This window comes from Adelges cooleyi, unplaced genomic scaffold (genome assembly GCF_023614345.1).
Source record: "Adelges cooleyi isolate 19-005CV unplaced genomic scaffold, UGA_ACOO_1.1 ACOO_flye_CR_arks_rails_tigmint_CR_PRNA_729, whole genome shotgun sequence".
In the NCBI taxonomy this organism is placed as follows: domain Eukaryota; kingdom Metazoa; phylum Arthropoda; class Insecta; order Hemiptera; family Adelgidae; genus Adelges; species Adelges cooleyi.
In genome coordinates this window covers 1-138,962 of record NW_026096435.1, presented here as the reverse complement: position 1 = coordinate 138,962, position 138,962 = coordinate 1, and the positions used below count along the sequence as shown (strand labels likewise).

The 138,962-nt window shown below is 32.6% G+C and overlaps 13 protein-coding genes, 2 long non-coding RNA genes and 1 pseudogene across 17 annotated transcripts; 13 read left to right on the top strand and 3 right to left on the bottom strand.

The window, feature by feature from the left end:
- The first annotated feature begins 27,666 nt into the window (after positions 1-27,666).
- LOC126845266 (uncharacterized) lies at positions 27,667-31,616 on the top strand. 3 transcript variants are annotated; one of them, XM_050583917.1, is made up of 5 exons: positions 27,667-27,799; positions 27,860-28,040; positions 29,252-29,362; positions 29,432-30,030; positions 30,180-30,229. In XM_050583917.1, the coding sequence occupies exons 1-4, from the start codon at positions 27,741-27,743 to the stop codon at positions 29,891-29,893; spliced, it is 813 nt and encodes a 270-aa protein (XP_050439874.1). In that variant the 5' UTR covers positions 27,667-27,740; the 3' UTR covers positions 29,894-30,030; positions 30,180-30,229. The 3 variants fall into 3 exon arrangements, with proteins under 3 accessions (XP_050439874.1, XP_050439872.1, XP_050439871.1); XM_050583915.1 differs by lacking the exons at positions 27,667-27,799; positions 27,860-28,040; positions 29,252-29,362; positions 30,180-30,229 and adding exons at positions 30,375-31,087; positions 31,435-31,616 and having other exon boundaries at positions 29,788-30,030; XM_050583914.1 differs by lacking the exons at positions 27,667-27,799; positions 27,860-28,040; positions 29,252-29,362; positions 30,180-30,229 and adding an exon at positions 30,375-31,429 and having other exon boundaries at positions 29,788-30,030.
- A 434-nt stretch (positions 31,617-32,050) lies between these two features.
- On the top strand, positions 32,051-35,168 carry LOC126845265 (ATP-dependent DNA helicase pif1-like). Its single transcript, XM_050583913.1, is given in 6 exon segments — positions 32,051-32,503; positions 32,613-33,039; positions 33,317-33,652; positions 33,655-34,432; positions 34,822-34,972; positions 35,047-35,168. Coding segments are annotated over 4 exon segments (1,344 nt in total). The 5' UTR covers positions 32,051-32,503; positions 32,613-32,835; the 3' UTR covers positions 34,848-34,972; positions 35,047-35,168.
- A 637-nt stretch (positions 35,169-35,805) lies between these two features.
- Positions 35,806-38,916, top strand: LOC126845278 (uncharacterized). Its single transcript, XM_050583928.1, has 5 exons — positions 35,806-36,292; positions 36,366-36,436; positions 36,621-36,828; positions 37,667-37,817; positions 38,843-38,916. The coding sequence occupies exons 1-5, from the start codon at positions 36,071-36,073 to the stop codon at positions 38,914-38,916; spliced, it is 726 nt and encodes a 241-aa protein (XP_050439885.1). The 5' UTR covers positions 35,806-36,070.
- Positions 38,917-39,172: 256 nt separating this feature from the next.
- Positions 39,173-40,156, bottom strand: LOC126845279 (uncharacterized; annotated as a pseudogene).
- Positions 40,157-50,370: 10,214 nt separating this feature from the next.
- On the top strand, positions 50,371-55,888 carry LOC126845277 (uncharacterized). Its single transcript, XM_050583926.1, has 3 exons — positions 50,371-50,554; positions 51,253-51,376; positions 55,484-55,888. The coding sequence occupies exons 1-3, from the start codon at positions 50,442-50,444 to the stop codon at positions 55,886-55,888; spliced, it is 642 nt and encodes a 213-aa protein (XP_050439883.1). The 5' UTR covers positions 50,371-50,441.
- A 1,987-nt stretch (positions 55,889-57,875) lies between these two features.
- LOC126845276 (uncharacterized) lies at positions 57,876-59,642 on the top strand. Its single transcript, XM_050583925.1, has 3 exons — positions 57,876-58,062; positions 58,761-58,884; positions 59,238-59,642. The coding sequence occupies exons 1-3, from the start codon at positions 57,950-57,952 to the stop codon at positions 59,640-59,642; spliced, it is 642 nt and encodes a 213-aa protein (XP_050439882.1). The 5' UTR covers positions 57,876-57,949.
- A 1,987-nt stretch (positions 59,643-61,629) lies between these two features.
- On the top strand, positions 61,630-63,396 carry LOC126845275 (uncharacterized). The gene is made up of 3 exons (XM_050583924.1): positions 61,630-61,816; positions 62,515-62,638; positions 62,992-63,396. Exons 1-3 carry the CDS (start codon positions 61,704-61,706, stop codon positions 63,394-63,396), a joined length of 642 nt encoding a protein of 213 aa, XP_050439881.1. The 5' UTR covers positions 61,630-61,703.
- Positions 63,397-65,383: 1,987 nt separating this feature from the next.
- Positions 65,384-67,150, top strand: LOC126845273 (uncharacterized). The gene is made up of 3 exons (XM_050583923.1): positions 65,384-65,570; positions 66,269-66,392; positions 66,746-67,150. Exons 1-3 carry the CDS (start codon positions 65,458-65,460, stop codon positions 67,148-67,150), a joined length of 642 nt encoding a protein of 213 aa, XP_050439880.1. The 5' UTR covers positions 65,384-65,457.
- A 1,987-nt stretch (positions 67,151-69,137) lies between these two features.
- On the top strand, positions 69,138-70,904 carry LOC126845272 (uncharacterized). The gene is made up of 3 exons (XM_050583922.1): positions 69,138-69,324; positions 70,023-70,146; positions 70,500-70,904. The coding sequence occupies exons 1-3, from the start codon at positions 69,212-69,214 to the stop codon at positions 70,902-70,904; spliced, it is 642 nt and encodes a 213-aa protein (XP_050439879.1). The 5' UTR covers positions 69,138-69,211.
- A 1,987-nt stretch (positions 70,905-72,891) lies between these two features.
- Positions 72,892-74,658, top strand: LOC126845271 (uncharacterized). Its single transcript, XM_050583921.1, has 3 exons — positions 72,892-73,078; positions 73,777-73,900; positions 74,254-74,658. Exons 1-3 carry the CDS (start codon positions 72,966-72,968, stop codon positions 74,656-74,658), a joined length of 642 nt encoding a protein of 213 aa, XP_050439878.1. The 5' UTR covers positions 72,892-72,965.
- A 1,987-nt stretch (positions 74,659-76,645) lies between these two features.
- On the top strand, positions 76,646-78,412 carry LOC126845270 (uncharacterized). Its single transcript, XM_050583920.1, has 3 exons — positions 76,646-76,832; positions 77,531-77,654; positions 78,008-78,412. Exons 1-3 carry the CDS (start codon positions 76,720-76,722, stop codon positions 78,410-78,412), a joined length of 642 nt encoding a protein of 213 aa, XP_050439877.1. The 5' UTR covers positions 76,646-76,719.
- A 1,987-nt stretch (positions 78,413-80,399) lies between these two features.
- On the top strand, positions 80,400-82,166 carry LOC126845269 (uncharacterized). The gene is made up of 3 exons (XM_050583919.1): positions 80,400-80,586; positions 81,285-81,408; positions 81,762-82,166. Exons 1-3 carry the CDS (start codon positions 80,474-80,476, stop codon positions 82,164-82,166), a joined length of 642 nt encoding a protein of 213 aa, XP_050439876.1. The 5' UTR covers positions 80,400-80,473.
- A 1,987-nt stretch (positions 82,167-84,153) lies between these two features.
- On the top strand, positions 84,154-85,920 carry LOC126845268 (uncharacterized). Its single transcript, XM_050583918.1, has 3 exons — positions 84,154-84,340; positions 85,039-85,162; positions 85,516-85,920. Exons 1-3 carry the CDS (start codon positions 84,228-84,230, stop codon positions 85,918-85,920), a joined length of 642 nt encoding a protein of 213 aa, XP_050439875.1. The 5' UTR covers positions 84,154-84,227.
- Positions 85,921-87,907: 1,987 nt separating this feature from the next.
- LOC126845264 (uncharacterized) lies at positions 87,908-89,674 on the top strand. The gene is made up of 3 exons (XM_050583912.1): positions 87,908-88,094; positions 88,793-88,916; positions 89,270-89,674. Exons 1-3 carry the CDS (start codon positions 87,982-87,984, stop codon positions 89,672-89,674), a joined length of 642 nt encoding a protein of 213 aa, XP_050439869.1. The 5' UTR covers positions 87,908-87,981.
- A 5,206-nt stretch (positions 89,675-94,880) lies between these two features.
- On the bottom strand, positions 94,881-118,779 carry LOC126845281 (uncharacterized). The gene is made up of 3 exons (XR_007686751.1): positions 118,383-118,779; positions 110,959-111,117; positions 94,881-94,964 (listed from the first exon to the last, which is right to left on the bottom strand). It is a non-coding gene; the product is annotated as an uncharacterized LOC126845281 (long non-coding RNA).
- A 14,533-nt stretch (positions 118,780-133,312) lies between these two features.
- Positions 133,313-134,584, bottom strand: LOC126845280 (uncharacterized). The gene is made up of 4 exons (XR_007686750.1): positions 134,551-134,584; positions 134,187-134,291; positions 133,990-134,081; positions 133,313-133,525 (listed from the first exon to the last, which is right to left on the bottom strand). It is a non-coding gene; the product is annotated as an uncharacterized LOC126845280 (long non-coding RNA).
- Positions 134,585-138,962: the final 4,378 nt, after the last annotated feature.

Here is a 138,962-nt window from a genome sequence, read left to right as displayed (position 1 = left end):
TTGTGAAAGTGTAGTCAGAGAAATTTAAAACAGATTCAACGACAAATCTATTGATATTATGATATTTGCTAGTCACTTGGAGAGCTTTTAGTGTTTTATTGATATACAAGACATTGAATTAAAAACAAATTGTGGTTATTTTCCAATGCTTAATGCAGAAGCTGTACTGGCGGACATGAAGTCATTTAATTTTTTTATAAAAACTATGCTTCATAGTGGTATATAGAAGGCACATGAAAGTCCATTGAATAAAATCATGGAAGCTGATATGGGATATACCGAGTTACAACACCTTTGTGAAATTCTTCTTGTCATTCCCGTTACAACAGCTTCGGCTGAAAGATCGTTCAGTACAATGAACAGAGTTCTTACGAAGACAAGAAAAAAAATGTTACCAGGAACTTTAATGTACTGCATGTTGATTAGTATTGAAGGGCCTGAAGTTCCAACAGAAGATTTCTTGGACAAAACGGTAGATTTGTATGCAGCTAAGAAAAATCGCCGAATTCGGTTCCTTTGAAAATGTAGAACTAAAAATAAGGTTTACTGGCTATTTTGTTTATGTATATTTAATTTAATTGTGTGTTTTTAAGAATAACTTTTATATATTATAATATTATGTGTGTATGTTAAACTATGAAATTTTGTGTATTTTATTATATTGTTCACAATCATAATAACAGATGTAATTATTATCAAATGTAATATAAATGACCCCCCGATTTTTTCAAATGCCCCCCCCCCCGGAGAAAATTGTCTGAAAGAAACACTGATTATGCATAAGTATAAGGATGTGTTTAAGAATCTTATTCAACTAAGTTTAAAGAAAATCATAAACCAACATCAAAGCCACTACATAGGGTTCCAATAAAAATTAAAAATAGAATTAAATTGTTTGTGTGATCTTAGGATTATATCTAAAATATATGAATCCACAGATTGGGTAAACAAAATTATAATTGTTAAAAAGTCAAATGGATCACTCAGACTGTGTTTGGATCCAAAAGATTTAAACAATGCAATAAAAAAAGAACATTTTTCAATACCAACATTAAATGATTTATCAGCTGAGTTAGGTAAATCAAAAATATTTAGTTGTCTTGACTAGAAGGATGGATTTTTTCATATCCCTTTGGATAAAAAAAGTTTTGAAAATTGTACATTTTCTACAATTTAGGGTTGTTATTCATTTAATCGACTACCATTAGGTATATCAGTATCAGCAGAAGTGTTTTAAAAGTATAACACAGACATGTTTAAAGATATAAAAGGCGTTTTTATATAATATGTAGATGATATATTGATACATGCAGAAACAGTAGAACAACATAACAAAATATTAATTGAAATCCTTGAAAGAGCTAGGGCAAATAATATAAAGTTCAATAAAAATAAATTTCAATACATGCTCAATTAAATAAAGTATTTAGATCATAGATTTAGTGAAGGGAAAATACAACCTGATAACAATAGAATTAAAGTAATAGAAAATTATGATGAACCTAAAAATAAAAAAGATTTGCAGAGGTATTTAGGATTAATAAACTATCTTCGTAACTTTATTCTAAATATATCTGAAATAACTACTCCATTGAGAAATCGAATAAAGAAAAATGTGGAATTCATATGGAATGATACTCATACCAAATGTATGAAAAAACTTAAAACTATAATAACAAGTGATCCAGTATTGCAAAACTTTAATCCAAATGTTAAATCTACAATACAAACTGATAGTAGTATGAATGGTATAGGATGTGTATTATTGCAAAATGGGAAGCTAGTATGTTATGCCTCAAATAAATTTTATACATTTCTCTCAATACCTGTGAATCGGAGCAAAGTACAAATTTATTGTCATATATGTATTTATGGAATTTTTTTATAGCAAAGATAATAGCTAAGGCTTCTCTGTGTATTTGCGAATATTTTAGGAGATAATGTACCTGATGAAAATACAATTGGCTTCTCCTTACCTTCATATGTTTGACTTAATATAGCTCCTACTCCATAAGGACTTGCATCCGCACACACGACTATCGGTTTATCTGGGTCGTACACCTAATAATTGATTATTAACTAACAGTACTTTTCTTAAAACATTCATGATATTCCTTAAGCCAATTAAATTTTCCTCCTTTCCTTAATAATTGATGTAAAACATGTAATTCACTGCTTGAATTAGGAATAAATTTACCATAGTAGTTAATTAATCCTAAATAAGCCTGTAACTCTTTAAAGTCTTTTGGTTCTCTTGCATTCTCAATCGCCTCCACTTTTTGTTTAATTGGCTTTACACCTTCTCTACTAATTGAATGACCTAAGTAGTCCACACTTTCTTCATAAAATTAATACTTCCCTAAGTTAATTTGTACATTATATCTATTCAGTCTGTCTAATAATTCTTCAAATCTTTCTTTATATAAACTCCTATTTTCTTCACCAATAATTATATCGTCTAAATAACAACCTACGTCGTTAACGTTCTTTAATCCTCTTAGAATACATAGTCTAATTTTTCCTTCTGGCTTTGGTACTATCACTATTGGACTTGCCCATTTACTATATGTTACTGGTTCTAGTTTGCCTAGTTCTAACAGTCTATCTAACTCTTTACACACTTTATCACGTAATTCAAATAGAACTGTGTAAGCTTTGTAAAAAATTGGTTTTGAATCTTGTTTCAAAACAATATCTACTTTATGATTAACAATTGCCTGATTAGGTTTATCACTAATGGTTAATGTTGGAATAATAATTAATATTCTATATATCAAGAAGTATTTCACAATATATAAATATGTTGTTTATCTGTATAATAAAAATACGTAGTTGTTAACCAGGAAATGTTATAGAAAAACAAAGTTGTTTTTGTAAGCACACGTGTATGTGTAGACGCGTGCAACCTTGTGGGTTAATATAAATAGCATTTGATCTAAGGGCTTGGGGCTCAGTATTTCTATTCAGTTTATACATATTACTAGTGTATTATTGTTTCACTGTGTTGTATATATTCTATGTATAATATATTTATTATTGTAATAACTTTATTTGTGTTGAATACTTGATTATCATCACTACTGGCACTCTGATACTATATTTATGTATAGTATTACAACAGTTAAAAGAAATTTATTTTTTATCATCTCTTACAACATTATTTTTTGAATAATTATTTACCATATTTACTAAATTAATTTTACTGTTAAATAAATCTCTACATTCTGGGAATAATTTATTTAACCATGTACGCCCAAGCAACGGTGCAATGGTTTTATACTACGAATAACTACTAATTCTAATAGATATTTCTTACTTTTTTCTTAACGCAGTTCTATTTAAATTACGTGATAAAGTGTGTGGAAAGTTAAATACTGTTAGTACTAGGCATACTAGAACCAGTAACATATATTAAATGTGCAAGTCCAATAATGATAGTACTAAAATTAGACTACGTATGGGTTGTAAGGTAACAAATAATAAGCGTATAGAAACAACATTACCCCTCACCTAGTGTTTTGATTGAAGGTGTTAGATTAGATTTGAGTAGGTTTTTAACAACGCAACAAATGAATTGTCGTAGTGACAAGATAATGTTTATTAAACATGAAGTAGTAATGACAATACACTTTGATTGCACCACTGGTCGCCACACAGACCGATCGATGAGCTCCCGGAGAAGTTTGGGAGATGTCTATTACTAGCAAAGCGCAAGTCTGCCCTGGGTGGGTCTGACTACAATGCCTAGTAATGACTGGTTGATTGTCCGTCGTTCACACGGCCTTTTATAGTGGACCTTTCGGCGATAATGCAGTGACGGACTAGTGTTCTGTCCCGGACTTGACCAGGTAGGACTCGTGTTCTGTGACAAAAACGATAATATTTATCAGTGAAAATGAGACGTGTGGCGTAGACACCTAGAATGGAAATGTCAAAAAGTATCTTTAATTTTTTTCCTATGAATAATATTTCATATGATATTGCAGTTTCAAAATTTAAATAAATTTCATCTTTTTAATATGATGCATTCTTTTTACTATCTTTGAAGTGTTTGGTATATATTTTTTTTTTTTGTATTGTTTTCTGGAGGTCTCTATGATATTTTTGTGAAATACAATTTTACTTAAGATTTTTTAGAATTTATAAAAAAAATGTTACAATGGACAAGTAAAGCTTTAAAAGTTTGTCCTTTTTATTAAAAGTTTCTACACAAACGGTAGCAAAATGTGTACACGAAACGTGTTCTGCGTTGATTGAAGAACTAAGAAATGAAATTAAGGGAAATTATAATAAACTTTATTGTAATTTAAAACCATATATTGAATAATAAAAATGATTAAGAAGTATCTAAATTACTTTCAAACTGATGTGCACTATGCAAATTAAACGAATACATATCGGGCACCACCTCCATCACCTCCGACCGGTCAAGCACCAAGTCCGGCTGCAGGAATTGGACGTCGGCTGCGTCCCGAACTTCTGCCGCTTCCGTTTGTCTTGCGGGTTGATGGGCGGGTGAAAACGGCCCCGGTTGTCTCGTTGGTTGGGCTGTCTTGCCCGATCCAGACGGTCTTGTGACGGCTGGCGCCTTTCCCTTCGCGGATGTTGGACCGGAGACCGTCGTCGCCGGACGAGTAGAGGGGGGTCATGATTGGCCATGATTTTGTACACCAACCAGTTTGGCTTGTATATGCCGTCAACTCCACTCCCGGTTTTTGTACTATTTTTTACTTTGGCTAATAACGGGCGAAGGCTGGCCATTAGAGTCTTTTTCTTTTTTAAATCTTGCACGGTGCAAGATTCAATGCTAAAGGCATTTTTTATATCTAGCCATGCGTCAGACACAGCATTTCGGCTTTTATGTGAAGAGTGCCGAGCGTTCCACATGACACGGGGTTTGCTTCGTATAAATTTAAAAACTCTATCGTGTTTTCATTTGACCACTCCATTTTAAAAATTAAAAAATAATATTAGAAACTGGTAAAATGTTTTGATGTAAATAATTCTATTGTCATACTTTAACTTCAATCTTTTTTTAATTGTTTTATCGTCTAGAACTTTAGTTTTGCAAATACCTATCTTTAAATTCTCTCAGTGAAAACTGACAATCGTCATTATTTTCAATATATGAAAATATTTCTTCCATTGCCAAAGTAATACTGTTATATTCAGGATGACCAATTTTAACCTCCTCCTGAAGAAGGCCTCAGAAAAGAATTATAACAATTGTTATGGTACTTGGCCTCTGCAGCAACTAAATCATACTCATATTCTATACGTGCAAAAACAGTTTTCGCTACGGCCATCCGAACGATTCTTAGTAAACTTCGTAATATTATCTTTAAAAGAAAGTGTAGCAACTTGATATATTGCTCGCCGATTTTCCTGTGATTTTTTCTTTTCAGCCTCTTCATTTGCTTCATCACCGCAATATAAACAACATTTTTTGAAACAAAAAAATGACTCACCTGATCGCATTCTACTACGAGTTGGACTGATGGTCGTAGATAATATTGTTAAAGCTGTGGATTTATGTTTCAAAATATTTCATGTTTTTAATTTGAAGTATCCAATTGAATCTGTTAGTACTGACATATTTGCAAAACTATATTTATGATATTCATACTGAATTTGATGTAACAAGTTCTGCACTTATTTCCTTAATATCAGATTTAGCTAACTAGCATAAAATTTAAAATTCATAGGGGTTGTTGCGGCCTAGTTGAAAACTCAACATTGTAACTGGTCGGCCGTGCACGGTCGCTGATAACACAACGACATAAAGTTGTCAACTTAATCATATTGTTGTTGTCGCGGAGGATATGAATAGTTGGAGGAGTATATACTTGGAGGGCTAGTCTTACAGGCCGTTACCCTTTAAAAAAAAAAAAAAAATTATACTACTTTTACGAGTGTACATTTTACGACACTGCACATGGATTGTCATAGATTGGTTGTCTTTTAAGTATTCAAAACGTCCATCATTTCTTTCTTGAATCAATTAATGTTTCAATTCCACGTTCAGCAATAACTGTTTCACTTTCGTTCAAATGTTTACTACAAATGAAGCAAACTTACGACATTTTTAAAATGTATCTAGTTCCACAATTTATTATAAAAAAATCGAAAAATAATAACAACGAACACGTAATATATACACGTAGTTACGTCAACGAAATGCACAACACTAAACTGTATACATATCGGATATTCGAAAATGAGATTATGGGAAAATAGTATAAACAAGTATTATAAGATTTTATTAATAAAAAATAATAATTGCGCTTGCGACAGCCAGTCGCCGCATCGCGGTCGGTATTTATTTATTTATTGAACACACACACGCCCGAGGGCATTGAGTACATACGTCTTCAGCTTCCAAACAAATCATTCAATCCCGTAAACAAACACAAGGCTTTGGCCATTTTTTCCTTTGCCTTTGTAGATCTTTCTTTTAAGTCGATTTGCTTTTTTAATAACTTTATTTTATAAGTATAATAGGTCTCCATTATTTTGTTACGGTTGTCGCTAATTGTCGAGAGGCAAGTTGTGTTTTTTTTCCAATCTGGGTTTTTTAGAAATCCATTAAGAAGTTTTAGACCTACCAAAAAAAATATTAGGAATGTGTACTATAAATTTTAGATTAGCAATTTTTCATACCGTTTTTCTTTAATTGGGATTTTCACTATAGATCCCTCATCCAATCCACTACTGATGTCGAAGGTTACCTTCGGAGGCTGATGCTACCTCTTATATTAGAATATAACACCTAATATTTAAGATTGTAAAAAATGTCATTGAATTATACTTACCCACTATTTTTAATACTCACAGAACCTTGAGGTGATTTTTCAAACAATAATGGCGAGAATGCTCTGCAGATGTTGTTGGTTGCGATTAAAAATCAAAAGTGGCATTCAATTCAGTCGAATATGGATCGTCACTAACCGGTATCACACCTATAGATGACAATATTCTGTCTTCTACAGGAGCTATTGTCTCGGTTAATGAGACCCCGCCACCAGTTTTAGTCATACTAGCCCTACTCTGTTTTTTTATTTTCTATTTTTTATTTTCTATTTTTTATTTTAAATACTGCCATGTCTTAAAAATATTATTATTTGATTAAATGGGTCGGTACATCCTGCTCGTAGTGTCGCCCCTAAGGCCCCAGGTCGAGGAGACAACTCGTCGAATCCTCTGAAACATCGGTGTCGCCGCCCCCACTACTTTCTTCACGTGTTCCGTAAACTCCTACCTATCATCCAATTGCACTCCCAAATACCTCATCGACTGGACTTCCTCCAGACGCGCTCCCCCCATCCTAACGGTGTACGGTGGAATTAGTCTCCCTTTCAGACACATGACTTTCGTCTTAGCTACAGAGAAGGTCAACTACATTCCACGGGCCTACTTTTTCGCCTTCTCTAACTTGAACTCCGTCTTTCGGATCACCTCCGCCTGAGTCCGGCCACACACCATGAGGAATGCGTCGTCCGCATAACCCATAGTGAGTTCACCTTCATGCTCGTCAAGACTCAGTAAAGAGTCCATCAGAACATTCCAGATCACTGGACCATACTGCGAGCCTTGAGGACAACCCTTGGACAGAGTTCGGCGTACCTCTACCGTCGGCGAAGTGATTAGGGCGTGCCTACCTACCAAGTAGTCCCGCGTCAACCTGATCACTCTCTCCTCTTCTCCCAATCTTCGCATAAGATGCAATACTGCCGGCCACCAAGCATTGTCGAACGCCCCAGAAATGTCCAAGGACATACTTCTTCGCTCGAAGTTTCGACCCATTATCTCATTCTAAGTATTGCACCAACTGTAGAACGTTTCTCCGTAAAACCATACTGATTGTTGCTCATCCTCGGACTCACCTGGGCCCTCAATCGCCGACAAATTAAGTACTTCAACGTCTTTGACAACGCCGGAATTAACGTGATAGGCCGATACGATTTCGGATCAGATTTGTCCTTGTCACAAGATTTCAGTATGAGGACTACCCAGCCAACTTTACAACATTTCGTGAATTGCTCCAACACTCATTAAAAAGAGTGGTCACTATCTCTGACATCACTGGCCAAGCCACCCTAAGTCTCGGGCTGCAACACCGTCGTACCCGGTGCTTTGACCTTCCCCATTCTCCATACTGCTAACCTGACTTTCTCTTCTGAGAAACTCGACACGCTGGTCGTCTACTATCACCGGTTCACCCTCAACATTACCAGAGGTCCCCAAGTATACACCCGACTCCTCTCGAAGTCGAGTATGATCCTCAGTTTCCCCATCCAACGTGTATCAGGTGGCACCAACGATTTCAACAACAATTCCGCTGTCTCCACCAAGCCGGTGAGAACATTCTTGACGTCAGTCTTGGCCCCTTCCTTGATACAGCGGTAGACGGACGCCCATGGCCTCAAGTTCCCCTCTTCCGAAGCGAACTCTCGCCAAGCTCTCAGTCTTTTCTTTCTCTTCGCCTTGGTATACGCGTTCCTGCATCTTCTGTATTCGCTGCCTAGCGTTTCGGCTTCTCCCTCAACTCTTGCCAGACGACGTCTTAGCCTTCTGATCCGCCTGCGGTTCTCCACCAGATCCTCCGTGAACCACGAAGGAGGGCGGAGAGTTTTAGGTTTCACTCTCAGCAACGACGCCTCACATGCACTAGTCAAGGCTTTGGTTAGGTAATCCATGTTCTTGGAGCAGAAGTTCCGAATGTGGACATAGGTCCTACACCCCGGCTAAAGGTCTATGAGATTTCTCTCGTTACCCCAGACGGAGGCACCAACTTCCTAAGAAGCCGGCATCGCCACATGAGACTGACGGCTATTGCCGGCAGCCGCCCCTGATCAGGCTATGGTCTACGTGTTACAGCAACCCAAGGGCGCTGGAACCCGCACACCAATGCCATCTTCCCAGTGGTTTTTCACTAGGCTACCCAATGGCTTGGAGATGGTCTGGTCTCGTCCGCCGACCTTGGGTGGGGCCCCGGTGCTATCCTCACCGGCGCGATGATTTGGTTCACCGCAACCGTCTGTGATTATCCTCCCACAGACAGAGTGACTGATCACCCGGGGGTCAAATGCCTCCCCCGTGAGACTTCGTCCGACAAGCATTCTGTCGTTAACCACCAAAGTCACTTACGCGACCGCCACTACGAATCCAACCGCAAATTGGGCGTGAGATCGGCCGCCTTCCGACCCCCCATCCACAATTATCCCGTAGTACTGGTTTCACCTGGAATATATGCACACAGGCACGGCCACCAGTTTGCCGCTTCGACGGAGCCATGGAATTCATGGGTTTAATCATTCAGAGGGTGAGCGGCACCCCTGAACTAACCGCGCCGTCTCCCGACTATTTAACTTTCACGGAAACCTAGTAGGGCTAGTGGTGGGCCCGTGCTAACCTGGCGGTAGATACCACCAGGCGTGTCAGTCACGACCTCTCGTTCAGACCGAGCTACTCTCCGCGACTCACGCCAACAGACCCGCTCTGGGGCCGGTTACCGGCCAGACACGCACCCCGCCCGGCAAGATACTTCCCTTAGGACGTAGACTCACCGCGCAACAGCGCATGCCTGACCAGGCCGGCCGGCCGTGCTGTTTTACACCGGCCTCACCTCGCACCCGGTGCGCCTGCAGGTAAGACCGTGCATCACTAGGCCGTGGGACCGTAGCGTCCACCCATAAAATGGGTGACCTTCTACCGTACCTTCGACCTCCCCAAGCCCCCTGGGCCCCTACGGACAGTTGCCGGCTGTCGCGCATCGTATCGTGCCTCCAGCAGACCGTCGGCTTTCGCCAACCAGTACCACCTGGCCCTCCGTCGTCCCCTGGACTCCTGCGGACAATTTTGCCGCGCACCTTTACACACCTCCACGTACCCGGTACGCCTGCAGGATATACCGTGCACCGCTAAGACCGTGGGACCGCAGCGTCTGCCCTAAACGGGTGACCGTCTACCGTACCTTCGGCCTCTCCAAGCCCCCTGGGCTTCTACGGACAGTTGCCAGCTGTCGCGCATCTTATCGTGCCTCCAACGGCGACGCTGGTTTTCACCAGCGAGCGCCGCCTGGCCCTCCGTCGTCCCCTGGACTCCTGCGGACAATTTTACCGCGCACCTCTGGGACACACCCCACGTACCCAGTACGCCTGCAGACCCGTGGGTCGTGCATCACACATCACCCACTATCCGACCGCGTGCCGCCACGGCCGCTCGCACGAACACTTGGAAGGCCCGAAAGGCCCCCTCGCTTCGCACAAGGGCACGTGACTCACATGGCCAAGTCACTCCTACCCTCTCCAGATCGGCTATCAGCGCACGTCTAGCGTCCAACACGCCGGCACAGTCAAACACCACATGTAATGCGGTGTCGACGCGCCCACATGCCGCACATTCGTCGGTCGCAGATTTTGCGAAGCGGTGAAGGTAGGCCATGAACGCCCCGTGTTCGGTAAGGAACTGCGAGACGTCATGGCCCACCTCCAGCCAACTACACCTCAACCGATCTTCCACCTCCGGTAAGAAGTTATACAGAGGCCTACCCTTTACTGACTCTGTCCAGCGGGTCTGCCAACTTCTCACCGCCTCCAACTCCAGCTCCCTCACTTCCTCTACCGAGCCGTTCCTCCTCCTGCAGCGAGCCATTCGACCGCGCTTCACGATTTCTAGGTCCAGCGGTAGGACACCTGCCAGCACCGGGCACGCCTCGGTACTTGTGGTACCGTACGCCCCCGTCACTGCCAAGAGCACCTTCCGCTGTGCCCGGAGAATCATGACTCTCAGTCTCGGGTCCAACGCTCGCTCGCCCCAAAGCTCGGAGGCGTACAGCACCCTCGGGAGGTATACACACTGGTATAACATCCGCGTGATGCGTGCACTGATCCCCCACTTAGAGGCGACCACGCGTCGTACCCGCTGAAACATCGGCGCGGACGAGCTTACTACGCTCAGCACGTGATCTCGGTAGCTCCACCTATCGTCTAATTCTACCCCCAAGTAGCGCATGGAAGTCACTTCCTTTAGCCTGGAAGCCCCCATCCTAACGGTGAATGGCGGAGTCAACTGACCTTTCAGGCACATGACTTTCGTCTTTGTGACCGAGAAGGACAGTTTCATACCGCGGGCCCACTCACTCGCTCTGACTAACTTGGCCTCTGTCTTTCGGATGACCTCAACTCGAGACCTTCCGGCCACCAAGAGCAACGCGTCGTCCGCGTAGCCAATGATGGTTTCACTGTCCAATTCCTCCGAACTCAAAAGAGAGTCCATCAGAACCTTCCAGAGCACCGGTCCGTACTGCGAGCCTTGGAGACACCCTTTGGACAGAGGTCGGCGAACCTCAACCGACGGCGCAGTCATCACCGCCTCTCTCCCCGCCAGATATTGCCTGGTCAAATTCACTACCTTGTCGCTAGCTCCCAACCTTTTGAGTTGATGCAAGACTGCCGGCCACCAGGCGTTGTCGAACGCCCCAGAGATGTCTAGAAACACCCCCAGGACGTACTTCTCCGCCCGGCTTTCGGTCCATTCCCTCACACTCAGTATTGCATCGACCGTGGAACGCTTGCTCGTAAAACCGTACTGATTTGGACTCATACTCGGGCCGACCTGCAACCTTAGCCTCCGACAGAACAGGTACTCCAGCGCCTTTGACAACACTGGAAGTAACGTGATCGGTCGGTAGGACTTGGGGTCCGACCGGTCCTTGTCTGGGGCCTTCAGCAACGGGATGACCCACCCAACTTTCCAACACTCAGGGAATTGCTCTCTGTGCCAACACTCATTGAAAAGAGCGGTCACTGATTCCTCAATAGCCGGCCAAGCCACCCGGAGGACTCTGGCCGTTACGCCATCGTACCCCGGGGCCTTGTCCCTACCCATACGCCATACCGCTCGTCTCACTTCCACAGCTGAGAATTCCGGCTCTCCCAGTTGGCTGCTTTCCGCCTCCGATCCTCCGCCCAACGTCGCAGATCGGCCGGCCGCCAAGCTTGTTTCCTCGCGGATCCGGGCGTGGTGATCGGTCTCTCCCTCGGCGCTGTCAGCGGGAATCAACGACTCAAGCAGTAGGCTCGCAGTTTCCACCAATCCCACGGTGAACTCACCGCTCCCCTTTCGGAGAGTGGTCAGAACGCCGCGAACATCGGCTTTCGCTCCGTCCCTACACCAACGGTATACGGACCCCCAAGGCTTAGAGTTACCCTCTTCGGTAGTGAACTCTCGCCAGGTTTTCAGCTGTTCACGCCTCTTTCGGTACGTGTACCCGTTCCTGCAGACCCTGTACTCTCGGCCTAACCGTTCGGTTTCCTCCACATTTCCCGCCGCCCTAGCCGGCGCCAACCGACCCCCAAGCCGCCGCATCCGCCGTCGAGCCTCTAACAACTCCACTGTAAACCAGGGAGGAAGTTTCAAGGCTCTAGGCTTCACCGGCGGCATGGACGCCGCACAGGCGGAGGTTAGGGCTTTGGTCAGGTAATCCGCTCTGGAATGTAGGTCCCGATCGCGCCAGTCAGATTAACCGTTAAACAGTCGCTCCGCCAGGCTCAATCTGAACTTATCCCAGTCGGCTTGCCGTGTCTGAAACCTGTACACGCTCTTTCCGGTTTCCTCAGTCACCTGCCTACATAGTCGGAACGTTATAAGCCTATGGTCGCTGTCCACGCAACGCCGGACATCCACCTCCCAATCTTGGACCATGTCCACTAAGCCGGGTGACGCGAACGACACATCCGGCCTCGACGAACCCATGGCCGTTTGAAAGGTAGGCTCCGTCCCGGTCGCGCAGCTGTGCAAGCCACAGGCCGCAAACATTTCCTCCAACCTCTGTCCTCTCTCGTCCGACATCACGTCTCCCCATGATAGAGACCGGCCGTTGACATCCGCTCCGAGCAGCAACTGTCCACCCCCAATCGAGCGGATGATCAACTCAAGCCTTACGGCCTGTGTCTCTCGAACTCCGCCAAATTGGAAGTATGAGCTGCACGCGTAGAAACGGTCTGTCCCCGACGTGATCTCCACCACCACCGTGTGGGACCCACTTAGCTGCGATATCATAGCTACACCCAGTGAAGGGTTCACTACAAGTATCGCCGCCATCGGGGCCACACCCGGCGAGGCAGCCGTAATCAGCCTCAGAGGCGACCTGCCGAGATCGGCAGCTCGGCCCTTTCGACCGTTGTACGGCTCCTGGATCAACACGATGTCCAGACGCCTATCCCTAACTTCGACCAACAAGTCGTCGGTCGCCTGGACCCCCCTGCCCAGGTTTACCTGCCCTACTCTCAACTCACCCACTTGAACTTACGCGATTCCCTCCTGAACTCGCGTTACCATACCCGGCACCTCACGACGTCCCCGGAGGCGTGACCCGACGGATACCCAGCTGATACGCACGAAGCGCACTTCACCGGAGCACCGATCGGGCACGCGCCACCGCCGTGTCGACCAGCACACCGAGGGTAGACGGGCGACTCCGCCTTGCAGTAGTTACCCACATGACCGTAAGCTTGGCATTTGAAACACCTTACCACGGCCACCTGAGGCTCCACCCGACAGGTCGCCAACCCAACCCTAAGTCGCTTGCCAACAACGGCGCCAGCAACCTCCGGAGTTGTCCTAAACTCCACCGTCCGTCCTCGCGTCTCCCTACCTTCTCTCGCTTTCCTGGGACGGAGTTCTAGCCTCGAGGACCAACCGGCTGGCAGATCGACAGAATTTTCATTCTGGCTCTCCAACAAGCCGGCGATCTCCGAGTCCGAAACCTCGGGTCCCACCGTCACAAGTCTGATTGACGGATTCCTCGCATTCGCCAACCTACTCCCCTTCACTTTCTCCACTGCCACCCTGGTGACCTCATTCGCCGGAACGACGAAGAGCTCGCCAGGCCTCGCTACCACCTTTCTGAACGCAGGCGCCGAGCACCCGCCTTTGATGGCCTGCCAGAACTTTCGCAGGCTGTCCTCCCTGGTGACGGCCGGGGCCGTCGACCCGGGAGTTTCCTCCGCTACTCCTTCTGACACCACCGTGCGGATCACGTAGCCTGCGCTCCCCGCCTTCTTCTCACTGGACACCTCCGTCACGATCTCCACACAGTCCTTGTTTCTCAAGTTCTTCTTCCTTTCCTTCCTCTTTACCTTGGTCCAGCCACCCGTCGGGTTAACCGTAGGCTCAGGCCGCGCTGTAGTCGGCGGTTTTTCAACCACCGGCTCCACGCTTTCCTCACCTGACGGCTGCCCGACTTGCAGCTGACCACCCTTCTTCTTCTTACGCCTTCTTTTCTTTTTCCTAGTTTGAGGTGTCGGTGGCACCTCAATACTCTCGTTACCTTGCAACGCCCTATTCCATGAGGTTCTCACAACCTCCAGAAAATCGTTTCCGAGATTCGGTCGTCTCGAGGTCGGCGTTTCCACCGGCACCGAGCGTCGCGAACCTCCCTGCACCCTAGCCTCAAAGCTCTTCACAGCGGCTTCGAAAATGTCTCGCTGTTCGCGAGCCTCCGCAAGTCGACCCGCTAGCAACGTCTGATCGACGACCAATTGATCGACGACCGTCATGACACTAGCGCATGACTCCGCGAATGCCCGCTCCCGAGCGATCGAAATTCTGTTGCCTTTCAGAAACGCTTTCGCCGACTGCACTATCGCGTCCGTGGATGTACGGGCCGTAGCCACCAAGTCCGACATGCGAGCACGCGTCCTTGGCGACATCGGGTCCGTAGCTTCCGCCATTACGGCATCCGGCGAGACGCGACCACTCAAAATTTCCGCCACCAACATATCTCCCTCCAACTCCATCTCATCCATTTCCATTAAATTTTCCATAAAATTCCCACGAAACGAGGACGACCTGCCTGTCCAATGAGCCACTGCGCCTCTCTGACTCACCAAGGAATTCGTACCCTAACCTTCCCAGGGGTTCGGGGTTCCTTATACTCACGGCTTTTTAACCTTCCCCGTGACAACCAGTTTCCCCATAGCTAAGTACCGGGGCTTGGAAGGAGTCTTGTGACTACAATTATGTAGCCACGCGCCCTTACCGCTAGGCAGATCCAACCAGGACCTCTCAGTTTACCGGACACGTAAGTGCCGGGCCGAGATACACGTTTGGCCAGTCTCCACCAAGACTGGCCCGCCCCAGGGCGCCGTCTGGCAGCCCACCGACCCCGCGATCCCCGAAGAGACCGGCGGGAGACCGAATGAGTTTGCGTCCACGGCTTACTGGTGGTAACCTTAACCAATAAAGGTCAGCGATTACCCCATGGAGTTATCACCCACGGGAGTCTTCCAAAACTCCCGCTTCGTTCATTTGACGCCTCACATGCACTAGTCAAGGCTTTGGTTAGGTAATCCATGTTCTTGGAGCAGTGAACACCTGGGGTAGCCGTAAGCTTCTAAGCGGACCACTGTGCAATTCGGTAGATAATGTAGCAGGAGGTTGCGATTTTGCCTGCCTTTGACGTACACCGCAGTATAGTGTTTGTTAGCATCGTCTAGAACACGCGTCAGCTCCGAATACGGTATGTGGAAAGGTTGATTGCAACGATACGTTTACTTTCGTGCTTTTAGGTTTTAGTTGAAAAGCGGATAATCGAATCAAATTTGTGGAAAGAAATCGGGTGAAAATTGTGTGTCCTCTTTTCTTAAATCAGTTTCAACTTATGACAGTATCTCCATGTATTCTCCGTGAGTCATTTACTTTTTTTCTACCCAAATGACCTACCGTATTACATATATCAAAATGCTCTCTAAAATTTACCGCCCGGGACTCAAGCCCCCCCTAAATACGTCTCTGACTAGAAGAGAATCCTACTGGGAAAAGACCACATCTGAGATGGGAGGACGTAGTAAGGCATAATGTAAAAGCGTTAGGAGGAGGTTTATACGGGAGGATACAGGCATCGGGTAGAGAAAATTGGAGGCAAGGACGTATGTCGGGAAGGTCCTAGTGGCCGAGTTTACCGAAGAAGAAGATAAATATTAAATAGTATTACAAGCAAGAAAACAAATGTTATTTTGAATATGCGACTACTATTAAGAAAAAAATATGTACAAAGGTTTTAATCACTGGCCAGCTCTCTAAGTTACAAATAATAAACTTACAAATAAATTAACAAGCATGCAATTTTAAACTAATATATATTTACAAATGATCTAATGATCAAACGGTCTGTCGGTAAGCTTCTTCGCTCATCAAAATAATAAATTCCTTAATTAATGGACTAAAACTAAAATTATAAAAATTATATCAGTTACAAAACGGCAAAACACCATGACAATGTTTCTGATAATGTTAAAAATTATGTTTAAAATATTTCACCAACACGTTTTGAACGACAAACCATTCGAAAACATAATTATTTAATTTCAAGTGCTAAATAAACTAATACATTTTCCACTTTTTGTGATTGCGGGTCATTTTAGGTAGAAATCCTCCTATGACTCGTATGAGCAAGTAGTAATATGAAAAATCATCACTAACCGATACTATGTAAACATTGTTTGCACAATTTGTCGACGCACTAGTCGTCCTGCTATAAGATCACGGTTGATTCGACGTTGTGCATTATTAGCATCTGGATCAACCATAGGTTCGAAAATGCCAAAATCATTTGTATTTATGTCATCTAAATCGAAAAGAGGGACATTTTCCATTATACACAAATTATGCAACACAATGTAAGATATTATTACTTTTGTTACGTATCAGCAGTTTATAAATAAATTGACAATCTTTAATAGCATTATACATAGTGGATTAGTGTGAAAATACTTTGCTATTTGACTGCATGTTTCCGAACAAACGGTGTAATCAATATTTTCATCTTCGAATTTTAAGTTAATAGAATTAAATTTTAGAATATTTTTATTAGCAAAAATATTTATATCACTATTTATTGAGCCTTCATTGGTAAATAAATTGTAATTGTATCTTGTATAATTTAGTTGAATTTTATCATCTAATATATAAAATGTCAATTCAAATAGCCGACGTCCCGCCAGTCGCCTAATCGTCTCTTCCATGGGATTCATATAATACATCTCGCTCATAACACAAGCATCTGAGGGGGCTTAGGCAGCGCGTGGCGTTGGCGCGCGTTTTTATCATGTCACAACGTTGTCGTATCAAATAATAACGGTGACGGCGTGTGTTGTTTTTTTTGCCGAGTTTGTACTTTCCTTAAATTAAATTAAACGTAAAGTTATTATTATTATTATTAATTACACTGTTGTTCATTGTCATACGTGATTTTTTATTCAATAGTGTTTCCCGGTGTGTGAAACGTTCAGGGCCGGTGCTAAGAAATATGCAAGGGGGGGTGTCAAAATGAAGATGCCGACTAAAATATTTGAGTACTTTCGTAAATATTTTATAACATTTTACAACACAAGTCACAATTTTTTGCTAAAATTAATGGGAATTAATAATTGTTGAAAATTATTTTTTTTTTAACTTTGAATTATTATTTTTTTAAGTATGAATAATACAAACAAATTTAGATTATAAAAAAACCATCAAAAGTTAAACTTTAATATGCCGTTTTTTTTTAATGCGGGCTATTTTCTTGTTATTTCTTCCAAATCAATTATATCGAGAATATCTCTGGTGGAGTTTAAAATCGCGGGAGTCATTTTTTATTATTTTTGAAAGAATAAGAAGAAGAAAAATGATGATGATGTGATATTGTGACTTGATTTTTTTGATTTTTAAAATGTTTTTGGAGCATAGAAATATTTTAGGCAGCTAAAAAATTTATTTATTACTACATTTTCAGTTCTCAGTCACCAATACTAAAACAATTTGAGCTCTACTTTAAAAGCATTATTTTAAAAATGTTTGAATTTATTTAACATAATTATAACGTATTGCAGTTGAAACTGCAATTTAACCGAGATATAATCCAAATAGCCTTATTTTAAATAATTTTATAAAAAATAATGAAATTGTATTCAAAATTTTTATTAAAACCGTTGAAATAAAAACAAAAGTGTATTTTTTTATAAATTATTATCTAAAAACAATTTTTTTTTTATTTTAGTTAGGTACACTATTTAAAAATAATGGTCATGTCTGCTTCCTGCTCGCTATATATATAGTATAGTAGGATATTATAGTAGGTAATATCCCACCGCAACGATAGTAATAAAGAAGAAACAAGACATAGTGAAGTAGTACCAAGGAACTCTCATAGGCCTTACAAATCTGGCCTAATGATTTATTCTAAATACGTATCCATCTCATACCTTTTGTTCAAAATTTACTCGGGCAGGCTCAAAAGGATTGTTAGCAGCTCCTTGGTGTTTCATATTCATTCTCTAACCATATATATATATATATATATATTAGATTACACACATTTATAACCAATACTTATTATTTTACACGCGCACACAGGACAAGCAAAAATAAACCCGCTAACTCTGCCTGCAGACTTAATACTATGGGTTATGTGATATGTCTAAAACAGAAGAGCAGGTTTTTTTTTTATAGTAGGGAATCTTTTGGAATTTTAAAACTAAAATAAAAATATATACTTACAGAGGGATAGAATGTTTGTTTACAATAGACCAATAGGTCCCATGATCGAACATCGTTTGATATAATAATATACACCACAGTTATTATAAACAAATAATAATACTTCTGCTAAAATCGGGAATAACCGAAAATGCATTGTTTTTTTTTTACTAAAAACTAAAATTATATTTTCGTATGGTCGTCCGTATGCCGACTATTCACTATTCGACGCTAGATTCCAATAAAAATTATGTACCTACCTACTTTTATAAAATAAAAATAATAAATATGTTATTTGTATAATTTTACGGGGGTTATAATATTTACCGACTTTTTGTTCCGAATGTGCCGACTAGGTATACTTGAGTTTTCCGAGTGGGGGGGTGTCAAACCCCCCCACACCCCCCTCTAAGTCCGGCCCTGGAAACGTTACCTATGCGTCGTTATATATAAATATATATAGTATAGTTCATATTGATTCATTACTTTTTTCTTGCTTAAACCAAATATCCAATTAATTAGTTTTACAAAATTCCTATATTTTCACACCGCTGTGTGTGATAACTGATAACGGTACATTATATATTTTTTTGCAAAATTTGTTGGTTTATATTATATCTACTATCTACTACTATTATTTATTGGAAATAAATAACTTACCATTTTATTTATTTGTTTTAGGCTAAACTATATAATGAAATCATAACCGATGCGTGTCCGTTTGAAGACAGATTGGCTATTTGCAATGAAAGGTGAGTAGAATATTTTATGCTTCTATCTATTCTATATTAATTAATACAATAAGAATTATTATTGTTACCATCGGTTACAGACTCTGCTATGCTGTGCCGTTACCGATTAATTTTCTTGCGGCCAACGGAAAACTTACACCATACAAAGTTGTTTTTTTTGTTATTTATGAAGTATTTTTTAATAGTTCGTGCCTATCCAATCTTTATACTCAACCCTAATTTAAGTGTCTTAAAGCGACTTCTTTTAACACTTTCATTTCTAAACGTGCACATACAAATACTGATGTATGAATAATAAATACTTTAATTATTTCACCATTTTTTGTTAAAGCTGTCTTCAATTATGATCACTACATATAATATACTATAGGTTTTTTTATATATTTCTTATAATATATTATTTCACGTTTTTTAATAATATTTATATGTATAAATTTATAGATACCACATTTTATTTAGATAATTTGTTTTATATATTATTAATTATTATTGAAACTATTTGTTTTATATATTATTAATTATTATTGAAACTATTACAATATATCTATAATTGTAAATTAATTTTCATTATTAATAATAATAATAATAATTAATAATAAATATGCATGGCTTAATTTTACTCTTTTGTGGTTGTGGAATATTAAATTGAGTTTGAAAAAATTAACACCAATTTAAATAATTAACTTTTTTATTTATGGTAAAATATTATATGTGGTTGTCAACAACCATCTCACCTAAAAAACAAGAGGACATAGTCATTATATTATTTATTTATTATGTTATTTATGAAATTTTGTTTACCCATCTATTCTATTTCGGGTTCTGAAACAAAATAAAAGTTTAAAGTGATTTTTGCTATTTTTTGACAATTTTGCCAACATTTTAATATTTCTAAGATTACATTTATGTTATGTATGTATATATTATATAATATAATGTATTAATGTAATATAAGTATCCAAATTGAGCACAAAGGTAAAGCTGTATATAGAAATAATGTTAACTAATAATGTTAATTATACTAAAAGGAAAATATTACTTTTCAGTCATATAGGATAGGACAAACATGCCAAATGAACATATAGTTTAATAGTAAAATAAGTCCAATTTGTCATGTGATTTAAATGATTAAAATGTTTATTTATTATTAAGATGGAATGATCACAACTTTTTTAACATACATTTAAGTATTACCTATTTATTATGTATGATGTGAACATCCATATGATGTTAATAAATAAACTATTTTTTCCATTTAAATAAAAACAAAACTGGAATTTTTTCAGATTTTATGCCTCATTGTGGCTTATTTAAAAAACATGTTATTTTTAAACGTTTAAATAGGTACATATAGATATAGATGGTGCTTGAACCTGATGTAACCAAAAAAAAATTTTTTCTTTCTTTAGGTGATTAAATTAATTGTGCCTATTTATAATCTTAATCTTAAAAATAAATTACATTTTAGTAGGGAAATAAGGTACTCTAAGTTTACTTTTAAAATTTAATAAAAAAATATACATTTTTTGATATATATTTATTTACCTTCCGGCGGGTCTACAATGCGGTGGTCAGTTGTCGGAAATTCCGCTGCCTGAGGGGTCGGCGGTCGGGGTGACGCTGCTGGCGGGACGACAGCGGCGGCAGCCTGACGGTTTTTTTCTGAAAAACAATTGTAATTTAATTTTTAAATAGGTGTGTGCGTTAATCACTGCATATGTTGGAATAATAATTAATATTCTATATATCAAGAAGTATTTCACAATATATAAATATGTTGTTTATCTGTATAATAAAAATACGTAGTCGTTAACCAGGAAATGTTATAGAAAAACAAAGTTGTTTTTGTAAGCACACGTGTATGTGTAGACGCGTGCAACCTTGTGGGTTAATTTAAATAGCATTTGATCTAAGGGCTCGGGGCTCAGTATTTCTATTCAGTTTATACATATTACTAGTGTATTATTGTTTCACTGTGTTGTATATATTCTATGTATAATATATCTATTATTGTAATAACTCTATTTGTGTTGACTACTTGATTATCATCTACTACTACTCGCACTCTGATACTATATTTATGTATAGTATTACAACAGGTTATGCGCCCAGACACTCAGACATACAGTCAAAGGCACACCGGACATCGAGAGTCAAGTATTTGAAGAACACAATTTTTTTTTGAAGATCACCAAGTAAGTGAATTATAGTAATTAAGCAGCACCTGACGAAGTGTATATTGGATATACATTTATTAAAGTCGTTCAAGGGTACTATACAAGTACGTGATCTATTGATATGGAAGAATCAATAAAGATTGCCAAGCTAAGCAATATCGAAGGTTGGACACTTTGGAAATTTCAGATGAAGGTAATACTAACTTCATATGAGTTGGGTAGTTTAATTACAGGAGAGTATACAAAACCAGTGCTAACAAGCAAAGAAGCTGACGCCCAGAAAAGATATAAAGAGGATCTATTATATTGGCAACGTGCTGACTCTAAATGCCAAAAACTGATAGTAACATCGGTTGACAACGGTCCAATGCAATACCTGATTAACTGTAAAACATCGTATGAAATGTGGACAAAATTACTCGCTGTCTATGAGCAGAAAAACGAGGCGAGTATACATTTAATACAACATAAATTTTTCAGTAACGTAAAGGACTCGGCTGACGATATGTCGACGCATATTACCAAATTGCAAAACCTACAGAATCAACTTAGTTTGATGGGACAACCAGTCACAGAATCTATGCTTATGACGAAAATTCTAATGACTTTGCCATCGGAGTATAAACATTTTTACAGTGCATGGGACTCAATGCAGCTAGAAAGTAAGAATTTAAATGAACTAACATCTCGGTTACTTATTGAGGAGTCGAGAATGAATCAAGGTAGTTCGGTAGTTGAATCTGTAGAAGAAAATAATGCTTTAACTGTTAGAAAGTTCCAGAAGAAATTTTCTAAAAAGACAGGCAGTGAAAAATTTGGTGAACGGAAAGTTGGGAATCCAAATGTGGGTACTAAAAAGATAGGACCCTGTTTTTATTGCAAAAAGGGCGGTCATTTCAAAAAGGACTGCAGGAAGTATAAAAAAGACCAAGACGATGCCAAGGGAAATTCGTCACAACCAAGTGAAACAGGACAAGCTTTTTACAGTGAACTGTTATTCACAGAACAGGAATCGGATAACTGGTATCTAGACTCTGGTGCTACTAATCATATGACGGGACATAAAAATTGGTATGTTCATTATAATCAATTTAAATCGCCAATTAAAGTGAAAATAGGCGATGGCACTATTTTATATGCGCAAGGTTCTGGTCAAATCAATATTATATGTTATGTTAGAAATAATCAGTATAATAATTTTATGACTAATGTTTATTATGTACCTGAACTAAAATATAATTTATTCAGTGTTGGTTCTACGTTGGACAAGGGCATAAAAATGAAGTCAGATAATAAAAAATGTATATTTTTACTAAACAACAAGATCATTTGTGAAGCGGTACGCAAAAATGGCTTGTATAATGTTAATATTAGAATACAGAACCAGCCAATTAACAAAACGGGTTTCGTCAACGATATGCAGCCAGAAGCAACGGCCGTAGTAGCGGGTTCATTAACACTGTGGCACGAACGTATGGCACATCAAAACATTGGTTACGTAAGAAGTTGTTTACTTAAACATAATATTAAGGTGGAGAGTGACAATAACTTCACATGCGAGGCATGTATTATGGGTAAACATAGTGGAAAATCATTTCAAAGTCGTACGGACAAATCACAAAAAGTGGGAGAATTAATATTTACTGATCTTTGTGGACCTTTCCAGACAGATTCTCTAGGCGGGTCAAAATATTATCTTGTTTTTAAAGATGATTTTTCACACTTTAGAACTGTATATTTCTTAAAACATAAAAATGAAGTTAAAGACAAACTTGAATTGTTTATTAAATGTTTTAAAAATGAGACAGGTAATAAAATAATAGCAATACGTTCGGACAACGGCGGAGAGTTTGTTAATAAACAGGTTTTAGGAATATTAAACAAGTATGGAATCCGTCATCAGAAAACAATAGCCTACACACCACAACAGAATTCTTCAGAACGCGAAAATCGTACGTTGGTGGAGGCTGGTCGATCAATTTTATATTCCAGAAATATGGATTTATCATTATGGGCAGAAAGTATATCATACGCTAATTATACTTTGAATCTCACAGGTAAAAGCTCAATTAATAATAAAAATCCATATGAGTTGTATTATAATAAATTGCCTGACATAAATCACTTAAGAGTTTTTGGAACTAAAGTGTATGTACATGTACCCAAGGAAAAACGTCAAAAGTTAGATGCCAAGTCTAGAAGCGGTATTTTCGTTGGATATTCTATTGACAAGCGCGGGTACAGGGTTTATTTTAATGATACGAGAACGGTAAATGATTACCGGGACGTTATATTCACTAAGGAAATAATAAATACAAATGAAGTTAGCATAAGCGAAAGTGTTACACAGGTTGACGACGAGAAGGAACAAGTCGTGAATGAAAAACCAGTTCAAAACGAGGAAACAGTAACCATACCTATAGTCACGGACACTCATGGGTACAGTTTACGAGACCGCAGCCAATTACAAAAACCGGTAAGGTATCGGTGCATGCTAAGTATATCAGAACCAGTTAACTATTATGAAGCGATAAACAGTGAGTATGCAAATAAGTGGGAAGAAGCAATGAATGACGAGCTTAAGTCATTAATTGAAAATCAAACGTGGGAACTTGTCGACAGACCGATAAATAAAAGTGTTTTAAACAATATGTGGGTATTTAAAATTAAGTACAATGTAAATGGTCAAGTCGAGAGATTTAAGGCGCGTTTGGTGGTTAACGGGTCAAGACAAAAACCAGGCGTGGATTTTGGAGAAGTTTTTAGTCCAGTATGCCGATATGAAAGCATACGTACAATATTAGCGGTTTCTGCGGCTAAGAAACTTGAACTCAAACAATTCGACGTGAAAACGGCATTTCTTCATGGAGAATTAGATGAAGAAATTTACATGGATCAACCATTGGGTTTTAATGACAACTCGGGTAGAGTATGTAGATTACGTAAGCCTTTGTACGGATTAAAACAATCACCAAGAAATTGGAATTTTAGATTTAGACATTTTCTAGAAAAATATAATCTTAATCCAACTGATTCAGATCCATGTGTGTATATAAATCATGATAATAATGAAATAGTTATTTTAGCTATATTCGTCGATGATGGTTTAATTGCTTCAAACAGTATTGCAAAATCACAAGAACTCATTTCAAGTTTACAACAAGAGTTTCAAATCACACAAGGAGATTTAGATAATTTCCTAGGTATATCAATAGAGAAACAAAATGATGGTTCATTATTCATTCATCAGGCCAAGTATGCAAATAATATTATTGAAAGATTTAATATGAATAATGCTAAAGAAGTTTCTGTCCCCATATCTCGAACAGACACGTCATTCGATAACACAGATACGCAGGTATTACAGCCAGGTAATAACTTTTATAGACAAGCAGTAGGGTCACTGTTATTTCTGTCACAAGTAACAAGACCGGATTTAGCGTTTGCAGTTAATTATGCAAGTCGTTTTCTTGCAAAACCTACAAATGCACACTGGCAAATGGTCAAGCGTATAATGCGTTATGTTAAACATACTTTAGATTATGGCTTGTGTTATAAATCAGATGATAATTTTTTGTTGAGTGTCTACAGCGATTCGGATTATGCCGGCGACATTCAAACACGAAGATCTACTTCGGGACATTTATTTGTTGCGGGACCTTGTACAATAGGGTGGAATTCACAACGTCAAGCATCAGTTACTCTGAGTTCAACTGAAGCTGAGTTCGTCGCTAGCTGCGAATCGATAAGAAGTTTAATTTGGTTTAAAAGATTGTTAACTGAATTAACTAATGAAAAGGGATTGTATAAACCTATTTTGTATATAGATAATCAAAGTACTATTCGTTTGATTAGGAATGCAGTTTTTCACAAGAGGTCAAAACATATTGATGTTCGTTATCATTTCATTCGGGAGAAGTTTGAAGAAGGTGTATTTGAACTGCAGTACAAAGAAACAGAAAACCAACTAGCTGACATCTTCACGAAGCCATTAGCCAAGGACAGACTTGAAAAGTCACGGTCAATCATAGGCGTGAAGAGGATCACAGAAGATTAATATAGTGTTAAGAAAATATTAATTAAGGGGGTGTGTTGGAATAATAATTAATATTCTATATATCAAGAAGTATTTCACAATATATAAATATGTTGTTTATCTGTATAATAAAAATACGTAGTTGTTAACCAGGAAATGTTATAGAAAAACAAAGTTGTTTTTGTAAGCACACGTGTATGTGTAGACGCGTGCAACCTTGTGGGTTAATATAAATAGCATTTGATCTAAGGGCTCGGGGCTCAGTATTTCTATTCAGTTTATACATATTACTAGTGTATTATTGTTTCACTGTGTTGTATATATTCTATGTATAATATATCTATTATTGTAATAACTCTATTTGTGTTGACTACTTGATTATCATCTACTACTACTCGCACTCTGATACTATATTTATGTATAGTATTACAACAGCATATAGTATGCACCATGCACGTTCGGTACTTACTACAAAAACGGGCCAGGTGGCCTGTCCTGCGACACACCCAGCAACCTGGAACAAAAAATTCGATAGTATATATATTATATATTATATAATCAGCCCACACCGACCACCTTTCGTGTAATTAGATGATACCGATGTTACTTGGAAAACAAATAATTTTTTAATTACAATACATGTATTTAAAAATCCTCTATTTTATCGGTATATATTGAGCGGTAATGATTTCAAAAAAAAATATATATTTGAGGAGGGCGGACCGATGACCATTTCTGAAATTTTACAGTCTTATATCAAATCTTTTCGTCTAATAACGGGAGTGGGCCGAGATTTATTTCTGTTTTTTTTTTTATAATGAAAATTTTTTCGGATGACCACCCATCCGTGAGTCTCTGAGTAAGTCTCTGATTTTATGATAAAAATTCAGAAATTTAAAACTGGTCAAAATCCATTTTTTTTGTTGAAAATTAACATATCTTACATTAGACCAAAAGAAGATTAAAAAAAAATTTGAGGAGGTCAGGCCGATGACCGCGTGGTTTGACTCATGATGCCCCATATGTATATCCGAAATATACGTTGTTAAACATTAGTATTACATTATTATAGCTTTTTATTAAAATACTACTTACGTTTGCCCCCACGCCGGGCACTAAATTGTAGGGGACCATTAGGTCCCTACCTTTTTAAAAATGTTCACCACTTTTGTTGGTTTCATATTTCACTAAGAAAACAAATTCAAATGCAATATAAATTAAAAAATTAACATATTTTTAGTTAATTTAGTAAGTTTTTAGTTAACTCATTTTCGAGTAAAATATCATAAGAAATCTCACGTGCATATTTATAACGGAGAATATGTGGCTGGTACTTACGTTGTTTCCGCGGGCTTCAACGGGAGGAAAAAGACACCACCGTCAAAAATTATTTTCGTCTGTTAGCATAATATGATTTTGGAATATTTAATATTTCCCCAGATTGCATTGCACAATTGAACACCGGTTTGGCGAAAAGAGACGGGCAATTTTTACACGATTTATGATTTATCTACGTCTTATCTAAAGATTGCTGCCTTCAAAATTATGGCTCATAAGTTCCATAACATATCCATAAAATATATGTACAACAATAATATTAATATATACCATAGCACCCTTACAAGTACAGTGCCTACAATGACCGTTTTCGTCTCTCCAACCATACATATGCTTACATGCAGACGTACTTGCACGCTATTTTGGAGTTTTTATATTTTGCAATTTTCTGTTTTGACACATTCATTATGTTTTATCTATGTGATCACAATCGTTTACCGGTAACTGGTTTGGTAAAATAGACGGACAATTATGTGAAATTTATCTACATATTGATATTTTTTATTATAACAAATACAACGGCTGTCTTAGACTCTTCAATCATACACTTACTTACATACACGCGTACTTGCACGCTTTAAGTACTTATGTTTTGCAAAATACAGTTTTTTAAACATTTTTTATTTTAATTTTGAAATTCAGCGCGTTTAGGTTTTTTTTTTTTAACATCTGGTCAGTGTATACCATAACCGCTGTGTAAATCTGCCGTGTCGCTTGTCTCTCATTGACCGGTGTAGGAGGGAGAGAGACGGGCATTATCGGTCACTTTACTAGCTGGTACTACATCGTGTAAATGTTTTAATGTTATAACCTGCAAGCGATCTTTTCCCGTCGCACTTAAAGTTTTTCTTAACACTTATTTTATTTACACTTATTTGTTACTAAACTTTTTTATTTAACTTATTTTTTGACGTTATGGTCGAGAGTTGTTTATTGTGTGCAGCTACGCGGGCTGATGGAGTCGCATTACACAAGTAAATATATTCTTTGTATATCATGTAACACGTGTTTCATTTATGTGTTCTCTAACATAGGTTTCCCGAAAATAATGCTGGAGGACGCAGACAGCGATGGTTAGACTTTGTGGAAGCTAACGGCATAAATCTCCGCGACGTTTTACGGAGTTCAGTCCTCTGTTTGAGGCATTTCATTCCAGAAGATTACACAAGAGCAGTGCACCGGCGTCGCCTTACTAATGCAGTTGTGCCTTCAATAGTACGTCATAAGTATACATAATCATGAATATTTATTAGTTAATAAGTCACTAAGTATCACTAAACGTTAGCACGGTGGTGACAGAGCATATAGGCTGCGTTATTAGGTAATATCGGTATTATCTGGTAATTCAATATGTATTCAGGCAAAACTGGTAAGCCAGTATTCTTTTACTTTTTTTAGTAGACACTCAAATATTTCTCCAATCATTTACATTAAAGATGATCACTGACTTTTATTGGCATTATATCAATTTTTCTAAATTATTTTTTTTTTATTAATGTTTTGCGGTTAGGTTAATTTTTTTGTACCTTTTATTTGGAGGTGATCAACGTATATATTGTTATTGATTAATATATTATTAATACTTAAGATATCCAATAAATTATTATTAAAAATAATAGCCCATTTTAAAACTTACATGAACGTTTATTTAGTGACCTTTGGATAAGTAGTTTTTTATGCAACCCGGCATCCAACTATTAAAAATTCTAAAATTTACTTTTGATGCAGCAGTAAATATAACATCAGGGTTCACTATTTTAAACTCTTATAGTGACATATAGCGTTTACTGGTGGGCCAACTAAATATTAAGTTAGATGTAGATTTTTTTTAACATAACAATTAGATAGCAAAGGGTATCAATTTTATATTATTTAAAATTAATATAATATTTCATATTATAACACAGTGTATTCATAACACAGCTATGAAAGTATTATTGGATTATTGGATTTCATTATTAACCAAGTCAATTATTATTTTTTTGAGTTGAAAGTTTTTTAGTTTATGAGTGAGTCATGGAGCATTATATTATACAAATTCTTCTATTACATTTAAATGTTTGTTACTTAAGTATACAAGGTGATTCATTTATCATGGGCCACTCAATATCTCATAGGATTTAACATGAATTTTACATTTTTCCAATATTGTTTTTATAAAATGTGATCTCAATTTTTTCAAAAAAAATGTTGTATTTCCTTTCTTCCCAACTTAGTATTTTGATAACAACTTTGAGTACTTAACTTTTTTATCTACCTACCGCATTATTACAATTATATATATATACAATTATTACCATGGAAGTATTATTACATGTTGTGCCTCTCCCAACCTCACCTGCACATTATTAAATGTCTTTTTTAAAATGTATTTTAAAATTTAATCTCCCAACCAACTATATATAAAAATGATGTCCTTAATAAAGGTTGGAGTGGTAGCGCCAGTCGCTGAGGAGGAAGTTGAAGAAGAAGTGGTTGGCTTAGCGGACCTTATCAACGTCTTGCCGGTTGTAGCCGGCCGACCTGCTCCGGTCGAGGTAAGTATTAAATTTGACATTCTCTCGCTTCTTTTTTCTGTTATAAAAATACCATTATTTCATTTTTAGGATGAGGTGGAGCTTAGACCGCCGGTGGACCGAGAAGTTGGAATTCAAAATCCACTGCCCGCGTCACATAACATCGGAGCCATGAACTTCATTTGTCAACACTGCCAAGCTCGACACTTTTTACCTGAGAGAGTGCGAGCTGGTCACTTTTCGACGTGTTGCAGGAACGGAGTGGTAGCTCTTGACGACGACCGTACACTGCGACAGCCACCGGGATCGTTGATGGCTTTACTAATAGATGACAGTGCTAAGGGTCGTCACTTCAGAGGAGAAATCCGTCAATATAATAATGTGTCGGCATTCGCTTCGTTTACCGTCAGCGCCCAAGCCCACAATGCAAACCCCCATCAACGTCAACAGCTGGTTGGTCCAGGGCCAAGGGTTTTTACAGTGTTTGGCCAAATGTATCATCAGTACAATCACGTTATTCCAGCTGATGGTAGTGCATCTCGCTATTGTTAGATGTATTTCGTCGACTCGGAAACGGCAAACCGAGTGCGCGTTGAATCGCGACATCAGCAAAAGCCACTTTTGCCGAGTATCATTCATGATTTAGATGCGTTGTTACGGAACATAAATCCATATGCTCAAGCTTTCCGGTAAGATACATTTATATTATACATACATATAAATATATGTTTTTTTAAACACTAATAAAAATGTATTCATTTTTTGGTATATACAATATATATAATGATATTTAATATTTTATATAATGATAATGATATTTGTGGAAAATATAAAACAGGTTAATTTTGGGAAATTTATAAAATTGATCTTTATTGTAAAAAAAACCAGAGCAACATAACATTATTTACAAAAAAAAAAAAAAAACCAGGAACTATTTCTGAAATTTAGGTGAATCATTCAGTGTAATTATTATAAATTATACTAATATATATATATATGTATGTATTTTATATATAAACCGTAAATGTTGCAGTAACATGAGAGAAGTGTGGCAAAATGAGCGTAGAGAAGCCGCAGCTGACCCATTACGACAACCTAGAGCTGTGACTATGCAATTTGTCACTGATTCCACTATGGATTTACGACGAAACAACGCGCCGGCAGCAAATGAAGTGGCAGTCGTCTTTGTTGGAGATGATGACCTACCGCCAGACAGAGTTAATTTTGCAGTCTACGATAGGGATGACAATCCTCGTGGGTACCTGTCGCGGACTCTGCCCAATAACTCGATGCACGCCGATCCAATGGTCTACCCATTGTTTTTCCCCTACGGCGAAAGAGGCTGGAATTATAATACAAGACAAATAGGCCAACGGCAGAACGCCATCCGCACGAGGATAACCATCAGAGATTTTGCGTGTTACCGTTTGGCCGTTCGATACAACGGAAACAACGACCAACGACACAATAAGTTTAGTTTAATTCATGCAGGACGTTTTTTGTTGCAGCAATATGTGTGCGATCAGTATATTCGGATGGAAGCCAATAACCTGAACTATATCCGTACGCATCAGTCTGATCTTTTTGCAGAAACCTATCAAGGTTTGATGGATCACATTAACCAGCAACACAATTTGGACAATGCTGACGTTGGCCAAAGAGTAATTTTACGGTCTACCTTCACAGGGTGTCCTAGATACATGAAACAGTGCTATCACGACGCCATGACGGTAGTGCGTAAGTATGGTAAGCCCGATTTGTTCATAACGTCTACCTGTAATCCTAATTGGCCAGAAATCAAGGATAATCTCGCTATTCGCCGCTCGGGAGGAGCTACGGACTTAGCGACGGATTTAGTGTCAAGGGTATTTAATGCCAAATTAAAGGCGCTCATGAGTGACATCACGGTAAATAAAATATTTGGTAATGTCGATGCATTTGTGTACACTGTTGAGTTTTAGAAACAAGGTTTACCTCATGCCCATATATTAGTTATTCTGCAAGAAGATTACAAATTTCGGACAGCCGAAGACATTGACCAAGTAGTTAGTGCTGTAATACCTGACCCTGTGGTCGACACTTATTTGTTTCAGCTGGTGAAATCGCACATGATACATGGGCCGTGTGGAGTTCTCAACTCTCAAAGCCCTTGCATGGTCAACGGTACGTGTTCTAAGGGTTACCCTAAGGATTACAGCAAGGAAACTGTGTTCCGAGCCAGCGGCGGCTATCCTTTGTATCGCCGACCTGACAATGGCAGGACGATTTTCATTCGGAACGCAGAGATCGGTAGTGATTACGTAGTACCTCACAATCCGTACTTGCTTGCTAAGTATAATGCTCATATGAACGTTGAAATATGCACTACTATGAAAAGTGTTCAATATTTGTTTAAGTATGTTTATAAAGGACACGACACTGCCACGTTGCAGATATTACATGCCGACGAGATAACGGTGTTCGTATATTCTACACATTTCTATATGCTTATTTAGTAATACTATATACTATATATCACATCACAAAATCATATTTTGTTTAAGGTTTTTAAATACCCGTTACGTAAGCCCACCTGAGGCGTATTGGAGGCTGGCATCGTACGAAATGCAAAGGCATAGTCACACAGTAGTTAGGCTACCTGTACACATGGAAGGACACCATAGAGTCGTCTTTCCGCCCGGACAAGCAGCCTAATAGCTACAACGTCAACACCTTGACCGTACGAAACTGACAGCGTTCTTTACGCTCAACCAGATAGACAACAACGCCCGGCAGTATCTGTACCATGAGATACCTACACATTACACGTGGAAGACGAACCGTGTGTGGTCTGCCCGACAACGGAACTTGGCCAATCCAACACTGTCGCGAATGTGTATTGTCACCCCGATGGACCGTGAACGATTTTACATGCGTCTGTTGTTGTTACACCAAAGAGGACCCCAATCCTTTCAAGACTTGAGGACGGTCGATGGCCGTCTATACAACTCTTACGCTGACGCAGCTGTAGCGTTAGGGCTGTTGGAAGGCGATCACGCCTGGCGAGCCTGCATGAATGAATTTTCAGGCTTAGACACAGCGAGTCAGCAGCGGTACCTGTTTGCAACTATCCTTCTTAATTGTGAACCCGCCAACCCGCTTGCATTATATGAAGCTATCGAGGTGCTTTTTTTTAAGCCCAACCGCATATATATATATATATATAAACCATTATATGTTTATTTATCTTATTATTATAATAATACTTTAAAATAATTATTTATTATTACAGGTTCATTTAATGCAAGACTTCGTACATCGCTTCAATGATCCCGACCGTGCAAGGGCGGCTTCACTTGACGACATTAACGAATTGTTACGTGTTCGTGGTAAAACGCTGGAAGATTACGGGTTGCCTTTACCGAGACTTGAATTATTAGAACTGCGATAACAGGACGACCAAATTGATCAGGCTGGCGAAGCGCTGCGAGCGGCTGAACAATTAGAACAGCTCAATGATGAACAAAGAATTGTATATGAACGTGTCATGGATGCCGTGGACGATGAGCGACCTGTCGCAAAACTCTTTTACGTCGATGGTCCTGGAGGCACAGGCAAAACCACTTTATATGGTTGTCTTATATCCACTCTTCGTGGACAAGGCAGAGCTGTACTATCGGTGGCTTACACTGGTATTGCTGATGGAAGGTGGAATGACGGTAGGTTAATTAATATTTCAGTTTTCATTAAAAACTAACGTTTATAATAATAATAACTATATTCTAAATTTCAACCTTTTATCAGCTATACTTATATAATTATATCAACTATAAATAAACTAAATTACTTATCTAAATTCATGTGCTATAATTATTTATAAAATATAAATAATATATTGGTCATAATGACAGTATATGTTTTTTTACCTTGAATTAAATAACTGATATACTATAATTGTTGATATATATTATATAATAATTTAAACACTTAATGTAGGTGCATTCGACGTTTGGACTGCCCATGGGTGTTTTGACAAACGATTCTACGTCCACCATTACCATGCAGTCGACGCGGGCTCAAAGAATACGGGAAGCTGCGCTCATTGTCTGGGACGAGGCCCCCATGTCCCCTGGAATGCAACTTACGGTGGTTGATCGCTTACTCAGAGACGTCATGGACTCGCAGTTGCCATTCGGCGGGAAACCATTCTTATTTGCCGGCGACTTCAGACAAATATTACCTGTCGTCCGCAGAGGCACGCGGAGTGATGTTGTGAAGTCTACAATCAAGCATAATGCGTTGTGGCCGTTTATGCAACAGTTTCGCTTGACGCGCGTAACATGCGTGCGGGGGGAGACACTGCGTTTGCCGACTGGTTAGTACAGTTAGGCAACGGAGATCTCCCTTCCGTTGGCGAAATACCTGACTGTGTTGAAATTCCTCCTCGGATGGTATGTGCCACACCTGTGATCGACTTCGTCTATCCACCGCAAATTTCTTTGGAGAACATTGAAGAATGCGCTCGGAGAATCATACTGTGTCCGAGGAACGACGACTGCCGACGTATCAATCAAACTATAGTCACGCAACGAGTCGTGGGACAAGCTGGATTGTACAATGCTGTGGATACGGTGGTAGCCGATGATCCCGACGAGGTGGCGAATTATCCTGTTGAGTTCTTAAACACGCTTGAACCTGATGGAATGCCATCGTACAGACTTACGTTAAAAGTCGGCCCCATTGTCATATTACTTCGCAACTTGGACTCAAAGAGACGACTGTGCAATGGCACCAGAATGGTTATTATCCAATTGCGCAGGTACAACTTCAAGGCTAAACTATTGTCGGGTCGACAAGAGGAAGTAGTCATTCCTGCCATACCACTTATGACCAGTGAGGACGGCGACCTACCGTTTAGACTGCGACGAGGAGTTCAGTTCCCTGTACGATTGTCATTTGCGATGACTATAAACAAATCGCAAGGACAAACTTTTGACCGAGTTGGGCTTTTACTAGCGTCTCCAGTTTTCACTCACGGTCAACTATATGTTGCCTTTTCAAGGGTTCGTAACTCAGATTCGGTTAAAGTTCGGCTTAGAGCTGGAACTGATGGTAAGTACACTACAAAAAACGTTGTTTATAGAGAAGTACTATAATAGTAATAGTAGTAAAAGTCCCTTTTTTACGCCTGTTGTACGAGGCGGGCCGAGTATTTGCATTCTATGTAAGTACTCGGTGAGGTGGTGTTTTCTTAAAAAAAACCACCTGCGATAGGTGTTCCTATGGGAAACCGGTCGGCGGGTTCGATAGTTGTAGTGGCTTTGCCAAAACAACGGTCGGACGGTGTGGAAAGAATGATCGAAACATCCACGTGGTTCTTTCTGGATGCGATGTGTCATTGTCAACATTCGTAACTAATATCGATCAATTAATATCACTTTGATTTCAACGGTGTAAACTATTCGATTCAGATTATTAATTTATCATAATTTTTGTTTCAGTAGCTATTCATTTTTATGTTGATTGACTAATAGTTTGCTTTCTAATGTTACCACTTGATTTTTCTGCGTTGGATTCACCAATTTGAGAAGACTGTTTAGCGGTGATACGATACAAGCAAAATATTTCGCCCGTTAGATACGACCACTTTTGGTATGTGAATTACATTCTTATACATAAATAAACAACATATACTAACTACATACGCATACATTTAACTTTTACAGTGTCCGTTGATTTCCATGCCTGCCGAAAATGATAAAAATGTCAAATTGGATGCAAGATCACTCTAATGATGTTACAGACTCATTTGGAAAATTATAAAACTAATAATTAATTTACATTTTTAACTGTCAATTTTAAAATAATTGTATGATTGTTGATGAAATCTTTCAAGCTGTATTTTCAATATTTTTTGTACTGTAATTCGAATATTACACTTTGGTGGTTAGATTAACTTATAATGTTTGCTATTCATTCTATTATACCTTAATTGCCATCTAACTTTTTTGAAACCTGTTAAAAAAATAATTTAGGGACATTTCATTTGTTTTTTACTCTTGAGTTCACAGGACACACAAACATATATTTTTTCTAAAATTTTGGACTTCTGATAAACCAGCAAACCGCGTGTACCTTCGATGATTAAATTCTAATTCTAAACGGACAATACTGGCATAGATATGATTTCTCAACAGATTACGATTCTAATTTGATCAATGTCTAGACATATAATATAGTATAGGTACTACACTTTAACAAGTTGTGTTTCGCATAGGAACACCATACCACACATTTAGCCGACTGACCTCTAAACATTTTTTCTCTTTTAAACCATTGCTTACTAAGCCTGTGAAGTAAGCAACACCAGATACTTGATTTTCCACATTCACATTTTATAAATTAAAAAGTACTTTAAGCAAGTAACACTCGCTTTATTAGTAGTAGAACGTGTCTGATCTGACAGACAGCTAGACTTAAGCTGGTCACACACGGAGCGGTTTAGCCGCGCGCGGTCGCGGTTTTTTATCCGCGACCGCAACCGCTATGTACTTACACACGGAGCGGATCAAACGCGGTTTATTAAGGCGGTTTTTATAATTTATAAAATATTTCGCGCCAATTTAGTGTTCGCGCTAATTTGTAACAGAGGTGTATACAAACAGTTGAGCTATCAACGTGTTTGAGACAACAAGTGTTCGGTTTATATATTTTTTCAGTGTAAACAGTTTTTTTTATAAAACAAAAAACATGGACATTGCATTAAATGATGTCGAAGCAGTATGTATTGCATATTTACTAAATAAAAGACATAAAAAACAAAATAAAACTAAAAGGCAATATTGGGTGCATCCATTAAATGTAAAAAGGCCCCAGGAAGGCCAATTCAATATTACTTTTATGACCTTGCGAGCGCACCCAGACAAATTTTTCGACTACTACAGAATGAGCATTCAATCTTTCGATGAACTGGTAAGTTCATTAATTATAAAAATGTAGAATATCCTTAATAAATAATAATTAAGGTAATAATTTATATCATTAGGTTTTACTCGCCGGACAGCACATCCAAAAACAATATACAAATATGCGTATCCCAATTTCACCAGAGGAAAGGTTGACTGTCACAATAAGGTATATTCATAGTTTTATAATACATATAATTCATAGTTTTATAATATTAAATTGATTACGTTTGTTACTAAAATTTGAAAACAATAAGACTTTATAAGTTGTATTGTTATTATAAATCTGAATGTAATGAATAAAATATAATTTTTTTCTATACTATACTATTTAGGTATTTGGCAACTGGAACGCATTTCTCAGCATTACATTATGAGTTTCTAATGGGTGTGTCGACCATAACAAAAATAGTGCGGGAAACTTGCAAAGTATTATGGACAATTTTGCAGCCAATTGAGATGTCAGAGCCCACAACTCATGATTGGCTAGATATAGCTGAAGGCTATTTTGAAAAAACCCAGTTTCCAAATACAGTCGGAGCGGTAAGTATATTAATCCTGTACAATTTTATTCCAATTATAATAATCGAATTTTATTATTATTGCTATTATTCAAACCTTTTTTTTCCATATTATTTATATAGATTAAACATGTGTTATAAAATATTAATCTAGCAAACAAAAAAAAATGATTTTCAATATTTTAAATTGATTTGCTCATTGATTTGTTATACCTTAGTATGAAAGTAAAACACAATTAGATTAATATAAATAATAATATTCGCTGATGTTTATTATGAAACCAAAATTACACGAATGACAAGTTATGCCGGTGTAGCACTCGCGTATGGTAGACAATTCCCACCATATGTATTTATATAAACTGCTGATATGTAACACCTCTTTCCTTTTTTTTTAAATTTACAATAAAATCAAAAATAATATACTTAACCATAATTACATTTTTAATATCATATAGATAGATAATACAAATGATTAAAAAAACAATATCAAATTACAATAACAATATTTCATGCAAAAATAATACAGTAACATAATTATTTATAATCACAAGGAGAAAAACGCTGAATGGGTTTTTTAATCCTAACGGGTCTAGGGGATTTTTGTGTTGTGGTATTTATTGGTACAGTAGTTTCAAAGGAATCGGAGTTTGTTTGGTCAAAACTAGGCGTGTCTGAATAATTAGCAGCAGGAGATAACTCATTTTCTTTTAGGCCGTGTGGCCATATCTGATCATTGTACCTTATCCATTCAGAACCATCATTTAAAACTACTTTAAGAGTATTATGACTAATATTATCAGTAATTGTAACCTTCTGCCAATTTGAAAGTATTTACTTACCTGTATTAATGAATACAGGTTGATGGAAAACACATACGAATAGAATGTCCCAGGAATAGTGGATCGCTGTACTACAACTACAAGAACTTTTTCTCACTGATACTTATGGCTATTTGCGACTCAAATTATTGCTTTCGTATCATTAATGTGGGATCGTACGGTAAAGAGAGTGACTGTAATGTTTTTAAAATATCAGCGTTCGGTAAAAAGTTGTATGCAGACAAGGTAAATTTTCCTCCAGAACAATGTCTACCTGGGGATAATCAAGGCGTACCACAACCGTTTGTACTCGTGGCTGATGAGGCTTTTGCTCTTAATAAAAATTTATTGCGACCGTTTCCCGGCAGAACATTAAATGACGAACGACGCATTTTTAATTATCGATTGTTCAGGGCCCGTCAGTACATAGAGTGTTCATTTGGGATTCTGTCTAAGAAATGGAGAGTTTTTCAAACTAGCATGTTAGTGGAGCCAAATTTTGCGGTTATTATTACCAAAGCCTGCTGTGTTTTACACAATTTTGTGAGACGCCGTGATGGTTATAACTTTAAAGACAGCCTGGATTGTTCTATGGATAGCATAGCTGAAAAAAGAGGAGTTGAAAATTCACAAACAAATGCGAAGGACGTCAGGGAGTACTTTGTGAAATATGTCAACCACTCAAGTCACGCCCTTAGCTGGCAAAGTAAAATAATTGGCAAATAAATTATTGGGTAAGTATAATAATTGTTTATACTATTCTATCTAAAAGTGTAATAATAATTATTTAATAAAAATATGAATAACGCTGCTTACTTTTTTGGTAAAATTATTTTTAAAAATAATAAAAGGTAGTGAGTTAATATATTACAATTTACAAAGATATTAAATAAAGTTAAAAATTGAATGTTAATAAAATTACTTGGTATATATATATATATATATATATACATATGTTATAATTATTAAAATAAGTTATAGACCTTTTACTATCTTATAAATAATAATATTATATGTAATAATATATTACAATTTACAAAGATATTAAATAAAGTTAAAAATTGAATGTTAATAAAATTACTTAGTATATATATATATACATATGTTATAATTATTAAAAAAACATGAGATCGACATAAATAATAAATTTTAAAAAATTTTAAAAATTGAATACAATAAATCACAAAGGACGGTTTTGATACTGTGTATTGTTAGGAGAGTTGCTAGGGTATTCGGAGGCAGAAAGATGGGGAGGTAGCGGCGAAGAAGAAATTGTTGGAGAAAGGTGAGGATTTGGTATTAATGGAAGTCCAGAAGAAGAAGGAGGAGTCGATGAAAAATTATTGTAAGGATAAACAGGATAAGAATAATTGACGTTAGAATAATTTTGAGGTGGGAGACTAGAATTCGAAATATTGGTTTGGGATCGATGATATAAGTCTGGATTGTTTGACTGTTTAGGTAAATTAGAATATTTTATATTTTGTAGGACTGTTAAAAATTCTATAAATACTTGGTTCTGTTGAACTTGTTCAAGACCTCTTATCTGTGGAGCCAATGACATCAAAAATGAGCTGACGGGATCTTCCCGGGCTTGTCGACTTCCCAAAGCGGCAATTAACGTTTCTTCAAAGTTTTGTGTCTTTTTTCTTTTTTTTTTTTGGTTGTTGAGATGATGATGCCGTTACTTGGTCGATGTTTGATGTGTTTTGTACGTCGATGTCCTCGTCACTTCCGTTTTCTGTATCATCACTGCCAGCGACGTTACTATCGGTCCTACAAAAATTAGCATAAGATATTACAATTTTATATTAAATATTTCTACTGTATTTATATTAATATTTAATTACTTTCTATTTTCCATTGTCGGTCTTAAAAACTCCAAAATATCAGCGTATATATATTTTTTTCAGTCTTGGCAGCTTGGCCAGATTTCTTAATTGATTTTTTTCTGTAGGTATCCTTTACATTTTTCCACTTATTTTTAAGGTCTTTCACTAATTTAACCATAAAAAAATATAATTTTAAATGCTGTAGACAGTTTTATAATTTTCTAAATTTTTATTTGAATTTAAATTTAATTGTATCAGGTAAGCCAATTCATTTTTTAATATGAATAAGTATTTATAATTAACGATTATTTAATTTTTTTTTATTTTAATAAAATATATTACATAATATCTTACCTTTTTCACGTTTTGTGTGTTCTTCTAAATTATCAAAGTTATCGATCATCGATTTAGCTACATTAGTCCATCCAACATGAATTTTTTGCGTGTCATGGTGACTTTTGTCTTCTAAACAAACATGTTTAATGGTATAGTATTCTATTTTTGAGTTCGAGAAAAACTGATTAAATACATTTTATTTATTTATTATAATTACTTAGGCCTGGGCATTATTTAAATCATTTTTGCCCAGGTTTGCTTGGATAAAATAAATTACTTACGTTTATTCCAAATGCACTCATTTTGTTGAACACATATAACAAACTTTTCGGTGTCAAACGACATAATTAATTAAAGTAAATGATTATTTAAAGTAATATTTAAAGTAAATGAATATTAATATTATATTAAAATTTAGTTACATAGAAATAAAAATGTTTTCATCAAGTCAATATGACACCGTCGCACGACACCGTGGTATAACTTAAAAATAATCAGGCACGGGCCGCGGCCCACGGTCGACGCGGCGATTGCAAAGATTATATCGGGGAATTCACGTACATAAAAATAACTCGATGAACACTAAATAATATTATATAATACAAATATTATTGCTTAATATAATATAGCTAACTTGGCTAAGTTAACTATAATCCCGGTCAATAAGTCTACTCGAAATTATTATTATTATTATTATTATTAATATAATATTTTATGTATTATATAATAGGATAACATTATAAAAATAAATGAATTCAATAATTTTAATACAATACTTATTTGATTTAAATGTGAGAATATAATGCAATGACCCAGATGGAGGCGGGGCCCCTATCCCAACTCCAAGAGGCCCCTTTACCGGGGCATTGCACCTACTGCCCCTGCGGTTTTTGAGGCATAGGCGTATAAATAATAAATATAATATCAATTATAATATGATAATCTAGGATCCGCTCACAAATCGCTCTGTATAAATACGTCTATTGAAAATATGCAGTTTAATTATGATGAGCGGACGCGGTCGTCGAGCCGAAATTCGCGCAAGGGACAATTTTAGCGGTTGACCGCTGCTATCAGCGGTGCGGGTTTAACTGTGTGAATAAACCCATTGAAACACGGCTGTTCAATTAACGGCGGCAAACCGCCGCGGTTTTTATCCGCGACCGCGCGCGGCTAAACCGCTCCGTGTGTGACCAGCTTTAGATATGTATCAGGATACTTAGTTTTTTGAATTTCTTGTTCATAAAAACATCCTAAAATTGTCTCACCTTTATCATCAGACAATTTATAAGTAATAGGATTAGTATCTAGAATTTTGGTAATAGTAAACAATTCCGTCGTCCAACTCGGTGTAAAACCCCGATAAAATAAATGTTTATACTTAGATATCCTAACCCTATCATTTAACTGAAATTTCGGTTTTCTTTTTTTACTGTCACTAAATAAATTATTACGTTTAATTAAAACTGGATTTATTCTAGCTTCATGCGGAGTACAATTAATTGTCCTATGCTTACTATTATTATAGTTATTAACTAAATTCGATAAGACTGCTACCCAGTTCCAACTCCCCTTAGCTGTGAAATGCTTATAAACCATATTTTTTAAAGTCCGTATTACGCGTTCAGCCTGTCCGGCCTTAATACTACTATATGTTGAATAATGTTTAATGCTATATTTCATCATTAATTTTTTTAATTCATTATTATAGTATTCACCACCAAAATCGGATTGTAATAACTTAGGCTGCTTGTTTTTCAATATTTTTGACATTGCATTCTTTACAGATATTGCTGTCTTATTTTTTAAAGGTTCTGCCCACACGTATTTACTAAATGTGTCAATTACAACTAAAATATATTTAAAACCATTATTTTTTCTCGAATGTGGTTGCATATCAATCAAATCTGTTTGCCAATATTCATCCATAAATCTTGTAATAACTTAACGTCTTTGAAATATTTTTCTAGCTGGTCTATGTAATTCGTTGGCTATACCCTCCATTGCGGACATCATAGTTGATAATATGAAATTATATATAAAAGTGGGTAAGAAAACTGATGTAGGTAGTGATGACTAATATAGAGACTAAGCTATACAATAATTTTTTTTTCTCTTAATTCTTCAACAATTGAAATAACTTCATTGTTAAGACCTGTGTTTCTAGCCTCTTGAGAAGACATTAGTAGAGCTAGTCTAGTAATTAACTCGTTCGGGTTATCGTAGTAAATGATTTGTGTATTGGGTAGTACGTTTTTATATAAACCCATACCTAATTTAGAATTCAAATTTTCAGCTTTTTTCCCCTTTTGAAAATCGAATGGGTTATTTAATAAAATAGCATCCGCCGACTTAGGAGTGATAATTAAATCTTCACCAATTTTTCGTTTTTTAGCTATTGGATCTGATTTAGACTTTACATCAGTATAAAAAGGTTTTACGATTGAGTTCCATTTATAATATTTATTAGCTTTAGGGTTTCCTTTAGCATTTAGATACACTTTCGTAGTGTTTAATATTGCGTAGTAAGATTTTAAGTCTTCATTGTTTACTAATCTTGGTTCTTTTTCACATAGTAATGACCATAATCCAGGAGTCCAATCATAAACTTGGTCTACCACTCTTAATTTATCATTCTCAATTGATATAGGATAAGACCCAATTTTCAGTTCTTTGTCGGCTTTATCATAATGCATACCATATGATTGATCATAAGTTCGTTTATTCGGGGAAATTGATACAAAGTTATTAAATTCCTCTAATTGACTGTTTGAAGTAGCTACTACATCGTGTTGACGATTTTCTAAATTAGACATTTCATTATCTAACATACGACTGCCTTTATTAGCGTCACTATTATTAACTATTCTATTAAGTGGTTCTATTATTGGTTTAAATGTTTCATTAAATGTATGCTCAGAGTCTAAAACTCCACGTTTTAACTCCATAATTTTAAGTTTGATGTTGTTTCTTGATTCTATTAAGTTCTTTAATAAGTTTTCTTCTCGCTCCATACTGCTAAACTGAGATTACTTGGCTATATCTAAGCTTATATAGACATCAAAACCTCGTCTATACCGTCCATCATTCATATTTCTAGTTTTATCTATAACAATAAATCCATAATTATCATGATTCCAACACGAATAGCACAATTTCCGGAATGCTGAAAAATCCAAAAAATCTGTTGAACAGTGATCATGAAAAATGTGTCCTAAATTTCGATCGTCTTGTTTAAATATAATTAAGAAATTACAGTTATCACGCACCTGCTGCTTCAACATTTTGGAGTATGATTGATTTAAAAAGAATATAGAGTTAGCTCCGAAATGTCTTCCCATACTGAAATATTCTCGAATAGGTGTTTGTATATCACATATAATATCGTCAAATATAAAAATAGAATTTGGCTTAGTTAATTGTGGTTTAATAACATCATTAGCAACAGTAAATGTATACAAATTAGCTTCTTTTATACCATCAAATATTTGTTTTAGTAAAACATATTTTTCTTGATTTAGAGTTTTTGAATATATGTAAACATTTTCAAATTTTAGACCGTTTATATGTGTAAGAAGATTAATCATAACATTAGTTTTTCCCGAAGAACTTGCCCCAACTAGGATCCCTCGAATACTATCGGGTAACAAAGGCCCATGTCTGGATGGTTTTTCCAAAATTTGTGTGTCAATATTCTTAATATCTAATTTGTTGTCTTGTTCAATAAAACGCATCTTTGTGTATAAATAGTAAGCACAATCTTAGACGCTCCTCAGTATGTATATGAAATGCAAAGAGTTCGATGAAAAAAAAAAGTTGAGTGGTACAGGTTTCGTGAATACGCTAATAAATAAACTACCTTTCGAAGCGCATATTCCAACGTATAAATACTGTGGACCTGGTACAAAACTTGAGAAAAGACTTGTTAGAGGAGATAAGCCTAAAAACCTTCTTGGTGAAGCCTGTCGTAATCATGATATATCATATTTAAAAAATAAAGATTTAATAAATCGTCATAAGGCTGATAAAATATTAGAACAACAAGTCTGACAAAGGGTAAAAGCCAAAAACAGCTCATTTGGGGAGTGGGTTGCTGCATACGCTGTAACAAATCTTATGAAAGCTAAACGCAAAATTGGTATGGGCTGTTGTAATGCTAAAAAAGGTGGAAAACTAGTTGGAGTTGTAAGAAAGAAATTAACTCGAAAAAAAACTAAAAAAACTAGGAAAATTAAAGTACCAAATCAAAGGGGTTCTGCTATACCCCTAATTCCTATTTTTGCAGGCCTTTCGGCTCTCGGTAGTCTCGCATCTAGCGCTGCGAATATCTACAGTAAAATTAAAGATTCTAAAAGTGGTCTAACGAAAAAAATTGGAAGAGGTTTATATTTGAATGTTCGTAATGGTAAAGGTTTATACTTAGATAAATCAGGTTTAGGTGTAAAGAAAAAAAGAAATATTAAGAAAAAAAACTAATTAGTATGCTACCTAACAGACCTCTTTCTTCACAAGACATTATAAAACATGTTGCACAGTTAAAAATTCCACATTTCCGTGGTGTATTTTCACGCGACAGCTTACCGAAAAACATTTTTAAAAACGAGTGTGCGGTTGTTAACCTTTCCGAAGTAAGTCAAAAAGGGTCACATTGGGTAGCATTCATTAAAAAAGATAATAGCATTTGGTATTTTGACAGCTTTGGTGATCTACCACCACCAATAGAACTCCAAAATAATTTTAAAGGATATCGTATTTTGTATAATTACTCAAACTATCAAAACTTTAATACATTTATTTGTGGTCGTTTATGTATTGATTTTTTACAATGTATGAATCAACAACTATAAGTCTATCAGGTAACACGACAGAGTTATCAACAATTTTTTTTCCAAAACTAACTATAGCTGAGGACTCAGAAATAGCATTAATAAATCTTCAGACATATAATTCTTTTCCTAATATTAATGAAAGCAATAATAAATTGAGAATAATTATAAAGAACAATACAATAATTAATAAACGCGATGTTTCTGTAAGCAGTAGTTCTTCACTAGAATCAGATAAGAATGCTATTGATCATAATCCAAGACATTTATCTAGATATTTCACGGAATCATATACGAGTAATATTAATAAATCTTCCGATTTTTTCTCAAAAAGTAATGAACACATTCTGAGTGAACAAACGGATAAAGAAATCTTAAAGCTTGAAATAGAACCAGGGTGTTATGAACTAAATTTTTTCCCAACACTAATTGTAGCAGAGGATTCGGAAATAGCGTTATTGAATCTTCAGACGTATAATTCTTTTCCTAATATTAACGAAAGGAATAACAGATTAAGAATAATTATAAATAAAAACAAAATCAGTAAGCGAGATATTATCCCTAAAGATAAATCGTCTGATATATTCCATAAAATTAAGCATTTGCATGAACCTAATAATCATGACCCATCATTGTTAATAACACAAGGTCCAAATTCAGATGAAGAAATGTTAGATATTGAAATAGAATCGGGGTGTTATGAACTAAGTCAAATAAATGACTACATCAAAAACGAAATTAAAAAAACTAATCGTGATATTGTATTCAGCATACTACCAAATATTAATACTTTTAGGTCTTATGTCTACTGTTCTGAAGCAGTCGATTTTACTATTGATAATAGTTTAAGACATGTTTTAGGATTTGATAAAGCAAAACTAGAACCATATATATTACATGAATCTCAAAGAACTGTTAATATTAATATTATTAATTCAATAAAAGTATTATGCAGTATTGCTCAAGGATCATTTAATGGTAACAAGCCTTCACACTCAGTCTATGAGTTCTACCCTACAGCGCTTCATGGCTCAAAACTTGTTGAAGCACCTAACAACTTAATTTATTATCCACTAATAACAAACGAGATCAATAATATAACTATAACTCTAGTTGATCAAGATCAAAGACCGCTAAAGCATTTAGGTGAAAAAATTACAGTAGTTTTACATATCAAACGGTACGGTTCATAAAATGGGGTTGAAGTTTAATACATCTCATTACAAAATTCCAGATATAAGGTTACCACTAGCTAACAAATCTATCACTCTTAAAAAGAAGTCCAAACAAGGAGCATCAGGAAACAAACTTATAAAATTAAACTCTAAAAGCCGAAATACTTTAAGACAATTAGGATTTGAATTGGTAAAAGATGCCTGAAAACAGTATTTTAGATGTTGATAGAGGTTTTAAACCGATTCAAAAATAACTAATTTTGATTTTCATTCTTATATCCCCTTTACAAAAGCCTTTAACAATAATGATGAGATAAGAATATGTGTACAGCAGACTGATGTTTATCCGTATTTACATGAAAGTTTTTTATATATTGAAGGTAATATTACAGATGCTAGTAAAGTAAAACTAGGTAATAATGGATTATCATTTCTTTTTGAACAAGTTCGTTTAGAGCTAAATGGGATTGAAATCGATAGCTCACGTTTGATGGGTGTCACTAGTTCAATCAAAGGATATTTATCTAGTACCCCAGATAATTATTTTTGTTATGAAAATGCTGGATGGACTTATCGAAATAATACAACTATAACAAATACATCCGGTCATTTTACTGCTTGTATTCCTTTGAAATATTGGATGGGTTTCTTTGAAGATTTCAGAAAAATTATATTAAATTCTCGACTTGAACTAATATTAACAAGATCAAATAGTGATTTGAATGCTTTAATTAAAGCAGTTGATACAGATGATAAAACAACAACGGGAAGTGTAGAAATAAATAATATTGTTTGGAAAATTCCTCATGTTAGCGTAGACGATAGCCAACGATTAAAGTTAATGAAGGTTGTTGAAAAAGAAAAGAGTTTGTTTTTACCATTCAGAACATGGGAAACGTATACTTATCCTGAACTCGGCAATTCAACAAATGTTACATGGAATTTAAAAACATCGTCGAAATTGGAAAAGCCTCGTTTTAATATTGTGGGCTTACAAAAAGATCGTATCAATACACTAAACAAGGATAGAAGTGAATTTTATCATTCTAAGTTAAAAAACATAAAAGTATTTCTAAACTCGAACGTTTACCCATACGATAATTTAAACTTAGATTTTACTTTGTTGTATAATATGTACACATCTTTTCAAGAATCATACTATGAAAATGGACTTCGGAATCCGATTTTAAGCCCATCATCATTTTCAACTAAAGCTCCAATTGTTGTTTTAGATGTTAGCAAACAGAGTGACTCTGAGAACGTTTCTACAATTGACTTGAGATTAGAAATTGAGGGACAGGATAATTTATCAGGTGTTAGCGCATTTTGTGTATTAATACATGATCGTGTTGTAGAGTATGTACCATTTACAAGAGAAGTTCGTAAACTTGTATAGTTTTTACTATGTAGGGAGTGGGAGGATAAATTGTATTATATAAAGACATTTCTCCAGCAAATTTTACTCATTTTATAACAACACGCTAAACTGTATGTATTAAAGTTAAATTTATAATAACGCTATAGTTATGAACAATTGTGTTGATGAGTGTGATGATTTTCATAAGATTTTAGACTATAAAAATTGTTTAAACCGTAACAAAACATTTGATATGTGTAATAATGGAATATGCTTTTCAAAACGGGGAATTTTGAGTGAAGCTGGATTTGTGTATATCGGTGATGGGATGAACGACGCTGTCGCTTGCTTTACATGTTGGCAGCGTCTCAGAACTTGGGAACTTGATGATGATCCGTAGGTTGAACATGCTTTGTGGTCACCAACTTGCGGCTATGTTCGATTGGTGAAGGGTTCTCTATGAATTGTCTTAACATATTTTAATTTAAAGAAATGTATTTGTTTTATAACTTTTAAAAAAAACAATAAAATAATAAATTTTTATTATATTTACGTTGCATATATATTTTTTTTATATCTATAAAACCCTTTACATTATATTAAGTTAGTCATTTTTGTTAAAACCTTTGTATGGTAGCTATCTATTAGTAAGATGGATTATTTTGGTCGTAACAGAAATCATTTAAATAATAATACAATTTTGGTAAATTTCCAAAGAGGTGTGAATGCATTAATGGGGTTAATAGAAAGTTTAAATAATTCACTTAATACCTATAACGATAATTTAGAAAAGAAACTAGTGGGGTTAATAGAAAGTTTAAATAATTCACTTAATACCTATAACGATAATTTAGAAAAGAAACTAATGGGGTTAATAGAAACCTTAAATAATTCACTTAATACCTATAATGATAATTTAGAAAAGAAACTAAAAACACAAAGTGAAACATTTACTAATGTAACAAAAAATATGATAGATAAGTCTTACATTGATTTAAAAATTGAAATCAATAAATTAAGGAGAGAGGATTCAAGGTGGAATAGCAGGGCATCCGATAATAGAAACCTATAATTTAGAAAAAAGAAACTAAAAACACAAAGTGAAACATTTACTAATGTAGCAAAAAATATAATAGATAAGTCTTACATTGCTTTAAAAATTGAAAACCAATATGTATTTTGTTGTTTTTTTTTTAAATTAATTAAAAATTTGATCTTGTAAATTTGTTATTATTCTATATCTCTATACCATTATTCTAATTTCTCTATGGTTCTAAGTGGGTTGTGAATGCCCATTAGTTCTAAGTGGGCTGTGAATGCCCATCAGTTATAAGTGGGCTGTGAATGCCCATTGGTAAAAAGGTTGCTGTGAATGCCCATTGGTTAAAAGATTGCTGTGAATGCCCTTATTACTACTACTGAAAGGAAACCGGAAAACCCAATCAAGGATGGGTGTGATCAACCTCCCACCGGAGAAGTTGTTACCTTCCGGCAAGACACCGGAAACGACCGGGGGATTTCGGAGAAACTCCGGCGGTGACTACGACTACCCGAGTAAAAACTCCATCCGTGGGGGACTGGGTATATCACAGGGCACACCACCTATCTAACGCCGGAAAGAAATTTCACGCGGGGTTCGCCCCGAAGTGGCTAGGTCCGGTTAAGTACGTAAAAAAGTTGGGTCCCGGGGTTTTTATGACCGGGGGAAAACGCCCGACTAAACTCCATTCGTCAGCACTGAAACCGGCCAATGACACTTTTCTTAAAAATGTTGTTGTTTCAGGAGCACACGATGGAACCCGGACGCGGAAGTAAGGGCACCTATCCAACCACCAGCCTGGGACGGAGTGGTACTCGGAGCGGAGGCAGGCGCTTAGAACGAGGCCAGGATTAGGTTCCTCCAACCTGACCTAATTGTCGACCGCCTGGAGCTGATGGAGATGGAACCGGATGTCGATGCTATCCTGAACGCCCCACCGATCCAGCTGCCTTAGATGCCCGACCGGCCGGACTAGGGGGGGAGTATGACGCGGTCGCACCGCAACCCCAGCCGGTGGCGGATGCTAACTACATTCGTCACCGCTGGGTGGCGACCGCATCCGCTACTTTAGTCCGTCAGGTCGCGGATCGACAGCGCGAACCGGTCGCCGCCGCCAGCTGACATCACTTCCTGATATCACGGTCTCACGGACGTTACCGTTTAATACAAAAAAATATTGTTAATCTGTGTTTAATAAAGTCACCCGTGATTACAACACCCCGTGTTTTTAATTAATCGAGTTAATCCTCTCCGTACGACCACAACACGTCCCACGGTATAACGTCATCTTAACCGGTTTTGAACAATTATTTTAAAATTTACGATTGGAGACAAGTGCTGGTAGATTAAAATAATTCTACACTCTACCTTTCCTTCGGCCCTAAACATAAAACTTCAATAACTTAATCGATCAATCAATATGTTTAGTACATTATTGTGAATAAAAAGTTAAAATGAAATGTATGCATTGCCATTTTAAGGGGACAAAGATAGCAATATTTGACCAAAATTTATCTAGTAACCGTTTTTCAGTATGCCAAATAATTTTAATGTAAAAAAAAAATAAGTTAAAAAATAATAATAAGAAAACATGTTAAACTATATAACAAATAAATTGATTAAATCGGGGTTCGGTTGACACTTCAGAAAGTGACTTCTTGCTTTAGTCTTTATTTATATAAAATTTAGCGCTTTTCGTTCCCCTTAATGCCAAGTTTAAGTGGTTCCATTGAATTTAAACAAAAACCTTACTCTATATACATTTAAAAATCTGAGAATTAAACCGAGAATTTGTACCGAGGACTACAATCTACCGGAGCTCTCTTAGTCCGATGACTAGATGGATCGTACTATGTTATCTTTAGACGACAAGGAAATTATTGAAAAAGTTCACCGATTAGGAACATTCATTTTGATATCTGTGCTTGAAAAAAAACAATACACGTACATCACCACATACGTTTTAAAAATGTTAACAGAATCGTCATTCCAGTCGACGAGTACACCTGCCCAGTACTTAGGTAAATTATATAATGAGTATTTACAGCCCCTTTCAAGCTTTGGCTTTGTTTTTATCGTTTATTTATTTATATTGTATTGAGATAAACTGGCTCTCTATAGTTAACAATGTGTACACACACATGAGTGCATTGTGTTTGATTGTTGCAGAATGTTTGCACGTTTTATGCAAAAGTCAATATGCAAAATTGATCGAAAACAATGGTGACTTGTTGAGATTGATAAGAGGTATGCCACTAGGACAAACACATAAAGTGTTACACGCGACAAAGATTGTATTCAAGTCGTCGACAATTGTCAAGAACAATATAATGATTATGTTGAGAAAAGAACTACAATCGAAGTACGTGTTTACTTTATATTACAATATTTTTGCCTAAACATTGACGATTATCTGAGCTCATTCTTCTGGTTGATTTATAAGACTAATGTTGGGTCGCACAAAACGTGAGGGGCATAAACCGTTTCTGAACCAATCTGTGGTTTAAAGGGCCTTTACATCTGTGTGTCTTTGGTTGAAAACCACTCCTTCTATTTTTAAAAAGCTCAACCCGACAGTGGTTTTAAAAATAGATATAGATTTCTCAATACTACACTTACCGGATGCATCGATCGTAGTACATTTTTAATTTTAATTTAAAATATTTTTTTGAATATGTAACAACCGTAATTTTTCAAATAAAAAAATAATTAGTTGAATAATTGAAAATAATTTTAAAATTGTGCCACAATCAATACCTTGTAAATTTTCTAAAGAATACAAGTGCTTACAATAGTAATAAACAAAAACTTAGTATTAACAAAAATGTTCAAGTAGAAACGTACGTTTTTGAACAAAAATTGGGTGTGTTATAAAATAGTTGATGAAAAAAAAAATATTAAATATCAAAAGTTATCTATTTGTTGTGTTAATACAACATGAGTTTAGCTCAATGTAAAAATTACCTTTATGCATGCGCCAAAATAAATTACAGTGTAGAAGTATTATATTATATGTGTTTATTATTTTTTTATACTTAACATTACATTATACGGTTACAGGGATTTACTAGTGAGATGTAGTGCCGTTAATGGATTATTAGAAATATTACGGTCCGTTTTCATGGATGATTTCAATTCGACAAATCACTTCATCGAAGATAATTCGCCTGGTCTTTTTACTCAGGTAATATTTTATGGTTTAACCGAATGTTTAGGATTAGATTTCTGATTACAGATGTAAATAAATAAATATGGTATCTTTTAAATTTGGTTTATTTTTAATAATTCGATATATTGAGACAAAGTTGTTGGGTTTTTTTTTTTTTATAATCATATTATACATTTTTTTAAATACCATATATTAATGCAAAAAAATAAAAGCCCATGTGTTATTTTTATTACACGTTGTGTAACAATAATATTATATATATATAAATAATATTACCGTTTAAATTTAATTTGTTTAAAATTTTAGATTAATTAATTATAATAAAAATACACTAATATAATTACATTAATTTGTATAATAATTATTAGGTGACTTTGTGTAATTTAAAAAACAACTACTCAAAAGATTTGCCACACGACATTAAAGAATTGTGCTTGGAAATAATAAACTTATTGAAAATTTGTCTACGTCAAAATGCAATAGTAAAATCTTTGTTCTATAGAGGTTTATTCAAATTGTCTGTGAACAACTCGAATGTAGAATGTGCTCTAATTAGTATATTATTAGACCACCTGCGGTCGTATTTAAATTATTATAAACATGACGGAAAGATTTCGCTCAAGTTCGACAAGGCCATAATAATCAATCGCGATGGACCTACGATTGTTGTTAGTATGATACAAGTTATACGGACAGTGGCAGTCGTATGTGTGTGTGCACACATCATCATACACGACTACGTCTACACCGCTGACTGTGATATTTTTCGATAATTTAACCCGATGTACTGTTATACTGATCGTAGGAACCGTTGGACGACGTTATCGTATTAGTTCAAAATTTATTTATTAATATGCTTGCAAACAACAGCTGTAATAGTGAGTTGCTAAAAAATATACTTGACCCGTTGGTCGATTTTTACAGTGAATGCAATTTAGATGAAGTTTACGTGGTAAATCTTGTATTAATATTAAAAATTGACGTTTAAAAAACAAATATTAACTATTTGAAATCATTTTGATTAATTTGTGTTCTTTAAGAATGAAAATGAAAGTATGTACGATATAATTTCAAAGTGGCAATCTCTCGAATGTGACTATTTACAAGTTGTAAATATAATTCTGTGCACCTACCAAGGATTGATAGTGTTTTCGATGAGCTACTGTTGGCTCAGTAAAAACGTGCAATGCGATAAACTACAAAAATTAATAAAAAATTACAATAAAATCACAGACAGTGTTAAAGTAAAAATTAAAAAAAAAATGTTTTTTTCAAATATACGTTCTAAACTTACTTGTTGTTTAGCGAGCTGAAAAACTTAAAAAATGTATTACAAATGATCAATCGTCAGATCATAAATTTAAAGCTGAATTTTTGGAGCCCATAATTTTTTTAAACTTTGAATCGTTATTCAACTGTTTGTGTTTATTAATGTAAGAATTTCGCGTGTTATAGTTTTTTAGTTGCCGATGAATAATAATACTTATGATTTATTTTTTTTTTAAATGTGTAACTATACCGATTGGAAGACGAATAGACGAATAACGTTGCCATCGGTTGAAATGAATGAACTATGGTGTTTTGTTCTCAGGCTACTCCAGAATTATTTATGTTTCGTAGAAGAACAATTAAAAAACAATGAAAACCCTCCAAATTTGTACGAAAACCTATGCAACGTTACCAAGTAAGGTCGCCGCCGCCAGCTGACATCACTTCCTGATATCACGGTCTCACGGACGTTACCGTTTAATACAAAAAAATATTGTTAATCTGTGTTTAATAAAGTCACCCGTGATTACAACACCCCGTGTTTTTAATTAATCGAGTTAATCCTCTCCGTACGACCACAACACGTCCCACGGTATAACGTCATCTTAACCGGTTTTGAACAATTATTTTAAAATTTACGATTGGAGACAAGTGCTGGTAGATTAAAATAATTCTACACTCTACCTTTCCTTCGGCCCTAAACATAAAACTTCAATAACTTAATCGATCAATCAATATGTTTAGTACATTATTGTGAATAAAAAGTTAAAATGAAATGTATGCATTGCCATTTTAAGGGGACAAAGATAGCAATATTTGACCAAAATTTATCTAGTAACCGTTTTTCAGTATGCCAAATAATTTTAATGTAAAAAAAAAATAAGTTAAAAAATAATAATAAGAAAACATGTTAAACTATATAACAAATAAATTGATTAAATCGGGGTTCGGTTGACACTTCAGAAAGTGACTTCTTGCTTTAGTCTTTATTTATATAAAATTTAGCGCTTTTCGTTCCCCTTAATGCCAAGTTTAAGTGGTTCCATTGAATTTAAACAAAAACCTTACTCTATATACATTTAAAAATCTGAGAATTAAACCGAGAATTTGTACCGAGGACTACAATCTACCGGAGCTCTCTTAGTCCGATGACTAGATGGATCGTACTATGTTATCTTTAGACGACAAGGAAATTATTGAAAAAGTTCACCGATTAGGAACATTCATTTTGATATCTGTGCTTGAAAAAAAACAATACACGTACATCACCACATACGTTTTAAAAATGTTAACAGAATCGTCATTCCAGTCGACGAGTACACCTGCCCAGTACTTAGGTAAATTATATAATGAGTATTTACAGCCCCTTTCAAGCTTTGGCTTTGTTTTTATCGTTTATTTATTTATATTGTATTGAGATAAACTGGCTCTCTATAGTTAACAATGTGTACACACACATGAGTGCATTGTGTTTGATTGTTGCAGAATGTTTGCACGTTTTATGCAAAAGTCAATATGCAAAATTGATCGAAAACAATGGTGACTTGTTGAGATTGATAAGAGGTATGCCACTAGGACAAACACATAAAGTGTTACACGCGACAAAGATTGTATTCAAGTCGTCGACAATTGTCAAGAACAATATAATGATTATGTTGAGAAAAGAACTACAATCGAAGTACGTGTTTACTTTATATTACAATATTTTTGCCTAAACATTGACGATTATCTGAGCTCATTCTTCTGGTTGATTTATAAGACTAATGTTGGGTCGCACAAAACGTGAGGGGCATAAACCGTTTCTGAACCAATCTGTGGTTTAAAGGGCCTTTACATCTGTGTGTCTTTGGTTGAAAACCACTCCTTCTATTTTTAAAAAGCTCAACCCGACAGTGGTTTTAAAAATAGATATAGATTTCTCAATACTACACTTACCGGATGCATCGATCGTAGTACATTTTTAATTTTAATTTAAAATATTTTTTTGAATATGTAACAACCGTAATTTTTCAAATAAAAAAATAATTAGTTGAATAATTGAAAATAATTTTAAAATTGTGCCACAATCAATACCTTGTAAATTTTCTAAAGAATACAAGTGCTTACAATAGTAATAAACAAAAACTTAGTATTAACAAAAATGTTCAAGTAGAAACGTACGTTTTTGAACAAAAATTGGGTGTGTTATAAAATAGTTGATGAAAAAAAAAATATTAAATATCAAAAGTTATCTATTTGTTGTGTTAATACAACATGAGTTTAGCTCAATGTAAAAATTACCTTTATGCATGCGCCAAAATAAATTACAGTGTAGAAGTATTATATTATATGTGTTTATTATTTTTTTATACTTAACATTACATTATACGGTTACAGGGATTTACTAGTGAGATGTAGTGCCGTTAATGGATTATTAGAAATATTACGGTCCGTTTTCATGGATGATTTCAATTCGACAAATCACTTCATCGAAGATAATTCGCCTGGTCTTTTTACTCAGGTAATATTTTATGGTTTAACCGAATGTTTAGGATTAGATTTCTGATTACAGATGTAAATAAATAAATATGGTATCTTTTAAATTTGGTTTATTTTTAATAATTCGATATATTGAGACAAAGTTGTTGGGTTTTTTTTTTTTTATAATCATATTATACATTTTTTTAAATACCATATATTAATGCAAAAAAATAAAAGCCCATGTGTTATTTTTATTACACGTTGTGTAACAATAATATTATATATATATAAATAATATTACCGTTTAAATTTAATTTGTTTAAAATTTTAGATTAATTAATTATAATAAAAATACACTAATATAATTACATTAATTTGTATAATAATTATTAGGTGACTTTGTGTAATTTAAAAAACAACTACTCAAAAGATTTGCCACACGACATTAAAGAATTGTGCTTGGAAATAATAAACTTATTGAAAATTTGTCTACGTCAAAATGCAATAGTAAAATCTTTGTTCTATAGAGGTTTATTCAAATTGTCTGTGAACAACTCGAATGTAGAATGTGCTCTAATTAGTATATTATTAGACCACCTGCGGTCGTATTTAAATTATTATAAACATGACGGAAAGATTTCGCTCAAGTTCGACAAGGCCATAATAATCAATCGCGATGGACCTACGATTGTTGTTAGTATGATACAAGTTATACGGACAGTGGCAGTCGTATGTGTGTGTGCACACATCATCATACACGACTACGTCTACACCGCTGACTGTGATATTTTTCGATAATTTAACCCGATGTACTGTTATACTGATCGTAGGAACCGTTGGACGACGTTATCGTATTAGTTCAAAATTTATTTATTAATATGCTTGCAAACAACAGCTGTAATAGTGAGTTGCTAAAAAATATACTTGACCCGTTGGTCGATTTTTACAGTGAATGCAATTTAGATGAAGTTTACGTGGTAAATCTTGTATTAATATTAAAAATTGACGTTTAAAAAACAAATATTAACTATTTGAAATCATTTTGATTAATTTGTGTTCTTTAAGAATGAAAATGAAAGTATGTACGATATAATTTCAAAGTGGCAATCTCTCGAATGTGACTATTTACAAGTTGTAAATATAATTCTGTGCACCTACCAAGGATTGATAGTGTTTTCGATGAGCTACTGTTGGCTCAGTAAAAACGTGCAATGCGATAAACTACAAAAATTAATAAAAAATTACAATAAAATCACAGACAGTGTTAAAGTAAAAATTAAAAAAAAAATGTTTTTTTCAAATATACGTTCTAAACTTACTTGTTGTTTAGCGAGCTGAAAAACTTAAAAAATGTATTACAAATGATCAATCGTCAGATCATAAATTTAAAGCTGAATTTTTGGAGCCCATAATTTTTTTAAACTTTGAATCGTTATTCAACTGTTTGTGTTTATTAATGTAAGAATTTCGCGTGTTATAGTTTTTTAGTTGCCGATGAATAATAATACTTATGATTTATTTTTTTTTTAAATGTGTAACTATACCGATTGGAAGACGAATAGACGAATAACGTTGCCATCGGTTGAAATGAATGAACTATGGTGTTTTGTTCTCAGGCTACTCCAGAATTATTTATGTTTCGTAGAAGAACAATTAAAAAACAATGAAAACCCTCCAAATTTGTACGAAAACCTATGCAACGTTACCAAGTAAGGTCGCCGCCGCCAGCTGACATCACTTCCTGATATCACGGTCTCACGGACGTTACCGTTTAATACAAAAAAATATTGTTAATCTGTGTTTAATAAAGTCACCCGTGATTACAACACCCCGTGTTTTTAATTAATCGAGTTAATCCTCTCCGTACGACCACAACACGTCCCACGGTATAACGTCATCTTAACCGGTTTTGAACAATTATTTTAAAATTTACGATTGGAGACAAGTGCTGGTAGATTAAAATAATTCTACACTCTACCTTTCCTTCGGCCCTAAACATAAAACTTCAATAACTTAATCGATCAATCAATATGTTTAGTACATTATTGTGAATAAAAAGTTAAAATGAAATGTATGCATTGCCATTTTAAGGGGACAAAGATAGCAATATTTGACCAAAATTTATCTAGTAACCGTTTTTCAGTATGCCAAATAATTTTAATGTAAAAAAAAAATAAGTTAAAAAATAATAATAAGAAAACATGTTAAACTATATAACAAATAAATTGATTAAATCGGGGTTCGGTTGACACTTCAGAAAGTGACTTCTTGCTTTAGTCTTTATTTATATAAAATTTAGCGCTTTTCGTTCCCCTTAATGCCAAGTTTAAGTGGTTCCATTGAATTTAAACAAAAACCTTACTCTATATACATTTAAAAATCTGAGAATTAAACCGAGAATTTGTACCGAGGACTACAATCTACCGGAGCTCTCTTAGTCCGATGACTAGATGGATCGTACTATGTTATCTTTAGACGACAAGGAAATTATTGAAAAAGTTCACCGATTAGGAACATTCATTTTGATATCTGTGCTTGAAAAAAAACAATACACGTACATCACCACATACGTTTTAAAAATGTTAACAGAATCGTCATTCCAGTCGACGAGTACACCTGCCCAGTACTTAGGTAAATTATATAATGAGTATTTACAGCCCCTTTCAAGCTTTGGCTTTGTTTTTATCGTTTATTTATTTATATTGTATTGAGATAAACTGGCTCTCTATAGTTAACAATGTGTACACACACATGAGTGCATTGTGTTTGATTGTTGCAGAATGTTTGCACGTTTTATGCAAAAGTCAATATGCAAAATTGATCGAAAACAATGGTGACTTGTTGAGATTGATAAGAGGTATGCCACTAGGACAAACACATAAAGTGTTACACGCGACAAAGATTGTATTCAAGTCGTCGACAATTGTCAAGAACAATATAATGATTATGTTGAGAAAAGAACTACAATCGAAGTACGTGTTTACTTTATATTACAATATTTTTGCCTAAACATTGACGATTATCTGAGCTCATTCTTCTGGTTGATTTATAAGACTAATGTTGGGTCGCACAAAACGTGAGGGGCATAAACCGTTTCTGAACCAATCTGTGGTTTAAAGGGCCTTTACATCTGTGTGTCTTTGGTTGAAAACCACTCCTTCTATTTTTAAAAAGCTCAACCCGACAGTGGTTTTAAAAATAGATATAGATTTCTCAATACTACACTTACCGGATGCATCGATCGTAGTACATTTTTAATTTTAATTTAAAATATTTTTTTGAATATGTAACAACCGTAATTTTTCAAATAAAAAAATAATTAGTTGAATAATTGAAAATAATTTTAAAATTGTGCCACAATCAATACCTTGTAAATTTTCTAAAGAATACAAGTGCTTACAATAGTAATAAACAAAAACTTAGTATTAACAAAAATGTTCAAGTAGAAACGTACGTTTTTGAACAAAAATTGGGTGTGTTATAAAATAGTTGATGAAAAAAAAAATATTAAATATCAAAAGTTATCTATTTGTTGTGTTAATACAACATGAGTTTAGCTCAATGTAAAAATTACCTTTATGCATGCGCCAAAATAAATTACAGTGTAGAAGTATTATATTATATGTGTTTATTATTTTTTTATACTTAACATTACATTATACGGTTACAGGGATTTACTAGTGAGATGTAGTGCCGTTAATGGATTATTAGAAATATTACGGTCCGTTTTCATGGATGATTTCAATTCGACAAATCACTTCATCGAAGATAATTCGCCTGGTCTTTTTACTCAGGTAATATTTTATGGTTTAACCGAATGTTTAGGATTAGATTTCTGATTACAGATGTAAATAAATAAATATGGTATCTTTTAAATTTGGTTTATTTTTAATAATTCGATATATTGAGACAAAGTTGTTGGGTTTTTTTTTTTTTATAATCATATTATACATTTTTTTAAATACCATATATTAATGCAAAAAAATAAAAGCCCATGTGTTATTTTTATTACACGTTGTGTAACAATAATATTATATATATATAAATAATATTACCGTTTAAATTTAATTTGTTTAAAATTTTAGATTAATTAATTATAATAAAAATACACTAATATAATTACATTAATTTGTATAATAATTATTAGGTGACTTTGTGTAATTTAAAAAACAACTACTCAAAAGATTTGCCACACGACATTAAAGAATTGTGCTTGGAAATAATAAACTTATTGAAAATTTGTCTACGTCAAAATGCAATAGTAAAATCTTTGTTCTATAGAGGTTTATTCAAATTGTCTGTGAACAACTCGAATGTAGAATGTGCTCTAATTAGTATATTATTAGACCACCTGCGGTCGTATTTAAATTATTATAAACATGACGGAAAGATTTCGCTCAAGTTCGACAAGGCCATAATAATCAATCGCGATGGACCTACGATTGTTGTTAGTATGATACAAGTTATACGGACAGTGGCAGTCGTATGTGTGTGTGCACACATCATCATACACGACTACGTCTACACCGCTGACTGTGATATTTTTCGATAATTTAACCCGATGTACTGTTATACTGATCGTAGGAACCGTTGGACGACGTTATCGTATTAGTTCAAAATTTATTTATTAATATGCTTGCAAACAACAGCTGTAATAGTGAGTTGCTAAAAAATATACTTGACCCGTTGGTCGATTTTTACAGTGAATGCAATTTAGATGAAGTTTACGTGGTAAATCTTGTATTAATATTAAAAATTGACGTTTAAAAAACAAATATTAACTATTTGAAATCATTTTGATTAATTTGTGTTCTTTAAGAATGAAAATGAAAGTATGTACGATATAATTTCAAAGTGGCAATCTCTCGAATGTGACTATTTACAAGTTGTAAATATAATTCTGTGCACCTACCAAGGATTGATAGTGTTTTCGATGAGCTACTGTTGGCTCAGTAAAAACGTGCAATGCGATAAACTACAAAAATTAATAAAAAATTACAATAAAATCACAGACAGTGTTAAAGTAAAAATTAAAAAAAAAATGTTTTTTTCAAATATACGTTCTAAACTTACTTGTTGTTTAGCGAGCTGAAAAACTTAAAAAATGTATTACAAATGATCAATCGTCAGATCATAAATTTAAAGCTGAATTTTTGGAGCCCATAATTTTTTTAAACTTTGAATCGTTATTCAACTGTTTGTGTTTATTAATGTAAGAATTTCGCGTGTTATAGTTTTTTAGTTGCCGATGAATAATAATACTTATGATTTATTTTTTTTTTAAATGTGTAACTATACCGATTGGAAGACGAATAGACGAATAACGTTGCCATCGGTTGAAATGAATGAACTATGGTGTTTTGTTCTCAGGCTACTCCAGAATTATTTATGTTTCGTAGAAGAACAATTAAAAAACAATGAAAACCCTCCAAATTTGTACGAAAACCTATGCAACGTTACCAAGTAAGGTCGCCGCCGCCAGCTGACATCACTTCCTGATATCACGGTCTCACGGACGTTACCGTTTAATACAAAAAAATATTGTTAATCTGTGTTTAATAAAGTCACCCGTGATTACAACACCCCGTGTTTTTAATTAATCGAGTTAATCCTCTCCGTACGACCACAACACGTCCCACGGTATAACGTCATCTTAACCGGTTTTGAACAATTATTTTAAAATTTACGATTGGAGACAAGTGCTGGTAGATTAAAATAATTCTACACTCTACCTTTCCTTCGGCCCTAAACATAAAACTTCAATAACTTAATCGATCAATCAATATGTTTAGTACATTATTGTGAATAAAAAGTTAAAATGAAATGTATGCATTGCCATTTTAAGGGGACAAAGATAGCAATATTTGACCAAAATTTATCTAGTAACCGTTTTTCAGTATGCCAAATAATTTTAATGTAAAAAAAAAATAAGTTAAAAAATAATAATAAGAAAACATGTTAAACTATATAACAAATAAATTGATTAAATCGGGGTTCGGTTGACACTTCAGAAAGTGACTTCTTGCTTTAGTCTTTATTTATATAAAATTTAGCGCTTTTCGTTCCCCTTAATGCCAAGTTTAAGTGGTTCCATTGAATTTAAACAAAAACCTTACTCTATATACATTTAAAAATCTGAGAATTAAACCGAGAATTTGTACCGAGGACTACAATCTACCGGAGCTCTCTTAGTCCGATGACTAGATGGATCGTACTATGTTATCTTTAGACGACAAGGAAATTATTGAAAAAGTTCACCGATTAGGAACATTCATTTTGATATCTGTGCTTGAAAAAAAACAATACACGTACATCACCACATACGTTTTAAAAATGTTAACAGAATCGTCATTCCAGTCGACGAGTACACCTGCCCAGTACTTAGGTAAATTATATAATGAGTATTTACAGCCCCTTTCAAGCTTTGGCTTTGTTTTTATCGTTTATTTATTTATATTGTATTGAGATAAACTGGCTCTCTATAGTTAACAATGTGTACACACACATGAGTGCATTGTGTTTGATTGTTGCAGAATGTTTGCACGTTTTATGCAAAAGTCAATATGCAAAATTGATCGAAAACAATGGTGACTTGTTGAGATTGATAAGAGGTATGCCACTAGGACAAACACATAAAGTGTTACACGCGACAAAGATTGTATTCAAGTCGTCGACAATTGTCAAGAACAATATAATGATTATGTTGAGAAAAGAACTACAATCGAAGTACGTGTTTACTTTATATTACAATATTTTTGCCTAAACATTGACGATTATCTGAGCTCATTCTTCTGGTTGATTTATAAGACTAATGTTGGGTCGCACAAAACGTGAGGGGCATAAACCGTTTCTGAACCAATCTGTGGTTTAAAGGGCCTTTACATCTGTGTGTCTTTGGTTGAAAACCACTCCTTCTATTTTTAAAAAGCTCAACCCGACAGTGGTTTTAAAAATAGATATAGATTTCTCAATACTACACTTACCGGATGCATCGATCGTAGTACATTTTTAATTTTAATTTAAAATATTTTTTTGAATATGTAACAACCGTAATTTTTCAAATAAAAAAATAATTAGTTGAATAATTGAAAATAATTTTAAAATTGTGCCACAATCAATACCTTGTAAATTTTCTAAAGAATACAAGTGCTTACAATAGTAATAAACAAAAACTTAGTATTAACAAAAATGTTCAAGTAGAAACGTACGTTTTTGAACAAAAATTGGGTGTGTTATAAAATAGTTGATGAAAAAAAAAATATTAAATATCAAAAGTTATCTATTTGTTGTGTTAATACAACATGAGTTTAGCTCAATGTAAAAATTACCTTTATGCATGCGCCAAAATAAATTACAGTGTAGAAGTATTATATTATATGTGTTTATTATTTTTTTATACTTAACATTACATTATACGGTTACAGGGATTTACTAGTGAGATGTAGTGCCGTTAATGGATTATTAGAAATATTACGGTCCGTTTTCATGGATGATTTCAATTCGACAAATCACTTCATCGAAGATAATTCGCCTGGTCTTTTTACTCAGGTAATATTTTATGGTTTAACCGAATGTTTAGGATTAGATTTCTGATTACAGATGTAAATAAATAAATATGGTATCTTTTAAATTTGGTTTATTTTTAATAATTCGATATATTGAGACAAAGTTGTTGGGTTTTTTTTTTTTTATAATCATATTATACATTTTTTTAAATACCATATATTAATGCAAAAAAATAAAAGCCCATGTGTTATTTTTATTACACGTTGTGTAACAATAATATTATATATATATAAATAATATTACCGTTTAAATTTAATTTGTTTAAAATTTTAGATTAATTAATTATAATAAAAATACACTAATATAATTACATTAATTTGTATAATAATTATTAGGTGACTTTGTGTAATTTAAAAAACAACTACTCAAAAGATTTGCCACACGACATTAAAGAATTGTGCTTGGAAATAATAAACTTATTGAAAATTTGTCTACGTCAAAATGCAATAGTAAAATCTTTGTTCTATAGAGGTTTATTCAAATTGTCTGTGAACAACTCGAATGTAGAATGTGCTCTAATTAGTATATTATTAGACCACCTGCGGTCGTATTTAAATTATTATAAACATGACGGAAAGATTTCGCTCAAGTTCGACAAGGCCATAATAATCAATCGCGATGGACCTACGATTGTTGTTAGTATGATACAAGTTATACGGACAGTGGCAGTCGTATGTGTGTGTGCACACATCATCATACACGACTACGTCTACACCGCTGACTGTGATATTTTTCGATAATTTAACCCGATGTACTGTTATACTGATCGTAGGAACCGTTGGACGACGTTATCGTATTAGTTCAAAATTTATTTATTAATATGCTTGCAAACAACAGCTGTAATAGTGAGTTGCTAAAAAATATACTTGACCCGTTGGTCGATTTTTACAGTGAATGCAATTTAGATGAAGTTTACGTGGTAAATCTTGTATTAATATTAAAAATTGACGTTTAAAAAACAAATATTAACTATTTGAAATCATTTTGATTAATTTGTGTTCTTTAAGAATGAAAATGAAAGTATGTACGATATAATTTCAAAGTGGCAATCTCTCGAATGTGACTATTTACAAGTTGTAAATATAATTCTGTGCACCTACCAAGGATTGATAGTGTTTTCGATGAGCTACTGTTGGCTCAGTAAAAACGTGCAATGCGATAAACTACAAAAATTAATAAAAAATTACAATAAAATCACAGACAGTGTTAAAGTAAAAATTAAAAAAAAAATGTTTTTTTCAAATATACGTTCTAAACTTACTTGTTGTTTAGCGAGCTGAAAAACTTAAAAAATGTATTACAAATGATCAATCGTCAGATCATAAATTTAAAGCTGAATTTTTGGAGCCCATAATTTTTTTAAACTTTGAATCGTTATTCAACTGTTTGTGTTTATTAATGTAAGAATTTCGCGTGTTATAGTTTTTTAGTTGCCGATGAATAATAATACTTATGATTTATTTTTTTTTTAAATGTGTAACTATACCGATTGGAAGACGAATAGACGAATAACGTTGCCATCGGTTGAAATGAATGAACTATGGTGTTTTGTTCTCAGGCTACTCCAGAATTATTTATGTTTCGTAGAAGAACAATTAAAAAACAATGAAAACCCTCCAAATTTGTACGAAAACCTATGCAACGTTACCAAGTAAGGTCGCCGCCGCCAGCTGACATCACTTCCTGATATCACGGTCTCACGGACGTTACCGTTTAATACAAAAAAATATTGTTAATCTGTGTTTAATAAAGTCACCCGTGATTACAACACCCCGTGTTTTTAATTAATCGAGTTAATCCTCTCCGTACGACCACAACACGTCCCACGGTATAACGTCATCTTAACCGGTTTTGAACAATTATTTTAAAATTTACGATTGGAGACAAGTGCTGGTAGATTAAAATAATTCTACACTCTACCTTTCCTTCGGCCCTAAACATAAAACTTCAATAACTTAATCGATCAATCAATATGTTTAGTACATTATTGTGAATAAAAAGTTAAAATGAAATGTATGCATTGCCATTTTAAGGGGACAAAGATAGCAATATTTGACCAAAATTTATCTAGTAACCGTTTTTCAGTATGCCAAATAATTTTAATGTAAAAAAAAAATAAGTTAAAAAATAATAATAAGAAAACATGTTAAACTATATAACAAATAAATTGATTAAATCGGGGTTCGGTTGACACTTCAGAAAGTGACTTCTTGCTTTAGTCTTTATTTATATAAAATTTAGCGCTTTTCGTTCCCCTTAATGCCAAGTTTAAGTGGTTCCATTGAATTTAAACAAAAACCTTACTCTATATACATTTAAAAATCTGAGAATTAAACCGAGAATTTGTACCGAGGACTACAATCTACCGGAGCTCTCTTAGTCCGATGACTAGATGGATCGTACTATGTTATCTTTAGACGACAAGGAAATTATTGAAAAAGTTCACCGATTAGGAACATTCATTTTGATATCTGTGCTTGAAAAAAAACAATACACGTACATCACCACATACGTTTTAAAAATGTTAACAGAATCGTCATTCCAGTCGACGAGTACACCTGCCCAGTACTTAGGTAAATTATATAATGAGTATTTACAGCCCCTTTCAAGCTTTGGCTTTGTTTTTATCGTTTATTTATTTATATTGTATTGAGATAAACTGGCTCTCTATAGTTAACAATGTGTACACACACATGAGTGCATTGTGTTTGATTGTTGCAGAATGTTTGCACGTTTTATGCAAAAGTCAATATGCAAAATTGATCGAAAACAATGGTGACTTGTTGAGATTGATAAGAGGTATGCCACTAGGACAAACACATAAAGTGTTACACGCGACAAAGATTGTATTCAAGTCGTCGACAATTGTCAAGAACAATATAATGATTATGTTGAGAAAAGAACTACAATCGAAGTACGTGTTTACTTTATATTACAATATTTTTGCCTAAACATTGACGATTATCTGAGCTCATTCTTCTGGTTGATTTATAAGACTAATGTTGGGTCGCACAAAACGTGAGGGGCATAAACCGTTTCTGAACCAATCTGTGGTTTAAAGGGCCTTTACATCTGTGTGTCTTTGGTTGAAAACCACTCCTTCTATTTTTAAAAAGCTCAACCCGACAGTGGTTTTAAAAATAGATATAGATTTCTCAATACTACACTTACCGGATGCATCGATCGTAGTACATTTTTAATTTTAATTTAAAATATTTTTTTGAATATGTAACAACCGTAATTTTTCAAATAAAAAAATAATTAGTTGAATAATTGAAAATAATTTTAAAATTGTGCCACAATCAATACCTTGTAAATTTTCTAAAGAATACAAGTGCTTACAATAGTAATAAACAAAAACTTAGTATTAACAAAAATGTTCAAGTAGAAACGTACGTTTTTGAACAAAAATTGGGTGTGTTATAAAATAGTTGATGAAAAAAAAAATATTAAATATCAAAAGTTATCTATTTGTTGTGTTAATACAACATGAGTTTAGCTCAATGTAAAAATTACCTTTATGCATGCGCCAAAATAAATTACAGTGTAGAAGTATTATATTATATGTGTTTATTATTTTTTTATACTTAACATTACATTATACGGTTACAGGGATTTACTAGTGAGATGTAGTGCCGTTAATGGATTATTAGAAATATTACGGTCCGTTTTCATGGATGATTTCAATTCGACAAATCACTTCATCGAAGATAATTCGCCTGGTCTTTTTACTCAGGTAATATTTTATGGTTTAACCGAATGTTTAGGATTAGATTTCTGATTACAGATGTAAATAAATAAATATGGTATCTTTTAAATTTGGTTTATTTTTAATAATTCGATATATTGAGACAAAGTTGTTGGGTTTTTTTTTTTTTATAATCATATTATACATTTTTTTAAATACCATATATTAATGCAAAAAAATAAAAGCCCATGTGTTATTTTTATTACACGTTGTGTAACAATAATATTATATATATATAAATAATATTACCGTTTAAATTTAATTTGTTTAAAATTTTAGATTAATTAATTATAATAAAAATACACTAATATAATTACATTAATTTGTATAATAATTATTAGGTGACTTTGTGTAATTTAAAAAACAACTACTCAAAAGATTTGCCACACGACATTAAAGAATTGTGCTTGGAAATAATAAACTTATTGAAAATTTGTCTACGTCAAAATGCAATAGTAAAATCTTTGTTCTATAGAGGTTTATTCAAATTGTCTGTGAACAACTCGAATGTAGAATGTGCTCTAATTAGTATATTATTAGACCACCTGCGGTCGTATTTAAATTATTATAAACATGACGGAAAGATTTCGCTCAAGTTCGACAAGGCCATAATAATCAATCGCGATGGACCTACGATTGTTGTTAGTATGATACAAGTTATACGGACAGTGGCAGTCGTATGTGTGTGTGCACACATCATCATACACGACTACGTCTACACCGCTGACTGTGATATTTTTCGATAATTTAACCCGATGTACTGTTATACTGATCGTAGGAACCGTTGGACGACGTTATCGTATTAGTTCAAAATTTATTTATTAATATGCTTGCAAACAACAGCTGTAATAGTGAGTTGCTAAAAAATATACTTGACCCGTTGGTCGATTTTTACAGTGAATGCAATTTAGATGAAGTTTACGTGGTAAATCTTGTATTAATATTAAAAATTGACGTTTAAAAAACAAATATTAACTATTTGAAATCATTTTGATTAATTTGTGTTCTTTAAGAATGAAAATGAAAGTATGTACGATATAATTTCAAAGTGGCAATCTCTCGAATGTGACTATTTACAAGTTGTAAATATAATTCTGTGCACCTACCAAGGATTGATAGTGTTTTCGATGAGCTACTGTTGGCTCAGTAAAAACGTGCAATGCGATAAACTACAAAAATTAATAAAAAATTACAATAAAATCACAGACAGTGTTAAAGTAAAAATTAAAAAAAAAATGTTTTTTTCAAATATACGTTCTAAACTTACTTGTTGTTTAGCGAGCTGAAAAACTTAAAAAATGTATTACAAATGATCAATCGTCAGATCATAAATTTAAAGCTGAATTTTTGGAGCCCATAATTTTTTTAAACTTTGAATCGTTATTCAACTGTTTGTGTTTATTAATGTAAGAATTTCGCGTGTTATAGTTTTTTAGTTGCCGATGAATAATAATACTTATGATTTATTTTTTTTTTAAATGTGTAACTATACCGATTGGAAGACGAATAGACGAATAACGTTGCCATCGGTTGAAATGAATGAACTATGGTGTTTTGTTCTCAGGCTACTCCAGAATTATTTATGTTTCGTAGAAGAACAATTAAAAAACAATGAAAACCCTCCAAATTTGTACGAAAACCTATGCAACGTTACCAAGTAAGGTCGCCGCCGCCAGCTGACATCACTTCCTGATATCACGGTCTCACGGACGTTACCGTTTAATACAAAAAAATATTGTTAATCTGTGTTTAATAAAGTCACCCGTGATTACAACACCCCGTGTTTTTAATTAATCGAGTTAATCCTCTCCGTACGACCACAACACGTCCCACGGTATAACGTCATCTTAACCGGTTTTGAACAATTATTTTAAAATTTACGATTGGAGACAAGTGCTGGTAGATTAAAATAATTCTACACTCTACCTTTCCTTCGGCCCTAAACATAAAACTTCAATAACTTAATCGATCAATCAATATGTTTAGTACATTATTGTGAATAAAAAGTTAAAATGAAATGTATGCATTGCCATTTTAAGGGGACAAAGATAGCAATATTTGACCAAAATTTATCTAGTAACCGTTTTTCAGTATGCCAAATAATTTTAATGTAAAAAAAAAATAAGTTAAAAAATAATAATAAGAAAACATGTTAAACTATATAACAAATAAATTGATTAAATCGGGGTTCGGTTGACACTTCAGAAAGTGACTTCTTGCTTTAGTCTTTATTTATATAAAATTTAGCGCTTTTCGTTCCCCTTAATGCCAAGTTTAAGTGGTTCCATTGAATTTAAACAAAAACCTTACTCTATATACATTTAAAAATCTGAGAATTAAACCGAGAATTTGTACCGAGGACTACAATCTACCGGAGCTCTCTTAGTCCGATGACTAGATGGATCGTACTATGTTATCTTTAGACGACAAGGAAATTATTGAAAAAGTTCACCGATTAGGAACATTCATTTTGATATCTGTGCTTGAAAAAAAACAATACACGTACATCACCACATACGTTTTAAAAATGTTAACAGAATCGTCATTCCAGTCGACGAGTACACCTGCCCAGTACTTAGGTAAATTATATAATGAGTATTTACAGCCCCTTTCAAGCTTTGGCTTTGTTTTTATCGTTTATTTATTTATATTGTATTGAGATAAACTGGCTCTCTATAGTTAACAATGTGTACACACACATGAGTGCATTGTGTTTGATTGTTGCAGAATGTTTGCACGTTTTATGCAAAAGTCAATATGCAAAATTGATCGAAAACAATGGTGACTTGTTGAGATTGATAAGAGGTATGCCACTAGGACAAACACATAAAGTGTTACACGCGACAAAGATTGTATTCAAGTCGTCGACAATTGTCAAGAACAATATAATGATTATGTTGAGAAAAGAACTACAATCGAAGTACGTGTTTACTTTATATTACAATATTTTTGCCTAAACATTGACGATTATCTGAGCTCATTCTTCTGGTTGATTTATAAGACTAATGTTGGGTCGCACAAAACGTGAGGGGCATAAACCGTTTCTGAACCAATCTGTGGTTTAAAGGGCCTTTACATCTGTGTGTCTTTGGTTGAAAACCACTCCTTCTATTTTTAAAAAGCTCAACCCGACAGTGGTTTTAAAAATAGATATAGATTTCTCAATACTACACTTACCGGATGCATCGATCGTAGTACATTTTTAATTTTAATTTAAAATATTTTTTTGAATATGTAACAACCGTAATTTTTCAAATAAAAAAATAATTAGTTGAATAATTGAAAATAATTTTAAAATTGTGCCACAATCAATACCTTGTAAATTTTCTAAAGAATACAAGTGCTTACAATAGTAATAAACAAAAACTTAGTATTAACAAAAATGTTCAAGTAGAAACGTACGTTTTTGAACAAAAATTGGGTGTGTTATAAAATAGTTGATGAAAAAAAAAATATTAAATATCAAAAGTTATCTATTTGTTGTGTTAATACAACATGAGTTTAGCTCAATGTAAAAATTACCTTTATGCATGCGCCAAAATAAATTACAGTGTAGAAGTATTATATTATATGTGTTTATTATTTTTTTATACTTAACATTACATTATACGGTTACAGGGATTTACTAGTGAGATGTAGTGCCGTTAATGGATTATTAGAAATATTACGGTCCGTTTTCATGGATGATTTCAATTCGACAAATCACTTCATCGAAGATAATTCGCCTGGTCTTTTTACTCAGGTAATATTTTATGGTTTAACCGAATGTTTAGGATTAGATTTCTGATTACAGATGTAAATAAATAAATATGGTATCTTTTAAATTTGGTTTATTTTTAATAATTCGATATATTGAGACAAAGTTGTTGGGTTTTTTTTTTTTTATAATCATATTATACATTTTTTTAAATACCATATATTAATGCAAAAAAATAAAAGCCCATGTGTTATTTTTATTACACGTTGTGTAACAATAATATTATATATATATAAATAATATTACCGTTTAAATTTAATTTGTTTAAAATTTTAGATTAATTAATTATAATAAAAATACACTAATATAATTACATTAATTTGTATAATAATTATTAGGTGACTTTGTGTAATTTAAAAAACAACTACTCAAAAGATTTGCCACACGACATTAAAGAATTGTGCTTGGAAATAATAAACTTATTGAAAATTTGTCTACGTCAAAATGCAATAGTAAAATCTTTGTTCTATAGAGGTTTATTCAAATTGTCTGTGAACAACTCGAATGTAGAATGTGCTCTAATTAGTATATTATTAGACCACCTGCGGTCGTATTTAAATTATTATAAACATGACGGAAAGATTTCGCTCAAGTTCGACAAGGCCATAATAATCAATCGCGATGGACCTACGATTGTTGTTAGTATGATACAAGTTATACGGACAGTGGCAGTCGTATGTGTGTGTGCACACATCATCATACACGACTACGTCTACACCGCTGACTGTGATATTTTTCGATAATTTAACCCGATGTACTGTTATACTGATCGTAGGAACCGTTGGACGACGTTATCGTATTAGTTCAAAATTTATTTATTAATATGCTTGCAAACAACAGCTGTAATAGTGAGTTGCTAAAAAATATACTTGACCCGTTGGTCGATTTTTACAGTGAATGCAATTTAGATGAAGTTTACGTGGTAAATCTTGTATTAATATTAAAAATTGACGTTTAAAAAACAAATATTAACTATTTGAAATCATTTTGATTAATTTGTGTTCTTTAAGAATGAAAATGAAAGTATGTACGATATAATTTCAAAGTGGCAATCTCTCGAATGTGACTATTTACAAGTTGTAAATATAATTCTGTGCACCTACCAAGGATTGATAGTGTTTTCGATGAGCTACTGTTGGCTCAGTAAAAACGTGCAATGCGATAAACTACAAAAATTAATAAAAAATTACAATAAAATCACAGACAGTGTTAAAGTAAAAATTAAAAAAAAAATGTTTTTTTCAAATATACGTTCTAAACTTACTTGTTGTTTAGCGAGCTGAAAAACTTAAAAAATGTATTACAAATGATCAATCGTCAGATCATAAATTTAAAGCTGAATTTTTGGAGCCCATAATTTTTTTAAACTTTGAATCGTTATTCAACTGTTTGTGTTTATTAATGTAAGAATTTCGCGTGTTATAGTTTTTTAGTTGCCGATGAATAATAATACTTATGATTTATTTTTTTTTTAAATGTGTAACTATACCGATTGGAAGACGAATAGACGAATAACGTTGCCATCGGTTGAAATGAATGAACTATGGTGTTTTGTTCTCAGGCTACTCCAGAATTATTTATGTTTCGTAGAAGAACAATTAAAAAACAATGAAAACCCTCCAAATTTGTACGAAAACCTATGCAACGTTACCAAGTAAGGTCGCCGCCGCCAGCTGACATCACTTCCTGATATCACGGTCTCACGGACGTTACCGTTTAATACAAAAAAATATTGTTAATCTGTGTTTAATAAAGTCACCCGTGATTACAACACCCCGTGTTTTTAATTAATCGAGTTAATCCTCTCCGTACGACCACAACACGTCCCACGGTATAACGTCATCTTAACCGGTTTTGAACAATTATTTTAAAATTTACGATTGGAGACAAGTGCTGGTAGATTAAAATAATTCTACACTCTACCTTTCCTTCGGCCCTAAACATAAAACTTCAATAACTTAATCGATCAATCAATATGTTTAGTACATTATTGTGAATAAAAAGTTAAAATGAAATGTATGCATTGCCATTTTAAGGGGACAAAGATAGCAATATTTGACCAAAATTTATCTAGTAACCGTTTTTCAGTATGCCAAATAATTTTAATGTAAAAAAAAAATAAGTTAAAAAATAATAATAAGAAAACATGTTAAACTATATAACAAATAAATTGATTAAATCGGGGTTCGGTTGACACTTCAGAAAGTGACTTCTTGCTTTAGTCTTTATTTATATAAAATTTAGCGCTTTTCGTTCCCCTTAATGCCAAGTTTAAGTGGTTCCATTGAATTTAAACAAAAACCTTACTCTATATACATTTAAAAATCTGAGAATTAAACCGAGAATTTGTACCGAGGACTACAATCTACCGGAGCTCTCTTAGTCCGATGACTAGATGGATCGTACTATGTTATCTTTAGACGACAAGGAAATTATTGAAAAAGTTCACCGATTAGGAACATTCATTTTGATATCTGTGCTTGAAAAAAAACAATACACGTACATCACCACATACGTTTTAAAAATGTTAACAGAATCGTCATTCCAGTCGACGAGTACACCTGCCCAGTACTTAGGTAAATTATATAATGAGTATTTACAGCCCCTTTCAAGCTTTGGCTTTGTTTTTATCGTTTATTTATTTATATTGTATTGAGATAAACTGGCTCTCTATAGTTAACAATGTGTACACACACATGAGTGCATTGTGTTTGATTGTTGCAGAATGTTTGCACGTTTTATGCAAAAGTCAATATGCAAAATTGATCGAAAACAATGGTGACTTGTTGAGATTGATAAGAGGTATGCCACTAGGACAAACACATAAAGTGTTACACGCGACAAAGATTGTATTCAAGTCGTCGACAATTGTCAAGAACAATATAATGATTATGTTGAGAAAAGAACTACAATCGAAGTACGTGTTTACTTTATATTACAATATTTTTGCCTAAACATTGACGATTATCTGAGCTCATTCTTCTGGTTGATTTATAAGACTAATGTTGGGTCGCACAAAACGTGAGGGGCATAAACCGTTTCTGAACCAATCTGTGGTTTAAAGGGCCTTTACATTTGTGTGTCTTTGGTTGAAAACCACTCCTTCTATTTTTAAAAAGCTCAACCCGACAGTGGTTTTAAAAATAGATATAGATTTCTCAATACTACACTTACCGGATGCATCGATCGTAGTACATTTTTAATTTTAATTTAAAATATTTTTTTGAATATGTAACAACCGTAATTTTTCAAATAAAAAAATAATTAGTTGAATAATTGAAAATAATTTTAAAATTGTGCCACAATCAATACCTTGTAAATTTTCTAAAGAATACAAGTGCTTACAATAGTAATAAACAAAAACTTAGTATTAACAAAAATGTTCAAGTAGAAACGTACGTTTTTGAACAAAAATTGGGTGTGTTATAAAATAGTTGATGAAAAAAAAAATATTAAATATCAAAAGTTATCTATTTGTTGTGTTAATACAACATGAGTTTAGCTCAATGTAAAAATTACCTTTATGCATGCGCCAAAATAAATTACAGTGTAGAAGTATTATATTATATGTGTTTATTATTTTTTTATACTTAACATTACATTATACGGTTACAGGGATTTACTAGTGAGATGTAGTGCCGTTAATGGATTATTAGAAATATTACGGTCCGTTTTCATGGATGATTTCAATTCGACAAATCACTTCATCGAAGATAATTCGCCTGGTCTTTTTACTCAGGTAATATTTTATGGTTTAACCGAATGTTTAGGATTAGATTTCTGATTACAGATGTAAATAAATAAATATGGTATCTTTTAAATTTGGTTTATTTTTAATAATTCGATATATTGAGACAAAGTTGTTGGGTTTTTTTTTTTTTATAATCATATTATACATTTTTTTAAATACCATATATTAATGCAAAAAAATAAAAGCCCATGTGTTATTTTTATTACACGTTGTGTAACAATAATATTATATATATATAAATAATATTACCGTTTAAATTTAATTTGTTTAAAATTTTAGATTAATTAATTATAATAAAAATACACTAATATAATTACATTAATTTGTATAATAATTATTAGGTGACTTTGTGTAATTTAAAAAACAACTACTCAAAAGATTTGCCACACGACATTAAAGAATTGTGCTTGGAAATAATAAACTTATTGAAAATTTGTCTACGTCAAAATGCAATAGTAAAATCTTTGTTCTATAGAGGTTTATTCAAATTGTCTGTGAACAACTCGAATGTAGAATGTGCTCTAATTAGTATATTATTAGACCACCTGCGGTCGTATTTAAATTATTATAAACATGACGGAAAGATTTCGCTCAAGTTCGACAAGGCCATAATAATCAATCGCGATGGACCTACGATTGTTGTTAGTATGATACAAGTTATACGGACAGTGGCAGTCGTATGTGTGTGTGCACACATCATCATACACGACTACGTCTACACCGCTGACTGTGATATTTTTCGATAATTTAACCCGATGTACTGTTATACTGATCGTAGGAACCGTTGGACGACGTTATCGTATTAGTTCAAAATTTATTTATTAATATGCTTGCAAACAACAGCTGTAATAGTGAGTTGCTAAAAAATATACTTGACCCGTTGGTCGATTTTTACAGTGAATGCAATTTAGATGAAGTTTACGTGGTAAATCTTGTATTAATATTAAAAATTGACGTTTAAAAAACAAATATTAACTATTTGAAATCATTTTGATTAATTTGTGTTCTTTAAGAATGAAAATGAAAGTATGTACGATATAATTTCAAAGTGGCAATCTCTCGAATGTGACTATTTACAAGTTGTAAATATAATTCTGTGCACCTACCAAGGATTGATAGTGTTTTCGATGAGCTACTGTTGGCTCAGTAAAAACGTGCAATGCGATAAACTACAAAAATTAATAAAAAATTACAATAAAATCACAGACAGTGTTAAAGTAAAAATTAAAAAAAAAATGTTTTTTTCAAATATACGTTCTAAACTTACTTGTTGTTTAGCGAGCTGAAAAACTTAAAAAATGTATTACAAATGATCAATCGTCAGATCATAAATTTAAAGCTGAATTTTTGGAGCCCATAATTTTTTTAAACTTTGAATCGTTATTCAACTGTTTGTGTTTATTAATGTAAGAATTTCGCGTGTTATAGTTTTTTAGTTGCCGATGAATAATAATACTTATGATTTATTTTTTTTTTAAATGTGTAACTATACCGATTGGAAGACGAATAGACGAATAACGTTGCCATCGGTTGAAATGAATGAACTATGGTGTTTTGTTCTCAGGCTACTCCAGAATTATTTATGTTTCGTAGAAGAACAATTAAAAAACAATGAAAACCCTCCAAATTTGTACGAAAACCTATGCAACGTTACCAAGTAAGGTCGCCGCCGCCAGCTGACATCACTTCCTGATATCACGGTCTCACGGACGTTACCGTTTAATACAAAAAAATATTGTTAATCTGTGTTTAATAAAGTCACCCGTGATTACAACACCCCGTGTTTTTAATTAATCGAGTTAATCCTCTCCGTACGACCACAACACGTCCCACGGTATAACGTCATCTTAACCGGTTTTGAACAATTATTTTAAAATTTACGATTGGAGACAAGTGCTGGTAGATTAAAATAATTCTACACTCTACCTTTCCTTCGGCCCTAAACATAAAACTTCAATAACTTAATCGATCAATCAATATGTTTAGTACATTATTGTGAATAAAAAGTTAAAATGAAATGTATGCATTGCCATTTTAAGGGGACAAAGATAGCAATATTTGACCAAAATTTATCTAGTAACCGTTTTTCAGTATGCCAAATAATTTTAATGTAAAAAAAAAATAAGTTAAAAAATAATAATAAGAAAACATGTTAAACTATATAACAAATAAATTGATTAAATCGGGGTTCGGTTGACACTTCAGAAAGTGACTTCTTGCTTTAGTCTTTATTTATATAAAATTTAGCGCTTTTCGTTCCCCTTAATGCCAAGTTTAAGTGGTTCCATTGAATTTAAACAAAAACCTTACTCTATATACATTTAAAAATCTGAGAATTAAACCGAGAATTTGTACCGAGGACTACAATCTACCGGAGCTCTCTTAGTCCGATGACTAGATGGATCGTACTATGTTATCTTTAGACGACAAGGAAATTATTGAAAAAGTTCACCGATTAGGAACATTCATTTTGATATCTGTGCTTGAAAAAAAACAATACACGTACATCACCACATACGTTTTAAAAATGTTAACAGAATCGTCATTCCAGTCGACGAGTACACCTGCCCAGTACTTAGGTAAATTATATAATGAGTATTTACAGCCCCTTTCAAGCTTTGGCTTTGTTTTTATCGTTTATTTATTTATATTGTATTGAGATAAACTGGCTCTCTATAGTTAACAATGTGTACACACACATGAGTGCATTGTGTTTGATTGTTGCAGAATGTTTGCACGTTTTATGCAAAAGTCAATATGCAAAATTGATCGAAAACAATGGTGACTTGTTGAGATTGATAAGAGGTATGCCACTAGGACAAACACATAAAGTGTTACACGCGACAAAGATTGTATTCAAGTCGTCGACAATTGTCAAGAACAATATAATGATTATGTTGAGAAAAGAACTACAATCGAAGTACGTGTTTACTTTATATTACAATATTTTTGCCTAAACATTGACGATTATCTGAGCTCATTCTTCTGGTTGATTTATAAGACTAATGTTGGGTCGCACAAAACGTGAGGGGCATAAACCGTTTCTGAACCAATCTGTGGTTTAAAGGGCCTTTACATCTGTGTGTCTTTGGTTGAAAACCACTCCTTCTATTTTTAAAAAGCTCAACCCGACAGTGGTTTTAAAAATAGATATAGATTTCTCAATACTACACTTACCGGATGCATCGATCGTAGTACATTTTTAATTTTAATTTAAAATATTTTTTTGAATATGTAACAACCGTAATTTTTCAAATAAAAAAATAATTAGTTGAATAATTGAAAATAATTTTAAAATTGTGCCACAATCAATACCTTGTAAATTTTCTAAAGAATACAAGTGCTTACAATAGTAATAAACAAAAACTTAGTATTAACAAAAATGTTCAAGTAGAAACGTACGTTTTTGAACAAAAATTGGGTGTGTTATAAAATAGTTGATGAAAAAAAAAATATTAAATATCAAAAGTTATCTATTTGTTGTGTTAATACAACATGAGTTTAGCTCAATGTAAAAATTACCTTTATGCATGCGCCAAAATAAATTACAGTGTAGAAGTATTATATTATATGTGTTTATTATTTTTTTATACTTAACATTACATTATACGGTTACAGGGATTTACTAGTGAGATGTAGTGCCGTTAATGGATTATTAGAAATATTACGGTCCGTTTTCATGGATGATTTCAATTCGACAAATCACTTCATCGAAGATAATTCGCCTGGTCTTTTTACTCAGGTAATATTTTATGGTTTAACCGAATGTTTAGGATTAGATTTCTGATTACAGATGTAAATAAATAAATATGGTATCTTTTAAATTTGGTTTATTTTTAATAATTCGATATATTGAGACAAAGTTGTTGGGTTTTTTTTTTTTTATAATCATATTATACATTTTTTTAAATACCATATATTAATGCAAAAAAATAAAAGCCCATGTGTTATTTTTATTACACGTTGTGTAACAATAATATTATATATATATAAATAATATTACCGTTTAAATTTAATTTGTTTAAAATTTTAGATTAATTAATTATAATAAAAATACACTAATATAATTACATTAATTTGTATAATAATTATTAGGTGACTTTGTGTAATTTAAAAAACAACTACTCAAAAGATTTGCCACACGACATTAAAGAATTGTGCTTGGAAATAATAAACTTATTGAAAATTTGTCTACGTCAAAATGCAATAGTAAAATCTTTGTTCTATAGAGGTTTATTCAAATTGTCTGTGAACAACTCGAATGTAGAATGTGCTCTAATTAGTATATTATTAGACCACCTGCGGTCGTATTTAAATTATTATAAACATGACGGAAAGATTTCGCTCAAGTTCGACAAGGCCATAATAATCAATCGCGATGGACCTACGATTGTTGTTAGTATGATACAAGTTATACGGACAGTGGCAGTCGTATGTGTGTGTGCACACATCATCATACACGACTACGTCTACACCGCTGACTGTGATATTTTTCGATAATTTAACCCGATGTACTGTTATACTGATCGTAGGAACCGTTGGACGACGTTATCGTATTAGTTCAAAATTTATTTATTAATATGCTTGCAAACAACAGCTGTAATAGTGAGTTGCTAAAAAATATACTTGACCCGTTGGTCGATTTTTACAGTGAATGCAATTTAGATGAAGTTTACGTGGTAAATCTTGTATTAATATTAAAAATTGACGTTTAAAAAACAAATATTAACTATTTGAAATCATTTTGATTAATTTGTGTTCTTTAAGAATGAAAATGAAAGTATGTACGATATAATTTCAAAGTGGCAATCTCTCGAATGTGACTATTTACAAGTTGTAAATATAATTCTGTGCACCTACCAAGGATTGATAGTGTTTTCGATGAGCTACTGTTGGCTCAGTAAAAACGTGCAATGCGATAAACTACAAAAATTAATAAAAAATTACAATAAAATCACAGACAGTGTTAAAGTAAAAATTAAAAAAAAAATGTTTTTTTCAAATATACGTTCTAAACTTACTTGTTGTTTAGCGAGCTGAAAAACTTAAAAAATGTATTACAAATGATCAATCGTCAGATCATAAATTTAAAGCTGAATTTTTGGAGCCCATAATTTTTTTAAACTTTGAATCGTTATTCAACTGTTTGTGTTTATTAATGTAAGAATTTCGCGTGTTATAGTTTTTTAGTTGCCGATGAATAATAATACTTATGATTTATTTTTTTTTTAAATGTGTAACTATACCGATTGGAAGACGAATAGACGAATAACGTTGCCATCGGTTGAAATGAATGAACTATGGTGTTTTGTTCTCAGGCTACTCCAGAATTATTTATGTTTCGTAGAAGAACAATTAAAAAACAATGAAAACCCTCCAAATTTGTACGAAAACCTATGCAACGTTACCAAGTAAGGTCGCCGCCGCCAGCTGACATCACTTCCTGATATCACGGTCTCACGGACGTTACCGTTTAATACAAAAAAATATTGTTAATCTGTGTTTAATAAAGTCACCCGTGATTACAACACCCCGTGTTTTTAATTAATCGAGTTAATCCTCTCCGTACGACCACAACACGTCCCACGGTATAACGTCATCTTAACCGGTTTTGAACAATTATTTTAAAATTTACGATTGGAGACAAGTGCTGGTAGATTAAAATAATTCTACACTCTACCTTTCCTTCGGCCCTAAACATAAAACTTCAATAACTTAATCGATCAATCAATATGTTTAGTACATTATTGTGAATAAAAAGTTAAAATGAAATGTATGCATTGCCATTTTAAGGGGACAAAGATAGCAATATTTGACCAAAATTTATCTAGTAACCGTTTTTCAGTATGCCAAATAATTTTAATGTAAAAAAAAAATAAGTTAAAAAATAATAATAAGAAAACATGTTAAACTATATAACAAATAAATTGATTAAATCGGGGTTCGGTTGACACTTCAGAAAGTGACTTCTTGCTTTAGTCTTTATTTATATAAAATTTAGCGCTTTTCGTTCCCCTTAATGCCAAGTTTAAGTGGTTCCATTGAATTTAAACAAAAACCTTACTCTATATACATTTAAAAATCTGAGAATTAAACCGAGAATTTGTACCGAGGACTACAATCTACCGGAGCTCTCTTAGTCCGATGACTAGATGGATCGTACTATGTTATCTTTAGACGACAAGGAAATTATTGAAAAAGTTCACCGATTAGGAACATTCATTTTGATATCTGTGCTTGAAAAAAAACAATACACGTACATCACCACATACGTTTTAAAAATGTTAACAGAATCGTCATTCCAGTCGACGAGTACACCTGCCCAGTACTTAGGTAAATTATATAATGAGTATTTACAGCCCCTTTCAAGCTTTGGCTTTGTTTTTATCGTTTATTTATTTATATTGTATTGAGATAAACTGGCTCTCTATAGTTAACAATGTGTACACACACATGAGTGCATTGTGTTTGATTGTTGCAGAATGTTTGCACGTTTTATGCAAAAGTCAATATGCAAAATTGATCGAAAACAATGGTGACTTGTTGAGATTGATAAGAGGTATGCCACTAGGACAAACACATAAAGTGTTACACGCGACAAAGATTGTATTCAAGTCGTCGACAATTGTCAAGAACAATATAATGATTATGTTGAGAAAAGAACTACAATCGAAGTACGTGTTTACTTTATATTACAATATTTTTGCCTAAACATTGACGATTATCTGAGCTCATTCTTCTGGTTGATTTATAAGACTAATGTTGGGTCGCACAAAACGTGAGGGGCATAAACCGTTTCTGAACCAATCTGTGGTTTAAAGGGCCTTTACATCTGTGTGTCTTTGGTTGAAAACCACTCCTTCTATTTTTAAAAAGCTCAACCCGACAGTGGTTTTAAAAATAGATATAGATTTCTCAATACTACACTTACCGGATGCATCGATCGTAGTACATTTTTAATTTTAATTTAAAATATTTTTTTGAATATGTAACAACCGTAATTTTTCAAATAAAAAAATAATTAGTTGAATAATTGAAAATAATTTTAAAATTGTGCCACAATCAATACCTTGTAAATTTTCTAAAGAATACAAGTGCTTACAATAGTAATAAACAAAAACTTAGTATTAACAAAAATGTTCAAGTAGAAACGTACGTTTTTGAACAAAAATTGGGTGTGTTATAAAATAGTTGATGAAAAAAAAAATATTAAATATCAAAAGTTATCTATTTGTTGTGTTAATACAACATGAGTTTAGCTCAATGTAAAAATTACCTTTATGCATGCGCCAAAATAAATTACAGTGTAGAAGTATTATATTATATGTGTTTATTATTTTTTTATACTTAACATTACATTATACGGTTACAGGGATTTACTAGTGAGATGTAGTGCCGTTAATGGATTATTAGAAATATTACGGTCCGTTTTCATGGATGATTTCAATTCGACAAATCACTTCATCGAAGATAATTCGCCTGGTCTTTTTACTCAGGTAATATTTTATGGTTTAACCGAATGTTTAGGATTAGATTTCTGATTACAGATGTAAATAAATAAATATGGTATCTTTTAAATTTGGTTTATTTTTAATAATTCGATATATTGAGACAAAGTTGTTGGGTTTTTTTTTTTTTATAATCATATTATACATTTTTTTAAATACCATATATTAATGCAAAAAAATAAAAGCCCATGTGTTATTTTTATTACACGTTGTGTAACAATAATATTATATATATATAAATAATATTACCGTTTAAATTTAATTTGTTTAAAATTTTAGATTAATTAATTATAATAAAAATACACTAATATAATTACATTAATTTGTATAATAATTATTAGGTGACTTTGTGTAATTTAAAAAACAACTACTCAAAAGATTTGCCACACGACATTAAAGAATTGTGCTTGGAAATAATAAACTTATTGAAAATTTGTCTACGTCAAAATGCAATAGTAAAATCTTTGTTCTATAGAGGTTTATTCAAATTGTCTGTGAACAACTCGAATGTAGAATGTGCTCTAATTAGTATATTATTAGACCACCTGCGGTCGTATTTAAATTATTATAAACATGACGGAAAGATTTCGCTCAAGTTCGACAAGGCCATAATAATCAATCGCGATGGACCTACGATTGTTGTTAGTATGATACAAGTTATACGGACAGTGGCAGTCGTATGTGTGTGTGCACACATCATCATACACGACTACGTCTACACCGCTGACTGTGATATTTTTCGATAATTTAACCCGATGTACTGTTATACTGATCGTAGGAACCGTTGGACGACGTTATCGTATTAGTTCAAAATTTATTTATTAATATGCTTGCAAACAACAGCTGTAATAGTGAGTTGCTAAAAAATATACTTGACCCGTTGGTCGATTTTTACAGTGAATGCAATTTAGATGAAGTTTACGTGGTAAATCTTGTATTAATATTAAAAATTGACGTTTAAAAAACAAATATTAACTATTTGAAATCATTTTGATTAATTTGTGTTCTTTAAGAATGAAAATGAAAGTATGTACGATATAATTTCAAAGTGGCAATCTCTCGAATGTGACTATTTACAAGTTGTAAATATAATTCTGTGCACCTACCAAGGATTGATAGTGTTTTCGATGAGCTACTGTTGGCTCAGTAAAAACGTGCAATGCGATAAACTACAAAAATTAATAAAAAATTACAATAAAATCACAGACAGTGTTAAAGTAAAAATTAAAAAAAAAATGTTTTTTTCAAATATACGTTCTAAACTTACTTGTTGTTTAGCGAGCTGAAAAACTTAAAAAATGTATTACAAATGATCAATCGTCAGATCATAAATTTAAAGCTGAATTTTTGGAGCCCATAATTTTTTTAAACTTTGAATCGTTATTCAACTGTTTGTGTTTATTAATGTAAGAATTTCGCGTGTTATAGTTTTTTAGTTGCCGATGAATAATAATACTTATGATTTATTTTTTTTTTAAATGTGTAACTATACCGATTGGAAGACGAATAGACGAATAACGTTGCCATCGGTTGAAATGAATGAACTATGGTGTTTTGTTCTCAGGCTACTCCAGAATTATTTATGTTTCGTAGAAGAACAATTAAAAAACAATGAAAACCCTCCAAATTTGTACGAAAACCTATGCAACGTTACCAAGTAAGGTCGCCGCCGCCAGCTGACATCACTTCCTGATATCACGGTCTCACGGACGTTACCGTTTAATACAAAAAAATATTGTTAATCTGTGTTTAATAAAGTCACCCGTGATTACAACACCCCGTGTTTTTAATTAATCGAGTTAATCCTCTCCGTACGACCACAACACGTCCCACGGTATAACGTCATCTTAACCGGTTTTGAACAATTATTTTAAAATTTACGATTGGAGACAAGTGCTGGTAGATTAAAATAATTCTACACTCTACCTTTCCTTCGGCCCTAAACATAAAACTTCAATAACTTAATCGATCAATCAATATGTTTAGTACATTATTGTGAATAAAAAGTTAAAATGAAATGTATGCATTGCCATTTTAAGGGGACAAAGATAGCAATATTTGACCAAAATTTATCTAGTAACCGTTTTTCAGTATGCCAAATAATTTTAATGTAAAAAAAAAATAAGTTAAAAAATAATAATAAGAAAACATGTTAAACTATATAACAAATAAATTGATTAAATCGGGGTTCGGTTGACACTTCAGAAAGTGACTTCTTGCTTTAGTCTTTATTTATATAAAATTTAGCGCTTTTCGTTCCCCTTAATGCCAAGTTTAAGTGGTTCCATTGAATTTAAACAAAAACCTTACTCTATATACATTTAAAAATCTGAGAATTAAACCGAGAATTTGTACCGAGGACTACAATCTACCGGAGCTCTCTTAGTCCGATGACTAGATGGATCGTACTATGTTATCTTTAGACGACAAGGAAATTATTGAAAAAGTTCACCGATTAGGAACATTCATTTTGATATCTGTGCTTGAAAAAAAACAATACACGTACATCACCACATACGTTTTAAAAATGTTAACAGAATCGTCATTCCAGTCGACGAGTACACCTGCCCAGTACTTAGGTAAATTATATAATGAGTATTTACAGCCCCTTTCAAGCTTTGGCTTTGTTTTTATCGTTTATTTATTTATATTGTATTGAGATAAACTGGCTCTCTATAGTTAACAATGTGTACACACACATGAGTGCATTGTGTTTGATTGTTGCAGAATGTTTGCACGTTTTATGCAAAAGTCAATATGCAAAATTGATCGAAAACAATGGTGACTTGTTGAGATTGATAAGAGGTATGCCACTAGGACAAACACATAAAGTGTTACACGCGACAAAGATTGTATTCAAGTCGTCGACAATTGTCAAGAACAATATAATGATTATGTTGAGAAAAGAACTACAATCGAAGTACGTGTTTACTTTATATTACAATATTTTTGCCTAAACATTGACGATTATCTGAGCTCATTCTTCTGGTTGATTTATAAGACTAATGTTGGGTCGCACAAAACGTGAGGGGCATAAACCGTTTCTGAACCAATCTGTGGTTTAAAGGGCCTTTACATCTGTGTGTCTTTGGTTGAAAACCACTCCTTCTATTTTTAAAAAGCTCAACCCGACAGTGGTTTTAAAAATAGATATAGATTTCTCAATACTACACTTACCGGATGCATCGATCGTAGTACATTTTTAATTTTAATTTAAAATATTTTTTTGAATATGTAACAACCGTAATTTTTCAAATAAAAAAATAATTAGTTGAATAATTGAAAATAATTTTAAAATTGTGCCACAATCAATACCTTGTAAATTTTCTAAAGAATACAAGTGCTTACAATAGTAATAAACAAAAACTTAGTATTAACAAAAATGTTCAAGTAGAAACGTACGTTTTTGAACAAAAATTGGGTGTGTTATAAAATAGTTGATGAAAAAAAAAATATTAAATATCAAAAGTTATCTATTTGTTGTGTTAATACAACATGAGTTTAGCTCAATGTAAAAATTACCTTTATGCATGCGCCAAAATAAATTACAGTGTAGAAGTATTATATTATATGTGTTTATTATTTTTTTATACTTAACATTACATTATACGGTTACAGGGATTTACTAGTGAGATGTAGTGCCGTTAATGGATTATTAGAAATATTACGGTCCGTTTTCATGGATGATTTCAATTCGACAAATCACTTCATCGAAGATAATTCGCCTGGTCTTTTTACTCAGGTAATATTTTATGGTTTAACCGAATGTTTAGGATTAGATTTCTGATTACAGATGTAAATAAATAAATATGGTATCTTTTAAATTTGGTTTATTTTTAATAATTCGATATATTGAGACAAAGTTGTTGGGTTTTTTTTTTTTTATAATCATATTATACATTTTTTTAAATACCATATATTAATGCAAAAAAATAAAAGCCCATGTGTTATTTTTATTACACGTTGTGTAACAATAATATTATATATATATAAATAATATTACCGTTTAAATTTAATTTGTTTAAAATTTTAGATTAATTAATTATAATAAAAATACACTAATATAATTACATTAATTTGTATAATAATTATTAGGTGACTTTGTGTAATTTAAAAAACAACTACTCAAAAGATTTGCCACACGACATTAAAGAATTGTGCTTGGAAATAATAAACTTATTGAAAATTTGTCTACGTCAAAATGCAATAGTAAAATCTTTGTTCTATAGAGGTTTATTCAAATTGTCTGTGAACAACTCGAATGTAGAATGTGCTCTAATTAGTATATTATTAGACCACCTGCGGTCGTATTTAAATTATTATAAACATGACGGAAAGATTTCGCTCAAGTTCGACAAGGCCATAATAATCAATCGCGATGGACCTACGATTGTTGTTAGTATGATACAAGTTATACGGACAGTGGCAGTCGTATGTGTGTGTGCACACATCATCATACACGACTACGTCTACACCGCTGACTGTGATATTTTTCGATAATTTAACCCGATGTACTGTTATACTGATCGTAGGAACCGTTGGACGACGTTATCGTATTAGTTCAAAATTTATTTATTAATATGCTTGCAAACAACAGCTGTAATAGTGAGTTGCTAAAAAATATACTTGACCCGTTGGTCGATTTTTACAGTGAATGCAATTTAGATGAAGTTTACGTGGTAAATCTTGTATTAATATTAAAAATTGACGTTTAAAAAACAAATATTAACTATTTGAAATCATTTTGATTAATTTGTGTTCTTTAAGAATGAAAATGAAAGTATGTACGATATAATTTCAAAGTGGCAATCTCTCGAATGTGACTATTTACAAGTTGTAAATATAATTCTGTGCACCTACCAAGGATTGATAGTGTTTTCGATGAGCTACTGTTGGCTCAGTAAAAACGTGCAATGCGATAAACTACAAAAATTAATAAAAAATTACAATAAAATCACAGACAGTGTTAAAGTAAAAATTAAAAAAAAAATGTTTTTTTCAAATATACGTTCTAAACTTACTTGTTGTTTAGCGAGCTGAAAAACTTAAAAAATGTATTACAAATGATCAATCGTCAGATCATAAATTTAAAGCTGAATTTTTGGAGCCCATAATTTTTTTAAACTTTGAATCGTTATTCAACTGTTTGTGTTTATTAATGTAAGAATTTCGCGTGTTATAGTTTTTTAGTTGCCGATGAATAATAATACTTATGATTTATTTTTTTTTTAAATGTGTAACTATACCGATTGGAAGACGAATAGACGAATAACGTTGCCATCGGTTGAAATGAATGAACTATGGTGTTTTGTTCTCAGGCTACTCCAGAATTATTTATGTTTCGTAGAAGAACAATTAAAAAACAATGAAAACCCTCCAAATTTGTACGAAAACCTATGCAACGTTACCAAGTAAGGTCGCCGCCGCCAGCTGACATCACTTCCTGATATCACGGTCTCACGGACGTTACCGTTTAATACAAAAAAATATTGTTAATCTGTGTTTAATAAAGTCACCCGTGATTACAACACCCCGTGTTTTTAATTAATCGAGTTAATCCTCTCCGTACGACCACAACACGTCCCACGGTATAACGTCATCTTAACCGGTTTTGAACAATTATTTTAAAATTTACGATTGGAGACAAGTGCTGGTAGATTAAAATAATTCTACACTCTACCTTTCCTTCGGCCCTAAACATAAAACTTCAATAACTTAATCGATCAATCAATATGTTTAGTACATTATTGTGAATAAAAAGTTAAAATGAAATGTATGCATTGCCATTTTAAGGGGACAAAGATAGCAATATTTGACCAAAATTTATCTAGTAACCGTTTTTCAGTATGCCAAATAATTTTAATGTAAAAAAAAAATAAGTTAAAAAATAATAATAAGAAAACATGTTAAACTATATAACAAATAAATTGATTAAATCGGGGTTCGGTTGACACTTCAGAAAGTGACTTCTTGCTTTAGTCTTTATTTATATAAAATTTAGCGCTTTTCGTTCCCCTTAATGCCAAGTTTAAGTGGTTCCATTGAATTTAAACAAAAACCTTACTCTATATACATTTAAAAATCTGAGAATTAAACCGAGAATTTGTACCGAGGACTACAATCTACCGGAGCTCTCTTAGTCCGATGACTAGATGGATCGTACTATGTTATCTTTAGACGACAAGGAAATTATTGAAAAAGTTCACCGATTAGGAACATTCATTTTGATATCTGTGCTTGAAAAAAAACAATACACGTACATCACCACATACGTTTTAAAAATGTTAACAGAATCGTCATTCCAGTCGACGAGTACACCTGCCCAGTACTTAGGTAAATTATATAATGAGTATTTACAGCCCCTTTCAAGCTTTGGCTTTGTTTTTATCGTTTATTTATTTATATTGTATTGAGATAAACTGGCTCTCTATAGTTAACAATGTGTACACACACATGAGTGCATTGTGTTTGATTGTTGCAGAATGTTTGCACGTTTTATGCAAAAGTCAATATGCAAAATTGATCGAAAACAATGGTGACTTGTTGAGATTGATAAGAGGTATGCCACTAGGACAAACACATAAAGTGTTACACGCGACAAAGATTGTATTCAAGTCGTCGACAATTGTCAAGAACAATATAATGATTATGTTGAGAAAAGAACTACAATCGAAGTACGTGTTTACTTTATATTACAATATTTTTGCCTAAACATTGACGATTATCTGAGCTCATTCTTCTGGTTGATTTATAAGACTAATGTTGGGTCGCACAAAACGTGAGGGGCATAAACCGTTTCTGAACCAATCTGTGGTTTAAAGGGCCTTTACATCTGTGTGTCTTTGGTTGAAAACCACTCCTTCTATTTTTAAAAAGCTCAACCCGACAGTGGTTTTAAAAATAGATATAGATTTCTCAATACTACACTTACCGGATGCATCGATCGTAGTACATTTTTAATTTTAATTTAAAATATTTTTTTGAATATGTAACAACCGTAATTTTTCAAATAAAAAAATAATTAGTTGAATAATTGAAAATAATTTTAAAATTGTGCCACAATCAATACCTTGTAAATTTTCTAAAGAATACAAGTGCTTACAATAGTAATAAACAAAAACTTAGTATTAACAAAAATGTTCAAGTAGAAACGTACGTTTTTGAACAAAAATTGGGTGTGTTATAAAATAGTTGATGAAAAAAAAAATATTAAATATCAAAAGTTATCTATTTGTTGTGTTAATACAACATGAGTTTAGCTCAATGTAAAAATTACCTTTATGCATGCGCCAAAATAAATTACAGTGTAGAAGTATTATATTATATGTGTTTATTATTTTTTTATACTTAACATTACATTATACGGTTACAGGGATTTACTAGTGAGATGTAGTGCCGTTAATGGATTATTAGAAATATTACGGTCCGTTTTCATGGATGATTTCAATTCGACAAATCACTTCATCGAAGATAATTCGCCTGGTCTTTTTACTCAGGTAATATTTTATGGTTTAACCGAATGTTTAGGATTAGATTTCTGATTACAGATGTAAATAAATAAATATGGTATCTTTTAAATTTGGTTTATTTTTAATAATTCGATATATTGAGACAAAGTTGTTGGGTTTTTTTTTTTTTATAATCATATTATACATTTTTTTAAATACCATATATTAATGCAAAAAAATAAAAGCCCATGTGTTATTTTTATTACACGTTGTGTAACAATAATATTATATATATATAAATAATATTACCGTTTAAATTTAATTTGTTTAAAATTTTAGATTAATTAATTATAATAAAAATACACTAATATAATTACATTAATTTGTATAATAATTATTAGGTGACTTTGTGTAATTTAAAAAACAACTACTCAAAAGATTTGCCACACGACATTAAAGAATTGTGCTTGGAAATAATAAACTTATTGAAAATTTGTCTACGTCAAAATGCAATAGTAAAATCTTTGTTCTATAGAGGTTTATTCAAATTGTCTGTGAACAACTCGAATGTAGAATGTGCTCTAATTAGTATATTATTAGACCACCTGCGGTCGTATTTAAATTATTATAAACATGACGGAAAGATTTCGCTCAAGTTCGACAAGGCCATAATAATCAATCGCGATGGACCTACGATTGTTGTTAGTATGATACAAGTTATACGGACAGTGGCAGTCGTATGTGTGTGTGCACACATCATCATACACGACTACGTCTACACCGCTGACTGTGATATTTTTCGATAATTTAACCCGATGTACTGTTATACTGATCGTAGGAACCGTTGGACGACGTTATCGTATTAGTTCAAAATTTATTTATTAATATGCTTGCAAACAACAGCTGTAATAGTGAGTTGCTAAAAAATATACTTGACCCGTTGGTCGATTTTTACAGTGAATGCAATTTAGATGAAGTTTACGTGGTAAATCTTGTATTAATATTAAAAATTGACGTTTAAAAAACAAATATTAACTATTTGAAATCATTTTGATTAATTTGTGTTCTTTAAGAATGAAAATGAAAGTATGTACGATATAATTTCAAAGTGGCAATCTCTCGAATGTGACTATTTACAAGTTGTAAATATAATTCTGTGCACCTACCAAGGATTGATAGTGTTTTCGATGAGCTACTGTTGGCTCAGTAAAAACGTGCAATGCGATAAACTACAAAAATTAATAAAAAATTACAATAAAATCACAGACAGTGTTAAAGTAAAAATTAAAAAAAAAATGTTTTTTTCAAATATACGTTCTAAACTTACTTGTTGTTTAGCGAGCTGAAAAACTTAAAAAATGTATTACAAATGATCAATCGTCAGATCATAAATTTAAAGCTGAATTTTTGGAGCCCATAATTTTTTTAAACTTTGAATCGTTATTCAACTGTTTGTGTTTATTAATGTAAGAATTTCGCGTGTTATAGTTTTTTAGTTGCCGATGAATAATAATACTTATGATTTATTTTTTTTTTAAATGTGTAACTATACCGATTGGAAGACGAATAGACGAATAACGTTGCCATCGGTTGAAATGAATGAACTATGGTGTTTTGTTCTCAGGCTACTCCAGAATTATTTATGTTTCGTAGAAGAACAATTAAAAAACAATGAAAACCCTCCAAATTTGTACGAAAACCTATGCAACGTTACCAAGTAAGGTCGCCGCCGCCAGCTGACATCACTTCCTGATATCACGGTCTCACGGACGTTACCGTTTAATACAAAAAAATATTGTTAATCTGTGTTTAATAAAGTCACCCGTGATTACAACACCCCGTGTTTTTAATTAATCGAGTTAATCCTCTCCGTACGACCACAACACGTCCCACGGTATAACGTCATCTTAACCGGTTTTGAACAATTATTTTAAAATTTACGATTGGAGACAAGTGCTGGTAGATTAAAATAATTCTACACTCTACCTTTCCTTCGGCCCTAAACATAAAACTTCAATAACTTAATCGATCAATCAATATGTTTAGTACATTATTGTGAATAAAAAGTTAAAATGAAATGTATGCATTGCCATTTTAAGGGGACAAAGATAGCAATATTTGACCAAAATTTATCTAGTAACCGTTTTTCAGTATGCCAAATAATTTTAATGTAAAAAAAAAATAAGTTAAAAAATAATAATAAGAAAACATGTTAAACTATATAACAAATAAATTGATTAAATCGGGGTTCGGTTGACACTTCAGAAAGTGACTTCTTGCTTTAGTCTTTATTTATATAAAATTTAGCGCTTTTCGTTCCCCTTAATGCCAAGTTTAAGTGGTTCCATTGAATTTAAACAAAAACCTTACTCTATATACATTTAAAAATCTGAGAATTAAACCGAGAATTTGTACCGAGGACTACAATCTACCGGAGCTCTCTTAGTCCGATGACTAGATGGATCGTACTATGTTATCTTTAGACGACAAGGAAATTATTGAAAAAGTTCACCGATTAGGAACATTCATTTTGATATCTGTGCTTGAAAAAAAACAATACACGTACATCACCACATACGTTTTAAAAATGTTAACAGAATCGTCATTCCAGTCGACGAGTACACCTGCCCAGTACTTAGGTAAATTATATAATGAGTATTTACAGCCCCTTTCAAGCTTTGGCTTTGTTTTTATCGTTTATTTATTTATATTGTATTGAGATAAACTGGCTCTCTATAGTTAACAATGTGTACACACACATGAGTGCATTGTGTTTGATTGTTGCAGAATGTTTGCACGTTTTATGCAAAAGTCAATATGCAAAATTGATCGAAAACAATGGTGACTTGTTGAGATTGATAAGAGGTATGCCACTAGGACAAACACATAAAGTGTTACACGCGACAAAGATTGTATTCAAGTCGTCGACAATTGTCAAGAACAATATAATGATTATGTTGAGAAAAGAACTACAATCGAAGTACGTGTTTACTTTATATTACAATATTTTTGCCTAAACATTGACGATTATCTGAGCTCATTCTTCTGGTTGATTTATAAGACTAATGTTGGGTCGCACAAAACGTGAGGGGCATAAACCGTTTCTGAACCAATCTGTGGTTTAAAGGGCCTTTACATCTGTGTGTCTTTGGTTGAAAACCACTCCTTCTATTTTTAAAAAGCTCAACCCGACAGTGGTTTTAAAAATAGATATAGATTTCTCAATACTACACTTACCGGATGCATCGATCGTAGTACATTTTTAATTTTAATTTAAAATATTTTTTTGAATATGTAACAACCGTAATTTTTCAAATAAAAAAATAATTAGTTGAATAATTCGAAAACTGTTTAATCATGGTATGGCACAACAAACATCTACGCTTTTATTAGATCCTAAGGAAAAAATATAAATAATTAAGGCACTAGGCAAGCATAGCAAACATGCTAGAAGAAGAAAAAATTATAAAAATTAAAAAAAATATTTATATTTTAATTATGTCACCAACGGATGGAAAATATTGAGTGTCTTTTTAAAAAAAAAAAATAGTATAAAGAATGAACATTATGATTCTTTTTTTTTTTTAGAATATCGTTACAGTCCTCACCACTCTCGAGGTCAACACATTCAAAAACTGTTAAGGTATGGCACAACAAACTTCCACACTTTTATTAAACCCTAAAGAAAAAATAAAAATAATTAAAGCACTAGGCAAGCCTAGCAAACATGCTAGAATAAGAAAAAATTATAGAAATAAAATAAAAAAAATTAATATTTTATTATGTCACCAACGGATGGAAAATATTGAGTGTCTTAAAAAAAAAAAAAAAAAGAATGAAGAATGAACATTATGATTCTTTTTTTTTTAGAATATCGTAACAGTCCTCACTACTATCAACGTATCAAACGCATTCGAAAACTGTTTAATCAAGGTATGGCACAACAAACATCTACGCTTTTATTAAACCCTAAAGAAAAAATAAAAATAATTAAAGCACTAGGCAAGCCTAGCAAACATGCTAGAATAAGAAAAAATTATAAAAATAAAATAAAAAAAATTTATATTTTAATTATGTCACCAACGGATGGAAAATATTGAGTGTCTTAAAAAAAAAAAAAAAAAGAATGAAGAATGAACATTATGATTCTTTTTTTTTTAGAATATCGTAACAGTCTTCACTACTATCAAGGAATCAACCGCATTCGAAAACTGTTTAATCATGGTATGGCACAACAAACATCTACGCTTTTATTAGATCCTAAGGAAAAAATAAAAATAATTAAGGCACTAGGCAAGCCTAGCAAACATGCTAGAAGAATAAAAAATTATAAAAATAAAAAAAAAAATAAATTAGATGAAGAAATAATAAAAAAAATGTATAACATAATAAAAACAAGAAAAGAAAATATTTAAATTTATCAATCATTTTGTTGTTGTTGTATTTGTATATGATTATGTGACAACAAACATTTACGCTTTTATTAGATCCTAAGGAAAAAATATAAATAATTAAGGCACTAGGCAAGCCTAGCAAACTTGCTAGAAGAAGAAAAAATTATAAAAATAAAATAAAAAATATATATTTTAATTATGTCACCAACGGATGGAAAATATTGAGTGTCTTTCATGGGGTAAAATGGCGATGGGAAAGGATAGAACAAGACGCCTTTAATCAAATAAAGAATGCTTTGTACCATTCCCCAAAGTTATCTTCGCCCGACTACATCGCCCGTTCTGTCTGCAAACTGATGCAAGCGACATAGGCGTTGGTGCTATTCTCTTCCAAAGGGGTGACAGCCCGGAGGAAAGAAGAGTCATCGCCTACGCGAGTAAAAAGTTGAGCGATACTCAGAAACGATACGCTGCGGTCGAACGCGAATGCTTAGCGATAATTTGGGCAACCGATAAATTCAGAATTTATCTCGAGTCGGGCCCATTCGAGCTCTACACCGATAACTCCGCGTTGACATGGCTTCACAGAGCCAAAGACAAAAATGCTAAATTAACCCGGTGGGCAATCCAGCTAGGTAATTTAGACTTCCACACGACACATGTCCCAGGGGCCCAGAACCAGGCGCCTGACATGCTGTCGAGACATCCTACTCCGGGTTCCCCCGTAGATGAGGAGGCGCTCGATGAAAATCTTATAGGTGTCCCGACCCTGACACGCTCCAGGCATGTAGGCGATACCCCCAATAACATTTTCACCGTTACCGATTCACCGACAGACTCTGTCGACACACCCTTCTCCTTGTCTTTATTGAAAACTTGGCAGACAAGGGATCAGGCCGTGAAATCTATCATAGATTCCGTGAACAATGACTCCCCTGCAAACAATACCAGACAAGCGACCCCCAACTCGAAGGACTTCTTCTTAGTTGACGACCTTCTAAGAAAGCGAATAGGTACGAAAAATGGAATTGAACTGAAACCAGACGTGATCCCCACTTCTAATGCGCCACAGGTAATTTGGAAGTATCACGATCACTACCTTTCCAACCATCCTGGGTGGAAAGAGACTTATAGGGCGGTTCGAGAACGGTTTTACTGGCGAGGTCTAAAGAATCAAGTTAGGCTCTATGTCAAGTCTTGTCACATTTGCGCGTGCACTAAGCCTCTTTACGCCAAGGCGGAAGACCCTCTTTCGACTAGAAAACCGCGACAACCCTGGGAGGTCATCAGTATCGATCTCATGGGCCCTTATCCGAGAACCGGACGGAGCAAAACATGATGAACCTATTCCCGAGTGTATTACATGTGGAAAAAAAATTACCAACGAATCGATGGTGCCCAACAAATTGAACCGCCATTTTATTACAAATACAACAACAACAAAATTATTGATAAATTTAAATATTTTCTTTTATTGTTTTTATTATGTTATAAATTTTTTTTTTATTTCTTCATCTAATTTATTTTTTTTTTTATTTTTATAATTTTTTCTTCTTCTAGCATGTTTGCTAGGCTTGCCTAGTGCTTTAATTATTTTGATTTTTTCTTTAGGGTTTAATAAAAGTGTGGAAGTTTGTTGTGCCATACCTTAACAGTTTTTGAATGTGTTGACCTCGAGAGTGGTGAGGACTGTAACGATATTCTAAAAAAAAAAAAGAATCATAATGTTCATTCTTCATACTATTTTTTTTTTTTTAAAGACACTCAATATTTTCCATCCGTTGGTGACATAATTAAAATATATATTTTTTATTAGCACTGCTATCAAATAAATGACGGCGACTTAAATAAAAAAATATGATTTTAAAGAGCACTACACAACTGGAGTAGAAAATTAGAACTGATAGCTTAATTTATGCATCCGTTGGTGACATAATTAAAATATATATTTTATTAGCACTGCTATCAAATAAATGACGGCGACTTAAATAAAAAAATATTATTTTAAAGAGCACTAAACAACAAGTGTACAAAATTAAATGTCTTTAAGTAAAAAATTATTACACTTACATAGCTAAGAATGATATAGTACTGTTGAAAACACTTCACTAGCAGGAGACGGTGTTTCCACTGGTAAAAGACGATCACAGACTGATGTTTAAAACACTCGACTAGGCAGTATTTATGCAGTCGAAAGGAGGTTATTCTCCTCCTCATATTATACTTTTAAAGACATTCACAACATATACCACTTCTATAGTGTTATTAAAAAAATTAAATCGACCTCGCTTGGAGAATATAGTTAAACGCCTATAGCAGTTAGGTTCCTCAAGGATTGTAACACGTAGCGCGCAACGAGTGGTAGGGTTTCTGTGATCCGTGGTTAGTTCATTGAATCGTATTTATAAATTATTTTTTTAGCTATTGTACAATGATTGTTACAATGTTACAACTGGAATGAATAAAAGAAGGTTAATTATCATTCTCATATTATTATTTCGAAGACACTCTACATGGTATTATAAAAACAGAATCATCCCACTCCGTACATATTTTCGCTTAAGTTATTTTTACCATACAAATTGAACGTTAGCACTATGGTGGGATATTTTTTATTTGTCAAGATTGGTATAAAACGAGAAAAAACATAAACATCAGAGTTATATTAACAGTAGTTGTGTGACAGTACAGTTCGAATTTATACTTTTTTTGTTTTTTTTTTTTTTTAAATAGTAAAATTATGTATTTTTTTATTTTTAGTCAACAATTTTTCAAAAAGCGTTAAAAGATGCAGTTATTATAGATGAAGCGAACTATGAAGAATCGATGCTGCTTTTACGTGACAATAATCAAAATTGCGTCATTAATATTAAAACACCGAGTCCAACGTCTTATATAATTATACAAGAATATTTGGTAAATGATGTATTAGGATTATCCTATAGTGAGAGGTGAGAATTTTTTTTTTATTTTGGTACCAAAACGTAGCATAATTAATTTTTTTTATAGATGGCGAAAAGTGAACCGATCTGCTAAAATTGGTCTTACAAATAATAAGGCGAATTCTAAAATCAACAATTTATTGAAAAATCTATTTGATGAATTAGGAGAAAAATTTTTATCAGATGAATCTCGCACAATAAAAATGACAAAGGAATGATATTATTACAGCTATATCAACTACTTTAAATACATGATGGTAGAGGTTCTTTTCATAATAATAATATTAATATTGTATGGTATTAACGTAATGATATATTGTTAAGACGAGTTATATTTTTTACTTATATACCATTGTTTTTTTTTTTTCAGTAGTATAGCAATAATAATAATGGTGGAGAACATTTCATTATAATAATAATATTGTATGATTTTAACGTAACGATATACTGTTAAGATAATATTATATAGTATTACAATAAAATATTTTTAATTAGAAATCATTGTTTTTTTTCAGTAGTATAGTAAAGGTATATAGTAATATCAATGTTTATTCACGTGTGAAGAAAGTTAATTAGACGCTCGAACATTACCCACATAAACCGCATAAACCCAGATCACGCAACGCATAGAATACAACAAACCACAGGGTTCCATTGACGCGGTGTGTCTTGTTCAATGAATCGTAGTAATTTTTTTGTGTAATGGTTGCTATGACTCAAATGATTATACTTATTACAAGGCGAAATTGTTTCACTAAAAAATAAGTAGGGTTTTTTTTTTTACTATCAAACTTAGTGTATGAGTAAGAGCTGTTAGTTCAAAATGGACAGCGATTCCTATCCATCGTCTGCTAGAACGGTAAGGCGTTTCAAACGACGGCGGCGACCGCGTAAAATCCGAACACAACGGCGACGGATAGGTTCTTACACATCTCTTGAGACTGATACTACCGCATCGCGAAGTCGATCGGTAAGTGTTAATTCCAGTACTAGTTTTTTTTTCATTATCACCCCTACGTCAACGGTCGCTCTCGTCGACTTCATATTCTCCTTGGAGCTCGAGTAGCGACGTGAAGTCTTTTCATAGCAAATCAACACTGTGGTTGGAATGTAAGTTTTTTTTTTATTTTACCCATCGTTAGTAAACATATGAGCGCGGCGCTCACACAGAGCACATTTTAGGGTTTTTTTTTGTACTATACAATTTTTTTAAAAAATAAACTTACTAGTTTTTTTTATTTTTATTTATTTTCTAATAATAGTAATTACAAAAAAATATATATTATCAATTAGTAGTGAGTAAAAAGATACATATTTCTTTGTATGATTCAATGTTCTGAGTTTAACTAGTAATTAATAATAATGGAAAAAGTTTAGCAATCGTGTTCTACAATATAGGTTTACCAATGATGGGTTAATAAATGAATATTAACATTTTTTTTTTTTTAAAAATAAGTAACGTACTTTTTTTTATTTAGCGGATACAGATGACCAACGTGGAATTGGAAATTGGTCTACATCAGAATCATCAATAGTTTCGCTAGCAGATTCCTGTAAGTTAATTTTTTTTTATTTGAAATAAAATAATATTTCCTTTTTTTTTTTTTTTTTTAAAAAAGGGTCATCAACAGATGTTACTTATGAATCGGATGCAGACTTGTTACCTCCACTTCTGCGTCTTAATCAGCCAGCTAATGGTGGAGGACATATTTCATTATAATAATAATATTGTATGATTTTAACGTGACGATATACTGTTAAGATAAGATTATATAGTATTACAATAAAATATTTTAATTAGAAAAAATATGTTTTTTTTTCTAATTGTTTTGTGTGTTTACCGTGTTTCAATTTTGTAACGCACTACCGATGTTTAAAGCAAGCTGTGACCAACGGGTTAATTTTACGAAAAGTTCATCGCGTATTACGGTTTAGCCAAACTACGTGGATGGCCGAATTTATTCAATTCAACACTAAACGACTTCGGGCAAGTGCGCGCACAAATGTTTGAAATTAAACTTATTAAATTTTTAAACAACTCTATATTCGGCAAAACTTTGGAAAACCGGAGAAAAGAATAAACGTTAGACTCGTTAGCGATTGGGCAAATTTAAGACAAAAACAGGGGGCTAGTGTCTTGATCGCAAAACCTACTTACGACAGCTGTACAATTTTTAATGATAACTTGGTTGCGATACAAATGCGCCGAACCGAAATTTGCTACGATCGGCCTTGTTATGTAGGCTTTGCGTGTTCTAAATTGGCAAAACTAATTCTTTACGATTTCCACTATAATTTCATTAAACAAAAGTACGGTGATAAAGCTGTACTTTTGTACACAGATACGGACTCCCTATATTATTCAATTGAAACGCCGGATGTTTATAAAGATATTCGTGATAATTTAAATTTATTTAACACTAGTAATTACCCGCCCCAAAATAAATATAATATTCCGCTAGTAAACATAAAGTGCCTATACAAAATAAAAGACGAATTAAGTGGCACATTGTTTTTGATTTTTATCGGTATTCGAATCAAGTCTTATTATATACGGGCCGACGGGGTGGGGGCTGAAAAAAAAATGTTGAAAGGTATCCAAAAGGCTGTCGTTCAGCAAACTATTGCCGAACGCGATTATTTAAATTGTACATCACTCCAGAGCGTCAGGACTATGCGAAAAATGTGCTTGTTTTAATCCAAAAAGCATAAAATATACACACAAATTGTATCAAAAGTAACTATGACTCACGATGATGATAAACGATACCAATTGCCTGATAGTCACCATACTCTTTCCATGGGGCTGGGGCATATTATTATGCCCCAGCGTATATTATATTATTATTATTCTATTATCGACGACGACGACTACGACAAACTTATGGATATCCAAACGGCTTGATAAAAAAAAAATCACTAACGAGAAAAACATTTATTCTATAAACAACCGAACATATACGTTTTCAATCGCGCACAACACTAACGGTCACACAGAACGCAAATGATCCAAGTGCAATTAATGAAGAAACTTACCCTCATGCTCTGAATAATAATTTGCATGATGAAATAAATATTAATGCTGTTAACAGTAATGTTTCAGATGAAACAATACATTCTGAAGTTACTGACAATAATGTCCCAGATGAAACAATACATTTTGAAGCTATTGACAATAACGTTCTAAGTATAGTAAATGTTGAAGCTCCTGAGTTACCTGATTCAATAGTCAAGTATATTCAAATAGATATCACAAAGATGTGTAAAATGTGTATGACATTTTTGTTGATGATTGGTTGTTGGGGTACAATAGCATAAAGTTTATTTATTTGTAAAGTTACCAAAGTTGGGTTTATTGAGTTTGAAGAATGAGTTTCTTAGGAAATAACCATCTCAACAAAAAGATACAAAATCAATGCTTTTTGTACATCCACCTGTCCCAGATGTGTGTGAATTTATGTACGATCAAATTATTAAAAAGATAGATCCTCCTACAGTATTAAGACGATGAATTTATCAGTTTACTGCTATGTTTTAAATTTACTGCTGTCTTTTTTATTTAATGTACTACTAAAACGTTACCATTCATTTTTAGTTTTGTTTTTTAAGAATCAAAGAATGATCTTACTTGAAAGACTTACAAAACTATTTGTTGAGACTGACACATTTTGTTATACCATTTATTAATTGTTAAGTAATATATTCGTAACTTGTTGAAACTGATTTATAGTATACATTTCATATTTTAAATTGTTATACTTTATCTATAATAATTGTTAAAATTGTTCTTTTATTTTTATGGATTTGCCAAGGGTATTGCAATGTTTATCATTAAAGTAAATGTTATGTATTAAATACATTTTGAAATTCATTTTTTCATCCCTTTAAATGTGTGGAAAAAGTGCCCGTTGGCTTACCAAGGACGTTGATTTGCTACACACACACACACACAGAAGATTCGAAAGATATAATAACGTATGTTATATGTTTTAAAATATACTAATATTTTTTTACTATATTTATCAAACACAATGTGTTGTCCTAACGATAATCATGATACTGAACAAACTATACTTTTTTAAGATCTTTTAAAGTATATTTATTCTATCATATAAAGATAATTCATTATTCGACCAAGGTATAGATATGTCTAAATTGTATACAGAAGATGAGGTTCTATTAAATATTATCAGGCAGAATTATGGTTATTATAATTTAGATCTAGAATCTAGAAGTATGATTAATTTATTTGGGGTTAGAAATAGGTTAATATTTCCCGATTTTTTTGTCACTGTATGCTCACAACAGTGTGTAAATCAAATTTAAATGATTCAAATGACAATCACCGATTAAACAGAAATAATTGAAATTAAATATGAAACAGTTAAAATTAACCAATATTTAATGTTTTTTTATTATCTAATTTTGGCTCTCGCCAAACCGTTTTCAACTCCGTTTTATAGATTCTTATCGTTTTTTACAAACAAGTTTAGAGAAATTGGCTCAGACGCTCACCCTGGATGACTTTATAGAAACCAAAAAAGTATTCACACAGCACTTGGAACTTGCAACGAGGAAATCTGTATTCCCTTACGAATACGTCGATTGTGTTGAAAAGCTGAATGATACAAAGTTGCCCGACATCAATGCATTTCATAGCTCACTGACCAACAACACAATAACTGAATCTGACTATGAACATGAGAAAAAAATGAGGGACACGTTTCTGTGTAAAAACCTCGTGGTAAATACAGTGATAATTATCTACTAGTCGATGTTATGGTAAATAAAAATATTTTCTCACAACATTTACAATCATTACTTATGTGTGTGTGTGTTTTAATCAGGTTTTGGTCGATGTGTTTGAAAAGTTCCGTGTAGTGTTTGGAGAACTACTAGTTAGATCCTGGTCACTATTACTCATGCCCAGGTTGTATAGTAATATTATTTAAAACAAAAATTAAATTACAAATTTATACATTTATATAGGTTTGTCGTTTGACTCCATGTTGAGATATACAGGAGTGAAACTACAACTATAAGAGACTATGATATGTTATTATTATTTCAATCTTCAATTAGAGGGGGATTAACAACCAGATGATGACCAGATTGATGGGTCAACGAGAGACATTCAAGAACCAATCAACCTACAGTACTTGGACGCCACGAATTTATACGGGACAGGTGATATATATAAATATATAATTTAATAAATTATATAAATTCAATGTATATTAATATGATTTAGCTGTGATGGAACCTATGCCATCCGGTGAGTTTGAATGAGATCTTAGCCACAAAAGACAACAGTGATTAGGGATATCTCGTGGGGGTTGATGTTGATTACCCTCAAAATTTACACGATTTTCACAATGACTCAACGTTTTTGCCAGTCAACGAGCGACCACCACTAAAAGAATCCAAGTATAATAAACTAATGACAACTCTCAATAACAAAAGCAAATACGTTGTACACTACAGGGCTCTGAAGCAAGCAGTCGAGCACTGTCTGACTGTAACTCGCTTGTACAGAGTTTTTTTAAATATTATTCAATAATTTTAATAAATGTATTATGAGTATTACTAACGGATACATACTACACTCCCAATATAACTACACGTCATGTCTAAAAAAAACGATCACACTATCTTAAATTATATAACTCGTCATAACGTTTTGCTTGCCGTCCGGCTGGCGGGTCAAAATGGGATGGAACACTGCCCCCCTCTGTGGAAAAAAGCCCAAGCCCCTCTAGAAAGTGTCCAAGGGCTAAGGACAGTGGATCACGCGAGCCAAACCACAGTGCGCCACAGCACGACGATGACAACATGTTTAGTATTTTAATCGTAGTCATTTCATGGGCGTTGTTTTTTTGTAAGCCGGACGCAGTCTCAGCTGCTTTGGTATACGGGAGACACCCTTTTAAAGTATACCTAAGAATAGATTGTATTTTTTTTTTATGTTTTTGACTCCTACCTACTAAAGGAACCGTTCCGATGTTCGCGTTTTTCGGTCTGTACTGGAAATCAGAAATACCGAAACCAGAAATAGTCTACGTCAAAGCCCAATGGCTTATCGTATAAATTGTATTTATGCCTGCTCCTTAATGGAGTTTTTGGCTGTATACTCAATATGGCGGCGATCAGGAAAGGGACCGTTCCGATGTTCGCGTTTTTCGGTCTGTACTGAAAATCCGAAGAAATCAAAAAAGTCGGTAGTCAACAATTGAAACCGAGTCAAACTCCTCAAACTCAAAAGAAATCGTCATTCAGTATCGAACTTGATAAATTGGGACGTAACTCGGACGAGGACGGGAACAAAGAAAGTATTGAAACAGAAGAACTCTAAGTAAGAGCAAACGCAAGTTCCAGGTTCTCGACAATTACACAGTAGCCTACAACATGTTTATTATTATGTTCGTAGTAATTTCATGGGCGTCGTTTTTTTGTAAGCAGGACGCAGTCTCGGCTGCTTTGGTATACGGGAGACACCCTTTTAAAGTATACCTAAGAATAGATTGTATTTTTTTTTATCTTTTTGCCTCCTACCTACTAAATATGTACCATATGTATCATATTTATAGCCAGCTTTTTAGTGATGTCTCTGGTTGTGCATTCGATATCGTGGCGAAAGTAAGCAAAATATAAAAAGCAATTTAGTGTGTTGTAATAAATTAGTATGTATAGTGTGTATTGTATAATATTCACTATTTTCCTGATACGCAATCACTTTATACTTGATAATCTTGACCTTTTAAAACAATACTAGATTCATAGATTTTTAGCGATAGTGTAATCTAATCTTTTTGATTTTTTTTTTTTTAATATATTGTACATCATATACCCATTTGGAATATTTTTTTTTTATTACAGAATATTAATTTTTTTAAGCAGATACAAACAATTATCTTGTCTCTAAATACATACAACGATACCAATCTACCCCAGGTAGCAAGCATATATTTCGAAAACCGAGGACATACAAAAATAGCAACTACTTACTAGAACCTCTTAAATTGTTTAATTTATCTTTGTACCACCACTCGTTCAATTGAACAACTTGATATCTAGCGCATGTACTGGATTGTCAAGCACAAACTTTACTATAATAATGTAATTTATAATTTTTGAAATTTGTTATTACAGGTGCTGATATTTAATTCATACCAAAGGATTCAAAATTCACAAGCAGGAACAATCGTTGATAGTGTTACAACAAATTTAACTTAAAAATGTTGGGAAGAAAAGAACCCACAACTGTGTTTAAATGAAATACCAAATAGAAATATAGGCCTCTAGGGAAAACCATGTAAAAACCCGCAATATGCATCACTCAAAACATGTTCTTATGCGATGCTTTTTCTTTTGTGCCCGTACACGATACATCTTAATGTTGACATCAGGGCTATTTTTTTTCAAATAAAGTTAGAAAAAAATTTTACTTTTAGAAATATTTAGTTATCTTTTTATTTATAGTGCTGTGTACTCTGTATAACTATTACTTTATAATATAAGCTCACTGGTGCCAACCCTTAATACATACAATAAGTTTTCAACTCGATGAAGTTTCGAAGTTTTGGGTTCGACAACTAACGTTGAAAACAATCCTGTTCATGAGTGGCTGATTTTGCGGTTATAGCATTTCAGTTAATTTTGTCAATTTATAATATGTTATCATTATCATTATGTTTATGTTTTATTAGTCATATTATTTTAAACACTTTATTTTATTCAAATATTATGTTAAATAACAAGTAAAACATAATTTGAATTTAAGATAACCTACAAACTCGGATTAGCTATAGTAGTTGATGACTACATCAACTTGAGTTCGGATAAGTTCAGCCTAAACGATATCCTTTCTGCTCTGAGCGTTGACATATCGACGACTTGGGTAGACACTGAGATCATACCTCTTATGCTCACGTCAATGTCAAATGATCCCGTTCGGGCGTTTTTTACGTTTGGAACGTGTGCCTATGGAACATGATGTATCCATCTATCGCAATTGACTGTACGCCCACTTTGATGTTTATTCTATTTAACGCCTTATTGACGATAATGAAGAGAGATACTAGAAATTATTTGAATACGAACTTTTATGCGATTACTCGAAGCGAGGGTGAGGTTCTTGACGATTGACTAGTGTGATTCCTATAGATCAGAACGTTTGGCTTTCTCTATTCTATTGAACTCCCTATCCTGGAGTCGACGCCCACGCGACGGAGGATTCTTTCGCATTTTATATGATGTACATGCTCAACTGGCGGAACTCGGGCAACGGGTACGCTTGCTTGACTGTCGTTTGGGAGTGCACCCGGTGGCGTTGGGGGTCCTGATCGAAGCCTGGGAGGTGGACATGGCGGAATTGGATGCCCTTAGGGCAGACAATATGCTGTGGGCCGCCTACCAGCGGGGACTCAGAGCGGGCAGAAGGGAAATGGCTTCAGTCGCGGATCGCGTGAACCCCCACCACCTCGACGACAACCAACGTCGAGAGGAGCGCATCCTGAAGCTGGGAGACAATACCCCAGAGCCAATCCTCCCCCAGGAAGAGAAGGCAAAGGCGCGGTCAGGCCAACAATGGAGGCTGGAGGAACCAAAAAAAGAGGGGTCTCCTATGGACGTGTATGAGGCGGTACTGACGGCACCACCAACCGTTTTTTGTTTCTCGTTTTCTTTAAAAAGGAAACACGTTGAGTGCTGTTGAGCACTTGTTATATTATTATTATTTTATTGGTGTTTCGCCCAATTAAACGGACCCAGCCCACGTACGTTAACACCGAACGCGTTTATTTATTAATACCACATATTTATTCTGTGTTCTCTATTTCCCTTCTACCGAGACGCCGACCACCCCCACGTGTCGCGTCAAGTTGGACAATGGCAAATTGGGATTTACCGATAACGATAATGATAACAATAGGAATTTTTGTAATAAACCGGATAAATTAAAAGCCATACTATCGGAATTATATGACAGTCTATATGAATCGAACAATATACTTCATAGTAATTATAAAAAACCTTATATATCAATTTTAACCTAGGAACATAAACATTCAGTCGATTCATGTAGGAGATAAAGTTTTGGTGAGGAATCATGCGAAAAAACATTCCCTAAATGTAAATTGGTTGGGACTCTTTGAGGTAACTCAAACACATGATAATGTAAATATCACTATCATGAAGGGAAAGAAAGAAATTCAACTAAACAAATGTTAAGCAATTCTTTGAATAACTTAGGCATATGCATTCTCTATATAATTCTTTTATTCTTATATATATATCACTACTAATGCACAAAATTACAGTAGCAATTCGCCGGTTAATCGCATGCTAAATTTATGTAATAAAATTAATAATTTTGATTTTTTCATGGTTCAGCAACATATAATGCCATACGAAATATATATAATGTACACAACTTCAGTACGTTAACGCATCACATCATCGCAACCTGGATGGGAAGAAAGGCTCTAAACAGATTGCAGGTATGTATGTTATTTAGGCAATATTGAAGATGTTACTTGGTTTGGTAGTGATTATACGAGTTTGATGAATAGGGCCGTAACAAAAGAAGGTAATTTTGGCAGCGTCCACTTGCCACTCCGCCAAACTGGATGGGACCACGTTGAAACACAACGTTTACTGAATATAGGAAACTTTACAGAAGCCTTGGATATATTACATTATAGACACATACAAAACAATTTTTGGGACGTTAACACATTTTTCTTCATCCTTAGAAAATGTATTCAATATTATTTAAGTAGGTCAGTAAAAACAACTACCTGACAGAGAACTCTCATACGGCAATGCACTATTGAACCATAAAATTCCGATCGATAATAACTTTGGGACACAAATAATTGTACAACTATAATATTTAAGCAATAATAATGAGAGGATCATTGCAATAATAATTTATTTATTATTTGGAAACATTATTTTTTTATTAAGACTGCTTATGAACAATACTGGCTACCTTTTATCGAATAGATATGTCTAGGTTAATTAGCAAGGTTTTCATTCAACATATTGAAGAAATATGTGAAACACTATAGAAACCGTGGGTCAGTACTACTAACACAATAATAAAAATCTAAATAAAACTGTTACAGTCGTATAGAAGTTAATAAATTATAATATAATCATCTAACAAATGTTAAATGTTAAAAATGATCTAAAATTTAATAACATTACAAGAGAGTACATGCTTTAAACACCACATACTATTCATTGTAGTATGTTCCATTTTTTTTTTTTTAACCGATAATCTATAATTTGTTGAAACGTGTGTAGTTTTACTTCCAATTATTAGAGAATAATTGCTCAGAATATATTTTTATGATAATCGTATGCATTAAAAATAAAACTACTCTTACATTTAAAAACTTTTTTTTTTATTTTCTTTTTCTCAAGCATATTTTTTTAGAAATAAAATATTTTAATTACGTTTTACTGTTTTTCAATAAAAAATAATTTAAATTGTTTCTTTTTTTCTAACAATTTTTTAATGTAATTTATGTTATGTCAAGTTGTAACACTGTCACGTTCGTAATGATGTTGGCTAGCTAAGTTCAGTTTTTTTTTTCTTTTTACGTTTCTGCTAATCGCCTTTATTTTACTAAGAGCTTATTCTTTACACGACTTTTTTTGTCGGTGTTTAATGAAAATTTTGCAATCAATGGGCCAGTCAACATATTTTGAAACTTGGTGTTCGTATTAAGAGAATACTGCCCGCTAGTTTTATAACAATAGCCAAGTCAGCAAATCATCTTGTATAGCGCGTAATCCTTGTACGAATGTAGCACACCTTACATATCATCAAAACACGTTGCTACCAATTTTAAAATTTTCAAAGCACATTTTTTAACAAATCAAGAGGAGTTCGTATTAAAAGAATACTGCCCGCTAGTTGTATATAAGTAGCCAAGTCAGCAAACCATCTTATAAAGCGCGTAATCCTTATACGATTGTAGCACACCTCTTTTATATGACCAGAAAACGTTGCTACTTTACTTTTACGCAATTTTAATTTTTTGATTTGACTCAACTTTTATCCGACAGCATTCACTCCTAACAAGTTACACTCTTGACACGCATAATTTCTATCTTCTACTATAATATTATCCATCAATATGTTACTAATGTAATAAAAAGGCAAAAACCAGTAAAATGTATTCTATACTTTACACAGCTTTCAAATTTAAGGTTTTTTTTTTTTTATATATAAGTAGTCAAATTTAATATGCATACGATTATTTTGTAGTTTTTATTTTCCAAACTACTCTACTAAATTTTCTAATTTTTTACGTTAATAACAAATGTTAGATTTCAGAAAACTTGTTTTTCATTGTAATGCTTAAAACATGGACTACCAAAAAAGCAAAATAATTTTCATTAGTGGTAAAGCCACTTTATTATTTTCGATAATCGGTAACCAGTAGTATAATAGTCAATAATAGGCATAAACAAGTATTATTAGAACTCAAAACTACCTTAACTTTAACTGAATTATGAAATTTCTGTACTTTTCCTACTAATGGGCCTTTGTTTTATTTCCTTGTATTATAACTCAGAAAATAAATGTACAATATTTGTATAACAACCTTAAAGAAATTTTACTTAAAAAAGACCTCAAAAATGTTGTCAAAATTAATGGACAATATTTTTTTCAAAATAATTCAATGTAATATTAAAGTCTTAAAAAGTAGAGCAGGAATAATCTAATGTGAGACATATTTTAACTTGGTACTTTACTAAAAAAACAACACTTCATGGCTCAATTGCATAAGACCGCTTCTTTTATAAACGGTCTTCTGAGAAATTTAGTAACTAATTGTGTAAGGGAAAACTGTTTACATGTTGTAAGTAAACATTTACGTGTTTTTGTCAATCTATATAAACACAAGACGGTAGGATTTCATAACTTACAAGTACAAAAAACACCATATGGCTTTCAGAAATAATTACAGATGAGCAACAACAAAATCAACTACTAAAGACATATTAGAAAATGTAAATACTATGAATAGTGTATACCTAAAAAAGGTAGTAAAGTAGCTTTTGATATTTGTGTAACACGCCAATATGGATTCAATAGATTTGAATGGATTTGATAAATTCATTGAATTGGAGACAGATGTGGTGTACCCTTTCGTCGAAAAACTGGTGCTGTTTGTGTATAATTTTTTGAGGGTTCACGTTTGGACACCGATGTGGAGATATTTTTGTGTTAGATTGGGATTTGACGAGGACTCAACCGTTATGTCAATACTAGTCCAGACGAGAATGCTTGAAAGTTTTATAACAGCAGTGCTGCTTGTTGCGTATGGAATTAATTTTAACAGGATGCTTGCTATTGTTTTCACATTGCATGTGTTCGTTCATATGTTGAATAAATAAAACACACCGTAGGTCTAAAATTTCTTTACTTATGTATTTATATTAGCCATAATCGAATTTAAACTTTTAAATTATCGTTTCTGGTGATACACCCGACCTGAATATTTTAATTATTGCTTACCAACTTTTAAAACTAAATAAATAAATAATTCATTAAAATGTCTAAATGTTTGCATTTGATGTTTGTAATTGTCACAGTTGCACTGTCCTTTTCTGTTTGGTGAGCTGTTGACATATCAACCAATACTTCATACATAATAGCTTCCAAACATGTCATCAACGTACATAACTTTGGATGTGACAAATTTGGCCACAAAAAATTTTATGTTACATGGACAAATAATAAAGCAATGAATATTACATCGTTTTATCCTGATGGGTACATTGGAGTCAGTAATGGTACCGATATTATTGTTGGTACTAGTTATAACATGATTACAAGAAACCAGTACGTGCAATACACAACAGTGTTACCAGGACAGGATAACGATGGACTGTTCATTGAGACATGCGAAAAAGTGACATATGAGCATCGCATTGACTTAGGTCTGTTTGCAATACTTGTAAGCGTTATATACGTATTGGTGTTGGTTTTGTATTATGTGTTGATTATTAAATGTTGTGCGCATAATGATTATGAAGGTATAAATTAGCTCATAATTATCGTTCCACTTATCATTTTACTTTATCAATTGTTTCTTAATAACAATTTAAAATGTCTGACACCCAAACTACTCCAAAATCTGACTCCCAAGGCAACAACAAACAAAAAACCAGGATTTTCTCACAGAAACCTAATCCTGATAAAGTTGCTGCGGACCTTGTAAAGAAGCTGGACAATACATTGTCCAAGTATGTTAAAGTTGCCAACGACGCTAAAAGAGACTTAGACAAAAAGAAAGGCAAGCCAAAACAACCGGTCGCAGAGAAACAAAACTCTATAGACAGTATGATACGCGATATGGAGGAACAAGGCCTAGTCGAACCGAGCACATCGCCCTGGGCCGCCCCTATAGTATTAGCCAAAAAAAAAGACGGGTCCCCCCGACTCTGTATAGACTATAGGCGTTTAAACAAGGTCACCGAATCAGACGCTTACCCCATGCCGCATTTGAACGAAATGATTAGAAACATGCGGGGGCGAAAGTATTTAGCGTTTTGGACTTAAAATCTGGCTACTGGCAGGTCTCCCTAAGTCCAAGTGCGTGTAGATACACTGCATTCAGAACGCGAAGAGGACTCTTTCATTTCAGAGTACTTCCGTTCGGCTTAAAGAAATCCCCTATGACATTTGTGAGATTAATGAACGAGGTACTTAGAGGATATTTAGATGAATTCGTTCAGGTATACTTGGATGATATAGTAATATTTTCCAATAACTTGCCCGACCACTTAGACCATCTCTCGAAAGTTCTCGAACGGCTCGAACGTCATGGACTAACGTGTCATCCTAAGAAATGCAAATTAGGAACTCCCGAAATTTCATTTTTGGGGCACTTAATTAGTTCGGAGGGAATTCAAAAACAACCGGAGAAATTATCAGCGATCAGAGACTTTCCGACACCACGGAAAGTTAAAGATCTACGTAGGCTCTTAGGCGTATGTAATTGGTATAGTCAATTTGTCGACAACTACTCCGACACGATTGAACCTCTAACCCGCCTATTAGGACATGGGGTAAAATGGCGATGGGAAAGGATAGAACAAGACGCCTTTAATCAAATAAAGAATGCTTTGTACCATTCCCCAAAGTTATCTTCTCCCGACTACGAACGCCCATCTGTTCTGTCTGCAAACTGATGCAAGCGACATAGGCGTAGGTCCTTGGGTAGAAAATTTTCCAAAAATAATATTCTTCATAGAATTAACGAGGTTTGCCTATGAAAACTAGACTGTCTGTCCGCGGATTGAAGATGGTCAACATGGAACACTTTATAAAGCAGTTCTAAATCCATGAATGTACATGGAAGAAGACACACAAAGATTAAAAAAATAATGAAAACCATGATATACAAAAAATTAAACACATCCTAAGGAGTATGATGCAAGAAGCCAATAATAACATCACTATTAAACTCACAGCATCTTATTTAAAAACAATTGAGAAAAGATTCCCATGATCATAGTAGTGTTTTACCTAATGTAAACTGATTCACTTTTCGAATACTCCCATAACTCATTTACTATAAGAAAAAGGCATTACAGGACTAAGAATATGTTTAAATACAGTTCAAGGAAAAAAGGAGTTGTTTCTAGATTTAACACTAACTAAAAGTAGATTTTACAGTAACTTAGGATTAGCAATACATTTAACACTAGTAATTAGGTATATTAACATACCTAGGTACCTCACAAATACAAATGATACACGGCGTTGTATTTGTTGTTGGCACAATCAGTTGTCGGCCAGCATTCCTTTGTACTGCGAAACGAACGATCATCTTTAAACACTTCCATGACATTAATCTTTAATCTTATATCCGTACTTCCAATCAATACCTAAAAACAAGAAGTTGGCCAAATTTAACTATGTTCATATTAAATACGCATTCAACGTATACAAGATATTATATATATATAGTGTGAATATTTTTATTGAATATTTTTTTGGACCCTATATACCTTGGCTTAAAAAATATTCAATAAAAATATTCTTGTTTTAGTGTAACTTATTTTTTAAATTAAAACCTTGTCGAAGAATTTTTATAGTCCATAAAAAATGTAACATTTACTTAATATTGTTATAATTAACCTGAATGATATAACCATATATTGGAAATTTTACATGGATGTCTAACCATTTAGTATAAATTATAAAAAAAAAGGATTTACATTTGACCCTACGACAGTGATTATTTTCATAAAATTTTTGATAAGTCGGTAATATAATTAAAATCAATATTTCACAAAATATATAGTATCTCCAGTGTTATATTAAGGTATTTGTACAAAAGTAAAGTAATATTTATATTCAAAATTACAAAGGCAAAAATTTGTTTATATGTGTAAATAAAATAGAATATCTAAAAAATATTCTATTCGAGCTGTGAAAAACGGTCGTCGTACATCCATATACTATAATCAATAAATGATAAGAGCCAAACCAACAAAGGAGTTTTTTTAATCAAAACAGTATCTTTGAAAATATTATAATAAAGTTTCTTTTGCAGATAGTAACAGGTCAAGCTGCACATAAAAAGTAAATTCAGGACTGTCCTGTAATTTAGAAACCTTTATTATGATTTGAAGATAAACAGATAATTTGTAAATATTTTAATAATTTTCTTGTCTAGAAATATTAGGTAAAATGAGGTTAATGGTACCAATTTATTTAACAAGTTGGCAGCGGGAGCCTATTTCAAATGCCTGTAAATTATAGCGTTCCTAACAATCTTAATAATGAAAATCATACTTCTAGCGACAACTAACATAATTTTGGTATCAATCAATTCATTAGAATAAGAGGAATCTAAAACAATTATCTAACTGACGGGTGTCACCTTGTGTGCAAAGAATGGTTTAAAAAATGTAATTATTTCTGGACAATGGGTGGCACCAGTAACTCCAGTTTTATTGGAGGTTTTTACCATCATAATCAAATAACCTCAGTAATAAAGAAAACAAATATTCAAAACCTTCACAAGCCGTATTCAATTTAATAAAACCCATCTAAAACTGAAGTGTAACAGCTGATAAGAATACATATGTTACTATTTGTTATCTTAACGCAGCGATAGCCGACCGGTGGCGTGCACTGTGCAGTAGTGGTTCTGTGAGAGTAGAGAGCGGTCTACGCGCTTAGTACCGTGTCTGGCCGTAATTTGTTATACTTATAATTGTAATTTATGTTAAAATAAATGTACACTAGTTCAACCTAGGTCGTCTCAGTCATTTTGTTTAAATATATTTGTATTATTGGGTATATCCGTGTTAAAAAGTTAACACATTAGACAATTAGTTAATGTTTTATTAAAAACTTTTGAAGAAAAAACTAGGCTACATGGGAACTATGAAAAAGAATAAACAAGAAAAATCTCCTTCATTCTTACATAAAAAAAAAAAAAGACAGTAGGAATAGTTTAATATGGATTTACAAAACGCATAACAATGGTGTCAATAGTAACAAAGCCTGGGAAATCAATTATTTTAGTATCATCTATGCATCATCAAAAATGTATTGATAAAGAAAATCAAAAACTATAAATTATGTCATACTATAACTCAACTAAAGGAGAAGTTGAATTATTATACCGAGTGTTTTATGTAAAGGCTGGGGAATTGCCAAGTCTGACAACGGTTGGATTATCGGTGAAGTTTTTTTTGAATACATGGCAAATGTTTTTCACCCTTGGCTAATACAAAATAAAATAAAACTACCGGTCATTGACGGTCATCATGTAAGCCATCTGACTTATAACCTGAGTAAATTTTGTTTAGAAAATGGCATCGAGTTAATGGCTCTCTACCCAAATGCTACCCATATACTACAGCCTTTGGACGTTTCAGTGTTTGGTCCACTAAAAAAAGCTTGGGCAAATGCTGTTCATACATGGCGAATGAAGAACTTGGGTAACACTTTGACCAAAAACCAATTCGCCCCATTAATATCAGACACCCTAAATAATAACTTATCAAAAGATAATATTACAAATGGGTTTAGAGTGTGTGGAATGTACCCATGGGATTCAAACGCAGTTGATTATACAAAGTATGTTTCATCACACAGCTTAAACGAATCCCATGAAAATGATTCTCGAAGACTTGAATCTTTGCCAGCTATTAATAAACAAATGGTCAAGCAGTATTTAGAATCATTAATTGGGCCAGAAAAAATTAGCCAGTTCAGGAAAGCATATGAAGAAGGTAGAAATTGGGGTGGACAAATAGAGTCAACAGATTTGTACAATTTATGGACAAAAATGATTTATGAAGATTCTTTAAATAATTGTATAGGACCTCAGCCTTCAGTATATCGACAGTGTTTTGTAGAAAGGGCGTAACCCACCAAAAATCTAAAATAGACTTTTTGGTATCAAAATTTTCAAAAAAATTAGGAGCATAATCTGTAAAAAGGGCGTTCATGAACATAGACTCAGTATTTCACTATTACAATTATAGTACACACAGACGCCCATTTCACAAAAACAATTTTAATTTTTAAAACGTAGAAAGGGGGTATGCCACATATTTAACACTATACATTTTGTACCAAATGTATGTTCGGCATATTTTACACAAAAAACGTGGTAATATTATTTTTATCAACATAATAATGTGTTGAGGTTAATAAGATCTAAACGTCAGTTCATCATAATATATAAACTATGTGAGAAAGTTTGTGGTTAGCAATTTTTGCGGTAAAATAATAATAATGATAATGGTATGTACTCCCGCGTTGATCGTTCTTATTGTTTATTTTTCCTTAATGTTCTCAATTACAACGTCTGTCTGTATATATTTAGTCATTAGTTTTATTTCATAATAATAAAAAAAAATGAGTAATTTAAGGAGTAGAAGAATCCTCTCACAAACAATTGCAAGTACAATTAGTAGTGATTCAATTAATATTATAAAAGTGAATGCTTCTAACAATAACAGTGTCGTTTTAAATGAAAATAATGACGTTTTTGATATTATTTTAGATATTGAAAACATTGATCAGTTTGTTATGCTTAACGACAATAATATTGTAAATTATAATGATGATAATATTAATTTTAATACTAATAATAATTTGACTGATACTTTGAACTATATTGATGTGCCAGTTTCTTTTGAATCTAGTTTAGGAAATAATGATAATGATTTTAATAAAATTACATTATCTAATGAATATAATGTTTTAACTCCTGACAATAAAGAAAGGGTGGAAGTAGAAATTGTTTTGCCAGTTTCTCTTACTAATAATAATAACACTGATTCTAATATAGTCAATTATGACAATATTAATATTATAACTAATACCACAATAAATGAAAACGTTTTATTTAATGATAATGAACAAAGTCTGGAAGTGGAAGTTTTTGGGAAAAAAAAGAGAAAGAAAGATGATCGTGTTGTTAATATATTAAACCGAGAGAAAGGGAAATGTTATAAGAAAATAAAGCAAGATAACACTTTTGAGTTAGTTGCACAAAAGGAAATGAAACCAAATCCTTGTTTAAATAAAAAATGTTTAAATAAGTGTTCCTTCATAACTGAGGAGGAAAGGTCAGTAATTTTTAATAGATATTGGAATGAATTGGATCACAATAGAAAAAGAGATTATCTATTAAGTTGTATGAGTATGCAAGATGTCAAAAGGAATTATGTCTCCCATGTCAATAATCGTTCATGCACTTATAGTTACTCTATTGTTATTGACAATGTGCAAGTAAAAGTTTGTAGACAATTTATACTGAGCACATTGAATATATCTGAAAAGCTGCTTAGGTACACTCGGAATAACAAGTCTGACTTACTTTCAGCTAAATCTGATAATAGAGGTAGACAACCGTCAAAAAATAAAACTCCTCATAACCAAATAGAATATGTTGATAAATTTATAGAAAAGTTGCCAGCCGTTCCATCACATTACTGTAGAAGTTCAAGCAATAAAAAATATACAACAAATGATTTCCAAAGTTTAGAAAATGTATACAGGGTTTATAAAGAAGATTGTAAATTGAATAATGTTTTACCTGCTACTAGTGGTGTTTTTAAAAAGAGGTGGAACACAGAATACAATATTGGTATTCATGTTCCAAAAAAGGACAAGTGTACATTCTGTGAGTCATTTAAGAATAGCATTCAAAATGAAAGTGAACATTATATTTTATTCAATTTTAAATATTTATTTCTGTTAATAGATTTTTTTGTTTACTTATTGATGATGAACTTTTTTTAATGAAGCAACATAGTTTATAGACTTTTATTTAAAAATAATATTGTTATATTTTAATTATCTAGTAATTATATACAACTCAAAAGGAGAGTTCCTACACACCATTAATGTTATGTATACATTACTAAAAATTTATTATCCAGTGAAAGATTTTTTATTTACCTATTCATTTTATATTTTATTGATGTTGATCTCTTATAATAAAAGTTTTATAAGTCTAAGTATAATCAATTATAGTTTTCAATTATTTAAATTATCTAATTACTCTTCATAACAGGTTTATACAATACCAAAAATTTACTTATGAAACCAAATTAAATTTTAAAAAAATCTACCTACTTAAATAAAAAGGGCGATTAGAAATATAAAATTCAAGAAGGGCTTAAGCCACAAAAAAATTCTAAAATCAAAAAGGCGCTGGGAAATTAAAATTACAAGAAGGGCTTAAGCCACAAACGATCACTGAAATAAAAAGCGCTTGTAAATTAGAAACGCAATAAGGGCATAACCCACTTATACCTTTTTTTAAGTGACAGTTACAATGATACTCTATGTTTATATTAACTTTATTAATATAAAAATTATTTTCTTAATATTTCTATTTTCCAAAAATGTAATTTTGAGAACACTTTGATTAAAACTGTATTTTCTGCAATGTTTTTACTCTCCCGTAAACAATTATGAAAATGTGGGTTACGCCCTTTCTACAAAACACCGTCGATATGAAACACCCATAAAAAGTGCAGCCCATATTATTTCTTTTGAAAATGGTCAAAATAGTGATTTTTCATACACTAATATCAACTGAAAAAAGGCAAGATAAATTAGCCAAAATTATTTGTCCAGTAACAAATGGAGTAGATGTTCCTTCTTCATTTAAAAAACATTTGTTATGGCCAAAAACTCCTCCGAAAAAATGTTAGAAGGAAAATTAGAATGCCTTCAGTTGTAACATCAGACCAATTTCAGATATTTCACCTCAAAAAAGCCGAAGAAAAAAAGAAAGCAGAAGAACGAAGAATAAAACGTTTAGAAAAAGCTAAAATAAAAAAAAATAAACTTGGAAAAAAAAATAAAAAAGTTGTTAACGATTTAGAAGAAGAATGGACGTGTAAAGTTTATGAAGCTTAGTATTATTCAGAATCGATAAGAGGCTTAGCTAGAAAATGGATTGAGTGTGATGGTTGTTTGGCACAATATCACGTAGATTGTATACCAAAAAAACATAGGTCAAGTATTAATTTCAACGTATCTGAGGAATGTGTAGAATTTCTATGCCATTTTAGTGTGAATAGCGATGAAGAAGACAGTTCCTATTCTGACTAGTTTCACCAGTAAAATAAAAATAAAATTGCACCAAATGAGTTACTATCATCATCATTATTATTATTAAATGTATATGTATATTATTATTAGTCTATTACAAAAAGCATATTTATACTAAATTTAATGATCTCAAGGTTGAGACTGACTATTTGTTTAAAATACTTATTTAATAATTAAAATGTTGTTCATCTAGTAGGAATTTACAAATTTATGTAATGTTTAAGTTAATTTATGCAATATAGAAGAAGTGACATTTTTCTTTATTTTATTGGCATTTAATTGATAAAAAATATTTTTAAAAAAAGTGTCATTTACTGGGTTTTCTTGGTGTCATACACTAGAAAATTGTGTTATACACTAGGTCTATAAGGAAACTAATTGATCAATTATTTTAGCTATTAGAGTGAATGAAAACAACTCCGATTTTAGAATTTTATTGATGTATAGAAGTTGAACGACAATTTAATGTACTTGAACAGTAAAAATTCTTATCGGATTGGTATTTAAAAATGTGTTCTCTTATCAGGCCTGTTATACTGTCGTTCACTGGTATCATTCACCCTATTACATTTTATTTTAATCATTGAAACACCAGGATCCAGAGGGGAATGCAATATCGCTTTTTAAATGTAGCGGTGTATCACACTGCACTGTACCAGTAATGTCATATTTTTTCACTGTACCAGTTACGAATTAAGAAGTATACCAGATTGCAGTGAGAACAAATTATTTTAAATAGTTATCAAGTAGCTCAAAAATTAGTCACTTGTCAAATTTTTAAACATTGTACACGATTATGTTTATAGCAGCATTGTTAACGTTTAGGTGGCATTTAATGATGCTGAAACCAAGGAACGACTACTATTGTTTTGTTGTGTGTGAATGCGACTGTAAACTGTCCATTTGACTCGCCAATAATATGGTACATTAAGTTCAATAATAACCTTTAAACAACCAAGTTATTTGTTTTTGCTTATTGTTTATATGCTAATGGCATAATATTTTTTTGTTTGAAACGTTCAACTATTACCATTTAAGAAAACATACATACTATATTAGATGTACATATGGTTAAATCGAATGTTGGAAAACGAATACAGATAAAAATGTATGAAAGATATTTTTCCGTTATTAACATTCTACCTATTATACATCGGATTTTTTTTTTTTTAATCGTATCGACGATCAAGTATTTCAGATTTCATTAGACATTGAATATGAACACAGAATAATTGAAATCAGAATGGAAATATCGATAATTTACCATGGGAAATAAAGAACGCATAATCTATGACCTTCGGCCATGTTCTCGTGGCTGTTCTTTTATTCTTAAATCCAAGTACATTTTATTATTTTGTTTAATTCCACTGAGAAAATGGGCGCCGTATAACCTAACCCGCCTTATATTCGCACGTAGTCGTGGACACAAAAGGCAATAAAAATTCAATAAAATTGTCCTCGATTGAATTTCAGTATTCGGCAAATGTTTTAAAACAATTTTTAACCAAGAGACCGGAAAAGTGAAACAAATTCAATCAAATTCAAATCTACATACCCATCACACGAAACGAAGGTGCAGTCGAAAACCATTCGACGTTGGCGGCCATCTTGCCGTGTGCACAACAAATTTGATATAGGCATTTTTTTTTTCATACCGCAGTAAAAACTGTAATATTTGCGACGGAATTTCGAATACAGCCGCAAAAGTTAAATTAACATACAGGTACACTTCGACTTATGTTTTGAGTAAAAAAAGCAATACGATTATTAAAAAATTTAACGAAACTGAGAACAACGCGCATTCGATTCGGTACGTCGTTAGAATAGGCGAACCGCGAACGGCAACCGAATTTCAGCGGACGCCGAGCGAACAAAGCCCCTGACGGCTGGAACACGGAAATGGCGTCCGCAGTGATGGGCATAGACTATAGAAGCACAACCGAATACAAACTATCGATTAAATTATCCAACTATAATCGATAGTTTGCTTAGCAGTTGTCTTAGATATAATATCACATTATGTATGACAAATCAAACTATCGATTTTAGTGACATTATAGTAGTATATATATATATTTATTTCAATGGTTGTTGATGATCGGCTATGGTTTACAATCTTATTGCACGATTCGTACACGGTACACCCGCGGTATCGCAGTAGATGCGGTTGTTATCTCGAATAATGATAACATTGTTAAGAGCTATCGGCTGATAACCGCTGACGCACTGCGTCCTGTTCACAGATTGAAATTTGAACGATAGGCATATTAATGTTATTATGAAGTTCAACAAATTAAAAATTCTCCAATTTCACTATGTATTAAATGTTTATGCCTTCACACGTTATAAATTGTACTAATTAAAACAACATTTATGGAACGCACTTTTCTTCACCGGGCACACTATTTTTTACCTTATTTATTGTGTTGTAGTCTTTTCCAGTTCAAAAGTTATAGCTACTCAATCTTGGGGAATTATCGTTGCCCAACTTTGAGAGTAAACAGGCAAAATATGTTTACTGCAATCAGTGCAGTGACATCAACATTCACTCTTTTTTTTTTTATATAATATATTTTATTTCAAACCGAGTAGTCGAAGACATATTTTTTTTTTTTTTTGATCTCGATTACTATAATGGCACACCACAGAACTATGTTGTTACACGATGTTACTACAGTTAGCCCAGTGAATTTTCGACAAACCAACACAAGAACTAGTTGCCAGTTGAACTAGTCATAGTCACTGTACTCATTTATTCGCTCAAATGAAATTGCAATCCCTTCAACTGATGCTATATAAAATATCATAAGAAGGGATTTAAATATAATTATTTTGAAAAAACTTGTTTAATTTCTTAGCAACTTATATTAATACAAAAAGTTTAATTAAATTAAGTTGTATAAAATAATAAATTTAAATCAACAATAGATAACCTAGTATTTACCTTCACTAATAAATACTTAATAAGTAATAACTTTTCATATCTAGCTAATAAGGGTATGTATTTTACACACAGCTTGTAGCTGATAATTACAAAATATGTCAATGAGGTAATTTAGTTTGTTTTAACTTTCTACAATGTCAAAAGTCTATTATACCTAGATCATCAATAAATGAATAGTTTTTCATAAATCGTTATCAGTTTACAATCGTGAAAAATTCTGACTAAGTACGCCAACGTTTTAATTTAGTCAATGTTTAAACATATATATATACTTTGGTTTAAAAAAAAACTGCTGGAGTGGGGACGGAGTTATCTACAGGAATTATTATAACTAATAAAAATGATAAAATCACTTTTAAATAAACGCTTCTAAGCGAATCTGTGGATGCCTAGTCGATTCAAATCTAACCAAAATATTTTTATGGTAAAATCCTAACAACCTTAACATTTCTTTGTGTGTAATCTTAAAAATCAATTTAATTATAATTGTAATCATTTACAATTATTGTTAGTTATTATTTGCTCGATTAAAAAAAAAAAAAATAGTATTAAATACACAAATTTGGGCTGAAAATACTTTTATAGGCCAGCTGTGATAGAAATTTAACATTATTTTAGAAGGTGCTACCTGTTCAAAAACTCTGGGCTTATTACTTGTTCAACTAGTTTCTAGTAGTAGTGATGTATAAGTAAATATTAGGAAAACTTTTTTTGTTGAGGTATTTATTTAATTTATAGGAAGCTCTCCCACTTCACCAAAGACATTTTGCTTATGGTTTAAGATTTCTAAATCAGTAACCACTTTCTACTTTTCTAAACACAGCATATACCTACCTACTATTAAAAATAATCGGATGGAGTACATGATTTTTATTATGAGTACACGGTATACATGCATACATGATAAAGTGGGATGTGTGTATTGATAACACCATTCATTATTAGTAATTAGTTAAGAGAGATTTACAGTACCATTAACAGAGATTTCAAGCACATCCTCTGCCAGTGGAAATCTAATACCGTGGGCCCGACACTCTCATTGGCAATAGCATTAGTCTTAGAAGGGACATCACCAATACTTAAATTAATATTTTTAAAACTTTCATCAGAAACAGCATCTCAATTTCTGAAATTTTACAAAATAATTTTATACTTTCTTATTTACTAATTGAAATAATGAACTAGAATACAAAACAAACACACTTCAGTACGGGACAAAAACACTCTTAGCACGATCGAACGAGACTCTTGCTATAAGTTGTCGTAAGCATAATTCAGTCAATGAAAACAAATTATTTTTTTCATTGTCTTCTTTGGATATTGCTCTTTTTGTTATTATGTCCAAGTCTCAACGCTGAAATACAATCGTATTGTTTTAAAAACTAATAAGAACGCCAAATTTTTTATTTATTAAGAGGTTTGGTATAGGCGAATTTTGTCAATATATGAATATTAAAAGATTCGTGTACCTTTATTGATACAGAAATGAGATGTTTTTATGGGTGGGTAATTTTTTTTTTTTTTTTAATTAGACTGTTATAGCATCAGTTTCCTAATTTTTCACTGTTAATGGTCAACAATTAACTGTCCTATAAATAAAGCTATTAATGTTTAAACTATATTAATTACGGAAAAATAATAGAACAGTTTAAGAATTAGCCAGTTACACATCTTAATGATTTCCACTACATGCAGTATGGAAGATGTACGGTACTTATAATTAAAGAATGAAGATGTTCATGGCCAACTGGCCAACTTGTGCGCCAGCATGTACGCGAACAATGTTCGTTGTGATTTATTTGTGTTCGTTCAAATTTATTTTCCACCAACCTTTTTAAAATTCCAAAGGATTGTAATAATCCCTAGCCATAGGTGCAATATTTCACAATTAAAACAGTTGTTAGCTTACATTTAATAATAATAACCTATATATTTTTTTTTAAAAATAACGATTAATTGCAAAAATTACTAAATAGCAATATTCTTCAAGTCGACTTCAGTACACCACTTATCAAAAAGTATTCAGTTGTCACTATCCGTTGAGTTTGTTTATTCAACATCATTGACTTTTTCCTTATCACGAACACTTGTCTTGCGAATTTTTAGCACAGTGTACATACCTTTCAAAAGTACACGCGTCTTACGATTTGTTCGCACCTTGTACCTATCCCATCTTCATTCAATCTATAATTAACTCACTATTACAACGGTTCTTCGACATCTGAGAAGAAACCGCACAGCTAACCTTAACACTGTCGGCAACTCAACTAAGAGCCTAACACTAACCATCCAGTGTGTCTGTAACTAATACTATCTATCTTTTGTCTTATGACAATGTGCAGTTTGAAAGATGTCAAACAATTTTGTCACATGATAAACAACACATTTGATATTACGGACAGAATATTATAATTTTTAAAATCCTTATAGTTATGTCATTGTAAACCCTTGCAGTAACTAAAGTATTATTAGTTAAAAGACACAGAAGAACATAAATATATTTGAACAGCATCATCATGATTATTTTAACTCAGTAGCTCTTTCTAATATTAATAGAGGGGCTCTTAATGAAAAAAACGCATAGCTGTATGTACAACAACAGCCTGCAAAGGCCGTTTATCGAAACGTGTAAGCCACGTAATTTTGTAATTTTGCACGGAAAAAAAATTGTACGTTTTTAGTATTACAACAATCGACATTAACTCGCTAAACAACTGACGTATCGATTCAGCCGTACAATACGGTAAAAGGCAAAATCAATAAAATCTCGTCGTCAAATGACAAAACGACGGAAAAATTTATTAAATAACGGAAGCCACCTATATTCCAAAATGACAGCCGCTCCGATCAATTCGTGATAATTGATAAAACGAAAGCCGCGTTATCAGCAGCTGATTATGCGTTACACCCACGATGTAGAAAAGATAAGGTGATGCCACTCCAACCAAATCAGTGGGTCAAGAAATTACGGCATTTTGGTAGTACAATTTTGTCACGTAGATAGCGCCACCATTCGCCCGGAGGCCGACTTTTACATGGAGCTGATAGGGTTTCTTACATATTATTATACGCTACTGTCATTTTTATTGCTAAATATAAATATATTACATGTAATTTTATTTTATTACAGGACTATAGATTATATATTATTTAAAAAACCACAATATTCGTATATTCCACAAAAGACGTTTATAGTCGAACGATGACTATCCTTTTATAACAATATATATGAAATTATTCTATACGATATATAATATAATAACACGTATTATGTACAAGAAAAAATTGTCCTCAACCCCTCCCTCCCCCCTCCTATATCTAATTTTAAGCACCAGAGAAGGCTTTTTCAAATTGAGTTTATAGTTGTTGAAGGTCTATGAATAATTTGTTATAAAGAATAACGACAATTTCTTTAAAAAAAATGTAGTTTCCTATAAAACCATATGTGAAACTAGACATTTTTACAAGATAAAGCTTATTCTATGGTAACTAAAGGGACTTATAAAGTAGGGTATATTAAAACAGTGATCGGAGAGTTATTTAGGAAAAATAACTCGATAGTACGATTTCAAGAAATAACGAAATTTCTGGACTTATAGTTCCGAAGATATTTTAATTCTTACTTAGGTAGCCGCAATTCCCCTTAACACTTAGTAATTAAAATATAATTGTTAAATTATTATTTATTTACTTCAAGTTCTAAATGACTTCAGGAAGTAACATTGTAACAATTATATAATAAATGCCTATAATATATTACTTAAAACACAATTTTATTTTTGGCTTTGGGGGTTTGAACCCGAACCCCCCTGTTAGTACATCACTGTACATAACAATAAATACATTTTTTCCGATTATTTTAATTTACCCCCGAAAAATAAGCATCGCTTGTGTAAGGTGGATATTAATTACTTTAATATACCCCAATTAAGTGTCTTCGAAAGCCCGACTACCGTGTAATTCAAGCCCAATTATACGTGCAATGCCTAGGGACGAAGTAGAGACATATTCTCTACATTGTGTTCCTAGAGATGATATTTGCATCACAAATAATTGTTTATATTTTGTGTCTACATAATAAACCGCGGCATATATAATTATAAAATGTTCTTATTAAATTGTTCTTATTCATTTTTACAAATAACATTCATTGACTAATGTAGATCTTTTGGATTTATTGACAATATTTGCTCTACTCTAGTTTTATTCTATTACTCTGAACTAGAAATTATGACCATGTATACTAATGACTAATTAGTATTGGAATACTACTTCATATTAGTAGAGTAGCTAAAATAATAAAATAAATAACTGTGCTGGACAAAGACTAGATCAGAATAAATTTAATTTAATTAACTATGAAAGCTATATTCTAGTGCTAATATTTACTTTAATGCCGTTAAAAAACACCGTTTTCGCAATTAAAAAGTTAACAAAATAATTACTATTACTAAATAAGACAATAAAAATAATAAAAACTCCAAATAAAGAGTAATTAACATAAAAATAAAAAATAAAACGTTTATCGTCCATAAGCTGCATAGAAAATGTCGGCCTCCGGGCGAATGGTGGCGCCGCCTGTACAGCGAAGCTGAACTACCAAAATGCCTGAAGCATTTGACCCCAGATTTTTACTGATAAGAAGTTGAGTGGTATCACCTTATCTTCTCTACATCGGGGTTACACCAAATTAGAGTAGGGTAAGTAAACTCGTCGCTGCGATTTTGTCACGGCGACATTACTGTCACTAGTAGTCACTGCGACACTTGTGTAAAATATATGGTGACCAGTGATTAAAGTAGTAAAATATACATTTACAAAAAAAAAACAAAAATTGTGGCGCCCGTGGCGACACTGCCAGTGGTGACCCCACTACTACGATAATATTGTCACTATCACCGTGATAAACTACAAAATAGTAAATATCTGTAATCACTTAATTTTACATTTGTTGTAAAACAATTAAAAAATGGATATTGGATGTTATAAATGGAAATTTTATTCTGTAGTTTAAACTTTTGTAATGTTTTTTACTTATTTTAAAATATATTATCTTTAATTATTTTTATTGCTCTTATATACTTTGTACACGATGTAAACATTTAAATTTAAAAAAAGAACTTTTTTTTTAAATTAATATTATATTTAAAATTTATAATTATGGTTTAAAAATAGTATTTGGTTGACTTTAGTTGGTTTTAAGCGGTTACGGCGCTCATTAAACACATATCCTGCCTTCGAAAAAACTCTTTCGCATGGTACCGATGTCGCCATTGCACAACACTTTTCTCGGGCCAAAATTCGTAAATGTGGGTAGTTGTACCCATGCTCTTTCCACCAAGCCAAGGGATCACCAGTTCTAATCAAAAGATCTTCTTCTAAATATCTTTTAACCTCAATTATGCCTTTGGATGTATTTGTCCCTTGGGGTGTTACATTTGATCTAATTATGTCAAAACTATTCCAAATACTAAACTCATCACTTTCTATCTCCTCATTGCAGCTAGTTGTTGTCATATTATCTTGTATTGTTTTATTAAATTTAACTTTTTCTGCTGTAGCACTTATTATTCTATTTTTCGTAAGAGTGGCAACTTTCTCACTTAAGGGTAACTGTTTAAACCTGGGATCTAAAAATGTACAATTGGTAAGAGTGTTACTATTTTCCAAGTTGGAGAAACGTTTTTCTAGTCCTTTTTTCAACTCTACAATAACTTTTGTAATATTAATATCATAATTTTTCACATACATCTTTTCAGTTATTGCCTTTAGACTATTAGCCATTACAATAGCCAGAGAAGCACTCATATAGTTCTCTCAACTCACTGCTTTAGTAACTTCTTCAAATGGCTTTAAAATAAGACAATGTTCCTTACATATTTTCCAATCATTTGGTAACAAAGCGGGCAAATTAATATCGAGAATAGCAACTGTTGCTTTTAACGCATTTTCCAATTCTAAGAAACGACTTAACAAATAATAGGTAGAATTCCACCGCGTGGCTACATCTTGCAATATTTTTTTTGGTGTAGCTCCCAAATTTCGTTGATATTTATCAAGTTCATGGGAGGCATTCGCACTTCTTTTGAAATGCCCCACCAACGATTTAATTTTAATTATTATATTTGTTATTTCAGTTATTTTTAACGATTCTTGGACTATTAAATTTAGTGAATGGTCAAAACATCCAAAATGCTTTAGATTCAAACTATTTATTGCTCCTTTAATATTATAGGCATTGTCAGATACAATTAATACAATTTTGTCATTTAGAGGGTATTCCTAAATTAACCAATGGATGCCTCCTTTCCATATGTTTTTTTTAATTAGACATGGTAGTTTTATGTGAAATTTTTACATGACATGCATCCCATTTGGCATGATTTGAGACAATATAAGTAAAAAACTGCCATAGTTCACTAGTTCGTTTTCTCGAGTCACTCATGATAAAATTCAGTTATAACTTGAGTAGAACTATCTTTATTTTAATATTACACAGATGACAAAACTTATGAATTATAATTAAGATAGTTTTTTTTACAATTTACACTAGCTGTTAAAGAAATCAATGTGAATATTTAGAAGGCATAAGACGATAAGGGTGAAAATATTGGCAAAATCACTCGAGGGGAAGTCACGTGACCACAATCACGTGTATGTTAAAAAAAAAGTGAAAATAGAATACTTTTTAGATTTTCCATATCATGGCAGAAAAAACCAAAAGCCTTATTTTAAACTAATTGCAATAGTGAAAAATCTGAAAATACCACCATGTTAAAATTTACGTACTATAATACCTTACTTAGGCCATTATTTAGATTTTCTGAAATAATTAGAAATTTATTAACTTTTTTTTTGCAAAATAACTATAACAATAATAATTATAATAACTATTAGTGTACCTACTACCAATAGTATTTACAGCTTAAAAATTTTAGTATATTTTATTATACTATTTTTAGTTAAATATTTGTCAATGAATACATACTATATTATTTGTAGTTATTTAATACAAATATATATATACGTACATATATATATGTATACATATATATATAAACGTACATATATATATATGTATACATATATATATAATACATATGTACATAATATCATGGCTTATTTAATGTTAGGTACCTACCTGAAATAACAGATGGTTGTTGTTTCATAAGTTTGTGCTTCTACAAGTAGTTGTCGTTTAGCATATAATGTGAAAGGTCCATCGTCTAATGATTAATATCTACTTACACTTAAAAAAACTCATGCTGCTAAATGAAAGGCTAGAAACCAATACTTATCAAATACTTCTTTGCCTGTTTTATATGAAAAATGTGCACCTAAATTATATGAAGATACATATAAAAGTAGATTCATTATCCTTAAGTTAAATGACAGATTGTGGAACTTTAATCAATATTCAAAGCTGATTTTGTTTAAAATATATTTTGTTACTATATACGTCATTTGAAGAAAAACATACTAGTTTAAATCTGAGTCAAGAAATACAGACTATTATAAGTGTCTGAGAGCTAGATAATACAATTTTACTAATGGTATCTGATAGTACCTCCGTATAAAAGGAGCGTTGAATAATTAAAATATTAAGCATTCTGGATGTTTTGCCCATTCGCTCAATTTAATTGTCCAAGAATCGTTAAAAAGTAACTGAAATAACAAATATAATTAATACAATTAAATCATTGGTGGGGCATTTCAAAAGAAGTTCGAATGCCTCCCATAAACTTGATAAATATCAACGAAATTTGCGAGCTACACCAAAAAAAAATATTGCAAGATGTAGCCACACGGTGGAATTCTACCTATTATATGTTAAGTCGTTTCATAGAATTGGAAAATGCGTTAAAAGCAACAGTTGTTATACTCGATATTAATTTGCCTACTTTATTACCAAATGATTGCAAAATTTGTAAGGAACTTTGTCTTATATTAAAGTCGTTTGAGGAAGTTACTAAAGCAGTGAGTGGAGAAATATACATGAGTGATTCTTTGGTAATTATTACGGGCAATAGCTTAAAGGCAGTGACAGATAAAATGTATGTAAAAGATCATGTTACTAATATTTCAAAAGTTATTTTACAAATGAAAAATGGACTCGTCAAACGTTTCTCCAACTTGGAAAACAGTAATTTAAGAATAGTACATTTTTAGAACCAAGATTTAAATAGTTACCATTAACCTAAAAAATTCCGCTTAAACAAAATCTGAAATTATAAATGCTACAGTAGACATAGTAAATTAGATCAAATGTTATTATGCATAAGGAACAAATACCTATATCTAAAGGTATTATTTAAGAGTATGTTATACACCTAATTGTACAGCGTTAAATATACCTACGCAGAATGCGTTTTACTCGCTCTGTGAAGCTGTATTTCATAGCAAAAATACTGATAACAAAAATGAAAAATGAAAAGAATTTGGAAACAATGTCATACCTATTCTTTTTTGGATAAACCAAATATTTAACATTTAAAATCATTATTTTTTTACTTTCAAAAAAACTAGGTATTGACAATTAATACTTTTTTTATGTTGTTATTTTCAAAATCGGACATGGCATTGTCTCTGAAATTTTGATATCATTCGATTTTATAATAGGTGTTTTTGCTCTAAAACCACTATGAACTGAGTAAAGCGTATTCTGCGTAGTTATGTTTCAATTAATTTTTTTTTAAATCCCTGTCAAGGATGCTGCTGTGGTAATTCAAAAACACAGTCCTAATTACTGAACAAATATTAACACTTCAGTTTTATGTTAAAATTAGGATTTTCCAAAAAAATGACTATACGGAATAACATAACGCCTTAATAAATAGGGGAAATAACGTCCTCTTAAGTCAATAGATATCTAGAAATAGATTTATTATCAAAAGTAGGTAATCCTTTAGCTTGGTGGAAGTAATATTGGTTCAATTTACCACATTTAGTATTTACGTGTCTCAAAAACGTATTATTAATAGGACCCTTTGATGATGAAATCAAATATGTCAGCGTAACGCTTAGCAATTAGCAATAATAAAGTATACTGTAGGTATATTATATGTACACAGTAAAATATATAGTAATAGTAAAATTGATATCCCGTTACGCGGCAATTTTTTTTCTGAAGATAACGATTCGAGACGATGTGCAATAACCTGTATATTTCAACCATAGTTACAGACAACCGTCCGTGACAGCTGCGGTCACTGGGGCCTTCTCACTTCGCCGCAGAACGCGACGGCTGACCGGCGACCGTTCTTAGGCTGATACGTGATGGCGACTTTGTGAAATGTTAAATATTCGATCAGTAGAATAAGTGGTGACAAGTCACCATAAAAAGTAACGGTGACATTTTGGTCACTGTCACCATTGTAACCGTTACTAAATTTTGTCACTTTCTCCCATCTCTACACCAAATCACGGACTATAATGAGTTGGGGGTAGTTCTTCCAAAAAATGATAACGCGTGATAAGAAAAAAAATGTTACATAACCTATAAAATGTGTAATACTACAGATAGTACCAACATCGATTTTACCAAAAACCCGCCAAAAGAAATTTCGTATTTTAATATCAAAAACATTGCCTTTAGTTAGGTTCTTATCTTTATTGCAAATTTTAGTTAGATCTTTATCAATTATCTAATTTAAATCGTATACACTATACACGTAAAATTCATAATAAATTACATTATATTATACCTATCATATAAGTATATGTTATAATTTAATATTATTTGGTATAAAATAATAATAATTTTATTAAAATTTCCCTCAAATTGTTTATATTACTATTTAAAAAAACATTATTTTTACGTTTTACCTAAATTAGTTAACGATTTCAGAATTTGGCTGTCAAGTATAAATTAGTTTTACCACATCTTACATATGTATTCTGTAGTTAAAGAATACAGGTAGGAGCTTATAAGCTTTGTCTTCAATCTTGTCTTTTAGAAGATATATTATTAACAAAATTTGGTACCTAAAGGATATATTAGAGCAAGATAACGGAACATATGCCACTTGTAGTTTAAATACCTTACATGAATAACTAGAACAAAACACATATTTCATTTTCAAGTTTCCACATAAATCAATATATACATTATAAGGTTATAGTCCAAAGTGAACCTTTTGCCAGATAAAGACTCGTGAAGAGAAAAAAATTGGCCCCTTTTGCATGGGATAATAGGTAGATAATACGAATATGGCATAATATAAAATTACTGTAAACTAGATTTAACAATTCTGTTGTATTAATAAAAAAGATCAAACTTGGGTCGTAATCGTATAAACGTCATACTCAATAAATATATAATGTAATTTAATAAAAACTTGCTTTTATGTTGGTGAGATTATCAAATCAGACTGATCGGTATTAAAATACCTTGCAAGACTGAATGTTATTTATAATCAATTAGTAGGTTTTTAAAATAATTATTATTCACTAAATATTTTACAGAAATTAGTTTATATTAAGCTACTCCGGGTATATATTTTTATTATATAAACCAAACTAAACAAAATGAATTTGTTCTGAAATAGTTATTCATATGATTTAAAAATATGATACAACTTTTGGTCAATATAAATTTGCAAATTTACAATTATCTCTTGATTTGAAAATGTCCTTGTTTGTTAGAAGATTGCATAGCCCATATTTTATTAATCTATGTACTTATTCATTTATTATGGCCATTTACTTAGTGAATAGTTAAATTAATAATTTATGAATAATTAAAGTAATAAAATATTTTTGTACAAGCCTGGCAAAGACTTGGCTAATTATCTTTTGCCTCGATTGCCTTTGTAGAAATACAATTATTATCAATTAGATTTGTTTCTTATAGAAGTGATATTATAACTTTTCTGTTATTAATTCTGCCTACATTCCATTTATTAAGAAATGTATACTTTTCTTATATTATAAAAAAAATAGAAATAATACATATTATAAAATAAATAGATAAAATTGCAAGTTGCAGCACCTCATCATATTTATTTATCTCTTATCTCGCTTATCTCTTATCTCATCGAGATCTGCTGTTAAAGCTCTTTTTGCCCACAAAAAGTTTAATAAGTTATAATAAGACTGATTTAAGTATGTTAATATTTACTTAAGATTGGTGAAGTTGTAAAAATTTAAATGATATAAACGTAGCTATGGACATATTTAATGTGAAAACTAATGAGGCTATTTCCAATTCCACTAATATGTAAGTAATAAAATTGTCAAATCAGAAATTAAAAGATTGAATATCAAGCGGTCAGGTTAACTCTATTTTAACTAAGTGAACATTTAAAAACAGATTAGATAATCCCATTTTTATTTAACATTAATTAAAAATGGTATAATTGTGTTAGGAATATCTTATACCCCCATAATTTTGGTTAGAAATACTAGATTAAACTAGTAGAAGATAATTCTAACTTTATACTGTTAAACAGTTGTACTTAACTAAATTGTAGTTAACAATGAAAAGTATAAAAGTTGTAGGTATTTAATTTATCATTATTTTCAGGTAAGTGCCCCAATAGATGTGTCTTCATTCCTTTACACAAAACAGGAAATAAATAATTGTTCAGTAGTTATTATCTATTATTTCAGTCGGTAATTATAATTACTAGGGCTCTAGTTATAATTACTAGACTGTAGCCATTATAAACCAATATCGTTATCACTGTCTCTATCAAAAATATTTGAAAATCATTAAATCCCAAATAATGAAGTAGTATAATATTTGGTTATTAAAACATATTTACATGGTTTTACGAGTTTTTATAGTTGAATTTGAATAAAACTGACCATATGGTTTTCAATATTCAAAACTATTTTAATCTGGATAACTTAAAGTTTAGAGGTCAAAACTGTATAGAGCTACAAAATTGTGTTTCATGAATTATGATTCATATAAGATGTAACTGCGTTACTATTAAAAAGAAAATAGTTGTATACTTTGATTCATTGATAACTGACTAAAATGAAAATATCAAAAATATTGAATATGTTATAAAACTATTCAATTATTATCAAGACATTATTTATATATGTCTATAGTTATTAGATAATAGCAGGTATTGTTAAGGGTTAAACTTACTAAAGCTTATTTATTATTTAAATGTTGAATCTATAATTATTTACTACATTATACTATGCATATAAATAAAGATAACAGTATCTGGACTTTATAATACAATTTATATCGAACACATCATTGTATACTCAAAGAGAGTATTCAATATGTTAAACATCCTTCGTTTAAACGTATTATATAATATCACTTAATACAATATACAGATACAAATCACTCGTTATCGAGAGTAAACGTGTCTATGAGAACAGATTTAGAAAAAATACATTTGGTTTACTTTTACTTTATTGTGTCAAAAACTACATCTAAAAACTATTGCATTTCTAAATAATAAAATTATAAACAAATATATACTATATACTAAATACGCTTTGAATTTTTATCATAATTAAATATTATTTAATTAAAAATTATCAAAAAAGTAAGTGGTTATTAAAACATGTTTTCAGTTGTAAAATAACACAAACAAAAATGTTTTGAAAAATAATTTAACCTAATTGAAATTATTATGAGAGAAAATTAGTCAATCACACTATATAATTAAGCTAACCAAGAAAAAACAACTTTTATTTCTAAAAAACAATATAGACTTCCTGTCTATCAGGCTACCTATAGTAACACAGTATACATTTCAGACCAATTTTATAATTTATAAAGTACAATTCATAAAGTTTGATAAGTCATTTAAATAAATAATAAATAGTAATAATAGAAATAATAAATGTAATAGTTTAAAACACATAAAATAATCTGGTAAAAAGTATAAATAGTATAAAATGATACTTAAGTAAAGATATTTTTTAACTAAAAATGTATATATTATAAACTAAACATCAAAATTTACAAATGTATAATTACTTGGTTTAGCAAAAAAAAATTGTACCGTTTTTTTTTTTAATCTAGGTATTCAAAATTTTGACTACACAATTTTTCCTAACAACATCAACATAATTTCACAACAGTTTACAAATTTTCAATCTTTCAGTTAGGTCAAGATATTTTTACAATAAATTAATATTTTAATGTTATTAAGGTAAGTAAATATTAAAAAATAAGCAAATACAGAAGCTACATTTATAATTTATTTGGTAGGCTAATAATTATGTTTGTCAAAATTGTAATAGTAATATACTGTTAGTATCGTTAAACTAAAGATACTTGTATTGACACTTAAAGTGTAAAAATATTCAAACAATATTACAAGTATTCAAAAAAAAAAAAAAATTTAAACAATCTTAATTTTGTTTTAATGTAGTTGAAAATTAAAAATATTTAGCCAAATGAGATATCAGTGTAGTGGTCATAAATACAGTACAGTTTATATGGACGTTGAAGACAGGATAATAAGTTATTCAATATAAACAACTGAATTACAGTTGATTAATAATAAATTATAATGAGACTTTTTTAAATAAAATTAAACAAAATATAAAGAGATTGAAGATGATACTACGATGTTTAACAGCAGGTAAACAGAAATACTGGGTGGCGTTTATACTGTTAGTCTGATACAGAATATTCTTCCAGGGGTTTTGCACAAAATTCAATTAACTTCAACAACAAATATTCAAATATAGTGTCAAAAATCCGTCTATGGATTACAGTGTCCATGGAGAAATATATGATATGTCCATTTAATCTTCCTCTGGTCACATTCTAGCTGAAAAAACAACAAATGGTTAAATAATATTAATAAATAATTATAATATAAAACCAATTTTAAATGAATTACTAATGTTAACGTTTGTTAATTGTGAAGTTAAAATTAAATATAACGAAAATTGATAATGACATTTTTTTATACCATTCAACTTAAATTATCTATCAATAACACTTGGAAGAGTGATTTCATGAATAGACTATAATTGTGACCGGTATATATCAAGTGGACCTAGTTTGTTATCTCATACCAATGAAGCGTAAGATATTACAAGTAAATGCAATTTTTCTTGTACAAAAACTAACAATGTTAGAAAATAGTAAATTAAATTATTAAAAAGAAAGATAATTTACATTTGATTTCTTTTTTTTAAATACCCTATATTAGGGTGTTTTAGATTGATATTAAACTAATTTTGTATCAATATTTGTATTAATACTACAAATCTAGAATGTTTTCCTTACCTAGTCTATTTAGACAAATGATAAAACAATTATTTCTTCCAGTTAGTGTCGATGGAGAACTGTTCAACCAGAATCTTTGACTCATCTTAAAACTGAAAGATATATTATTAATAAATAAGTTAAAAGTTGAAATGTTAATTATTAAAATAATAGAGATTAAATCAATTAAAACAATTTTACAAAAAATAACTCCATACCTGTTACCACACTTAATCAGACTAGAGATAGTTTCAGGAATCGAACCGCTCTAATGAATAAGCATACCGATAAGCTTTTTATGACTTCAGACAACTACCATCATACTGTAAAACATAATTTACTTGTATTAATATTTTTATTTAAATAGGATGTAATAATATTGTCACACAAATTAGTACAATATAGTGTATGTATGAACTTTGTCGCTAGGCACTATAATTGATAAATATATTATGTTATTCATATTAAATATTGCATGTTTATATTATGTGAAAATAAGAGTTTTGAATTATGAATTAAAAATGAATTCTAATAAAAATATTCATTTAATATTAATAAGAAACGAAAGTAAATTTTATTTACCAATAATTATCGTTGTCGTCATATGAACTAGTTGGGTTTTTGTCATTATAAATGTATCGTAAAAATGTGTACTATTATATATTATATTTAAGAAAATATAATATATTTTAACACGGTTTTTTTTTTATCATTTGAATTATTGCCGTTTAGTTCTAGAGATAACAGTTAACTCTGACAAACGTTAGTTATATTTTAGTTACTTTTATTCTGATAGAATTGGCAGACTGATAGAATGTGATTTTATATTTTGTTGTTTCTGGGTTGGTCACGCTGATAAAATAAAAATTGTATTATCTTTTGGAAGAACTCTTATCTCTTATCAATTTTTGGAAGAACTGCCCTAAACACGACTATAATACAGGACTGTAAACGGACGGGTCGGCGGAGTGCGGGGTGTGGCCCGATTGTACAACGCTTCCCGGTTCAATTGCGCCTTGTGCGCCATCTATTGCCGAATAATTTAAATAAAAAGTTTTCAATAGTTCAATAAATAAGGAAACACGACAAAAGGTCGCCCGACAAAACGCGCCCGGACAAAAAATCGACAAAACGTCGCCAGACAAAAATCGACAAAACGCCGCCGTTAAAAAAACCGCCTCTAAGTAATGCGTAACACTAACAATACTTGTATACAATATACGTTTATTAATGGTGTTAGTTGTGCTGCTAGCATGACATATTATTAAGGAGTAATTATTTCACATTTTATTCGTTTTTATTCATTAATGAGCTAACGACTCAAACGAGGCTGTTTTTAAAAAACATTTCCAGATGGCATTTTGAAAGTCGGACAAAAACTTATATTAAACTAAGTTATTAAACTTACGTCATTACTTCCTATTGTCGTATTATTTTCTATGGATGACATCTCTCAGCGTATTTTTTTTTGCGGTGTCTCTTGAATGTCATTAGAAGCCTTGCGTTTACAATTCATTTATTACGTACCTCTTGTACCTCTTTTTACCCATTATAAGTGTGCGGTATTCCGTATTTGGCCATTTAATGTACTTACCTGGCAACCGATGAAATGTGCGGTGTTTGGCTGTAACTGGTTCATTCAACCCCTGTTGTATTGTATCTATGTTATCTTGTTATTCAGATTTACCATGTTATATTTCTCATTGTTAATTAGATATTTGTCCGTATTGTTTAGAAAAATAAAAATAAAAAAAGACTATAATAGCAGGTAGGGAAAATAACAGTCGAGCTGCCGCGCCGGTTGAATTAACTACCTGCCAAATATACCTTCTTAGGGACGAAAGTATACGCAGCCCTGTTTTACTTCGTATATTTGTTATTCGTTATTAGTATTTTAAGTAAAATTATATTATTATTTATTAAAAAATGGTCTTACAATGGCGGTTCTACAAAGAAGTATTTTATTAGTGTAAAAAGCCCATTCAACTTAAACTCTATAAAATTGATTTACTTTTTTTAATGTAATGTAAAATGGCTTAAACTAATAGTAGAAGCGTTATTTATACTACTGAAATACCAGGAATAAGTTATAGTTGTAGTTAATACATGTATATAGTGAGGGACAGAAGATTAAAAATATAACGTACGTACAAGATACGAAATATCTAATAATGGTATACAGAACGTGCACAAAAAGACCCAAAAATGTTTGGTGTTTATTTGAATAAAAGTTATATATTATTGTTAGTTAGCGCGTAATTTTTTTTTTTTTAATTTCTATAGGTTAATTTTTGGTTTGAAATTGAGCCCCCGAAAATATTTTTTTTTAGTAATTGAGTTTTAAATATTCGGTTGTCAATGGGTGTTTGGCACACACTGTATATTATATCATCTTCATAGCCAAAACAAAAAATAAAAGCCACCACCGGCACCAGAGCATACGGACAGACGGAAGGGCGAGGAGTGGCTACGAGTGTCCGCAAATTGTTTTGACTAGAACAATAATAAATCTCCAAAAATTCATCGGTAACCGATGCGAATTTTATACATATACCTACATGTATTAGGATTTAATACCAAATCGTACACCATTAGACTTGTTTTATTAAATTATTTTAGTAAAAAATATTTTTATACATTATTTTCGAACAATTATTTCAGATTATTAAAATTAAAGTCTATTTTCTTAATAAATTTAGAATTAGTTAATCGTAAAGTTTTTTAAAAAGTATAAATACTTATATTAATTTATATTTTATAATAAAAACTAATAGAATAGCATCAGAACAAGGTTATCTTACTTTAAGAACAGCACAATTCATAATACAAGTTTATAATTACATATTCTTATAATAATATCATGTGATAGTCAATATTACTAGCCTTAGTAATCGGTCAATTAATGTATGTAATCCGATATTAAAAAACAGTCATCACCTGTTGTATGGCCATAAGCCCAACATAGCTTATATTATACTATAATAACACATACCCAGTATAAAATGATTTATCAATTTTTTCAACCCAATATAATATGTTTTAGTTAATAAACATTTTATTCATATGCCCAATTATTTGTGTTTTGTCGAGTAAAATGTTTATCAAATTTTTATTTTTCAATTTACGCATTTTAGCAACACAATTCATTTTGCATTGTCGGTTTGCTTAACATAATAAATACACACGTATTATTTGTACGTATAATTTTATCGTCTAAGCTATTCATATTGCAATCTAAACAAATTAGTAGTAGCTATATTACTATAAAGTGTAGGTATGTAATATTAATTAACGTGTTAAATGTTTTATCAAGTGTATAAATAATGTGTCAGTTTATTAAAAATTCTTGATAGTAATGAAAAAATGTATTCGAATTTGTGCCCAGCCCGCATGCTATGCTTTCATAGTTGTTATTATTCACACAAGACCTGCCGTTTTTTGTATACTCTTAAGTGTTTCTTTTTTCTTAATAAACAAAAAGTCTGGTGAAAGCCACGAGCACGGATTAATTTAGTTCTTCAGTTTTTTTTAATTAAAAATCGTCTATGAAAAATACATCAGATTGTTTTTATGTTGGTATACCTAAAGTATAAAACTAATTTTTCAGTTTTTTCGCTTAGATCGTTTGTCAAGTTCACTCACAACACTGAGCGTGAAAACCCATTTAAATTTGTACACAACTTGTTAATATAATATCATTGAGCATAGAAACTATCCATACTCAATGATCGTCGCCGTTTAACGACCAAAACGGTTTTCGGTTTGTATAGATGACAATCTCTGGGTAATAATATTGTTAATAATAATGTGTAGTTAACATTCAATACCTTATGTGAGGTACATAATAATATTATATATTTATATAAAATGTAAATTATCAACCCATTGTATCTGTGATCCACAGTGTGATACAATGTTATTTAGTGTGATATAATACTATGAAACGTTGGCGAACTAGTCAAGACATCCAAGTGGGAGTAACCTCAAGCCATGTAAATAGTGTAAATATAATGTACCTCACTAAAGCTTCAATAATTTTTTAATATTAATGTTGACAAGTTTTAGCTTCGATGCAAAGCGAGAAGGTATTGGTTTTACTCTGATGTGGGCTTTTTTTTTCGCTGTATACACTGTAACTTTTTTAATACTAGACCAATTCCTTTGAATAGCAACTCTATAAATCACAAATTTTGTCTAGTTTGTACTTTGGGGGGGTAAAAGTTGAAAAAGTTTAAGTCTTCACAGACGAAAGTTGAAAAAACAAAAAAAAAACCGTACGAGTTTTTAAGTTAGAACTTTTACTGGCTATAGTATCGAGAAAAAGAGTCGGATCGAGTTGAAATGTATAAGAAATATTTATTTGTTATGCCCGCGCACGTCAGTTTTGTCAAATTCAAAATATACCCATTTCCCGCCCCCCTAGGGGGGGTACAAGTTTTTTTGTTTTTCGGGGTTTTTAGCCGTAATTTTAAAACTTTTGGGTTGAAAATTTGCCAGTAGTTGGAACTCATATGTATCCATAACATATTAAGCGGGTGAAAAATTCGGCACTACAGTTTTTTTTTAATTGCCGGAAAACCGTTTATTTGAAAGCGATTTTATTCAATTTTATCACTTTTACTTATAATAATTCTTGTAGACCTGTGACCTCTCCGTTTCCTCATTGCTTTGATTACATTATGCCAATACTCTACTGTACTAGTCCTCTCGGTTAAAATCACTTTCAAATAAACGCTTTGATGCTCATTTGTAAATACAGAACCTTCATTTAAAACTTTCTAACTTTGCTGGTTTATACTGTGCTTGGTTTGGACTGTACTGGCTTGAAAATACTAACTACCGATTTGCATCGAAGCGTTTTTTCGAAAGTGATTTTATCACTTTCAGATTTAAAAATTCCTGTAAACCTGTGACCTCCCCGTCACCACTATGCCTCGACCCAACTATGCTCCGTCCCCACTATGCACCGACCCCACTGTACTGGTTTTTTTTGT

Excerpts from the sequence above, each read along its gene's own strand:
- LOC126845264 (XM_050583912.1), top strand. The coding sequence starts at position 87,982 with ATGCCACTAGGACAAACACATAAAGTGTTACACGCGACAAAGATTGTA. Across the intron at positions 88,095-88,792 it reads AGAAAAGAACTACAATCGAA|GGATTTACTAGTGAGATGTA; the intron begins GTACGTGTTTAC and ends ATACGGTTACAG. Across the intron at positions 88,917-89,269 it reads CGCCTGGTCTTTTTACTCAG|GTGACTTTGTGTAATTTAAA; the intron begins GTAATATTTTAT and ends AATAATTATTAG.
- LOC126845270 (XM_050583920.1), top strand. The coding sequence starts at position 76,720 with ATGCCACTAGGACAAACACATAAAGTGTTACACGCGACAAAGATTGTA. Across the intron at positions 76,833-77,530 it reads AGAAAAGAACTACAATCGAA|GGATTTACTAGTGAGATGTA; the intron begins GTACGTGTTTAC and ends ATACGGTTACAG. Across the intron at positions 77,655-78,007 it reads CGCCTGGTCTTTTTACTCAG|GTGACTTTGTGTAATTTAAA; the intron begins GTAATATTTTAT and ends AATAATTATTAG.
- LOC126845278 (XM_050583928.1), top strand. The coding sequence starts at position 36,071 with ATGGACATTGCATTAAATGATGTCGAAGCAGTATGTATTGCATATTTA. Across the intron at positions 36,293-36,365 it reads TTCAATCTTTCGATGAACTG|GTTTTACTCGCCGGACAGCA; the intron begins GTAAGTTCATTA and ends TTATATCATTAG. Across the intron at positions 36,437-36,620 it reads CCAATTTCACCAGAGGAAAG|GTATTTGGCAACTGGAACGC; the intron begins GTTGACTGTCAC and ends TATACTATTTAG.
- LOC126845275 (XM_050583924.1), top strand. The coding sequence starts at position 61,704 with ATGCCACTAGGACAAACACATAAAGTGTTACACGCGACAAAGATTGTA. Across the intron at positions 61,817-62,514 it reads AGAAAAGAACTACAATCGAA|GGATTTACTAGTGAGATGTA; the intron begins GTACGTGTTTAC and ends ATACGGTTACAG. Across the intron at positions 62,639-62,991 it reads CGCCTGGTCTTTTTACTCAG|GTGACTTTGTGTAATTTAAA; the intron begins GTAATATTTTAT and ends AATAATTATTAG.
- LOC126845271 (XM_050583921.1), top strand. The coding sequence starts at position 72,966 with ATGCCACTAGGACAAACACATAAAGTGTTACACGCGACAAAGATTGTA. Across the intron at positions 73,079-73,776 it reads AGAAAAGAACTACAATCGAA|GGATTTACTAGTGAGATGTA; the intron begins GTACGTGTTTAC and ends ATACGGTTACAG. Across the intron at positions 73,901-74,253 it reads CGCCTGGTCTTTTTACTCAG|GTGACTTTGTGTAATTTAAA; the intron begins GTAATATTTTAT and ends AATAATTATTAG.
- LOC126845269 (XM_050583919.1), top strand. The coding sequence starts at position 80,474 with ATGCCACTAGGACAAACACATAAAGTGTTACACGCGACAAAGATTGTA. Across the intron at positions 80,587-81,284 it reads AGAAAAGAACTACAATCGAA|GGATTTACTAGTGAGATGTA; the intron begins GTACGTGTTTAC and ends ATACGGTTACAG. Across the intron at positions 81,409-81,761 it reads CGCCTGGTCTTTTTACTCAG|GTGACTTTGTGTAATTTAAA; the intron begins GTAATATTTTAT and ends AATAATTATTAG.
- LOC126845277 (XM_050583926.1), top strand. The coding sequence starts at position 50,442 with ATGCCACTAGGACAAACACATAAAGTGTTACACGCGACAAAGATTGTA. Across the intron at positions 50,555-51,252 it reads AGAAAAGAACTACAATCGAA|GGATTTACTAGTGAGATGTA; the intron begins GTACGTGTTTAC and ends ATACGGTTACAG. Across the intron at positions 51,377-55,483 it reads CGCCTGGTCTTTTTACTCAG|GTGACTTTGTGTAATTTAAA; the intron begins GTAATATTTTAT and ends AATAATTATTAG.
- LOC126845268 (XM_050583918.1), top strand. The coding sequence starts at position 84,228 with ATGCCACTAGGACAAACACATAAAGTGTTACACGCGACAAAGATTGTA. Across the intron at positions 84,341-85,038 it reads AGAAAAGAACTACAATCGAA|GGATTTACTAGTGAGATGTA; the intron begins GTACGTGTTTAC and ends ATACGGTTACAG. Across the intron at positions 85,163-85,515 it reads CGCCTGGTCTTTTTACTCAG|GTGACTTTGTGTAATTTAAA; the intron begins GTAATATTTTAT and ends AATAATTATTAG.
- LOC126845276 (XM_050583925.1), top strand. The coding sequence starts at position 57,950 with ATGCCACTAGGACAAACACATAAAGTGTTACACGCGACAAAGATTGTA. Across the intron at positions 58,063-58,760 it reads AGAAAAGAACTACAATCGAA|GGATTTACTAGTGAGATGTA; the intron begins GTACGTGTTTAC and ends ATACGGTTACAG. Across the intron at positions 58,885-59,237 it reads CGCCTGGTCTTTTTACTCAG|GTGACTTTGTGTAATTTAAA; the intron begins GTAATATTTTAT and ends AATAATTATTAG.
- LOC126845273 (XM_050583923.1), top strand. The coding sequence starts at position 65,458 with ATGCCACTAGGACAAACACATAAAGTGTTACACGCGACAAAGATTGTA. Across the intron at positions 65,571-66,268 it reads AGAAAAGAACTACAATCGAA|GGATTTACTAGTGAGATGTA; the intron begins GTACGTGTTTAC and ends ATACGGTTACAG. Across the intron at positions 66,393-66,745 it reads CGCCTGGTCTTTTTACTCAG|GTGACTTTGTGTAATTTAAA; the intron begins GTAATATTTTAT and ends AATAATTATTAG.
- LOC126845266 (XM_050583914.1), top strand. The coding sequence starts at position 29,894 with ATGTATTTCGTCGACTCGGAAACGGCAAACCGAGTGCGCGTTGAATCG. Across the intron at positions 30,031-30,374 it reads CCATATGCTCAAGCTTTCCG|TAACATGAGAGAAGTGTGGC; the intron begins GTAAGATACATT and ends TAAATGTTGCAG.
- LOC126845272 (XM_050583922.1), top strand. The coding sequence starts at position 69,212 with ATGCCACTAGGACAAACACATAAAGTGTTACACGCGACAAAGATTGTA. Across the intron at positions 69,325-70,022 it reads AGAAAAGAACTACAATCGAA|GGATTTACTAGTGAGATGTA; the intron begins GTACGTGTTTAC and ends ATACGGTTACAG. Across the intron at positions 70,147-70,499 it reads CGCCTGGTCTTTTTACTCAG|GTGACTTTGTGTAATTTAAA; the intron begins GTAATATTTTAT and ends AATAATTATTAG.